This window comes from Amphiura filiformis, chromosome 13 (genome assembly GCF_039555335.1).
Source record: "Amphiura filiformis chromosome 13, Afil_fr2py, whole genome shotgun sequence".
Classification (NCBI taxonomy): Eukaryota; Metazoa; Echinodermata; class Ophiuroidea; order Amphilepidida; family Amphiuridae; genus Amphiura; species Amphiura filiformis.
In genome coordinates, this window is record NC_092640.1 from 37,389,345 (window position 1) to 37,533,523 (window position 144,179).

General features: G+C 36.2%; 4 protein-coding genes across 4 annotated transcripts; 2 read left to right on the plus strand and 2 right to left on the minus strand.

The window, feature by feature from the left end:
• The first annotated feature begins 33,354 nt into the window (after positions 1-33,354).
• Positions 33,355-68,893, plus strand: LOC140167274 (amyloid-beta precursor protein-like). The gene is made up of 3 exons (XM_072190608.1): positions 33,355-33,465; positions 35,884-36,048; positions 67,467-68,893. The coding sequence occupies exons 1-3, from the start codon at positions 33,363-33,365 to the stop codon at positions 67,619-67,621; spliced, it is 423 nt and encodes a 140-aa protein (XP_072046709.1). The 5' UTR covers positions 33,355-33,362; the 3' UTR covers positions 67,622-68,893.
• A 26,259-nt stretch (positions 68,894-95,152) lies between these two features.
• LOC140168300 (uncharacterized) lies at positions 95,153-112,858 on the plus strand. The gene is made up of 4 exons (XM_072191654.1): positions 95,153-95,552; positions 101,466-101,586; positions 110,254-110,291; positions 110,577-112,858. Exons 1-4 carry the CDS (start codon positions 95,453-95,455, stop codon positions 110,765-110,767), a joined length of 450 nt encoding a protein of 149 aa, XP_072047755.1. The 5' UTR covers positions 95,153-95,452; the 3' UTR covers positions 110,768-112,858.
• A 5,202-nt stretch (positions 112,859-118,060) lies between these two features.
• On the minus strand, positions 118,061-121,087 carry LOC140168722 (uncharacterized). The gene is made up of 2 exons (XM_072192132.1): positions 120,314-121,087; positions 118,061-119,267 (listed from the first exon to the last, which is right to left on the minus strand). Exons 1-2 carry the CDS (start codon positions 121,085-121,087, stop codon positions 118,449-118,451), a joined length of 1,593 nt encoding a protein of 530 aa, XP_072048233.1. The 3' UTR covers positions 118,061-118,448.
• An 80-nt stretch (positions 121,088-121,167) lies between these two features.
• LOC140167275 (uncharacterized) lies at positions 121,168-139,946 on the minus strand. Its single transcript, XM_072190609.1, has 5 exons — positions 139,872-139,946; positions 132,722-133,030; positions 127,599-127,730; positions 122,790-123,056; positions 121,168-121,818 (listed from the first exon to the last, which is right to left on the minus strand). The coding sequence occupies exons 1-5, from the start codon at positions 139,932-139,934 to the stop codon at positions 121,168-121,170; spliced, it is 1,422 nt and encodes a 473-aa protein (XP_072046710.1). The 5' UTR covers positions 139,935-139,946.
• Positions 139,947-144,179: the final 4,233 nt, after the last annotated feature.

Consider the following 144,179-nt stretch of genomic DNA (forward strand, 5'->3'; position numbering starts at 1 on the left):
CTTACGATAAAAGCAAAGTATACGAATGTAATTTTAACTAATACTTACTTCAAGGTCGCGTTTCACTTATTACAGACAGCAGCTATAAGTTTTAATGATATGTCACGGTTGTTTGATGAATATAGAATTGGTTTCATTATTAAATAAATGCAAACTATAGATGGCGCTATTCAGGTGAATAGGTGAAACAAGCAACAAGGAAATTTTATAACATATTTCATCAAACAAGAAAAGGAATTATTTGTATTAAAAGAGTAATTTCCCGTAACTAAATAGCGCCACCAATTTTTTAGATACATTTTATATCCGATAAAGCTATAAAAATGCTATAAAAGTGAATAATTTTGTAAAATAGGGGAAATTGATGTTGAGAATGACTCACAAGCTTCTGTATACATTAGGATGATATCACATTTAGCTGTTTAAGCCTAAAATTTGGTTGTACATGATGTTTTGTTTGAAAAACTAAATGATCCCATCAAACAACCGTGATGTCAATTCATTATTTCTACGAAAACGTAATAGCTGACTAATATATTAAATAATATATATTTTCACCTCTACCTTAAAAGGTCAGTACAAGCAAATCCGGTAAAGTGTATTAAATTTAAATACCTTTATTTTTGCAATGATTAGTATTATGCCTTAAAGCTAAATAGTATTAGAGCCATTGTATAATGTATACTTTAATGCATATCCACGCAACCCCACATTTTGGCCATATAGATGAGTTTTCATCACTTCTGTTATACTTTCAGGTCTACTGAAATAAAGCCATCAGAAAGTACAGTCTCCACTACCTTAAGAGGCCGTAACTTTTTTAGACACACTTGTGAAAAAATTATCAAGAAATTCACCATTGAATGGAATATGATGTGATTTGAAAAGTTCAAATTCAAAAAGATTACGCGGTATTAAGTTGCTTTCCGTAACAGGTTGCACACACCAGAAGTGAGTGGCGGTCAGCGTGTGTCACCGATTGCTAAGAGCTATCTCTGACCGCACAGCACTTAAGACATAATCTTAGCAAGCTAATTTAGATCATTAATGATTTAATGTACAGTTCATTCATCTAAAACTCCGAATAAAAAATGTATGGCGATCTCCTCTGTAAATGTTATAATGGCTCTAAATTAATTGTGCTTAAAGTTATGGCCACTCAAAGTAGTGGATACTTTCTTTTCTTGACGTGTTTATATTCACCTATACATGACATCCGAAACACCTCCATTTCTAACCCTTTCAAATTATTGTTGTGTACGTACATACAGTACTCTTTGTCCGTTAGTAAGCGAGGAATTGGATACGTAAACGCTGAAATTGTCGGGTTTTACCCACTTTCAATAAAATTCCTAGTTAAAAGCTAGTTACCTTGAAATAGTCTAGTCAATAATTATATCAATTTCATGGACGAATGAAAAAATTATACATTTAATGATGCAAACAATTTGGTATAATCCTTTTTGTAAGTATTCTGTATTTTTAATAATGTGCGACCTGCTCCCATGAAATGAGCGTAAAGTCGCAAGTTGGTAGTTTCAAGATCTTCCAATTGTTGCGTTGCTGTTCTTTGTTTGAATGCACTGTATAGACGAATCCAATTTCACGCATTCCTGCTCCTCAATGGCAGCTATTAGCCGCGACGGGTACCCAACCATCCCACCTAAAATGTGGGATGATGCGGCCTTGAAGGGTATTATAAACTGCATTCTATCACCCGTGTTACTCGTAGACAAAAGAATGATGACAGTTTACAACACAAAAGAATCTAACATCGAATTTTAAGCGGGTTTAATCCACCTAATTGGGTACTCACAACACCTGTTTGGTGCATGCGGTTACCCAAATATGGCCGACCAAATCCTGACCATGACTTGGCTCGTTGGATTCGTCTATAGTCAATGGTGTGTCTTTTTTGACTGGGTACATAATAACGTATTCTGTTTTCAATTTTGTCCCTATTGGACATACCACTGCCAATACAAAATAATGTCTACAATCAAAGAACAACGCTCATTTTTTTGGGAGCAAGTCACAATTATAAGACAACTTTAAAGCTGTGGAAAAAAAGTGGTAGAAGTCTAAACTCTCTGATTCCTGAATAAAACATAATTCACACTTTTTAATATTATTTTATTGTGTAAGCTTCAATTGCAATATCTTATCAAAGCACGCTGGACTAATCTTCAAAACAAAGTACATGTTACACCAATATTCAATGAAATAATTATGGTTATTCCAAAAGATAAATATTTCTGTAGTTTCTAGTCAAACACAGGTTTACTCTTAGTATTCTAACCGCAGCTAAAAGATCCCGATTTTTATTGTATTGAACACTTTCATTTGAATCATAAGTGATATTGAAACAGTAACAACGCAACCTGATTTTACACTCAATAGACCATTGTGCTATTCCAGTTCAGATCCATACACCCCTATGGAAGACATGACATTAATTTTCCACACAGCAGGTGTAGATTTCAAATGGAGTCACCAATCAGACGACCCGATTTGAAATTCACATTCCCTATGTGAACGATCAATGTCATGTCTTCAATAAGGGGTGTACATATTTCAACTGAATCCCGAAAAAGTACGTCACGCGGCGATGCGCACATCGTAAGTTCTGGTTACTGCGAATGTAGTTCAATGTACGCAGTGATGTGCGCAGTGGTGTGTGCAGTGATACGTTGCATAAACCTGCGTATCGATTGCAAAGGAATGATAAGATATACCAAAAAGGTCCATTCACATTTTCGGTCAATCCCATAAGCCTTTGCGGGTAGACCTGAGATGTCGTCATTTGACGGCACACCGATATGCACATCGTTTAGCGAACATCGTTACTGCGCATTTGAAAGTCGTGAAGTACACAGTGACGTTGTGCGCATCGGCGTGACGACATCAGTGGTCTACCCGCAATAAAGGCTTATGGGATTTTCCGAAAAGGTTAATTACATAGCAACGAAATATTAATTATTAAGTGCGCAGAACAAACATAAACCTATATAAAATTTACAGAAACGTGCAACCGTTCTTTTAACCATAACATAAATGCCACTCGGTCTATTTTTTGGCGGCAAGTGCTAGTTATATTTGACCATTTCAGTGACATCTGCCCATGTGGACCATTGTGTGTGGTTCCACAGCCTGTGTAGAAGTCGGATGAGGTCCCGAGTTCAAATGATGTATTGATCGATTCACCCGTGTTACTGCATGTGTGTTGAGGTGGTTTTGTAAAACCTGATGTAAGAATATTAGATTACGTCTTAGTCGTTCACTCGTTGTAAATGATGAGCATTGTATAACAAATTATATTTTTGTCACGGTGATAGTTGTGAGTCGTATGAATATGTATGTATGATTGTACTCAGAAAGTGTATTTCAGCGCAAAAAAAACCTTTATGACAAAGAAAACAAGTGGTATCTTAGTAAAATCGTTTTGAGATTTTAAAGCATTACTGTGCATTATGCAAATCTTTTAATATTAATTATTATTTTGTCACTTATTCTGCTTCTCCGATCTATGGTATGAATTCGATTAGTAGGTTGTAGTAGTGACCAGTACAAGACTAATATTATAATTTGTGAGCACTATTATTTGTTTTGATTTTAAGCTGTTTCATATTAAAACTCCATTTTACTATACTGCTGGACTTGTGTCTGATGTTATCTTTATATAAGTAATCCGTAAATCAGAGGTTGTCAATTGAAATCCGGCTGGCTCTTCTTAGTTAACCTTTGACCTTTCGGCTTATAACTCCGAAACGATAAGTCGGAGGTGGGTCAAACTATGCTTTTTTCTGAATTAGTATGATCAGAGGAACATTTTGGTGTGGGTTAAAAAATCTATGCAGTTTTGAATTTTGACCCCTGTATAAACTTAGACCTGGGAAATCTTGAATTGCCTAGGGGTGACAATTCTACATCCCCCATAATCTCATTTTGTACTACCTATAGGATAATAATCAGCGAAGAAAAACACTTTAACTGGCAAAACCATCTTACCCGATAAAACAATAGTTTGGTGCCGAACTATTACGGCAAGTGTTTAAACGAATTCGTATGACGTCAATGCAAAACTAGAAGCGAATGCTGGCAGTGCAAAACTGTGTTCCCCGTCATTACTTGTTCACATTCAGGCCAAAAGTGTAAAAGTTACGATTTAGCAACAAGAGCAATAGGACACTATCTTTCCGCAGAAGACCTCATTTTAATAACACATTAAAATTAGTTGTTTCTGTTTTGAGTTGCCTGGTAAAAGTATCGATCATCGTCTTATAATTTATTTCGTGAACTGCATTGCGAAGAAGATCCAGCTACTCAGATGAACGCCAACATATCCGTAACCTAATAAACATAACCTTATATCCCGGGGATCATGTATTTTACGATACTCTTCCGACGGAAGTACCACCCTAGGAATAATGCATGATGGGATTTAGGGGGAAAAGGCCTATACAGATTATTAAGCTACATGTACCTATTGGAATAACCTAGTAAAACAAATTAAAAAACATAACCAATTTCAATGGAACTAGGTCAGCTTATAATGATCTGTGATACATGTCTGAATGTATTAACAGAATACATTGGTCTAAAGACATAATGGTGTAATCAAGCAAAATCAGTCTGAGCTCGGTCATATTCAATTTTCAAATTCTTACAGGATTGTAAACAGCAATTACAAAGCTATATTTTGCAGAAACCCCCATTGAATTTGGACAACCAGTTCAAAAAATATGAGCAGTTAAAGAGTTTCCAAAACAAAAGGAAACAAAGGGAAACACTTCCATTGTTTGGCTATATCTCAAATCAATATTTCCGATTTGCGACTGATTTTGCTTGATCACATCACATGGAATAAAGGTTAAATAAGCCGATAACTGTTACCTGTCGGGACAATGATAATTGCTCGGGGACAGTGAATCTAGCCAAAGTTAGATATTAGACGAATATTTTAATAATGAAACGGAATAGTTAAGGGTCTCATAATTGGGCAAATAGAGTCGTAATTTAATATTAACTGTAAATAAAAAAATAAAAGTTATTTCGGAAACAGGTAAAACAGGAACTGGTTAAATGATGACTCCGGCAATCACAACATTATGCCTTTTATGTTAGAAAGATAATTATGAAGCACGAATCACATGGTTTTATTTAAAACAATCTCATATTGATCATAAAAATAAATAAAATCAGCCCGGCTTTCAACACGCGATATTCAAAATTCCCGCGCCTAAATTGTCCAGTGCAATGACGTCGTGGTTACTTGTGCTCAATTGTTGTTAGCCTTCATTGTATTAATGTTACTGGGACGTCATTGCACTCGACAATCTCGGCGCCCGGGAATTTTTAATATCGCGTGTTGAGAGACGGCTGTTTTAATTAGTTTTTAGGGTCAATATGAGTTTGTTTAAAATAAAACGACGTGATTCGTGCTTCATAAGACATCCTTTAACGTTCATGAAAGTTCATCTGTGTTGGTATAAATCATAATTTTGATTTAAACTTTTGATCCAAACACAAGAAATTAATTCCTACCTCGGAATTTTCAGATGGTACTCCATCTTTCATCAGCGAGTGAGTGACTGTATTAGGTCGTGATCTTTTTGACCTTTGACCTGATAACAAACTCGTAGATACCCCAAATGGGCCTTCGACAAAGCTACTCAACCCAAAACTCACAAAACGATCGATGTGGGCAATATACGCCCCCCCCCCCATAAAGGCCAAGTAGTGCTACCCCAAGTAGGCAACCCCAATACTTGAACTTTAGGTCGCATCACCCCCTACACCATAAATTAGGGTTCGTCCGCACACTTATGGACAGAAAGAACAGAATTGTCACCGAAGATGAGGACAGGGAAAGAGAGGACGAACATATCAAAGACGCACTTCAGAAATGTGGCTACCTGGATTGGAGCATCAAGAAGGTGAAAGATCAGATGGCAAAACCAAAGTCAAAGAAAGTGACAAAAAAATAAAGACGATTCGACCAAGTCTAAAGGGTTAGTTGTTGTTCCTTATGTGGAAGGTGTGTCTGAGCGCATTTCTAGGGTTTTCAAAACGTATAACATCGCCACTGCATTGAAACCCCATTGCACCCTTCGTAATCTCTTAGTTCATCCAAAAGACAAGCGAGAACCTCACAACTGTAATTCGGCTTACATCGGGGAGACAGGCAGAAAATTCAGATTTGATGAACATAAAACTGAGGCAGAAAAAATCAGAGACAACATCAAAACAAGAGCCACGAGAAAGGCATCACAGTCTGTTATTCATAAGTCAGCTATTACAGACCATGTGGTTGAAAACAATGATGTAATTGACTGGGATGAGGCTAAGATCGTGGGCAAAGAGAGCAACAGATATAAAAGATGGATCAAAGAGGCAATATCACCATCAGAAAGCCGGGCAACACCATGAACAGAGACGAGGGGCAATACAACTTAAGTCACGTTTTTGACGATCTGATAACTGACAAAAAATCAACTGGCAACTCAGTTTTTAAGCAGCAGTCAACATCAGCTGTACACAGATCGTCATTACAACAATATCATCGATAAAGAAAACTGACAGTTTCCGAAACGTCTGCAAGTAAGTGGATATTTTATTGGACTAGTCGCATAAAATCACAACTAACAACCTCTGAAGCTATTAGAATTAAGGACCTTTAGCAATTACATTGTTAGCGTGATCTTTAAACCCACCCGCACACTAATACAAATCCTTGTGTCACCCAAGGACAAGACAGATATGAAGGACATTAAAGGTCCGATATATTACATCCCGTGTCAGGGCAAAACTGTAACCGGACAGTGCAAAGAAGCTTCCAACCATCTGTCAACAAAGACGGGCCGGTTCAAACTTTCAGGAATCTACGAGTCTGTTATCAGGTCAAAGGTCAAAAAGATCACGACCTGATACAGTCACTCATTCGCTGATGAAAGATGGACTACCATCTGAAAATTCCGAGGTAGGAATCAAAAGTTTAAATCAGAATCAGAAACTGGTTAAAGTTTTTGCATCTTTATACAAAATAGTGATCATTATAAACTACGCAAAAAAAGGTTTCTTTATGGTTAGGAAATTTACCCACTATTAAAATCTGGCGACCAGATTTTGACACCTCCATCACTACCCTACGACACTCCTGAGAAAAGATATGAATGTTTAAGTAACACGAGGTCGAAAAATAAAAATTGCAAAGAAGCCTATTCTATGGTTTTAGAGCTGATTTACTGATCCAAAACGGTGGTATTATTCCCGCCGTTTCAATTTTAATTTAAAGCATTTTAATTGATGCATGTTAGATAATCCTTTGCTTATTGTGCAGATAAATGATCAAAGACAAAGGTGAGTGGGTACTAAGACATTTACATTTTGAGAGATGGATTGTGAAAAGGGATTCAAAACAGGTCATGACTACAGCTGCATTCCTGGAAGCAGAAGGAATTGAGACACTTGAGTGGCCCTCCAGAAGCCCTGACCTTAACCCCTTGGAGAACCTTTGGGATCAGCACAAGAGACGAGTCAACAAGAAGATAAAGGCAGATGCAACTCTGGTGGGATTGCGTCGCATCGTTATCAACAAGTGGAATGGAGTTCAGCAAGGTAACATTCGACGCCTTATTAGGAGCATGAGACGCCACGTGGCTGCTGTAAGGGAAGCCAACGGTGGACACACAAAGTACTGAAAGACTGGTATTAAAGAAAGAGATTAATCTCAAGTGAAGTTGGAAGCGGCAGTATGGTGCCTGAAATGTGCTCAGCAATTAAACAAAAATGTTATCTGCATGTTTGTTGTTTTTTGTGGTCTTTTATGCTGAAAACTTGAATAGGCCTTTTTGCAATTTTCATTTTTCGACCTCGTGTTACTTAAACATTCATATCTTTTCTCAGGAGTGTCGTAGAATAGTGATTGAGGTGTCAAAATGCGTAGGACAATCACCCGCATGCGATTATTTAGAAAACTAACAAAATTAGTCGCTAGATTTTAATAGTGGGTAAATTTCCTAACCATAAAGAAACTTTTTTTGCGTAGTGTACTACGCCATACGCAAACAAAAGTATCAGAACACTTGGAAAAAATCATAATTTTAAAACTAAACCATATTTGGGTACATTATGACACCCAATGTGACCTCCAAACATTCCAAAGGTAAAGTTACAAGCAATTGATTAGACGAAGGTCCAGTTTTCAAAGTGACAAACTACATGTAAAAGCGAGAAGATTCCAGCAAGCGCAAAAAAGCTTTTTATATCGTTTTTCTTCTCTCTACTTTTACAAGTTTTATTTGATTGTTCAGTTCTTTTGTTTCAGTTTTCCTTTGTTCCAATAGTTAAATTTAAATAAATTAGTCATCCACCACAATCAAACCGGAAGTCTATTCCGTGGATTTTTGAATAGGCCAGTTTGTCACTTTTAAAACTGAAAGTTTATCTAATGCTTGTACCTTTACTTCTTGGGGTCACATGGGATGCAATGGGGTGACATACTGTGTAAGAATAAATTTACAAAAATATGCTTTATTAGGATTTTTATCAAATAATTGAGTAACTTCCATTTGAAATGCTCACTCCAGTTGTGGAAGATATAGGTAAAGCCATAATACAGGAGGAGTATGGGTTTCAAAATGATTAATCCTGACCAATTATATTTGAAAAATATACTCCCTTTGTGTTAGATATTTCCAACATCTTCCACAGGGGTAGTGTGTATTTCAACTGGAATAGCCCAATACACTGCTTTCCTTCCCAAGATGCATCATACACAAGATATCGACCTTCCTTAAAATAACATCTCAAAAGAGTAAAGATCCCGATTTCAAACTTATGAATATTTATTGTAACAAGATTATAGTGTAATATTGGAAACTGTTACCTTCAGTGGCAGCCAGTGATTTCACACAATGTTTTCAATCAACGATCTTGTTGTTTTGGTTCACCATAATCCTCTGTGGTGTTTTAACGACAATTTCAACATCAGTAGTGAAACATGACACTTTTAGTCGAATGTTTCTTAGCATTCTGTAATATAATTACCATACAAACATTCGCGGCATTCATGTTTGAGTTTAAACGTGAGGCTTGATGTACGTTAACATTTGGTGTATGGGAATGCCTTTAAAAATTTTTTAAAGCGCAGTGATTTATAGTGCGCTACGCACAGGCCCAACGCCTAGACGTTGATCCACAAGCCTCAGCACATATATACAGGTTGTCGCTGACCACTATGGCCCACATCATTCCATAAACCATCTAACAACAAATCGTGGACTTTGCTGCGTCAAGAACGCACACCCTAGACATTCCATAAATAACCATCGCAACCAGGATCAGCTCCCCGAGTTTCGTACGGGTTACAACGAGACAATTACCAGTTAGTTCCTTGTCCAGGGGAATTTCATGCTAACTCAATTCTTCTTCCACGAGAGAGTACTAGGCACTGCCAGTGTTCGCATCCTCAACCTCTCGCACCATAGTCGCACCCCTTTAGAGGTACAATCAGATTTTTTTGTACAGTATACACATTAAACAAAAGGTAACTACTCATTTATTAAGCCGCCACTCTTCGTAAGTCGCTCAAAAAGGCATATTTGAAATATACATCTTTAATTTTAATGCGGAAATATCCTTCTTTTTTTAATATCTAGTAGCTCATTTGTGAAAATTGAAACGACGGAAATTTAGGGCCAGGAAACCATAAGTTTACGAATATAAAGTGCAGGCGTGATCCTATATACGAACATGCGATTTGGCGGATTAAAGAAAATATATATTGTAGCATAACTACTAAGTCCATATCCCTTTACTGTAAAACCTGCGGTGAGCTTCAACCCCTCCCCCTCACCTAAGCTAGATATTTGTTAGTCGGTCTTACCCCCGGTTAAAATGTTGCTTAATACTGTTACCACTTAGAATGCGCGCAAAGAATGTATCTACGATTAGCTGAAGTAATTTGGTTGTCAGCATAAGCATTAGCATGATTAGAGTATACCGGAAGAAAAAGCTTTAGGGTTTACCTTTCCATTCGTATAGATGGGATACAGAGAAGATATTGTACACTTCCCACAATGCATTTCTGGTACTGATTTGCTGTCAATTACACCATAGGTCGATAAAAGTACCACAATGAACAGGGCACATCCCGATCTTGCAAAATATGTTTATTTCTTGACTATTGATCCATGTTTAGCCCTGTATTTAGCCAGTCTATTCTTGACATGAAAACAAAAGGAACCTAGAAAGTAATAGGAGTGTCAGTTGCTGTAATGGGGTGATGCATCGTGTTGCAAAGGATTTTGGGATTGGTAAGATATATTCTATGGATACGATGCGGGTTAATGGTTATAAGCTTCGACTGTGTCGTTTATATCTATTGTTTCCGAATTCAGTGGTCTTATCTGCACGAGTAAATTTAAACTTGACGTTTCTAGTCAGTGACTTCATTTGATATCTAACCTCTGCGTCTTGCGTCCTTCTTATAATAGAGAGATTGCGATTTCCAAACGTAGGTATCGGACGTACGTCGATCTATTCAAAACCACTCTCCTGTATTGAAGCGAGGTCACGTAATTAGCCAGTTTTGAACATTTTCCACGTGCGAAATCAACGTAGATACATCGTTGAAAATGCACAAAATTTGTCCATTTTACAATATGTTAAAGACAGTCAAGGATAATGAACATAAGAAGGAAATTCTAATTATTATTATGATCCTTTTTGTTTGTAACAAATCATTAAAATAAAGGTAAAGCGATGTGTTAAAAATTAACTAAATTTATACGCGATGTCCATACGCAGACATTGCCCATTGAAATGTGTGTGATACTTTGCGTTTAAAAAATGACATTGCGATCACACATTTTGGACGCCAACGTCGTATAAAACGCAGGTGATACGTAGAAATGAGCTGATTTTACGACATGTCGAAGTTCATGCAACGCACCTAATTTTCAGTACAAAAAAGTCTCATTTTGAAAGTCAAGTCATATGGATGTAGTGATCCTTCCCAAAATATATGTTTTGGGCAACTATAATATTTGGGTAGCACAAGAATGCAATTAAGTTTAAGCAGCATATTAAGTCAAAATTTTAGTCAAAATCAATTTAGCGTACTGTTTCTCGGTCACTATGCCCTATATCGACCTAGATCAGATATTATAGATATTATAGTCTTTGTTCGAGCCGCCGTGTTCTCCTTCGTGACGAATGAGCACAATCCAGTTCGGAACCGAGACTAGCCATATTTAACACCGTATTAACGTACGTAAAAACTACGTTAACAGGTACGGTCCACGTGCTGCGTCTGGAACATCGCAATGTTATGATTTGTATACACTATTGTTTGTTTTGATTTTAAGCTGTATCATATTAAAACTCCATTTTCCTATACTGCTGGACTTGTGTTTGATGTTATCTTTATATATAGAAGTAATCCGCAAATCAGAGGTTGTCAACTGAAAACGCAAAAAAATAAGTTGTTGTTTCAGGTTAAGATATGCCTATATTGAGTTTAGGTAGTGGTTAACAAACTCTAACAATCGATATCATCCCTCCAAACGGGTATTTACAGCTATGTGGCTTTATGCTAACTCCAAAATGTCTCTACCGCTGCCCAAAGAGTAGAATACGCATTCAACTACGTGTAAACCATAGCACTCTTGATTTGGGGCTTTTGTGTAGAAATTACTGGTTGTCCTAAGGCTGTAGACTTTAAATTTGATATATAAGTTATAAATAGTCATCTCTGTAATATTTAATAAAAACTCGAGGATTTTAAAGCAGAAATATATAACAATATTGGCCTATATTTTGCGTATAATGTTTGGGATTTCACGATAGCGCACTCACATTATTAAGCTATAGCTTTATTATGTGGGAAATGTTTGTACTTATATTGGTATCACTGGATAGAAGATACCTATAGCTATCCATTGGTATCAAATATAGTAGTATAGGACATTTAATATAGAATATTCGGGGTTTCCAGCTATACAATACTACAGATCAACCTGATTCGTACAGCTAAGCATACGATTCGTCTTTTGGTAAAATTCATTCATCGCACTCAGGCGCGATTCGTCCAAATCAAAATTTCGGTATCTACGACAGGGAGTAAGTTTACCATTAATTATTGGTGGAAATAAAAGATCACCTGAAACATTATCATAAGCATGCAATAACTCAATTTACTCAAAATTCTCGATTCGTTACTCTGCCGAATTCATAACGATATGTTGTAATATTTTTACACGAAGGATGATCCCATATTTTGCATCTTGGTCGAGGGACATCCGAATCTGTGAAAACAAAACCTTCAATATTAAAATTAAATGTTTAATACGAACAGTTATATAATAATTTAAAAAAAGAGATTTATATAGCGCATCATACAGAAGTCTCGATGCGCTTTACAGAGCACACATACATAAAAGTAAAAACTAAATCAGTGTACAAAAATCCTAGAAGAATACACCTTAAAAATATAAACTACATTAATTAGGCTACACCAGCATCCCTCAGAAGGAATGAAGAACAAAAAAGAACAAGCTAAGGGTCCCAAACCAAGTGAAACACGCATAGTAGCAAAACATATGCATACAAGCAATAAAAGACCTTATTGTATTTACAGGCCATATATAGCAACAAAAAAATAAGTTCAACATGATCAATATAAAAACATAATATAAAATGATCAAATCAGACAAAAGCGAGAAATATTTAAGCTTGGAGGGTCAATTATAAGCTTATAAGGTCAATTTCTCTATAAGCATGCGATGTAATGGATGTATACCCTAAGGATAGCCTATACAGTAGTGATCGCCATACGCCAATTGTTTCTAGAATACTGCTAGAATAAGAAAAAAATGTAATTCTAATTTATTGCACATTCTAGGGAAGCGTGGTTCCTTTTTTGAAATCGCCGAGTGGGAGGGTTTTCAATGAAATATTTTTTGTGTTAAAACTGGAGCATCCTATGTATAAAAGAATATCGTCGGCAGAGTGCTACACTATCGTAAGTGCAGTTTGGACAGTTTTACAGGAGGAGCATATTTGTGTTTTGCGTAGCCGTTTGTTTCCAAGTAGCCATAAAATGACATGGGAATGTAAAGCAATTTAATTTTGATATTTAATGGTGTTAAAGTTAATAAGTAGATGAATTATTAACTGATTAAGATGCCGTAAGTGCCACATACGATAGTGTTGCACTCAAATAGAAATTAGTGTAGAGTGCAACACTATCGTATGTGCCACTTAGTGTTGCACTCAAGATCATTCGTGAATTTCATGATGGAATGCAGGCAACTGTTCTAGTTGATGGTGATACAACTTAGTCCTTCCCGGTTTGTCATGGTGTTAAGCAGGGATGTGTGTTGGCACCAACCTTGTTTGGTCTCTACTTGGCAGCTGTTTTGGAAATGTCATCTGACAACCTATCAGATGGTCAGCATGGAGTTTTCCTCCGTTCTAGGACAGATAGCAAAATCTTCAATCTAGCCCGTCTACGTCCCAAGACCCGATGTCAAGAAGTCTGTGTGCAAGAGCTTCTATATGCTGATGACACCGCCCTGGTAGCTCAATCCATTGAAGACCTGCAGAACATGTTGGACTGTTTTGTGACTGCATCAGTTGCATTTGGCCTTACAATCAACATCAGTAAAACTGAGGTCATTTACCAACCTGCTCCTGGAACTCAGCACCAAGATCCTAATCTCTACATCCATGGGGAACCTGTCAAATCGGTCACCAATTTCACCTACCTGGGGAGTGTGATTTCCATGAACAATTCCGTCGATCTGGAGATCATAAGACGAATTCAGAGTGCCACCAGTGCCTTTGGATCTCTGGAAAAAAGAGTTTGGTCCCAGCGTGGTATAAGACTTGCGACCAAATGTAAACTGTATCGCGTGTCTGTCCTACCCTGTCTCCTGTATTCTACTGAGACCTACACACTCTATCGGAGACACATTAAGAAGTTAACTTCCATTCAACTTCGCCACATTAGAAATATCATATGAATAACATGGCAGGACCGAGTCCCTAATGGAGAGGTGCTTCAGAGAGCCAAAATGGAGAGCGTAGAAGCTATCCTAGTGAAAAGCCAACTGCGCTGGGTCGGTCATGTCGTGAGGATGCCTGATGAAAGACTACCGAAAGCTGTGATGTATGCTGAACTCACAGAAGGAAAGAGAAAACGTGGTGGGCAGAAACTTCGGTATAGAGATGTTGTGAAGCGTCATCTGAAGACAGCTGACATGGATGATGATACATGGGAGACGAAAGCTAGTGACCGGGTCAATTGGAGGAAGAAGATCCACGATGCTGGGAAAACAGTGGAGCGGAAGCAAAAGGAGAAGTACCTTGAAGGATGGAGAAAGAGACACCCATCAACTTCGACAACTGTGCCTTCATCGATCTCGATGGGCAGCCGATGATGATGAGGTATACCGATTCTACGAGCTCATATAAAATCATCGTAAAATTCATCGATTTTATGCAATTATTGAAAGGTCGAATAGTACAGTTATAGAACGATGAAGAACATCTGTATAAGAGATCATTATTTACCGTCCTAGTCAGTTCTCAGTCAAAACTGCGTGCCTCGTCATTAGTTTTCCACCTTCAGGTCAATAAAGTTACGATTTAGCAACAAAAGCAGAAGACCTCATTTCAATAATTCAAAGAAAAGTAGTTGTTTCTGTTTTGTTTTGCCTAGTAAAAATATCGATCATCGTTCTCCAATTTATTTCGTGAACTACATTGCGAAGAAGATCCAGCTAGCGATGAGCTATTGCATTGTGATCAATAAAGAAGTTTTTTTACGTCTTTATGGTGGAATCCCCCCGGTTGTGGTAAAAAAAATAACTTTACAAATTGGAATTAAGGAAAACATACCGAGGCAAATTGTTTTTAATTAATTCTTATGTATTTTATTGTTTTCTCAAGCTGCGATATTTAACGTTTTTCCATTTAAAAATTCATATCTCAAAAAAACAATCAAGATTTTGACCTCAAATCTTCACTATTATTTGTGATAATTCAAGTGTGTCTTTTCCAAATCAAATTTCAAGTAAAACAGTGTTTCTAAAATATAAAAAACCTAAAAACAGTGTTTCTTGACTCAAATTCACTGAATTGCTGATATCTCTTATTGATTTTCAAAAACTAGGTATGATAATCTAGGATTCGGTTTTTTGTTTTTTTTGAATTTTGACCATCTTTTATATAGAAATATTCGATAAAAATGGTTGAAATTTGACAGTTTCAGCTTAATTTAGGCAATACTGGTGTATATTTTTGTTTTTGGACGGAAATTTAAAAAAATGAAAAAAAAGATCCTAGAGGAAAAGGAGCTGTACACGATAAGACCAAAATTTTACCTTTATTTTCTATAATGAATCTGTTAGCTTGCACGAAAAATTGAAAACATGCACGAAAATGAACACGTTTTAAATCGCCGTTTTGTATCAAAAGTGGCAGTAGACAGCAATCAAGCAACCCTTGTTGTCAAATGTGATAATCTTGATTCCTGTAATTCACGCAGCTCGTAGTCGTAATTAAGATACAACTTCCGCGCACGTTTTACGTAATTCCAAGCAATATTTTCCATAAAAAAGAGGAATAATTGTTCATCAAGCCGTATGAATTATCCCGGCCGGCCATGTCTTCGATCAGAGAAGTTGTTTTTAAGTCTCGCGCGAGATACAGGGGAGGGTGAATCGCACGCGTGTTATTAGTAGCGCACAGGGAAACGCGGTCAGGCTTGTTGCGTTTTGCGTCAGGCGCAAGGCAAACATACGCGCCCGTTTAGCAACGAGATTGGCAAGATTTCCCGCCATTGACCATGTGGACGATTTCAGATGGAAAAGGGTGAAATACATACCATATTTAAAAATGATAGAAATTTGGTAAAAAAATTAAAAACCTAAAAAAGTACACAGACTAATGAATATAGAATTCAAGAAAAGTGGAATTCTGCATTTTTAAAACATGCCTTTTCTCTAAAAACACATTTTTCTCTAAAAACACTGCTGTGTTCTTAATATTGAACAAAATTGGACAAATGGGGTATCAAAATGCGCGTAAATAAATCATCCTTCTTTCTATGTTCAAATATTCTGAACACAATTATTAGTTTTGACGCTATAGGCGTATTTATAACAGCTGCGTTACTTTTTGTGCAGTCTTTACGATAACGTTTGTTGCATGGGAATGTCCTTAGAGGAACAATCAAATTTTGTGTGCAATGCATCACTAGGGGACGTTTTCCTGTGAAAAATCTGTGCCCGCTTGAAAAATTCGTGTTGGATCACGGATTTTTCACTGATTTTTCAACCGATCACGGATTTTGTTCAAAAAAGGCGTACTAAAAATAGAATAGAATATATCTTTTTTAATCTGGTAGATCATTTGTAATATTGAAACGACGGAGATTTAAGGCCAGGAAATGATGAGTTGGCGACAAAGTGTAGGCGTGAGCCTACGAACATGCGATTCGGCGGATTAAAGAAAATATATATTGTAACATAATTACCAAGTCCATATCCCTTTACTGTAAAAACCTAAGGCGAGCTTCACCCCTCCCCCTCCTCCTAAGCTAGATGTTTGTCATTGGTGTTGCCCCCGGGTAAAGTGTTGCTTACGGTATTAAATACCGAACATATCACTTAGAATGCGCGCAAAGAATGTATCTACGATTAGCTGAAGTAATTTGGGTGTCAACATAATCATTAGAGTATACCGGAAGAAAAAGCTTTAGGGTTTACCTCTCCATTCGTATAGATGGGATACAAAGAAGATATCTTACACTTCCCACAATGCATTTTTGGTACTGATTTGCTATCAAGTGCACCATGGGTTGATAAAAGTACCTCAATGAACAGGGCACATCCAGGTCTTGCAAAATATGTTTATTTCTTGACTATCGACCTATGGCCCTGTATTTAGCCAGTTTATTCTTGACATGAAAACAAAGGGAAACTGTTGAAAGTAATAGGAGTGTTGCTGTAATGAGGTGCATCATGTTGCAATGGCTTCTAGGATTGGAACAGTGGCGTAGCGTGGGCCATCAAATTAGGGGTCCACCGACCCTGATTAGGGGGCACCGGGTCTGATGGGAGGGGGGGCACAAGCCATTTCTCGGCCAATTTTCGGCAATCATCAGCTTCGACTGTCTCGTTCATATCTATAGTTTCCGAATTCGGTGGTCTCATTTGCACGAGTAAATCTAAACTTGATTTCCAGTCAGGGACTTCATTTGATCTCTAACATCTACGTCTTGCGTCTTCCCTGTATTTGTGAAATCTACTTTACTGTAACTGCTATAAATCTGTTATAAATAATAAAATACCTCAACAGAAACACAAAGCTGCAGCGGGGCTTATTAGCAGTGACCAAACATAATTATTTGACTTGAAAGCCAAATCGTGTAACTCACAATAAATCTTGTTTTCTGATTATTAAGTATCAATTTACTAGGCGCCAGGAAAGGCAAAAACAAAGCCCATACTACTCCCATGTTGATGGGAAAGAACTTTCTGTGAAAACTCCTTCAGTTTGAAAGCGACAGACTTAGATTTTTGTGGTGTAAAACCGCTTTGTCGTGATCGCCACCCGCACTCCACCGGCAAATCGCAAGTCTCACGCGCTAAATACCAGTCACATGGAGATGTGTACAATTGTTTTTTACCTTTTTTCTATGAATTTAAACGTGCAGTAATAGTAAGGGCACTTTAAAGTGTGGTTCATTCCCCCATCAGGCTCATAATCTGCCCCTGGCTTTAGGATTAACTGATCAAAATAACGAAACAATGAGTCCTAGTGGTATCTCAAACTGTCCACTCAGAAAAACTCAGAATAGAATATCGTAATTATTATATGTAATTGACCTTTTTTGTTGAGCCTTTGCGAGTACATCTGATTCCTGAGTGAAACATAATTAACACTTTGTTAATATTGTTTTATTGTGTATGCTTCAAGAGCTTACTACCATAAGCAAGTTAAACCAATGTTCAAAACAAAGTACATGATAGACCAATATTCAAAATGAAGTATACTTATTCTCAATAAAAATATATACTTCAGGTAGTTTTTAGTCAGCTTGAACTACTTATAGGCTAATGAACGCGTATTAGTTGTTGGGAGAGGAATTAGACAAAATAATGCATGCGCGCTGATGTTGATACGTCTAATGTACGAGCCTCGAAGGGGGAGTGCATTAGACGCATCAACATCATTGTTAACACTTGGTGTACATTAACTGCGCATTTGTAAGCTTGAGTGCGCAGTAACGATGTGCGCATCAGCATGACGACATCAGCAATATACCTGCAAAAGCTTACGGGATTTACGTAAAAAAATTGCATAGCAACGACATTTTGATTTTTAAGTACGCAGAACAAACATCAACCTACTCAAATTTGCCAAAGTACTTTTGAACATGTGGGTCATTGTGTGTGGTTCCACAGACGGAGAAAAAGTGGGATGAGGTCCCGAGTTCAAATGCTGTATTGATCCATTCACCCGTGTTACTGCATTGTGTATTGATGTGCTTTTGGAAACCCTGACGTAACAATAATAGATTGCTTCTTAGTGGTTCACTCGTTGTAAATGATGAGCATTGTATGACAAATTATGCTTGTCACTGTGATAGGTGTGAGTCGTATGAATATATATGTATGATAGTACTCAGAAAGTTTTCTGCGAAAAAGAGGGGGTCTGAAAACAATTTTGGGTTCCGAAAGGGGGCCGGGGCCCTGCAAAAAAATATGTTAATCTTTTATGTTAATTGACCTCGCTCTGTCAGACGGGCGTTCGCACAAGGCGTTTGGGAATTGCAACCTCTCTTTAATCTTATCTATAAAGTACGACCAATCTTACTGTGGGTTACCGATTCTATAAAATCATCGTAAAATTCATCGGTAAATATGCAATTGAGTACATGAATTCAAAACCCACCTATATCCATGGGAAGTGATTTTGAGGAAAAAAACCTGTGTATCATTTTAATTCCTTCAGTTAGATTTACCTGGTCAATATGGTAAGTTTTACGTGCAAATGAGTGGGTTAAACTGTATTCGGTATGACGATTAGCATTTCAGGGACTTCGTGGGGGGTCATTTTAAATGCTGGACTTGGGTGGTTTTTTGAATCATATACAAAGACAACAATGTTGGAATGAGATTACCACTAGTAAGATAATACAAAATAAAGCACACAGGTATGTATAATGTTGATAAGCATACTGCCATGTAATATAAACCACACACTTTCCTTGATTAAGCCCATTTTTGTTTTAAAAGTCACTCTCCAGCAATGATTGTGTTACAAGTTGATTTTTATACATACTGGATTTCAATCAATGTGTTACAAGACTCAAATCCTGTACTTGGATGGTTCTTTCATATATGCTATTTTTCACATGCTCAATAGACACAGAGGATGAATTTGAGTTGTTCTTTCATACATATAACAGGCCTATGTATAGCATCAATTTCCCATGCTTAACTCAATTTGGCCAACGTATGGACTTGGGTGGGTTTTGTATTCATCTTACTATAAATAGGGGAATGTTGTATGTATGTATCTATCTATGTATCTATGTATCATGTATAAAGGCTCCGTCAGTTTCGATCCAAATGTCGCCAAATTCATACGGGAGATCGAGGAACTTACCGAGACGGTTATGCGAAAATTTGGTTGAAAACGGTCCTGCTGGAATCTTCCATAGCCCGGGCCCAGTCACAGCTTATTAGGACTGCAACTGCAGCTGCAGATCTAGGCCTTGTCATCAGCGACAGAATATATGACTGCAAACTGTAACGCCCAACCAGCACTTAAAGACTATGGTAGTACCATCAACCATGTCACAGACTTCAAGTATTTGGGTTCCAAGATGGGCTCTAGTGTTGGAGACCTAAAAAGAAGAAAGGCACTAGCCTGGGCAGCTTTCTGGAAACTGGAACGCCTTTGGAGAAGCCCGTCCCTGCCAATCGAAACAAAAATCAAGCTGTTTCAGACAACGTGTGTTACTGTCTTTCTGTACGGGTGCGAGTCATGGGTAATTACCAAGGACATCGAAAACAAGATCAATGCATTTGCAACATCTTGCTACAGAATCATGTTAAACATCAAACGTGTGGATCGGATTCCAAATGAAACCATCTACAACCTGACCAACACCACTTCACTGGTTACCAGAGTCAAGATTCATCAACTCAAATTTCTCGGCCATATACTGCGTCTTGAAGATGGCGAGTCTGTGAAAGAATATGCGCTTTATATTCCACCACATGGGAAGAGGAAACCGGGACGGCCGCGCACACTGTACTTACAGTATGTCCAGCACCTCCTGGGAGATACTGAAGGGATGCTGCAGCCAAACAAAATTGTTTCGCTTGCCCAAGATCGCATTAGTTGGAGAAAAAAGCTTGTAGTCGCATGCTCCGCAGCCGACTGATGATTATGCCCGACAGGTACGTGACAGTTATCTGATTATTTAACCTTTATTCCAAATGTATTATGTAAATACTTTCAGACAGTGATCACATGTATCGCAGATCATTATAAGCTGACCTAGTTCCATTGAAATAGGTTATGTTTTTTGATTTGTAAGTTGCTTTTCTAGGTTATTCCAATGGGTACACGTAGCGTTATAAGCCTTAAATTCCATCATGCATAATTCCTAGGACGGTACTTCCGTCGGAAGAGTATCGTAAAATACATCATCCCCGGTATTGTAAGGTTATCTTCATTAGGTTACGGATATGTCGGCGTTCATCTGAGCAGCGGGATCTTCTGCGCAATGCAGTTCATGAAATAAATTGGCGGATGATGATCGATACTTTTACCAGGCAACTCAAAACAGAAACAACTAATTTTAATGTGTTATTGAAATGATGTCTTCTGCGGAAAGATGCTGTCCTATTGCTTTTGTTGCTAAATCGTAAATTTATTGGCCTGAAGGTGAAAAACTAATGACGGGGCACACAGTTTTGCACTGCCGGCATTCACTTCTGAACCGACTGAGAACTGACTGGGTAAATAACGATCTCTTATACAGATTTTCTACATCGCTCTATAACTGCACTACTTGACCCTTCAACAATTGAATATACTAGCGGGACACCCGCGCTACGCGCGGGTCCCCGCTAGGTGAGTAAATGGGAGCGTTCACTAAAACAGGAGGAATTACTGAACAGGTAGAATCATTGAAAAGGTAAATTTTATTTATCTGAACCTGACCCTCCTTAAGCCTACGTTTCCATTTTAACTTCTTTCTTTCTTTTTAGTCCCTTTTTTTTTCCCTTGCATTTCCTGAAGAGTTTCTTTCTTTCCTTCTTTAGCCTATTTTATTCCCGGTTTCATTTTGTGACTAACTATAACCCACATACTCGTACAGCCTGTTTGTCCTCATTTTGTTTCCTTTTTTTTTTATTTATAGTAGGCCTACCTCTTCATGCTGTTTGTACTTTTAACACACATCTTTTTCCCGTATTTATTACGCTACGGTCGTTCACCCGTAATATCATTCATTACGTGACTCTGCGTCGTTTACGCGTGCCATGGCGTAGTGCTGCGTTACCCGCGCGGTATCACTGCGCTACGCGAGCGGCGCGAGCGGCTTTGCATTAGATACGCCCGTGCGACGCGCAGGGCTAGCTTAGTAACTGACTCCTTTTTTTGTTTACCTTGGATAGCAACGGACAACATTTTCACTGATTTTGAGGCCAATTCTTTACCGTTTTCAACCAAATTTTCGCATTACCGTCTCGGTATATTCCTAGATCTCCCGTATGAATTTGGTGACATTTGGATTGAAACTGACGGAGCCTTTATACGCATACATAGATAGATACATAGATACATACACAGATACAACATTCCCCTATTTATAGTAAGACTAGCGGGACACCCGCGCTACGCGCGGGTCCCCGCTAGGTGAGTAAATGGGAGCGTTCACTAAAACAGGAGGAATTACTGAACAGGTATTTTCCGTTTCCATGTTATTTATTTATTTATTTAACCCCGTCCCCATTATTTTCTAAATCTATTCTTTCTTACATTTCCCTTTTAGCATCTTTTTTTATTATTTTGCTGCTTGTGATTTCCCGTTTCCATGTTTTTTACTTAATTCTGTTCTCATTATTTTAGCTAGTTACATTTCCTGATTAGTTTTTTTCCTTCTTTGTTTCGTTCCCGTTTCATTTAGTTACTTTAACCCGTTGGCCTAATTACTCGTACCATTTTGTCCTCATTTTAATTTTATTTTTCTTTATAGTACCGCTTCATGTTGTTTATACAACACACATCTTTTTCCCGTATTTATTACGTCCTCTCATAGCGTGTCTGCGGACGTGTTCGCCCGGTATCCCGTGACCCGTCGATGTACCTTTTTGTCCTTTATTTTTCCTTCTTTCCGTATTATCATGTCCACTGGTCTCTGGCTCGCAAGTCGCGTGGCTCTGCGCCGTTTACGCGCGCATTGGCGTAATTCGCATTACGCACGCGGCGCCGACGCGCTGCCGGCCAGCTGCAGTGACGCGTAGGCTGGTAACCGATTTTCATAACAAAAACCCCGTTTTTACCCATATTTTTACTGATTTTGAGGCCAATTCTTGACCGTTTTCAACCAAATTTTCGCATAACCGTCTCGGTAAGTTCTTCAATCTCCCGTATGAATTTGGCGACATTTGGATTGAAACTGACGGAGCCTTTATACATGATACATAGATACATAGATCATCAGCAAAATCCAGGTCATTCAGCATCTTGGCAGGATATCTGCTTGACCGACGTGGGTAGGTAACAATTCCAGCGTCAATTCCAGAAGTTGATTTCATCAGAAGGTAGTCTACCAGGATAATGAACAGGAATGGTGCCAACACATCACCCTGAAGCACTCCAGTTGTTACTTGAAAGGCTCTGAGATACTGCCATCTACCATAACGGCACTATTGGAGTCTTTGTAGAGCACCTGGATGGCATTGACCACAACCTTTGGTATTCCATAATGCCGCAGCACTGAAAACATGACCGACCTGTTGATGGAGTCAAAGGCTTTTTTGAAGTCCACAAAAGTGACTGTTAAGGGAAGTTGGTACTCCTTGAAGCCTTCCATGATCCTCCTCAAAATGTGTATTTGCTGAGCACAGCTGCGACCCGATCTAAAGCCAGCCTGGTTGCTTCTCAGTAAAGGATCAATGTGAGGTCGGATCCTGTTCAGAAGGATCTTGTTGTACACTTTTGCGGCAATGGACATAAGCGAAATACCACGGTAGTTTGTCATGAGAGAGACGTCACCTTTCTTTGGTAGAGGAATGATTACATTCGTAACCCATTGACGTGGCGGTGTCAGCGTTGAGAATACTTCCATACAGAATTCGAGAATCATGTCAATTATGCTATCCCCTCCTCCCTGAAGTGCTTCTGCAGTTAGAGCACAGTCCAATCCTGCTGCCTTGTTGGTCTTCATGGCTGCTATTGCTTCGACTACTTCTTCACGAGTTGGGGGCTCAGTGATAATAGGAAGATCTTCAACAGCTGGTGCAGGAAGTTCTGAAGCTGCTGTGCCACTGTCGTTGTTAAGGAGTGAGCTAAAATATTCCTTCCATTCCTCAAGCAGTCCATGGTCACTGGTTGAAGCTGATCTATCTCTCTTTTTGACTTTCACCCCTTTCCTTGAGTTCTTCCCAGAAAGTGAGTGTATAATTTTCCAGGTGGTGGTATAAGTCCCCATCTCGTCGGCCAGCTTCAGGTCTTCCATCTGCTTATTGAGGGTAGCAAGCTCATCAGATTTATAAGAGTTGTTAAGGCTGGTGTTCAAGTTCCTCCATCTTTCTCTAGATTGACGAGACTTTGAAATGGAGTACCGCTTTTTGGCCTCATCCCTTTCAAGTTTACGTCTGATGGTTGCATCTGATATCCAACTTGGTAGTCCGCGTGGCTCTTGCTTTCCAATAACTTTCTCAGCAACTTCACGAACCGCTGTTTCGAAGGTCTCATACCTATCAGATATGGGTGTGGTGTCATCCACGCTCAAGACCTGGAATCTGTTTGATAGCTCCAGCTGAAATTCCTCCTTTGTATCAGGATCTTGCAACTTCTTCCTGTCGGGCAAGGGTAATTAAATCTAGCCACTGTGAAATATTAGACAAATATCTTTTATTTTTAGACCAAAAATAGGTGGGTCATAATTTCTTTACACCAAAAAAAAAGGGGGGGGGGTTAAGAATTATTAAGAGCTGGTGAGTCAAAATTTTCGCGCGCAGGCTGCTCGCGCATTCTTTTATCTTATAATCAAAATGTGCGAGCAATCTTGTAAGTTATATAATGAAAAATTTTCTCGCCTTATTTACACTTACGATCAAAATTTGAATGCGCTTCCCACACTTTCTTCACCCTTTTTTTTGCACGCTCCGGGCTTTGGTTCCGGTAATGAATAATTTGTCTTGAGTCTGTGTAGGCAGAAGAGGAGTCATAAAAAATATCGACCCGAGATACGGGGTCATAAAACTTTTGACTCCGGTCACCGACATATTCATGACCACCCCTCCGAAGAAAAAAACCCCTCCTAACTGTACATATAAATTAAAAAGATATTTCAGAAACAGATAAAGCTTTACTCGTAAAAGCTGATTTATACTCGAGCCGCGCCGATTAGCGATGAGCTTTGAATTGTGATCAATAAAATAGTTTTTTTACTTCTTTATACAAATAGAATAATGATCCTGATAGGAAAATACAAAATATATTTCAGAAACAGGTACATCAACATCGATAGATAAAGCTAATTCATACTCGAGTCGCGCCATTGGCGATGCATGCGCTATTGAAATGTTATCAATAAGATGAGTTGTTTCTTACTACTAACAATGTACAATTTGCTTATAAAGAAAGAAGTATGAATCCAGATCAAATTCGACAAAAAGCTCAAGAAATTGAAACTACCTTGTACCTATCCATACTTTATTATTGAAAAAGGCCAATTGATATTAAGACAAAAAAGTAAGCTATACGAATGGGCTATTCCATTTAAAATCAACACTACCCCTGTGGAAGATTTAGCTAAAGTAGGAGTAGGCGTTTTGAATATAATAAGCAATTGGGTAACTTCCATTTGAAATACTCACTCCAGTTGTGGAAGATATAGGTAAAGCCATAATACAGGGGGAGTATGGGTTTCAAAATGATTAACCCTGACCACTTACATTTGAAAAATATACTCCTTCTGTCTTAGATATTTCCATGATTTTTAACAGAGGTAGTGTGATCTTCAACTGGAATTGCAGAATACACTGCTTTCCTTCCCAAGATTCATCATACACAAGATAACGACCTTTCTAAAATAACATCTCAAAAGAGTAAAGATCCGGATTTCAAACTTATGAATATTTATTGTAACAAGATTATTATGTAATCCTGGAAACTGTTACCTTCAGTGGCAGCCAGTGATTTTACTCAATGTTTTCAATCATGATCTTGTTGTTTTGGTTAACCATAATCCTCTGTGGTGTTTTAACGACAATTTCAACATCAGTAGTGAAACATGACACTTTTAGTCGAATGTTTCTTAGCATTCTGTAATAAAATTACCATACACACATTCGCGACATTCATTTTTGAGGATTGAATTAAGTTTAAACGCGAGGCTTGATGAACGATAACATTTGGTGGATGGGAATGCCTTTAGAGGGACAATCAGATCTTTGTGTACAGTATACACCTAGAACAAAAAGTAACTAATCATTTATTTAAGCCACCACTGTTCTTAAGTCGTTCAAAAAGGCATACATTTTTAAATTATGTTATGTTATCTTTTCTTTTTATATCTGGTAGCTCATTTGTAAAAATTGAAACGACGGAAATTTAGGGCCAGGAAACCATAAGTTGGCGAAAATAAAGTGCAGGAGTGATCCTACGAACATGCGATTTGGCGGATTAAAGAAATATATATTGTAACATAACTACCAAGTCCATATCCATTTACTGTAAAACCTGCGGTGAGCTTCAACCCCTCCCCCTCACCTATGCTAGATATTTGTTAGTCGGTCCGGCTAAAATGTTCCTTAATACTGTTACCACTTAGAATGCGCGCAAAGAATGTATCTACGATTAGCTGTAATTTGGGTGTCAGCATGATAATTAGAGTATACCGGAAGAAAAAGCTTTAGGGATTACCTCTCCATTCGTATAGATGGGATACAGAGAAGATATTGTACACTTCCCACAATGCATTTTGGTAATGATTTGCTGTCAATTACACCATAGGTCGATAAAAGTACCACAATGACCGGGGCACATCCAGATCTTGCAAAATATGTTTATTTCTTGACTATCGATCCATGTTTAGCGCTGCATTTAGCCAGTCTATTCTTAACATGAAAACAGAAGGAACCTGTAGAAAGTAATGGGAGTGTCAGTTGCTGTAATGAGGTGATGAATCATGTTGCAAAAGATTCTGGGATTGATAAGATATCTTCTATGGATATGCTGCGGGTTAATGGTTATAATCAGCTTCGACTGTTTCGTTTTAGTTTCCGAATTCGGTGGTCTCATTTGCACAAGTAAATCTAAACTTGACGTTTCCAGTCAGTGACTTCATTTGATCTCTAACCTCTAACCCCGTCATTAGTTTTTTACTTTCAGGCCAATAAATTTACGATTTAGCAACAAAAACAATAGGACACTATCTTTCCGCAGAAGACCACATTTCAATAACACATAGAAAATTGGTTGTTTCTGTTTTGAGTTGCATGGTAAAAGTGTCGATCATCGTCCACCAATTTATTTCATGAACTGCATTGCGAAGAAGATCCCGCTACTCAGATGAACGCCGACATATCCGTAACCTAATGAAGATAACCTTACAATCCCGGGATGATGTATTTTACGATACTCTTCCGACGGAAGTACCGCCCTAGGAATTATGCATGATGGAATTTAGGGCTTATAAATGAAAAAACATAACCTATTTCAATGGAACTAGGTCAGCTTATAATGATCTGTGATACATATGATCACTGTCTGAAAGTATTACATAATACGAGGGGGTATCAAAAAGTTTTAGAAATCGCCCAGAAGTGAAAGAGCTATAGCAATGAAATTTTGTCAGTGCAATCACTGGTCCTTATGTACACTATGGTGCAAAAATGGTCTCATAAGTATGTTTACTTTTTTTACAGGAGCTAGATGTCACTACCTGCCTATGTAACCGCATAACCAGAAAATGGAGAGAATTGAGGCATGCAGCATGATTAAGTTCCATTTTAAGGGTTACAGTGCCCAGAAAATCTGTGATGAAATAAAAATTCCTTTTCCAAAAAGCGACAGTGACATATCACAATCACCACCGAAGATAACTTTCATTTCATCATCAATTTTCTAGGCACTGCAACCCTTCAAAAGCAGGATCTTAATAATGCTGCTTGCCTCAATTTTTTCAATCTTGCAGTTTATGCGCAGTAACTGGGGCAGCAGGTTATTGGCATCTAGTGCCACCTGTAAAAAAATTAAACATACCTATTATTTTATTTTTTTACCATAATGTACATAAGGACCAGTAATTGCACGGACAAAATTTCATTGATATAGCTCTTTCACTTCTGGGCGATTTCTAAAACTTTTTGATACCCCTCGTACATTGGTCTAAAGACTTTGGAATAAATGTTAAATAATCAGATAACTGTCACGTACCTGTCGGCAAGGGTAATTAAATCTAGCCACTGTGAAATATTAGACAAATATCTTTTATTTTTAGACCAAAAATAGGTGGGTCATAATTTCTTTACACCAAAAAATGGGGTTAAAGAATTATTAAGGGCTGGTGACTCAAAATTTTCGCTCGCAGGCTGCTCGTGCATTCTTTTATCTTATAATCAAAATGTGCGCGCAATCTTAAGTTATATAATGAAAGGTTTTCGCGTGCTCCACACGCCTTATTTACACTTTTTGAATGCGCTTCCCACTAATGAATAATTTGTCTTGAGTCTGTGTATGCAGAAAAGGGTCATAAAAATATCGACCCGAGATAGGGGCATAAAATATTGACTCCGGTCACCGACATACTCATGACCCCACTCTGAAGAAAAAGACACCCCTCCCTTTAACTTTACTTATAAATTAGCTGATTTATACTCGAGCCGCGCCGATTAGCGATGAGCTATTGAATTGTGATCAATAGAATAGTTTTTTTTACTTCTTTATACAAATAGAATAATGATCCTGATAGGAAAATACAAAATATATTTCAGAAACAGGTACATCAACGCCGCAAAGCTAATTCATACTCGAGTCGCGCCATTGGCGATGCATGCGCTATTGAAATGTGATCAATAAGATGAGTTGTTTCTTACTACTAACAATGTGCAATTTGCTTATTACGAAAGGAGTATGAATCCAGATCGAATTCGACAAAAGGCTCAAGAAATTGAAACTGCCTTGTACCTATGCATACTTCATTATTGAAAAAGGTCAATTCGTATTAAGTCGAATAAGTAAGCTATACGAAAATCACTTCCCGAGATTTGCCATGCACAAAATACCGACCTTGCTTAAAATAACATCTCAAAAGAGTAAAGATCCCGATTTAAAACTTATGAATATGTATTGTAACAAGATTATTATATAATCCTGGAAACTGTTACCTTCAGTGGCAGCCAGTGATTTTACTCAATGTTTTCAATCATGATCTTGTTGTTTTGGTTCACCATAATCCTATGTGGTGTTTTAACGACAATCTCGACATCAGTAGTGAAAACATGACACTTTTAGTCGAATGTTTCTTAGCATTTTGTAATATAATTACCATACAAACATTCGCGACATTTATTTTTGAGGTTTGAATTGAGTTTATACGCAAGGCTTGATGTACGATAACATTTGGTGCATGGGAATGCTTTTAGCGGGACGATCAGATTTTTGTACACCTAGGACAATAGTAAGTACTCTTTATTTAAGCCGCCACTGTTCGTAAGTCGTTCAAAAAGGCATATTTGTAATATACATTTAGAATTTTGTTATGGAAAACATCTTTTTTATATATATCTGGTAGCTCATTTACAAAAATTGAAACGACGGGGATTTAGGGCCAGGAAATCAGAAGTTGGCGAAAAGGTGTAGGCATGATTCTACGAACATGCGATTTTGCGGATTAAAGAATATATATATATTGTAACATTACTACCAAGTCCATATCCCTTACTATAGAAACGTATGGTGAGCATTAACCCCTCCCCCTCCCCTAAACTAGATGTTTGTTTGTCGGTCTTGCCCCCGGTTAAAGTGTTCCTTAATACTGTTACCACTTAGAATGCGCGCAAAGAATGTATCTACGATTAGCTAAAGTAATTTGGTTGTCAGCATAAGCATTAGAGTATACCGGAAGAAAAAGCTTTAGGGATTACCTCTCCATTCGTATAAATAGGGATACAGAGAAGATATTGTACACTTCCCACAATGCATTTTGGTAATGATTTGGTATCAAGTGCACCATGGGTCGATAAAAGTACCTTAATGAACAGGGTACATCCAGATCTTGCAAAATATGTTTATTTCTTGACTATCGACCCATGTTTAGCCATGTATTTAGCCAGTCTATTATCAACATGAAAACAAAGGGAAACTGTTGAATGTAATATGAGTGTTGCTGTAATGAGGTGATGCATCATGTTGCAAAGGCTTCTGGGATTGGAACAGTGGCGTAGCGTGGGCCAACATATTGGAGGTGCACCGACCCTGATTAGGGGGCACCGGGTCTGATGGGAGGGGGGGCACAAGCCATTTCTCGGCCAATTTTCGGCTATCATCAGCTTCGACTGTCTCGTTCATATCTATAGTTTCCGAATTCGGTGGTCTCATTTGCACGAGTAAATCTAAACTTGATTTCCAGAGAGTGACTTCATTTGATCTCTAACATCTACGTTTTGCGTCTTTCCTGTATTTGTGAAAGCTACTGTACTGTAACTGCTATAAATCTGTTATAAATAATAAAATACCTCAACAGAAACACAAAGCTGCGGCGGGGCTTATTAGCAGTGACCAAACATAATTATTTGACTTGAAAGCCAAATCTTGTAAGTCACAATAAATCTTGTTTTCTGAATTAAGTATCAATTTACTAGACGCCAGGAAAAGCAAAAACAAAGCCCATAAAACTACTCCCATGTTGAAGGGAAAGAACTTTCTGTGAAAACTCCTTCAGTTTGAGAGCGACAGACTTAGATTTTTGTGGTGTAAAATCGCTTTGTCATGATCGCTACCCGTATAGGAACTTCAAGTCTCACGCCATCAAATGCCAGTTATATGGAGATGTGTACTAGTTTTTTGGGGTTTTTTTATTACCTTTTTCCCATGAATTTAAGGGATGGGGTATAAACGTTTGGACAGTATTTTTGTGGGACATTAGAGCACATTGCATTCTGAATACGAAGAATGTCCTTCTGATATCAAATAATTTTGATTTTTTGAAATTCGCAATGTAATACACATTTTACGGCAAATGATTAAAAATTGATATTTTTGATATTTAACAGTACTCGAAGTAAACTTTATAAATCTGATAATATGTACTTAAAGTGTATGTAGGTGAGATGTAAAGCCGACGATCAATTGGAAATTTTGACCTTTCGTATTGATTTTTCCCAAAACACCAAAAAAAAAATTAGGTCTTTTGGGAAAAAATCCATATCTTCAATATGAAAGGTCAAAATTTTCAATTGATCGTTGGCTTTTCCTCCCAGCTACATACGCTTTAAGACTATATCATTAAATTTATAAAATTTACTTCGAGGACTGTTATTTATCAAAAATGTGAAAAATATCAAATTTTATTAATTTGTCATAACATTTTTATTATATCGTGAATTTCAAAAAATGAAAATTATTTGATATCAGAAAGACATTCTTCATATTCAGAATGCAATTCGATATGTCTGATGTGCTCTCATGTCCCACAAAAAATACTGTCGAAACGCTCAAAACGCTCATTCCAGATCCCTTAAACGGACAGTAATATCAGAAGCGCTTAATCATATTTCTATTTTGTAGTGTGAAATGTTCAGGTGGTTAATAATAATCTGGTATAATTGAAAGTTATTATACACTTCATTCTCCCATCATAAACTGCCCTGGCTTCAGCATTAACTGATCCAAACAAAAAGTCCTCATGGTATCGCAAGCTGTACACTCAGAAAAACAAAACATACAAATAAAATAAGCCAGGGTATCGTAATTATTATGTAATTGACCTTTTCGGTAAAGCCTTTGTTCATGTTGTGAGTAGATCTGATATGTCGTCATTTTAACGTCACTCGCACATCATTTATCGGACATCGATACTTCGCATTGTAAGTCGACGTGACGTCATATCACGACATCTCAGGTCTACTCGCAAAGGCTTATGGGATTTACCGAAAAGGTTAATGTTTCCATTGTAACAAAATGTAACACACTTGTTTGTAGCTGGGAGGAAAAGCATATGAAAATTTTGACCTTCCTTATTGAAGATATTTTTTCGTACACTTACACGATGTTATCAACACAGTACGTACATGGCATTCGGGACGGTCATAAATATCAACGGACCGTCGCTTGCTTTACTTCAATTTTTTTGGCTCATCATTAAAAGGGTACATATCTCACAGAAAACCTAACATATTATGGAAATGTTACAATATGGCTTTAAGTACATATCATTAGATTTATAAAGTTTATTTCGAGGACAGTTAAATGTCAAATTTGTTTTAATAATTTGTCATAAAATAAGTATTATATCGTGAATTTCAAAAAATTGAAAAATTATTATCAGAATGCAATTTGGTGCGTCTGGTGTGTTCTCGGGTCCCACAAAAATACTATGCAAACGTCGCTATCCAAACCCTAAAAATGAGAATGGGGTATGTGGGAGGGTGTTCACAGTTGCCAGCATGTTTGTGGAGTAGTATATAAGTTGCAGCAATAGCTTGTTTGGGTATAATTTCTTTGTGGAGTAGCCTACACACCATGATTTCCACAAAGAAAAAACAGCTTATAGGCCTGAAGGTCTGAAAAGAGTAAAATGCATTTTAGAGGAACTTCGTGGGGGCTGTATCTGTGTGAAAACTATTCGTGGTACTTGTGGTAGTTCTTTTGTACCCCACCAGATAGGTGTGATAAGAAATATACCCCAGAAAGAACCATTAGCATATTTTATACACACATAATGCTGGACCCCGCAAGAATCCTAGTGTAAGTAGCTGTGTGTACTGTTTGTGTGTATGGGACTGTGTCCAATCCATGAGAGTATCCGTCCCTCTGTGGGGACGCTAAGCCCGGGGGGTCACTCCCATTGTGGCCTGTACACCATCCGCGATAATCAACTTTTGAAAAGCACCCTTAACAAGGATTTAACCCTTGGCTAAAACGATACCCTAAACAAGTGTTTTCACACCCTAAACAGGGAGTTTATTCATTGCATAAAATTTCATACCCGAAATTTCATTTCTGCGTATTAGCAATTGCAATTTTGCTACCCTTTTTTTCCAATTTTCATGTTTTTGACACCCATTTTAGCATTTTAATAGCCACTGATTTATCACTTTAGCACCATCTTTGATAGTTTATAGCATAGAATTTAATTATTTAGCCCCAAGACAATAAATTTAAGATTTACTCAAAACAATATCATGTTAAACCTTTAAATTAATAATATGCACAACTACCCATCTTAAATAAACCTTTCATGTGCAAATGCGTTTCCTCGAGGGTGAGACTTAAAACCTACTCTAATATGTAAAACTTTGTCAACTTATCCCTGCGTTACGCTCATTAACACACTACTTACAGACTCAATTTATCGCCGTGTCTTTTTCCCCTTTATTTTACATGCAACATGATACAGTTCGCTTTTAGACCTCTTATACCACGTCTCTTGAAGTAGCCATATTAACAACACTTGTCTAATTATCTTTCCGCCATTGTTACTTGTGAGGTGACCAAACAAAAAGAGTCTCTTGTCGCTACACACTATTTTTAGTTATAACAAAAAGTAGAGTGTTGAAATTATTTTGTATTATTATTTTTAGCAAAAAGAAACTAATAGTATCTCCGTAAGATGAGGTTCAGTTTTGATACAATTTTCAGCATATTATAACCTATTAAAAGGGCAAAAAGGCCAAAAGAAAAGATAAAAATGGTATTATATGTTGTTTGACCCATTTTAGTCGATCACGTAACATTTAAACACGTTTTGAAGTGTTTTCATATATTAATTTGCATATACAATATATGTATATTAATGTGTTCAGTGCAGCGTGTTTTGTATATAAAAACTTCAAACATCACAGCGCAGATGAGCATTTAGAAACCGGGTCTACTGGATGATGCATAACTTTTTTTGGAGATTACCTTTCGATATGAAACGTATACATTTTGTCTACATAATAGCTGTGTTTCTATTAATGACGCCTCGGATCGTAACCGGTGAGTAGAAACAGCGGAAGACTTTAGTGCAAGAAGTGCCTAAGTGTAGATCAGAAACGCCACTCTTTGTTTGTGTTTGAAAGTTGATATGTTTACATCTCTTTTGTAATTGGGGTTTATGTCGCAGCATGTTTGCAAGAAATGAGGACTGTGACCTTCGAAAGATTTTTATTGCTGACACTTCGGTACTCCTCTCACTAATCTATAGTTTAAGCTTTTTGATTATTATTGTCTTATATCGATAAATTAGCGTGTTGTTTAAAACGTTTGGCGTAAACAGTGATATTTATTGAAACTGACTTACAATTTCAATGAACATGCAACTAATAACTTAATGTTATTATTCATGTTATAGAAAGATATGCTCTTAGTCGTAGGCAACTATTAATATTTCTGATGTGATGCGATCAAGCAAAATCAGTCGGAACTATTATTCATTTTGAGATATAGCCAAACAAAGGAAATATTTCTGTTTGTTTCCTGCTGTTTTGGAAACTCTTTAATTGCTTATATCTTTGGAACTGGTTGTTCAAATTCAGTGGGGTTTTCTGCAAAATGCAGTTTTGTAAATGCTTTTTTGCTATCCTATAAGAAACTGAAAATTTTATATTTCCGAGTTACGACTGATTTTGCTTGATCGCATCACATATGATAATGCTATTAAAATTCAAGCAGTCAAGTCGACTTCAAAACATATTTGGAAGGGGTTTGATTCCTAGATCTGTTGAATCTGTTTTTGCTGGGGTAAATAATATCAAGGTGAAATAATGCAAAAATATGTAAAACAAAGTACTTGCAGCCTAATCGTAAGCTTCAAACCCGCGATGGGTACTCGCATTACGAAAGTGATGTACCTGTCCCGATCGGAGTACATGGGTATATCGGTATATATATAATGTCCACACTAAACATTAGGGTCATTGGATGGTATGTTAAGTTTTTGAAAAATATTTAATTTGTGGCTATTTTAGTCCAAAATGAAAGTTAATTTTGGTATTTTCTGGTCCAGGGGGTGCAAAATTTTGCAAATCTACCCTATTTTGTCCCAAAAAACATGGCGTTTTTGTGCTAAAAGGGACGATTAAAGGGATTAGCTTTAATGGCAGTTACTTAATTTAATTATAGGTAAGGAATCACTCTTCTATCGGAATTATTATCACATATTATAGTCGAGAACAAGCATAGTGTGTTGGTTATTATGTACTCATGATTACAAGGGAATAAATATTATCATATTCTCGTCCGGTGTAATCTCGCATATTTTAAACAGGGAATTAAAAAAATTACTTGATTATTATGTTCTATATACTACTTAGGTTGGATGTTATATGCCATGAATAATGTTATGATTATATTTGTCATGGTTCAGGACATGGAAGCGCCCGCCAGAGCAGTTCTTCTGGGAAGAACCAAACATGCCTGGTTATCAAATTAATCAGTGACAAGGTTATCTCTGAATTTGACAGGTGCTAATTGATAAATTAACATTAACACATTAATTAGCACCTGTTCAGAGATAACTTTGTTGCACTGGGCCGATGAGTTGTCCTGTTAACACTTCGTCGACGGATCGTAAGAAGGCTTAATACTCCAATCTCTACATGGTCTAATGGGCTGTGCAATAGTTATGAGCCCGGGGTAAAATTTCCAAATGACGTGCCATAAATTGCTTGCCACGCTCGGCCTGTAATTGATTTCCTAAGCCTTTTTAGATCATGTTATTTCAAAGGTGCTCCATAAATGTGCGTCAAAAATTGCTTGCCCCCTCTCGTGGCCGGCCAAATATTGCATGTCACCCCCCCCCCTCGGCCGACAAAAAATAATTGCCCCATCCCAATTTTCCACAGCTCCTAAGAAAATATATAAACTGAGCTCAAAAAGAAACTTATAATTTTTTACAACTGGTGAATCGCGAGGTCATATCTTAAAATACTGTCAATCAAAATGAACCAAAATTACACACAGGATTACCTTGATACTCTACTCAAAACACATGTCAGTAACCAAGCAGTTGTCCAACTGACACAACAGCAAAATGCACTGTCATTGGACAGCTTCCTGGACTTCCTTCACTTTCACAGCCCAGCATTTGGCACCCAGGACAAAAAATCGGTGAGAATGCACACAAGATCCTTGCACAGATGATAAAACGGTGCTGCTTTCTGCTTTTCATACAGTTTTTTCATGAAACAGGGCTGGGCTGTGAATGTGGTCCAGGAAGCTGACCCATGTCAGTGCATTTTGCTGTTGTGTCAGTTGGATAACTGCTTGGTTACTGACATGTGTTAAGAGTAGAGTATTGAAATAAATCTGTGTGTAATTTAGGTTCAATTTGATGGACAGGATTTCAAGATATGACCTTGTGAAAAATTATAAGTTTCTCTTTGAGCTCAGTTTATTATGTTCTGTTTCTTGTAGGTATGTGCTTCCAATCAGCCGAATCAGGCCCCTGTAGAGCAGGAATACGACGATGGGCATATGATGCAACAGCAAACAGGTGTTACGAATTCTTCTATGGTGGCTGTCAAGGAAATAGGAATAACTTTCATAATCAAGAAGAATGTATGAGCAAATGTGGAGGCAGTAAGTTGACACTTATTTATTTATGGACGGTCAAATATTAATACTTAGTTTTCCTTCCGGCATTTAAAAAAAAACGCGTGTGTTTACCTCCGAACGGCTTAAGCTAATCGTGGATCCATCCTTTGCGCTCATTAGTGATATTTTATTTACCCCAGCAGCTTACCCGGCGTAGGACCGGCCATCAATAATGACCATAGAGGTGTGTGTTTTGCTCTTGTAAAATTATTGCAAGCGATATCAACTTTATTTTATTTGGTAGTTAGGTTGAAATAGTCATTTCCTTTCATATTTAGAAAATCAACTGAAAATTGCATATGCATATATTGGCTTTTGGCATTATGAATAAGCAACAATTGATACCAGAAAAAGTCAAATCCATGTTTTCGTTTATATCCCAACTATCGCATTGAAAGTTATTATATTTACATCTCTGGGTTGATAGGATGAAAAAAATATTAATCGTTCCCCAGAGTAGCCAGCGCACATAAACGTTGAAAAAAACAATGACCACTGATATGAATAATGTCATTTTCCTATTGATTATTACATGTTTTGACCTCCAAAATGTTCACGAAGATTTCAATATTGCAAGTTATAAGTGGGTAAGTTTAAAATTCAAAATTTACTGATTGGGAGTTCTTCACAATAGATGTAACCCTTGGTCGTCCCCTTCGTATGACCTTCTTCACCGAAAACATTGAACTGCTAAGTTTTTAATATGGATTAAGTAAACAATGACCACTGATATGAATAATGTCATTTTCCATTTGATTATTACATATTTTGACCTCCAAAAACAAGAAGAATCTAATGAGCGCCAAAACACTATCTTCCATGGATACTGAATACAAGGCAAAAGGACTTTGCTGAAACTTTCCAATCTTGGGTTACTTTCATTTAAATGTAGGCTGCGACATCAATATTGGGACCATTGCCCCGGGGACCATTGCAACAAATGCGGTGTCAAGAACAATGCCCATTAATTAAAGGGCGGTAGATGTTAAGTAGCTTATAGTCCATTACTAACCGCAAGCTACTGAATGGTTATCATAGAGTTGATTACCATAAAAGTCGAATAGATCATAAAGATGAGAGAATCATAATTGATTCCCGAATGATTTCGAAGTACGTTAAATAAAATTGCCCAAAATAGTGAATAAAGAACACACTGACCTACCTTGACCTATAATAGCGGTCACTCCAACGTGTAGTTGAGTGGTGTCATCTGCTTCGTCCTGCCAGTAAATAGAAAAGTATGTAGTTAACATGCTATTCTATTTGAAATCCATACACCATAGAAGACGTGACCTTAATCTCCCACACATGAGGGGGTGTAGATTTCGAATGGAGTCACCCATTCAGGTAACCCCATTAGGCGCGTGAAAGTTGATTCCGAGTTTATCGTCCCCCGCCCGCGTCACTTTTTGGACACCAAAAACACCCGCGTCAAATTTTCAAAAATGCCAAAATAATTCATTATTTTCAAAGTATCAGTGTTTTCACCAGTTTTAGCAATTGGAAACATATATTTTTGTTTGTAAAACATATAAATTTATAACTTGGAACCAAAACCAGGCTCTTTTCTAACTTTTCTAGTCCCTACCCATATAAACACATGTTTATAAATAACATTTATGAGTATGGCTTTAAATCAACACGCACTTTTGGTCAATAATGAAATCTGATGAAATAATGAAAATGAAAAATGAAAAAGTCACCTCACCAACATGGGAAAATAAAGGGACGATAAACTCGGAATTGACTTTCATGGGCCTTAGAGGTGCCTGTGTGCAAGATTAAGGTCATGTCTTCCATAGGAAGTGTATGGTTTTCAACTGGAGTCAAATAAAAAAGACGTAAAACACATTTGCAAGTTACTCCTAATCATTGTAAAGTGAAATTTTAGTTGTTTTCGTGTATTTGCGATCAATATACTTTTATGTTATTAAATAAAACAAAATGTCATGTAAATATTCAAAATGTGATTTTGCTTTTGATTGATTTACATTTTTAAGTGTCATTGACACTCCATACATGTAATAAAAACTATTATATAGATAGTATACAGTACGAATTTAAAGTAGGGAAAACTTGGGACAATTGTAACAGTGGTGCCCGTTGAACAGTGTTGCCCACGCCTATTCTGTCGGTCCAACATCCGGGCTATCTCTAGTCTCGGGCCCAAACTGCATGTGACTCACGGTTTATTATGAACGATAGAAACCGGCTGTGAAGGAGGCTACATAGCGATGTTGTTGGAGTGACATTCAATTCCGAAAAAAAACCCAGTATATACACGGTAAATCCTGTAAGTTTCTTCCACTCTGTAGACTTAGAAACGGTTGTTTGATTCCATTGACTATTTGCGATCGAAATTTACACAACACCAATGACAGAAATCATCAACAAAAATCGAATCAAGGACTTGTTTTCACTCGTCCGGAAGTGACGTGACACGGAACGACAGAATATTCAAGGACAAACCTTTTGTTTTGATTCATTGATTGTACTAATAGGCCAATAAAGGAAATTAAGGAATATCAGGGCTCAACCCACTACTAATTGCAACAGAAACCATTTAATCACCATTCATTTCAGAAAAGTGTATTGTAGAAAATATCAGTCCCATAACGTCCAAATAGTTGAACAATGCCTAATTTGCATATATCCAAAATGGCCGCTCTCATCATAAGGATTCAGAAAAAGTATAGTTTTGTAAAAAAAAAGTAAACATTTTCATATGTCACTAGACTTGGTTCAAGCCAAGATGGTTTCTTTAGGATATACCCGTATAACTAACTACTCCCTTCAGACGAATATGATCGATTTATCAATAAATATTACCATTGTCCCCAATCTCTCTAAAAATGCTTGATACGGTTTACGCGAGTGAAAAACAATTTGTTTTTAACAGAATGATTTCATGATTATTGATTTTACAACACAATTGCCATAAAAACTAAAATCAACATTATTCAAAATATCTGTTAATGTGTTGAGATGCGTCAAAACATGAATCATATGGTATCTATGGCAACCACGGTAGCATTGCGAGTCATATTGTCAAAAACACCTTATCGCGATTATCATTGAATTTTGAAGAGCAAAAATCCAAATTCCCATTAATGTGTATTACATTGCACATCCCCTATGGCGCTTCACTTCACACCTGTTTTTTGCATTTATATAATTCTTGAAACAGATGCATATTTCCCGCTCTTTCTTTGTATATTTAGAACCATATTCTTAGTTACATTACCCTGAAACGTGCGTAAATTGTGATCAATATTAACGTTATTCGAATATGTACATTTATGTTTTACTTTACAAAATATCGGTCACACTTTGAATGTCCTCGGAGAAAAATCAGTCTCTTACTTGAAATGCTCATTGTGTGATTCTTAGTATACCATTGTAGGTATATCGCATGAATTATCGGTTCATTTTTAAAAATAGACAACACCATATGAACTTTCAGAAAGACATTCACACAGAAAAGGCTGAGAGGCAAAGACATTTAGTAGAGAATATGAGAAAAAGAAAGAAAGAAAGAAAGAAAGAAAGAAAGAAAGAAAGAAAGAAAGAAAGAAAGAAAGAAAGAAAGAAAGAAAGAAAGAAAGAAAGAAAGAAAGAAAGAAAGAAAGAAAGAAAGAAAGAAAGAAAGAAAGAAAGAAAGAAAGAAAGAAAGAAAGAAAGAAAGAAAGAAAGAACACTCGTACTTGTCTCATATGTAATTATTTTATTAATCGAGATTATATATCAATCACGACTGAAAACTATGACAAACTGCATTAGTTTGTAAATTAAATCTAATACTGGAACTAATTTGCAACTCACTTTGCTACGTTGCGTCCGAAAACATCGGACTTCGTCAGGCATCTGATTGAAGATGTTGTGATGACGTCAGATGTTGTGACGTCAGACGGCGAGGAATGTCTCGTAACGCCGCACAGTGGGCCAGAATCGCCTCAAAGTGTGCCAAAATTATAAACGGACAATCAAACGCATACAAACACGATAAAATGACAATAGTAGGGGTTTTTGAGGCTGCAGAATTCAATGGAGGCATTTTCAAAAATGTATGACGTCATCAAAATGCTGAACGGTGATTGGTCGATTACTTTACAACAGTATTTCAAATGACATATATTAAAATTGCAATTGAAAAAGCTGATGACATTTTGGAAAGCGTATGACGTCATGAATGTGCTGATCTGTGATTGGTCAATTATTCCTCCTACAGTTACTCAAATGTCTGTGTAAGAATTATTATCAAAACTAGCAAATCGGGGTTTTAAGGAATGCGGAATACAATAGAGCCATTTTCAAAGGCATATGACGTCATTAAAATACCGAGCCGTGATTGGCTAATTACTCGTACAACATTAATTCAAATGTCCGATTGGAAAAGTATTATCAAATAGCATATTTAAGATTATACGGACTGTAAAATTCACTGACAGCATTTTCTAATAAAATATGTATGACATCAATAAAATGATGACATTTTTAATTGTTTAATATAAGCAAACAAACAACCAGCCAGACTAGATGTTGTTGGGGGGGGTTCTCTCCCAAAATGTATACGGTATTGTTCGGACTCCAAAACTCTCGTAACTTAATTTTGGCTCTAATTATATGAATATGAATATGAATCTTATATGAATATGAATATATGAATCTTTATGAATATGAATCTTTATTTTCCATAATAAAAAAACAACAAAATACAAAGAAATTCAACATCGAAAAAATAAAATAAAACAAGACAATTATGGAGGAGATGATCGAAAGGCCAATAAGGCCAGCATTGACCATCCCCTTACAGAACTAAATTAATACAACAACAAACAAACAGAGTATATTAAGCCTATCACGCAAGAACAAAAATGGGGCTCCAAGAAGCAAGAACTAGTTATAAAGGGAGATTAGCTGTGTTTTATATTTGTTTCGAAAATGTTTTATTGAGTTTGCTACTTTAAGGTTATCGTTCAGGGAATTCCATAACAGTGGGCCGGTAGTTGTCCTGATTGAATGATCAGTGAATACTTTCTTGTTTCTTGTTTGATTATACTTATTACTGTTTCTTGTGTGATAGCTATGAAGGCTATGAATATCGGATCCTTTTAGAAAGAAACTGTCAAATGAACATGGTAGTGGTTTAATATAATATTTATACATGCACCTAGACCTAGTTTGAATATATCAAAAACATTGAGCATATTGAATTTATATGAAATAGTGGTCCAGAATGGCTTCGATAATGGCTATTCGAAATGGTTATCATGGCCCATTTTTGGAGCAAATGTATTTTATCAAGATATGTTTTACATGCATTCCCCCATGTAAGTATACCATAATTAATGTAAGTCAAGACAAGCGTACAATAAATAAATTATTTGTTTTGTTGTTAATTCTTAAATTTTGTTTATATATATGACTTTGAAAATATTGTAATTACATAAATGTAAAATCATGTGTGAATAAATGAATTGAATGAATTATGAAATAATTGTTTCCTGGATAAAACATGATAAGCCATGACAAAAGCTTAAAATGATCCTTCACACAGGTAAACGATGCAATTTCTGCCAGTGTATTTAAAACTTGGTTAAACTTGATTCAACTATACGAGTGCGACGGTCGTATGCGGTTAGGTCTCCCATCAGTCTATTTATAGAACAAGGTGTGGCTGTTTCGTACACTGCAGCGCGGTACGCGGTATAGGCTACATCTCTTTTAAACGATTTTGTCGCCTATTTTACTGGCAAAGGGCCTCATAAAACTGACTCCACTGCAGAAGATCGCAGAATATCGCAGCTAAATTTGATACCATTACAAAGATAATTCTTTTCTGCAGGTGACTGTATAAGTTTTAAGGCGGAAATCAACGGGAATCTAAACTTTCGGGATCAAATTTGATAAAACGTAATTTTTCCTTAGTTTTAGGGACGTTTAAGCAAAAATATTTATTGACTGACGGTTTTCATATTCTTCATATCCCAGTGTTATGTTCTACAAATAGTTTCTCAGATATCTGTAAAAGCACAGATGCGTCAAAATTGTCTAAAAAAAAGTTGTGAAGATTTACCCCCAAAATCATGATTTTTCTAATGAGAAGCAGATTGTGGCGATTTTGCATGTTTATTATAAAAAATATCACCTTTGAGAATAAACCAAGGGTGAAATATTTTCAGAAAATATATTTATGTTCATCCTCTTTCCAAATCGCATGAAAAAAGTTAGAATATTGATAGTCAGCAATCTAGGATTTTGGCACACTTTGACTTTGACCTGGCCCACTGTGCGCCGGGTCCCATGCACGTGACAACTGGAAGCGGAGTCCCCCTTTTCTGTTAATGGCGGGATCCTCCACTCTCTCCCATATGGATTCTCTGACTCCTCGCTCAAACCACTTCTCCTCCTTATCTAGAATAACCGCTTCCTCAGGGTTGAAGAAATGTTCAGTTTTCTTGTTGCAGTGGTTGTAAACCGCGGAGTTTTGGGCTTCGCTGGAGCTAGGGCGCCTGTGTTGGTTCAAACGCGCTCGTAGAGATTGTTTTGTCTCGCCTACATAGGAGTCACCACAGTCCGGGGCAGCACAGGTAATGCCATAAACTAGATTGCACTGTTTATCTCTGGGGGTTTGTCCTTAACATGCACGAGCTTCCCCGTAGGATGTTGGTAGGTTTGAAGCACGTAGTAATGCCGAAGGACTTGAAAGAGTTCTTGAGCCTTTCCGATAATCCAGCGATGTATGGGATGGTTACCTGTGTGCGATTGTCATGGTTTACCTCTCCTGTGGTGGATTTAGTGGAGTCTTTGGTTTTGTTCGCTTTGGTAAACGCCCAACCGGGGTATCCACAATTTCCAAGGGCTTTCTGTAAGTGATCTTTTTCCTCCGGAATGTCCTCAGAATTGCTTATGACAGTGTCCGCACGATATTGGAGGGTTCTGATCACGCCTAATTTGTGGATCAGCGGATGGTGTGAGTCAAATTGTAAATAGTGATCGGTATGCGTGGGCTTTCTATAAACCGTTGAGTTGAGGGTACCGTCACTGTTCAAATGAACCAAGCAGTCCAGAAAAGCTAACTTATTGTCCACACATTCCTCCTGAGTGAATTTGATGTTCGGGTCAACTTGATTAATGAAATTAAAGAAGGACTCCGACTCGCTTTTACAATAATATCACAATTTTCCAGCATGGTATTTATGTTTGCGCACCTATAACTCCATAATATCTTTGATAAAATTCGTAGACTTGACGAAATTGCAGTTTTTCTAATGCCAAATGTTACTACCGGTGGCTGGAAATCAGCACATTTCACCATACATGTACGTGTAGGTTGATCCAAGGCCATACAAGTTTACTGTTCGGGAGAAAATAAAAACACCACTATTACTATTAGAATATAGGCCCCATCACATGCAAGTGAACATCTCAAAAAAGTAACTAACCCCCTTAAATAATGGTCATTATTCAAAAACGGGCTATTGTATTACAAATTTGTAAAATGCATTGGAAACATATTTTGATACGATAACCCAGAAAACAATAAAACACCCGTCAATTTAATGTACAAGGTGTCCCAGAATGGTTTATACCGTGTTTGAACAAAATATCAAACATATATAGTCAACAATGTATCTAATTTTAATAAGTGCAATACAATGTCACCCATGTCTCCTACTTATTCTGTGACTTTCATGGAAATAGCTTGATTCGTTTTGGCGTGACATTGCTACTACTGAAAATGGACGAAAACTGCATGTGTGTAATTTACAGTGCAAATTAAGGCATCATAACACATGGATCCTTTATCACCATCGTCCAGCCGCACTGTGCAATATATTGGAGAAATCCTACATTCTTTGATAGAAAATACACCAAATTTAGCACAGATGTAGAGCTTATAATTCGAAATAATTCTTGATATGGGATTAAGTGAAACATTTCAATATGACATTTCAATATGACACTTTTTATGTGATTTTTACCACTTTTTTTACCCAAAAATGTCCTTATTACAGAGGATATAACTTCCTCAAGAATCCTCTGCAGTAAATTTTAATCTTCTTCGTTACATAGCTGTGGGTTTGCCCATATACTGTGGACATAAATGCGTGCTGTGACTCTAAGGACGAACCTTCTCTACACTACTGAAAAATCCATCTCTGCCGGCATTTCAAATGATGAAACTCACACACCTCAATAATTGTTTTCAAAACTGCCACCAAAGAAAGAATAGTTTAAGGTCACTCAAGCGTAGCAAATCCTTTATTCCATACACTGATTGCTTCGTAACATCATAAATAAACGATAGATATCGACTATTTAGTAGAAGTAAGAACAGGATGATACTGTATAACATTACCTTGTGCTGAACGGTTAGTAATTTTACAGATTTTCAAAATAGGTTGCTTTGTCAAAACTTGGAATTCACAATTTTTACACAATCCTCTCTAACTTCTACTAGAAACGTCCAATTTTTAAAATCTAAAAAATCTGAAAAAACTAAATATAACTTTAAATGCAAAACAATATGACCAATAGAAATGTCGTTCATACCTATCTTTCTCGGTATAAATCATTCTGGGACACCCTGTAGTGAGGTCCAGATTTGAAAGTTGCACTTACAACAATACAAAAACACTCGGATATCATTACTCAGATTCCTTCCATTATACTGAATACAAACCAATAGACTTTACTGCAACTTTCAAATCTTGGGTTACCTTGATTTAAATGTACGCTGCGGCGTCAATATTTAGACAATTGCTGCAAATTGGTGTCAAAATGCGCAGAAATCAATTCTGCTTCGAACGCATTTTACAGATTTGTAATAAAATGGCCCGTTTTGGAAAAATGGCCATTATTTAAGGGGGTTAGTTACTTTTTTACAGACACTTTATTTTGAGGTGAAAGCCACACAAGAAAACAATACATTTAAAAATGCATGTATAAAGTCAATACTAAGCTACGCCAGAAGTGCAGCACGGTACACGGCCCAGCTGCGTAGTGGGCAGACAACTAATATACATTGTGATTACGTTATGTGTTGTGAAATGTGTTTTAAAAATTAAATAAAAAAACTGGCACTTGCAGCGTCTTAAATTATGACGTTTACAGAAAACAATTTCTATCAAATTTCAAAACGAGGCATGGACATTTTGAAAAGAAAAGGAGAAATATTCTTCATATTTAAACTTTATTTATTTCTTACTTTATCTACTTTATTTATTTCTTACTTTATCACCCACTGCTCTCGTATATTTTTGTATTTGTCGCTACTTTATTGTTATACAAAAATGATGATAAATGAAATTCTTATTATTTTATGAGACAGGTTGTACCAGCCCACACATCTACTTCATTATTCACCCGGGGGGTCACTCCCATTGTGGCCTGTATGCCATCCGCGATAATCAACTTTTGAAAAACACCCTAAACACGGATTTAACCCTTGGCTAAAACGATACCCTAAACTGGTAACACGCGCCTGTTTTCACACCCTAAACAGGGATTTTATTCCTTACATGAAATTTCATACCCTAAATTTCATTTTCGCGTATTTGCAATTGCATTTTGCTACCATTTTTTTTTTAATTGTTCATGTTTTGACACTCTAAACACGATACGCGCGTATCGTGCCTACCCACGAAAAACTACCCTTTTACGCGTTTTTATTATCGCGGATGGTGTACAGGCCACAATGGGAGTGACCCCCTGGGATTATTCATAAGCCTGACTTAAATACATGATAATAACAAAAGCCATGCTCAGCAGCGCATTGCCTGTAAATAGTTTCTTTCCACTATAAAAAAAAATATGTGAGTTATACACATTTTAACCACGTTTTTGAAAAATGTCATCAACACTTCGTAAATTAAACGGGTAAAGAGAATTAAAGTAATTTATTAAGTAAGACCTTTCCCAATTGGAGCACTTTATATTCATTATTTAATTTTAATTCAAACAATCCCAAATACATATTGCATAATATAGCTTAAACTAGGTAAAAAATAAATAGCGTGGTCTTCTATCCGATACACATTAATTTTCGATTTGAGCCCACCCATGTAAACACGCATTATTTGTTAACAAACTACAATGCCTTTTATTTTACTTGGGAAACACGTTCCCTGCATCACCACAATCCACCATTTTTAGCAAGAAAACGCCCTAAAACAGGTTCCTGATGTATGCAAGTTCTCTTTGAGCTTCTACACCAGTGTGGTCTTTGCAAAAATCCTTTTGAAGTATTTTGCCATTTCAGTTGTGGCGTAACATTGTCAGTTGTATCAGGGGGCAAAGACAAAAATATTGGTGGTGGCCATCAATTTGGACGTTTGTTACTGTGATAATTGAGCGCGAACAGTGAAAGTTTTTCAATTGTACACTACTAAGTATTTATGTTTATTTTTTATAGTAATGTTTTGATTTTAATGTAAGGGCAATCCTTCAATTTATTGTTAGATCAATATTGGATCTGACTGGCTTTGTGCCAAATGTTGATATAATCGCACCATTTAAAAGCAAAACCGATATTAGTCGAAACCGTACAACTATTTATTCAAATTTGTCTAAATGATATATACATTCAGTCACTCACCTCGGGATCCCGCGAATGCGGATATCTGATATTAAGATGCCACTTTTTTACCTTGTAATTTAGTAATTTTACTATTTACATCACTGACTATAACCTCTAAGGGGCTAAGATTCAATCACCTTTTCTGCGTCATATGACATATTTCATTATTAACATGGACAAGCAAATTGTATGGATGAACAATGCCTCTGACAATGCCCTGAAGGTATTTAAAGTATCGTCTATGCCAGAGCAAATCACAACCTCGGCAACAGAGCAGCATTATTTACATTGGGCTCAGTATTCCAGAAAATTGTTGCTGAGAGGATATGAAAACTTAATGTACTAAAAATATTAATGTATAAAAACAAGTGCGGAAGTGCATTAGTACAATATTTGTGCTAGGTGGGGTGGACGAATAAGGACCAGGAACAAAAATATTTTGTTAAACGGAAACGCTCGATTGCTGGATTTAGAGAGAATCAAATAAAGTTGTGGGACTTACAATGTGTGGCAAATACAGATGATATAATATATTTAAAGCCATATTATAACATTTCTGTAACAATAGCTTAGTATTTATTTTCCATAAAATGTTAGCATTTACTGTCAGATATGTCCCCTTTTAATTTTGAGCCGATCAAGTGAGATAAAGCATAAAAATAGGAATTTACTACTAGCGCCCATGCATGTTACTCCCGCAGTTGTAATACGGTACGATCCTCTGGGTGTGTGAGTTTGTGTATCCCGCACGCCGTGTACGTACTGTGCATACGTGTTCGACTAATATTTCCATCGTAATAATAAACTCCGGTTCCATCTTTTTATTCAAATCTCGGATTTTGACAGAACTACAGCACCTAAAGTCTTGATTTTTGCAGAGTATCTTTATTGACTAAAGTACATTACAATAGTGTAAAAACCCGAATTGAAAATTTTTTGGAGGGCGTTCTCCTCAGCAAATGTTATAATATGGCTTTTAGATTGATGACTGCATTTTTGGATTTGGGAACATTATCTAAAACGTTTTCGCTATAGATGTATTCAATACATTGTTCAGTGAATTTAGATATTATAATCTACCATCATGCTCGTCATACAAGGAGGGTGAGGCTGGTACAGTGCTTTTCATCCGGCATATTATAATTAACGTCAGTGCAAAGGCGCGGCGTGATTGGTTGCTAACCTGCGCAATACGGCATTTTTGATCTGGTTGACATGCTTTTAATTCAGTCTTCAATAAAAAAAAACCCGCATTTGTTAGCATCCAAATTACTTAAGCTAATTGTTAAATCATTCTTTGCACTCATTCTAGTGATAGAAATATAAAAAGTCAGCTATATTTTCCTCCAGTAAAACGCATGATTTCATTTTGCTCTTGTTTGGTTATTTTGAGGGATTGACTTTAAACTTGATAGATAAGACAGACATTATCCCTCATATTTAGCAGCAGTTTCGGTGAAAAGCGCAAGAAACCCGGATTCCGCCAGGCATCTGACTGATGGCGACGTAATACATCACGCAGTTATTGTTAACTACATGTATGCACACAACACAGGGGCACTCACAATAGGCAATTGACCCCTACTGGTAGCGCTGTGCTGTAGATATAGGAGATGAACTAGTTAGCGTCATATATCAAAAAGTATAAAAGCTTTGATTTTAGTACTTGCTCTATGTTTCAATTACTTATTCTTTTCAAAATATCTGAATTTTTAACCCGGTACAAGCTTTAATAACGGGGGACCATACATTTGTATGAGAAAGGAAATCTACATCTTATCCAAACTCCCGTGTTAATCCAAGGCACATTTTGCTTCACCGGGCCGCCCTGACTTGGTCGCATTTGGAAGATGGGTGCCACGAAACCGTAATAGGTACAAATTTAGTACTTTCTGTCAATCAAGTATAGTTTATTCTCTACGTGTCAATTTTTAAATTATTAGCATAGTCCTTATAATAACGGGGGACCGCCTTGATAAGTAAATGATAGCAAACCAGTGAAAAATACCCCAAAACTCAGTCAGTGGAGCTCTGCCCGTACATGTCAATAGCATCATAATCGATTGGATTAGTCGACCGTAGTGGACAATTCGATCGCTCATTGGATTAATATTATCACGTGGTAAGAAATTTGCATTGGATAATCGATTACTATAATGGTTTAGTACTGCATATTTCGGTTTAATCTTCACTAAGCGGGTTTATGGCTGAAAAGGTCACGGTGAATTTGCCGTGGACAAAACTGCACTATGAGACGATGTGGAAGACGTGCACGTCACTATCAGTCAGAAGTCCGATGTGTCCAGATGCAACTTATTTTTCTAATTTTTGATTTATTTACAATTTATATTTTGATCTATGAGATGAATAATCTAGACCAAGACATCCTATAAGATGTACTGGCATTTTACAAAATAACACAACATCACTAGTATCAGAACATATTCCACAAAGACCAGATGGAATAAACACAACTTTAAGATTAACTTTACACCTATTATGTAAACCGTACCAATGACCCTCAAATTGATAATACACCTACACATACAAAGGCTTTAACAGATATTTGATGCCTTATTCAAGCACGTCTGACATGTAAAGTTTCTAAACTATAGATAGAAACAGAGATTAGGATACAACGTATGGGAATGGGCGAGAACTGTGCCATGTGAGGTTTACACAGACGAAGCCAAATCCTGCTTGACTTTAAGAAAGTCTGTTTACTTGAGGTAGTATTTCAGATATTTCATTATCACTTGTATAAACGCAGGATTACTGGATTTAAAGAGAATCAAATGGAATGTTTGGGATTTGATTTACGACAATCAAAACAGTTTAGACTGGCAACTTCTGATATAATTTATTTCCGATTGATAACTGTATTTAAATTTAGGATCATTATCTAAAACGAGAACCATTGTTTTCAAAATATTCAATACATAGTCTAGTGCCCGGGGCATGGCACTCACTAAAAATGGGTGACGGTGATTTGCGGTCACAATTGACCCCCATTTTTCAACTACCCGTCACCCGATGACCCCCTTTTTTTGTTTTTCTGTCACCAAAAGACCCACTTTTTCAAGAATATTGGACAGGTTTCTGATATTCTCTCACAGAATGACCCGGTTTTTTTCATTATTTTTCTTCATATATTTCTAAATTATTATTTCAAAATTTGATGACTAGTTTTGAAAAATTTTTGTCAACTTTTATTTTTTGACCCAAAATTTTACCCAGTCTCACGGAAAGACACATTTTTTTGGTAAGATTTTCCCCAGTCTAACGGAAAGACCCCATTTTTAAGAGCTTGATGGATTCGACTTTAAACTTGCATGATAGTTAAAACAGACATTTCTTCTCATATTTAGCAGCAGTCTCGTCGAAGATTGCATGAAAACCCGGATATCGTCAGGCATCTGGCTGATGGTAACGTAAATGTACTTGTTGAATAATCTAGACCAATATGTCCTTTAAGATGTAGTGGTATTTTGCCAAACAAATAAAAATAAAAACCTTTAGAATCTGAATGTATTTTACAAAGACCTGGAATAGCCGCAATCCTAACTCTAACTTGAACTTGGGCATTGGGCTATTCCACTTGAATTCCACACTACCCCTGTGGAAGATTTTGGAAAAATCTTCTACGGGGGAGTATTTTTTTCAAACTGTAACTGGTCAGGGTTTATCATTTTGAAACCCATACTCCCTCTGTATTAGGCCTGTACCTATATCTTACACAACTGGAGTGAGTATTTCAAATGGAAGTTACCAAATATTATATATTCTATTGAAAACTCATACTCCCTCTGTGGAAGACTTTAGTTAAATCTTCCACAGGTAATGTGAATTTTAAATGGAATAGTCCATTACATTTGTAAACCGTACCAATGACCTTCACGTTGATAACATACACCTACACAGACAAGGACTTTAACAGATAGTTGATGTTTTATTCAAGCATGTCTGACATGTAGTGTTTCTTAGAAACATAGATTAGGATACAACGTACAGGAATGGGCCGCAACTGTGTCATATGAGGCTTAATCAGAGGAAGCCAAATCCTGCTTGACGTTAAGATAGTATGTTTACTTGAGATAGTATTTCAGATATTTCATTATCACTTGTACAAACGCAGGATTACTGGATTTAAAGAGAATCAAAAGGAATGTGAGGGATTTTAAATGACCTTCCTTCCTTTCTTCCCTATGTGCTTACCTCAAATGGTTGAGTATCAACGCACGGGCTTTACGTGCACAGTTTTGCCTATGCACGATCCTTGAACCTAGGATTGATTGCAGAAATCGGAACCGAGGATGGTCCCCTTCTCTTTTCGAATAGCTCTGACACTTAACGTGCACAGGACTCTTCCTGTACACGGGACCAACGACTTTACGTGACTTCCGAACCACGAGACGTCGCACAGACACCACCTATATCTGCACGTGCTAAGTAATGCATGGGGACGAGAAGAAATTCTACAATTTTATTCTCTAAAGTAACTGAACATAATGGTAGGATTTCTGACCTATAAGAACATTTTGGGAGAGGAAGAGAATTCTCACCTAAGGCAAGCCCAAGGCTCGAACCCTCGCCGATCGTATTCTCTCGGCCGGCAGCGCAACGCCTTAATTGGCAACTACTGACGTAATATCTTTCAAGATATCGTAATTCAGATTTAGGTACATTGTTTAAAGCATTGTTTTCGCTATAGATAATTATATTATATACACTGATATTGTAATATGGTAATGAGCATGATGATATTAAAAGCAATTAAAAATATCTGCTACAAAGCTCCTTAATAGGAAAGGCTCATTTAGTTAATGGGTCCCATGAACCTCCAATCCTTAGTGGTAATGACTAATTGATCATCTGTATTTTTTGTGATTTACCAATAAAATGACTGACTGACTTTCCGATTGATTGACTAACTGACTGACAGACTGACTGACTAACTGAATGACTGACTGACTGACTGACTAACTGACTGACTGACTGACTGACTGACTGACTGACTGACTGACTGACTGACTGACTGACTGACTGACTGACTGACTAACTGACTGGCTGACTGGCTGGCTGGCTGACTGACTGACTGACTGGCTGACTGACTGACTAACTGACTGACTGACTAACTAACTGACTGACTGACTGACTGACTGACTGACGGACTGACTGACTGACTGACCGACTGACTGACGGACTGACTGAATCACTGACTAACTGACTGACTGAATATACTGACTGACTGACTAATTAACTGACTGACAGACTGACTGACTGGCAGACTGACTGACTGACTGACTAACTGATTGACTGACTGTCTGACTGACTGACTGACTGACTGACTGACTGACTTAATGAATGAATGAATGGATGAATGAATGAATGAATGAATGAATAAATGAATGAATGAATTTGTAAACGAACGAATAAATAAATTAATTAAAGAAAGAAAGAAAGAAAGAAAGAAAGAAAGAAAGAAAGAAAGAAAGAAAGAAAGAACGAGCGAACGAACGAACGAACGAACGAACGAACGAACGAACGAATGAATGAATGAATGAATGAATGAATGAACGAATGAATGAATGAAAATCCACGAATAAATAACACTTTGAAAAAATTGGAAATAGGGTCCGCCGTTTAAATTCATTTAATGCTGAACTCATTTGAATTTGAGATAAATCACTTGGTGAAGGGTGCTAGTATGCCCTACTATGAGCCATACTAAACTGTCAATCCAAATACATGTATAGCAGTCAATTACCTTGTTCACATACTTTTGTTATTGTTTCATTACTTGCTTTCAATAGTGTTCCTTACTTTTGCTATGCAGTTAATGATCTTACAGTAAGCAACCAATGCTGCAACACTTGAAGATCTCAAACACACTCGTCCGCAAGTAGACAGTTCTATGACCCATAATATGTTTGTACACACGTAAAATGAACTTTTAATGTGTTGGGTACAGAGATTCGTACCTCCCAACTCGCGGCAAAAATATTCGCTTTGAATATTGAATGAACGTTTGTGAACTGCGCTATTGAATGGAGTACGTTTAATGAATCCTAGTAATATAGGGCAACTATTCTTTTGAATGCACTATGGACCACAATGGCCTCATCTCAATGGCATAGTTCAATAACCTCAATTAAACAATCATAGTGCAAAATTTGACCTCAAGTTTCAGAGTATGAGTTTTTGTACCCAAATTTTCAAAGGTCATTCAATTAATGTACAAATATATTGGGGTTATAGAACTGTGCCTTGATAGATGAACATGTTGTAGATCCTAGTGATGTCTGTAACTATTCCGAGAATCGAAAAGCTTCAAAATGCAACATTCTCGAAAAAAAAAGCGTTTTATTTTTAGACTCAGGATTTGAAAAAATAGCAAATTTAATATTGGGAGGCTGGTGTTTGCTGTTAGTAACCCCACACTAGTTTGATCTTGCAAATTTAAAGCCGCGGAGGAAGGCTCGCGCCGTTGTTTTCTGCTATGACAAGTAAGACCACCCAATGTTCCATATGCATCCTCGTCCGCAAATGAATTTCTTTTTAGTTGTTTGTACAGTATGCATGTGTAGTTTCATTTGATTTGACTTCTGTGAGTGAGGGGATGGGTTTGGATGTGTGTTTTAATTTTAAACAGGCATAAACTGAGATCGTACGAAACAACAGACCTGACGACACTTTCGTCTTATAACTTTCAAATCTAGTCTCTCCCGTCTTCTTTATTTTAATGAAGTTTTTCCTAATTGATAATTAAATAATTATGTTATATATTTTCTTAATTAAGTGAGATGTAATAACGGCGGATTAATTGGCATTCAGTAAAAATAACTACATCTTTAGCAAATCTTTAATTCTCTTCACGCGGGTGTCGACTGCAGACGACAAGTTTTAAAAATTCAAAATTCAAAAATTTCAGAAATGTAAATTTTATGACCATATTTGGAATCAGCATGAAAAATGCATTAAAATGAGTACAAACAAGCCTAGCATTGGTTCAGTAGTTCTTAAGATAGCTCTTGATATTTTGAGAAAATATTTCAAAACTTGACCTTTTCCGTTGAAGTGCATGGCTAGCACGCAGAGCATTAACATTCAACTCTGGATTCCCTGGATATATATTTTCCTTCTCGTGCTAATTGGCAAGTTAATGATATATATTCCCGGTATATATTTCATACAGAATATACGTCAACCTACAATAATGACAAGACAGTTGACGTTTTTGCAAATTAAAAACAGCACTTTAAGTGATCCGTTATAATCTAAATGTTTAAAACATTCAAATGTAGAGTACCCTTGTATGTTCCTGTTGAGATTCGATGAAGTGTTTTCCAATTTATAAGATAATATAACCCTGAACTAGGCAATGACTGCGTCAATACACTTAGTGTCAAGTACGTTGCTGTTATAGTATATGTAAATTGTATATAACACTGTTAATGACAGATAATTGCATTATATAAAAGTCAAGTTTCATTCAGTTAAATATGTTTTGCATATTATAAACATATTCGTTTAATTATGAAGAAGCTTTATGTTTGTGTGTTTTAATAAATCATACGTTATATGTTATACACTATAATGGTACCCCCCCCCCCACCCCCCACCCCAATCATGAGAAATGTGGTGTACATAATGTGATGCGATCAAGAAAAATCAGTCGGAACTCGGAAATATTAACTTTTCCGTTTTTTCATGTTATAGGATAGTAGAAAGCATTTACAAAGCTGTATTTTTCAGAAACCGCATTGAAATTGAACAACCAGTTCCAAAGATTTGAGCAATTAAAGAGTTTCTAAAACAAGAGGAAACAATAGGAAATATTTCCTTTGTTTGGCTATATATCAAAATCAATATTTCCCAGTTCCAAATGATTTTGCTTGATCGCATCACATATGGAGAATAATGTAAGCTGGGATTTAATACATAGGGATAAAGCCGGTTGCTGTGTTTTGTCCTGGGAAGCCTGCAGCAATGTGCAATTTACCTAAACATCTCAAAAAAAAGTAACTAACCCCCCTTAAATAATGGCCATTATTCAAAAACGGGTAATTGTATTACAAATCTGAAAATGCATTGGAAGCAGAATTTATTTCTGCACATTTTGACACTTGTAGCAATTGACTAAGTATTGACGTCACATCGTACATTTAAATCAATGTAACCCAAGATTTGAAAGTTGCAGTAAATTGTTTGGGGTAGTAATTTAAACGTCATATCATTGCAATTTATGGAATTTAGAAAAAAAAATACTTCATGAAGACAATAAAAGGGCATTTCGTGATCCACAGCATCATCCCCCACTTTTCTCAAAAAAAAGTTGAGATTTGGCTGCATGATTACATGTGTCACTTGGGATGTATGTGTAAATATCTGTATTTTTGTGCGTGTAAGCTTTTAATATTTTCAATAAAATATGATGTAATAAAATGACTGACTGACTTTCCGATTGATTGACTGATTGATTGACTGACTGACTGACTGACTGACTGACTGACTGACTGACTGACTGACTGACTGACTGACTGACTGACTGACTGACTGACTGACTGACTGGCTGACTGACTGGCTGGCTGACTGATTAACTGACCGCCTGACTGACGGACTGACTGAATGACTGATCGACTCACTGACTGACTGAATGACTAACTGACTGACTGACTAATTAACTGACTGACTGACTGACTGACTGACTGACTGACTGACTGACTGACTGACTGACTGACTGACTGACTGACTAACTGACTGACTGACTGACGGACTGACTGACTGACTGACGGACTGACTGACTGACAGTGACAGACTGTCGGACTGTCTGACTGGCTGACTGATTGAATGAATGAATGAATGAATGAATGCATGAATGAATGAATAAATGAATGTGTAAACGAACGAATAAATTAATTAATGAAAGAATGAAAGAAAGTCGAACGAACGAACGAACGAACGAATGAATGCATGAATGAATGAATAAATGAATCTGTAAGCGAAATAATAAATAAATAAAGGTCGAACGAACGAACGAACGAACGAACGAATGAATGAATGAATGAATGAATGAATGAATGAATGAATGAATGAACAAATGAATGAAAGTCCACGAATAAATAACACTTTTAAAAGAAAAAGGATGTGAAAATGCATAAATTTAAACATTTATGTCGTGTTTTTGTGTGTAACAAATTGGAAATAGGGTCCGCCGTTTAAATTTAATGCTGAACTCATTTAAATTTGAGATAAATCACTTGGTGAAGTGTGCTAGTATGCCCTACTATGAGCCATACTAACTGTCAATCCAAATACATGTATAGCAGTCAATTACCTTGTTCACATACTTTTGTTATTGTTTCATTACTTGCTTTCAATAGTGTTCCTTACTTTTGCTATGCATGTTAATGATCTTACAGTAAGCAACCAATGCTGCAACACTTGAAGATCTCAAACACACTCGTCCGCAAGTAGACAGTTCTATGACCCGTAATATGTTTGTGCACCCGTAGAATGAACTTTTAATATGTTGGGTACGGAGATTCGTACCTTCCAACTCGCGGCAAAAATATTCGCTTTGATTATTGAATGAACGTTTGTGAACTACGCTATTGAATGGAGTACGTTTAATGAATCCAAGTAATATAGGGCAACTATTCTTTTGAATGCACTATTGACCACAATGGCCTCATCCCAATGGCATAGTTCAATAACCTCAGTTAAACAATCATAGTGCAAAATTTGACCTCAAGTTGCAGAGTTTGAGTTTTTGTACCCAAATGTTCAAAGGTCATTCAATTAAATGTACAAATATATTGGGGTTATAGAAATGTGCCTTGATACATGAGCATGTTGTGGATCCTAGTTATGTCTGTAACTATTCCAAAAATCGAAAAGCTTCAAAATGCAACATTCTCGAATAAAATGCGTTTTATTTTTAGACTCAGGATTTGAAAAAAAATGCAAATTTATTGAGAGGCTGGTGTTTGCTGTTAGTAACCCCACACTAGTTTAATCTAGCAAATTTAAAGCCACGGAGGAAGGATCGCGCCGTTGTTTTCTGATATGACAAGTAAGATCACCCGATGTTCTGGCACCCCTCGTTCACAAATGAATTTCTTTTAACTTGTTTGTATGTGTATTTTCCTTTTATTTGGCTTCTGTATGTGAGGGGATGGGTTTGGATAGGTGTTTTAATTTTAAACTGGTATAAACTGATATTTTACGAAACAACAGACGTGACGACACATTCGTCTTATAACTTTCAAACCTAGTCTCTCCCGTCTTCTTTATTTTAATTAAGTTTTTCCTAATTGATAATTAATTAATTCTGTTATTTTTTTAATTAAGTGAGATATAATAACGGCGGGTTAATTGGCATTCAGTAAATATAACTACATCTTTAGCAAATCTTTAATTCTCTTCACGCGGGTGTCGACTGCAGACGACAAGTTTAAAAAAAAAATCAAAATTAAAAAAATTTCAGAAATGTAAATTTTTATGACCATATTTAAAATCAGCATGAAAAATGCATTAAAATGAGTACAAACAAGCCTAGTATTGGTTCAGTAGTTCTTAAGATAGCTCTTGATATTTTGAGAAAATATTTCAAAACTTGACCTTTTTCCGTTGAAGTGCATGGCTAGCACGCAGAGCATTAACATTCAACTCTGGATTCCCTGGATATATATTTTCCTTCTCGTGCTAATTGGCAAGTTAATGATATATATTCCCGGTATATATTTCATACAGAATATACGTCAACCTACAATAATGACAAGACAGTTGACGTTTTTGCAAATTAAAAACAGCACTTTAAGTGATCCGTTATAATCTAAATGTTTAAATCATTCAAATGTAGAGTACCCTTGTATGTTCCTGTTGAGATTCGATGAAGTGTTTTCCAATTTATAAGATAATATAACCCTGAACTAGGCAATGACTGCGTCAATACACTTAGTGTCAAGTACGTTGCTGTTATAGTACATGTAAATTGTATATAACACTGTTAATGACAGATAATTGCATTTTATAAAATTCAAGTTTCATTCAGTTTTGCATATTATAAACATATTCGTTTAATTATGAAGAAGCTTTATGTTTTTGTGTTTTAATAAATCATACGTTATATGTTATACACTATAATGGTACCCCCCACCCCCACCCCAATCCTGAGAAATGTGGTGTACATAATGTGATGTGATCAAGAAAAATCAGTCGGAACTCGGAAATATTAACTTTTCCGTTTTTTCATGTTATAGGATAGTAGAAAGCATTTACAAAGCTGTATTTTTCAGAAACCGCATTGAAATTGAACAACCAGTTCCAAGTTTTGAGCAATTAAAGAGTTTCTAAAACAAGAGGAAACAATAGGAAATATTTCCTTTGTTTGGTTATATATCAGAATCAATATTTCCCAGTTCCAAATGATTTTGCTTGATCGCATCACATATGGAGAATAATGTAAGCTGGGATTTAATACATAGGGATAAAGCCGGTTGCTGTGTTTTGTCCTGGGAAGCCTGCAGCAATGTGCAATTTACCTAAACATCTCAAAAAAAGTAACTAACCCCCCTTAAATAATGGCCATTATTCAAAAACGGGTAATTGTATTACAAATCTGAAAAATGCATTGGAAGCAGAATTTATTTCTGCACATTTTGACACTTGTAGCAATTGACTAAGTATTGACGTCACATCGTACATTTAAATCAATGTAACCCAAGATTTGAAAGTTGCAGTAAATTGTTTGGGGTAGTAATTTAAACGTCATATCATTGCAATTTATGGAATTTAGAAAAAAAATACTTCATGAAGACATTAAAAGGGCATTTCGTGATCCACAGCATCATCCCCCCACTTTTCTCAAAAAAAGTTGAGATTTGGCTGCATGATTACATGTGTCAGTTGGGATGTATGTGTAAATATCTGTATTTTTTGTGCGTGTAAGCTTTTAATATTTTCAATAAAATATGATGTAATAAAATGACTGACTGACTTTCCGATTGATTGACTGACTGACTGACTGACTAACTGACTGACTAATTAACTGACTGACTGACTGACTGACTGACTGACTGACTGACTGACTGACTGACTGACTGACTGACGGACTGACTGACAGTGACAGACTGTCGGACTGTCTGACTGGCTGACTGATTGAATGAATGAATGAATGCATGAATGAATGAATAAATGAATGTGTAAACGAACGAATAAATAAATTAATGAAAGAAAGAATGAAAGAAAGAAAGAAAGAAAGAAAGAAAGAAAGAAAGAAAGAAAGAAAGAAAGAAAGAAAGAAAGAAAGAAAGAAAGAAAGAAAGCAAGAAAGAAAGAAAGAACGAAATAAAAAAGAATAAATAAATAAAGGTCGAACGAACGAACGAACGAACGAATGAATGAATGAATGAATGAATGAATGAATGAATGAATGAATGAATGAATGAATGAACAAATGAATGAAAGTCCACGAATAAATAACACTTTTAAAAGAATAAAAATTCCCTTTAAAAGGGAAGGCCAGCCTCAATGCAGAAGAGGTCTTGTAAATAGTTTGGGTCACCGTGAAAGGCATTTTTAGGATCACGCTTACATCCATGTTACATGACAGTTCACCAAACCATCAATGGTGAGAACATGCACACTGAAACAGCAAAAAGCATTAACTCCTATAACTCCTGTCAACTCTTTAATTCATTACTCCAAATTGTTCTGTATTTCTGTCTTTACTGCTTTTTACCCATGCTTATTATTAAAATCAAGAAATACATTGCAGTTGTTAGTTAATTCGCTATGTAAACTCAACTTACATGCACATTTTATTTTAAAATGATTTTATATTATTTTATGAATCAAATAAAAAAAGATAGAAAGTGGCCTCACTTTAGTTATGTGTCATTTACAGTATTTATAATTTATAAAGTAAGACAATAATTTATTTATTTTCTATAAGTGCATGTCAAAATATGGGATATATTGTTCAATATTATAGCTAGCCCTAAAAACTTTATTTTCCATCGGATTTTTCCCGTTGAAAAGACAAAACTGATGTTAAAGATAGCAATAATATCATCAATAACATTTTGAGTCAATTTTATCCATAAAACGATACAGAATTACCTTGACTTCAATGTGGTCCATATAATGAAGATTTTGATTCTACAACATTATTAGATCTGTTATCAACATATCAATTATGCACTCACAGGCAACCAAACATCATGCTATGCTCAGTAGTCCACTGATATGACCTTGTTCCATCATTCCCTGCTATTAAATTACTGATTGTTGACGATGTCATTTTTTTTGATATGCTGATTGCTTATGTTTATATGTGTAGGCCTAACCTAAACTTTTTAAGTCATAATTAATTCAAACATAACTTTGGCAATACTCAATCGTTTTCGTTCGTTGAAATGGCAAAACATACTTTCTTTTCCTTGCCAATCGAATTAGCAGATATCATAAACATTTTAACTACAAGAAGTAAAAAAAATAATTCATACCAATAGAAAAAGGCTATAATCTTAGCTAATCTTTAGTGTACACAAATCCCATCTCAGAAATAGATACCAGCCCCGCGTATGGGCTGGCGAAAAGGATGTGAAAATGAATAAATTTAAACATTTATGTCGTGTGTTTGTGTGTAACAAATTGGAAATAGGGTCCGCCGTTTAAATTCATTTAGGGAGTGTTCATTAATACTTTGGTCCCTCGGGGCTGGTCTAACTCAAATTTTTCCCTCAAAAACTTTTTTGACCCCCCTCGATGGACCGCTAAACTTTTTTTGACCCCCCTCTGTTGACAGACAAAACTTTTTTGACCCCCCCCATTATCATATACCAAACATACTTAATAGTGTTGTTTCAAGTGGTGTGGTATCTGGGTCATTGAGGGAGACAAATGTTTGAAACATTCCCAGTGGGACAATTGCGCATGAAATACAAGCACAACACAAGAAAATTTTCATTTTATACTTAATTTAGATTTGTCCCAAATCAGGGTGTTTATCTGATTTGACAGGGATAAATGAAATAGAGGATTTACTTGGAGGTTCATAGGCACATCAGCATGATATGGATCCTTACAAATGCGCGATCCGCGCAAAAAATTTGGCCATATTGAAGCTTGAATGGTCAAATATTGTTAAAATTGGAACTAATTTATGCAAAAAGCTAAAATGGTCAAGTGTGAGATTAATTTGGTCACGCAAATGTACACATGTATCAGTTTTGGCCCCTAAAGACCGTGGTACCTGGGCCTGTGCCCACTCTGCCCTATGGTAAATTTAACCATGGGCCTATGTGTACAAAATAATTTTGCAATGAGAAATAGTAAACTGAAGTGTGCAGTTTACGTGCAAAGAAATCCAATTTATTTGCAATATTTTCTTTATTTAGTTGTATTTTGATCAGATTGGTACATATTCATATTTGTAGCCTACTTTGAAGAGATAAAAAATTCTATGATAAAAGTGCCAGTATTTCTTAAACCAACCCAGATGTTGCATGTTGCTGATTATCTTTAATGTTATATAATTAATAGATATGTGTACACTAAGTGCCATCATTTTTTTCAAACAAAAGCACTGAAACCCAAACTTGTCCATGTTAAAAGTGATATAGAGGCTCTCAATGCGCGCGAAGCGCGCGAAAATTTTGGGTTTTGAAGAGGAAAACTTTTTTGTCCCCCCCTTTCCTACCACCTAAAACTTTTTGGTCCCCCCTCTTTTAAGGTCCAAAACTTTTTGGCCCCCCTCCTTTTTACCAGCCCCCCACCAAAGTATTTCTGAACACTCCTTAATGCTGAACTCATTTAAATTTGAGATAAATCACTTGGTGAAGGGTGCTAGTATGCCCTACTATGAGCCATACTAACTGTCAATCCAAATACATGTATAGCAGTCAATTACCTTGTTCACATACTTTTGTTATTGTTTCATTACTTGCTTTCAATAGTGTTCCTTACTTTTGCTATGCATGTTAATGATCTTACAGTAAGCAACCAATGCTGCAACACTTGAAGATCTCAAACACACTCGTCCGCAAGTAGACAGTTCTATGACCCGTAATATGTTTGTGCACCCGTAGAATGAACTTTTAATATGTTGGGTACGGAGATTCGTACCTTCCAACTCGCGAAAAAAATATTCGCTTTGATTATTGAATGAACGTTTGTGAACTACGCTATTGAATGGAGTACGTTTAATGAATCCTAGTAATATAGGGCAACTATTCTTTTGAATGCACTATTGACCACAATGGCCTCATCCCAATGGCATAGTTCAATAACCTCAGTTAAACAATCATAGTGCAAAAGTTGACCTCAAGTTGCAGAGTTTGAGTTTTTGTACCCAAATTTTTCAAAGGTCATTCAATTAATGTACAAATATATTGGGGTTATAGAACTGTGCCTTGATAGATGAACATGTTGTAGATCCTAGTGATGTTTGTAACTATTCCGAAAATCGAAAAGTTTAAAAATGTAACATTCTCGAATAAAATGCGTTTTATTTTTAGACTCGGGATTTGAAAAAATAGCTAATTTATTGGGAGGCTGGTGTTTGCTGTTAGTAACCCCACACTAGTTTGATCTTGCAAATTTAAAGCCACGGAGGAAGGCTCGCGCCGTTGTTTTCTGATATGACAAGCAAGATCACCCGATGTTCCGGCACCCCTCGTTCACAAATGAAATTCTTTTAACTTATTTGTATCTGTATTTTCCTTTTATTTGGCTTCTGTGAGTGAGGGGATGGGTTTGGATGTGACGTGTTTTAATTTTAAACTGGTATAAACTGAGATTGTACGAAACATCAGACTTGGCGACACTTACGTCTTATAGCTTTCAAATCGAGTCTCTCCCGTCTTCTTTATTTTAATTAAATTTTTCCTAATTGATAATTAATTAATTATGTTATATATTTTCTTAATTAAGTGAGATATAATAATTGCGGATTTATTGGCATTCAGTAAAAATAACTATATCTTTAGCAAATCTTTAATTCTCTTCACGCGGGTGTCGACTGCAGACGACAAGTTTTTTTTTAAAAATCATAATTCAAAAATTTCAGAAATGTAAATTTTTATGACCATATTTGGAATCAGCATGGAAAATGCATTAAAATGAGTACAAACAAGCCTAGTATTGGTTCAGTAGTTCTTAAGATAGCTCTTGATATTTTGAGAAAATATTTCAAAACTTGACCTTTTTCCGTTGAAGTGCATGGCTAGCACGCAGAGCATTAACATTCAACTCTGGATTCCCTGGATATATATTTTCCTTCTCGTGCTAATTGGCAAATTAATGATATACGAGGGTTGGTCAATAATATCCCGCAACCATTATTTATCTCCGCTCATGCATGACTTAGATGACTGTTACTTACGATCAATAAAGTTTGTACCTTTGTCTTTCAAAACACACACAAATTAGTATCAGAGTACCTTTAATTACGTAATCTCATTTGCATAAAGTCATTGCCATATGTGCACTGACAATTGTCAACATTGGCGGGAAATTTGAATTGTAGTTGAGGAACGTGTAATAAAAAGAAGCAGAAGTGAGGACCAAAGCAATCTATAAGCCTTATTTTTGGTATGAGGTAATCTGAGTATATTCAATTGATAATTGTGAAAGAAGAAATGTATCCGTCAACAGATAATGAAAGAGACTGCCTTTGAACTTCACCAAAAATAGGCCTTAACGACAAACAAAAATGGTGTGAAAATCGGGAGAAAAGAGCCCACACGGTAGAAGAAATAATCAAAATTATCTCCAAAATAAAACAAAAACAAATATGATTATTGAAATGGTATGAGAGATCATAGTCAGGACAATATAATTTGTTGCAAAAAAAATAGAAATATGCACATGCGTTGATGGTACGCATGATTGAAAGTACCAAAAATGTATGAAAAAAGTAAAATTTCATCAAAAAAGCGCTAAAAATATGACTAATACAAGGTTTGCGGAACAGTAGCTGGGTGAGTGAATTGCTATATCAAGTCTTATGCTAGAATTAGATAAACCTTTCGAAATTCAAATTTCTTATTCAATCCAGAGCCTCTCTATGGTGTGCTACTTTGATTACAAAAACATGACCTTTTGAAAACAAAGGTTCATTAAGAAAGAAATGTTTGTGATTTCGCCACTGGGATCTCCCTTTTTAATAATCAGTAGATACCCAATCAAACCAGGTACCATTTGTTAAATTTTGTCATCGATTAATCCTTCTATCTCTTATTATGTAAAGAACAATGGGTGATAAAGCCTACTCAAAATTGGGGATATTCAACACGACCTCTTTTCTTTAATAAAAATGGTATAGATCTAAAAAGAGTACAGCATCATTTCTATGTTATCGGTCTAAAAAGTTGCAAAAACCGCGCCAGATTCCATACTTTTATTCTCAAGATATTTGGAATTATGTAACAATACCTCAATTTGGCGCGAGAATTCCTTGACTATTTTTCACCATAAATCAGGCAGTGCCCATACACTATTGTGTTTATGCTAATGTCATTACTTAATTAAGTATTCAGTATCGCTAATACATATTTGTTTTGAAAGACAAAAGTACAAACTTGTATTTAGCGTAAGTAACAGTCATCCAAGTCATGCATGAGCGGAGATACACCATAGTTGCGGGAACTTATTGACCAGCCCTCGTATATTCCCGGTATATATTTCATACAGAATATACGTCAACCTACAATAATGACAAGACAGTTGACGTTTTTGCAAATTAAAAACAGCACTTTAAGTGATCCGTTATAATCTAAATGTTTAAAACATTCAAATGTAGAGTACCCTTGTATGTTCCTGTTGAGATTCGATGAAGTGTTTTCCAATTTATAAGATAATATAACCCTGAACTAGGCGATGACTGCGTCAATACACTTTGTGTCAAGTACGTTGCTGTTATAGTATATGTAAATTGTATATAACACTGTTAATGACAGGTAATTGCATTATATAAAAGTCAAGTTTCATTCAGTTAAATATGTTTTGCATATTATAAACATGTTCGTTTAATTATAAAGAAGATTTACGTTTTTGTGTTGTAATTAATCATATGTGTTGTGCACTATTAAAGTACCCCCCCCCCACCCCCATCCTGAGAAATGTGGTGTACATAATGTGATCAAGCAAAATCAGTCGGAACTCGGAAACTTTTCAGTTTCTTATAGGATAGTAAAAATCATTTACAAAGCTGCATTTTTCAGAAACCCCATTGAAATTGAACAACCAGTTCCAAAGATTTGAGCGATTAAAGAGTTTTCAAAACAAGAGCAAACAAAAGGAAATATTTCCTTTGTTTGGCTATATATCAAAATCAATATTTCCCAGTTCCGACTGATTTTGCTTGATCGCATCATATATGGAGAAATTATGTAAGCTGGGATTTAATACATAGGGATAAAGCCGGTTGCTGTGTTTTGTCCTGGGAAGCCTGCAGCGACTGTTCCTGCAGCGTAACATGTGCAATTTATCTAAACATCTCAAAAAAAGACACCTCATTTGTAGCAATTGACTAAATATTGACGTCACAACGTACATTTAAATCAATGTAACCCAAGATTTGAAAGTTGCAGTAAATTGTTTGTGGTAGTAATTTAAACGTCATATCATTGCAATTTATGGAATTTAGAAGAAAAATACTTCATGAAGACATTAAAAGGGCATTTCGTGATCCACAGCATCATCCCCCCACTTTTCTCAAAAAAATTGAGATTTTTATATCACTGGAAACCTCTGGCTATATAATATTTATGTACAAAAAATTTCATGCAGATTATTTCGTTTAGCGAAGATATCGTAAAATTTGAATTTCGTTCTGGATACCAGAACGAAATTACAATGCATTGTCTATGGAGCAGTGTAATACACATAATCATGCATAACTCGCAAACGCACAATCGGAATCAACTGAAAGTATTGGAATAAGCTTTTTTCCTTTTTTCGTGGATATCTACTGAAAAATGTCATAAAAAGAGGATGCTAGGATCACGAAATCCTCCTTTAATATTAACCTGATACCCTGAACCTGATAAATGCATGGTTAGTACTTTTAAAGAATCTAACGTGATACATGTACTCCGACCCCAAACATATGACACTGATAAAATTCGTCCCATATTTTACCACCTATTAAAGCTCCAAATGCATGCTTTTTATTTGATTTTGAGAAAAATAATGCTGCTTCGACATCCTGTGAGGGTTTTGTATTTCCGTCCTTGCCTTTTTGCATTTAACTCTCTCCACGCGGGAAATTTTTTGAATTCAAAAATTTCAGAATTGTACATTTTCATGACGATATTTGGAATCAGCATTAAAAATGCATTAAAGGGAGAAAAAACAAGAATAGCAAATTGGTTCAGTAGTTCTTAAGATAGCTCTTCATATTTTAAGAAAATATCTCAAAACTTGGACTTGGCCGTAGAGTATTAATAACGTTTAAATGAAAATGAAAACATTTTGAAACGTTTTATATGGAACAACACTACAACAACATTGGAAAAAATGTTGACAAAGTATAATTGCATAACGTATTTTAACACAATTTTTAAGCCTTCGGCCAGGACGCATAACTTTCCTCGCCACTAACTTTGTTAACCTACAAATTATTTGTCATGAAATTGAGCAGAATATACACTGTAAAACCATTGCGTAGACTTTAAAAACACTTTTCTAAACACCAAATTACGTACTCGATCCTAGGACCAATTGGACGAAATTCGATGCAAGATCGCACTGAGAATTGGGTCGTTTCAAATCTGTACTATTTGGATAGAATTTTTTGAATGTATTCCGTATGCCTATTTCAGGCCCATAGCCAGGATTTATTTTAGGGGGTGCTGATTTTGAAAAAGTGGACCTTTTGTCCAAAATTTGGACCTTCTCTGACTGGGGCTGGATTTGGACATTTTTGGACCAAAAAGACATAAAAAAAACTTCTATGTTTTCGCTAATGGGACTTTTTGGGTCAAAAAGGGGACTTTATGGGCCATTTTTGGGGCGACTCAGCTCGCACCCCCCCCTTCCTGGCTATGGACCTGGCCTATTTTCAAAGTCCAACATGAGATGGGGGTCCCATTAATGAGCCCGACTTTGATTGACAACTTTTATTATAAAAAAAAAACAATATAGAGCGTAGGTGTTCTTTATATGCTTTCGTCAAGTCATACAGATATGAATGACATGCGCTTTTGATGAAGCCGCATTTGATCATCATAACCTGTCGAATACGAGATAGCTGTGTTACATAATTATACTTTAATTAGAAACGAACCAGCCCATTAATTGAATACAACGTCGGTATTTTCTTGAACAAATGTAATGCGATCAAGCAAAATCAGTCGGAACTCGAAAATATTAAATTTTCAGTTTCTTATAGAATAGTAAAAAAGCATTTACAAACCTGCATTTTGCAGAAAACTCCATTGAAATTGAGCAACCAGTTCCAAAGAAATGAGCAATTAAAGAGTTTCCAAAACAAGGGAAACAAAAGGAAATACTCCTTTGTTTGGCTATATCTCAAAATCAATATCTCCGAGTTCCGACTTGATCGCTTCACAAATTATACTGATACATACAGAAATGCGTATTGTCTGCTTCATTCCGTATAGTCCTATATAACTTAGAAATACTAGAGTAGAATTTTTTCAACATTCTGTTATTATTTCATATGTTTAAATCAATTTCATTCGTTAATATCATAACATTTTAAAGGATATTATACAAAATATTGCATTTTATAGCAATAGAAATGCTTCGTAAATTTACAAATTTTCTTGTTATCTCTTTTTCTTTCCAGCACATAGATTTCGATCAAAAACCAAGAAAATTCCACCTTGGATATTTGATATGATGCCGAAGATACCAATCCAATCAGATGACAGTCCTACAAGATCGGAAACATTGATGACGTCATCAAAAAGATATACCTCTAGATATAGCAGTGATAATTGACTTTTTTCCTTGATGTCTCCGTGAAATGAGTCGCGCAGACCTTATTTATTGAAAAAGATTTTAATAATTTATTCAACTAAAATATGAAGTGATAACATATCAATTGTTGCCTTTATACAACCAATGTAGTGTTTCTTTTCTTAATTTCCTTTACCAGTTTATTTAGAATCATAATTCGCCGTAGAAGTAGTGATGTAACAGGATTCATTACCATAGTGTTAGGTGATTACAATATTTGAATATATTGCCCCGCATTAGTAGGCATAAAGACCTGGGGTCCATTTCACTAAACTTTTAACCCTTCGTAACTCAAGTAACCGCTCGTAAAGTTACGAATACCCAATATTAGACATAATATTTACGAAGGGTCCCTGTTGTAAATCCCTATTACAAATGAAGGGTACCGTTCGTAAGTACGTTTAGTGAAATGGAACTTACGACTCGTCGTAAGTTTTGAATGATTTCGAGACTTACGAAGCTTCGCAAAGTTTAGTGAAATGGACCCCTGGATCATAATTTTGTAGAAATTTCAAATTATGCTGACATCATTCACACCTGTACGATTAGTAAAAAAAGAGCGGTATAATTGTATTTAATCTATGATTGCACACATACACAGACATGACAGGTGATGAGTGCAGCCTGTTTGTAATGCAGGGCAAAACAATCCAAAATTGTATTCATCTATGGCTTTTAATCCTGTTAGATCATTACTTCTATACGCTGGCGAAGTGATGTAATAGCTATCATAGCAATTATGTGAAAACGATTTTTGAATATATCGCGCTGCACAGGTACGTTCACGCGGTACCTCTGCATTGAACCATATCATGCTGATCACTCGCACCTGTCAGATTAATATCTTTGAAAAGACCGGTATTGTATTCAATCTATGATTGCAGACATACACCGGCGATGAGTGTAACCTGCTTTTAGTGCAGCGGATATATTCAAAATTGTTTTCACCTATTGCTATGGTAGTTAATCCGATTTATTACGTCACTTAACCAACGTATGACGAATTGTATGGCTTAGGAGCAGATATGATGATTGATGTCATCTAAATGAACTAGGGTTCAGCCACTGACCTCTACACATGGATAGCGGGCTCGCACGTAATAGGATAGTCGCCGATTGAAACCACTGAGTATTGGTTTCTGCCCTCCACAATATGGCAGAGGTCAGTGAGTACAATACCAATCACCTGTTGAATGATATTGATTCTTTTGCATGTATTCTGGAGGACGATTTGAACTGTTTTACGACACTTCCGGCAGCGAATTTTTTATGTTTAATTTCAATTTCAATTTCAATGTACAAGGTGTTTTTTTTGTGTGTTTTTTTTGCCCTCACCAATATGGCGGCCAATCGCTGTCCATGTGTAGAGGTCAGTGGACTGGACGTATGTCCATATTATCTCTCACGCATTTGTATAGAGTTCAGAAGAACAATACATCAGTGTACCTCAAAAATGTTACAAACTAAAAATAATTTGTTCAACTAAAAAGAAAAGGGAAATCAATAAGGGTGTAACGTGATGACGGCCAGGCAAGACATGATATTTTACTCTCTCATATAGAGCTCTTAGTCTGACACGTCGGTAGTCCGAATCTAAAATACACTACGCCAGTCCGACACGCCGCTAGTGCACTGCGCTAGTCCGAAGAAAAAGCATGCGCTAGTCCGTAATGAATTTTGTGAAGTCGGACTAGCGACGTGTCGGACCAGCGGAGAGCTTTTGAAATTTGGACTAGCGGCGCATCGGACTAGCACCCCAATTTCACCTGGTCCAATTTTATACATGGCGCAATATGTAATTTAACAGGTACACATGTTGATCATACCACGCTAAGTATAGGGAAAAGTGGACAATCAGGATTTTCGTTTCTTAGCTAAATTACCATGTCCGTGCATGTGGATGTTTTAACATGTTTAAGGGCTCGGATAGCGACGACTATTTGATATCAGAAGGACATTCCTCGTATTCAGAATGCAATTTGAAATGTCTGATGTCCCACAACAAAATACTGTCCAAACGTTGCTGTCCAAGCCTTTAACGGGTGGATAACTATTCTGTGGCTGTATGCAGTGTCTTTTATTTATTCATTTTTTTGTTTTTATTGTAGCATTATTTAAAGCACACGTGACATAGTATGAAGATCTATACATGTTGCCTTAAATTGAGTGATTTTGAGCTTGAAGCCAGAAACACAACCATAGCTAACAAGCTTATACTGAACTAACTAACAAAGTAGGTTGAATCTCTTTTTCATCAACAATGGAGTTACGTCTTAAGGCCTCTGATCCCTACATGATTGCACATGGGCTAATGGACATATACGGCTTTGTGCCATTGGACATAGGGCAATCTATATAGATGTAACAATCACACGTAACTTTGCTAATGAAGATGCATGATCTTGTGTGCCGCTACATTTTAACTTTAAACTCCGGCATTAAACAGTTTGACGTAGTTGTCCTATGCAATGCATTTTCGCGTACGAAATAATTGTATTGTTAATCAAACTATAGAGGGCGTTGGTGATGATAAACGGATAATGCAACCCAGAGTGACCAATAAAAATATTGTTCGTAAAACATAGAAAATATGCAGTGTTACAAACAATGGCAACAAACAAATGAGGAGTGTCAAAAATGTAACTTTTAAACAACATTCAACTTTGTCTTAAGGGTGTACTAAAACCTCCCTACCCTAGCTAGCAGATATTTTCCCGGACCAGGTGTACTAAAACGTTTAAATAAACACTGGGGTGATTTTGGCTAATCGAAATTCGTGTTGTAAACAATGGCAGGTATTGGCAACAAACAAATGAGGGATACCAAAAACCGGTAACTTTCAAACAACATTAACTCTTATCTTAAGGGTGTATCAACCCCTCCATAACCATGCAAACAGATTTTTTCCTGATGCACTAAAACATTCAAATAAAGTACTGGAGTGATTTTGGCTACTCGTAATTCCATCATCTCCATCATCCCTTGAGCTTATTTTAGCGAAACCTATAAACATAATAAAAATATAGAATCATAGGGGTTGTCGAGCTATTTTATAATATTTGTTCTTAATAAAGATATTCTTGAGTTCAAACATGGTATTTAGATTAGAATAGTGATTTTTTTCCATATTTAGCCAAAATATTCGTTGTGACATTTTACATTCCTCTAAAACAATTATATAACTATTAGTATTGGTTGAAACAAAATCATAGTTTTGTTCGAGATTGTGTAAGATAAATGGTTAAAGCAGACCATATTTTACTCGCTGCGTATGTTAGATAAACGGTTCGTTAAGCCACCTTAACCAGCTAAAAGTCTGTTCATACTACGCCGCAATTGCTTTGCGATGCGGTGCGTTACTACACTGCATCATACTGCAAAACACTGCACTGCGGTATCGCAATAAAGTTAAATACATTTTAACTTGGAAATGCGACGAGTTGAGGTAAAAAGCAATCGATATATCGGTAACGAACCGCATCGCAAAGTAATTGCGGCGTAGTATGAACGGACCTTAACATGCATTGCTCACCAGGCTTAAACAACGCCCCCATGTTAATGGTTTGTTTCAGTTGTCGACACTCGTGTCGACATCTGCAAAAGGTTGCTACAACTTCTCTGTTGTTACGGATAGGAACGCGTAAACAGGAGTAATAACGCTACCTTACATTTATAATATCGATTTTAAAATTTGAATTTTTGTTATCTCTTTTATTCATTATCAAAATGTTGAAATAATATTAATGATAACAACTGCCAGGAAAAGATTCTGTCCACTTTACCTAAACAAATAACGAGGTAAAGTGAAGGAAATCCCATTGGCTATTTTAGCCTATTAACATCATAAACATAGAATTCGTTGGGGATTTAATGTGTGAATTATGACATTATACCGGAAATTGCTATGTTGACCTAAACACAACCAATTTGGCTGCATGATTACATGTGTCAGTTGGGATGTATGTGTAAATATTTACAAGTAGCAAAAAATTAGGTTAGAAAAATATTGACCAATTTCATATTATAATGGTGGTACACTTGGCTTTAAAGTCTATCAAAGTGCTAAAAAGGCATGTTTTGGTAGGATAGGAGTAAAAGGCTGTCAAATTTTGAAAAATGCATTAAAATGAATTGGTTCAGTGGTTCTTATTTAAAACAAACTCCTATTGACCTTAAAAACAATTAAAAACAGCCGTCTCTCACCACGAGATATTCAAATTTCCCGGGCACATTGCCTGTGGCAATGACGTCCCAGTAACACAATGAAGACTGATGACAATTGAGCACAAATAACCATGACGTCATTGCCCTAGAAAATTTCGGCACTGGAATTTTGAATACCGCGTGTTGAGAGCCGACTGTGGGTGGTCTATATGAATTTGTTTTTAATAAAACCATGTAATTCGTGCTTGATAATTGTTTTTCTAACATATGCTTAAGGGCTGGGGTATGAACGTTTGGACAGTATTTATTGTGGGACATTAGAGCACATCAGACATATCGAATTGCATTCTGAATACGAAGAATGTCCTTCTGATATCAAATAATTTTGATTTTTTGAAATTTGCAATGTAATACACATTTTAAGGCAAATAATTAAAATTGATATTTTTGATATTTAACAGTACTCGAAGTAAACTTTATAAATCTGATGATTTATACTTAAAGTGTATGTAGGTGGGATGAAAAGCCGACGATCAATTGAAAATGTTGACCTTTCGTGTTGAAGATATGATTTTTTTTCCCAAAACACCAAAAAGAATTAGGTCTTTTGGGGAAAAAATCCATATATCTTCAATATGAAAGGTCAAAATTTTCAATTGATCGTCGGCTTTTCATCCCACCTACATACACTTTAAGAATATATCATTAGATTTATAAAAATTACTTCAAGGACTGTTATAAAAATTATATCAAAAATGTGAAAAATATCAAATTTTAATAATTTGCCATAAAATTTGTATTATATCGTGAATTTCAAAAATAAACATTATTTGATATCAGAAAGACATTCTTCGTATTCAGAATATTGATGTGCTTTCATGTCCCACAAACAATACTGTCGAAACGCTCAAAACGCTCATTCCAGATCCCTTAAGGCATAATGTTGTGATTGCCGGAGTATCACTTTTATATAATTGAGAAAATATCTCAAAACGTAGGACTTTTATGTTGAAGCCTATCGCTAGCACGCAGAGCATATAACTTGATTATAAGCATGCAATTTTTTTGTGGTTCCTTCAAAAAGAAAACAGTGTAGTGAAATATGATGTAATGTGAATTGTAAATCACACATTTAATGTTGAACACTTCCATTCAAATTGAACATATACCAATGCACACGTGTTTGGAAGTGTTGCAATTATTAATATATTTGAACATGATAAGAGTAGTGTGAAGGTGTTAAATGAGTGTTAAAAGTTTAACGTGTTTCTATTATAATTGTTGTTGAAAAAAGTTGTAATTTTCTCAGTGTTAAGGGATCGGATAGAAACGTTTGCACAGTATTTTTTGTGGGACCTGAGAGCACATTAGACATATCGAATTGCATTCTGAATACGAGTAATGTCCTTTTGATATCAAATAATTTGAATTTTTTTAATTTGCGATATAATTCAAATGTTATGGCAAATTTTAAAAATTTAATATTTTTGATATTTTTGATATTTAACAGTCCTCAAAGTTAACTTTTTAATGAAATGTACTTAATGTGTAGGTAGCTGGGAGGAAAAGCCGACCATCATTTGAAAAGTTTGACCTTTCGTATTGAAGATATATATATTTTCCCCCCAAAACACCTAAAAAATATGTATATCTTCAATACGAAAGGTCAAATTTTTCAACTGATGGACGATTGTTCATCCTAGCTACATATACACTTCGAGGACTTTTGAATATCAAAAATATCAAATTTTGATTATTTGCCCTAAAATTTTTATTATATCGCGAATTTCAAAAATTCAAAATTATTTGATATCAGAAGGACATTCCTCGTATTCATAATGTAAATTCGATATATCTGATGTTCTCTCACCGTCTCACGTCTCGCAAAAATACTATGCAAACGCGCGTTGCTATCCGATCCCTTAAAGAGACTTTCATACTAGTCTGTAAAATTGTCTGAAGTTGCTTAGAAAATTTGATTAATTGAGAAAATCCCATTATCTTATTAGAGATATAAACTGGCTTATAAAAGAAAACATATCATTTTTCACAAGGTCATATCTTAAAACCCTCTCCATAAAAATGAACAAAAATTGCACACAGGATTACTTCAATACTCTACTCTAAACACTGGTCAGTAACCAAACAGTTGTCAAACTGACACAATAGTAAAATGCACTGACACGGAACAACAGTTGGACAACTGCTTGGTTACTGACATGTGTTTAGAGTAGAGTATTGAAGTAATCCTGTGTGTAATTTTTGTTAATTTTTATAGACAGGATTTTAAGATATGACCTTGTGAAAAATTATAAGTTTCTTTTTGAGGCCAGTTTAGACCAAATATGAAGAAAACTGCAATATTACGTCAGTTTTTAACATTCCCTACCACGCGCTTTCTGGATCTGCACAAAATTCCTAACGCCTCTCTTTTTGTGAAAGTACACATTACGTTTCACTACCTGGAGAGAATTGATCAAAAATTGAATTCCCTCCTAAGGTTCGTATCTGTCAATGAGTTGACCAGATCACAAGAATGTCATTATAGCTAGAGGCAGTATAAACACAAAAGGGTCAATGAGTTACGTAAAAATGACCTTGTGGGGTATTTGGTTCCCAGTTCCCAGAAAGTGAGTTTTGCATGAGGAAATTTGTGGTTAAATGTTGATCCCTCACTACAAGAGTTTATTACCGTCGATTTGGTTGAAAAAGGAGGTGAGACATAATCAAATCTCTAGTCCAGGTAACAAAACGTAATGATATGACATGTAGAAAATAGTGTGCTTTGGGATTGGCAGACCTCTGAGAGCCCCTTTAAATATATTAATAAAACTGTAATAGTGTTAAGTGTACGCTCGTAAAGTATTTTCCATTTATTTCTATTAAATGACGATGTCACATGGAGAATGATATATTGTGGGGTGAGGATAATGGATACAAATATTGTTAACATTGGCAAAGTGTATTTTGTATTGAATTTATTTGGGATTGTACCACCACACACCGTTTATAAAGCGTTTAAAGCCTACTGCAGTGGGGGTAAAGGTTAAGAGTAACCACCACTACCCCACCCCCAATCCCAATCCCACCCACCCACCCACGGCACCCTGATATAAAGTTAAGGGTTAATAATATATTTTACCCTTCAAAACCTAGCATAGATTCTTTTTGAAAACAGCCGTCGTAGACATAAGAAGCTATCCATATCGGATACAAACAGTTCAGCTTTCAATTACCGTTAACATATCCTTTTTATACGTGGAATGACGGTTGTAATAATTATTCCTTTTATTCAAATCTATTTTGAATGAATAGATTCTTGAACTTTTGTAGCGGTCTGCGACATATGGTAATGCCGCTTCATATTACCCGAGATTCATGCAACTCGAAACCGGTGGGCCGTCTTACAATTGCTACTTCAATCAGTTTTTGTTACGCAAAATCTCTTAAAAGTGTAGTGCGTGTCACAGTTGTCAAGTAATAGTTGAATATATTGTGAAGTTCAAGTGCAGAGGATTTGACTAATCTTAATGTGAAAGTAGTGATGTAATTGATTTTGAGATGGATATATTAATTGAATTTTAAAGAAAAATGAAATCTATTACGAAACATAGGGAATAAAATAAAATGTTACCATTTTGTTGCATTCTATTATTTCTAGTTCTTTTTTTGGTAAGTGGTATGAAAATATAACGAGTTGGAACGAGTAGCATTGTTGTGTTATGCATTTATTGAATACAAGCCACATACCCAGAAAACATACAACGTTTTAGAGAAAATGTTTAAATGTCAGGTCATATAAAGGGTATAAAAACGTTTTAATAACATTCATAAAACATAGATGAAAACGTGATGCAAAACATTCTAACAAAATGTTATTTAACTGTATGTTGACAAAATACTTTGCAAAAATGCTTGCCTAAAATATTTTACAATAACAGTTTAAAAACGTATTCATGATCTTTGCATATTAAAACGTTTAGAATTAAGGAAAACGGGAAGTGACATGAAATTTTCATTTCCTTTTTTTAAACTTTTCTGTAACCTTTTCAACAACAAAACATTGATGGAGGTTTAAGTGAAGAGTTAAAAAATGCATTTCGGTCAGTCCATGTCAAAACAGACTGAGTGTACACCCACCCTCTTGGATTATGCTCTCCTTTGGCTCAGGGGTACCTTTCATGGACCCCTAGGTGAGGTCACAAGAAAAAATTCAAATTCAATTTCGTTTCCGAATGGCGGGCCATCAAAGTTTGGCGACCTTGACCAAAATTGGGAATTTAAGGTGTCCAAATGACAAAGCGCTCTCTTTGAGAGGCATTTTCTTCTTAATTAAATCAGTTGTGACCCTCTTTTTGAATGCGGTCACTCACTGGCTGTGTCTGAAATGCCTAATGCCAAAAAAGATTGATTTCGGAATTTCGTTGGGATTTCAGAGGGGTCAAAATCAGCACTTCATACTGTTCAATCAAATTATCTTTGATTTTGAAGGACCCATGATAATGCCACAGTGCACTTATAGGTCCTAATTATGTTCAGAATGGATTAACCATGTGCCAATGTCTATGAGCAATTCAAAAAAGAGAAATTTCTAGACCCCCTACAGAATTTTAGGCCCCTAAAGTGGATCAGCCACAAATGGCGCTTAAAATCGGCAAATTTTGACACCTAATAACTTTAGGTGTACACCAGATATGAATTTCTAGTCTTTTGCATCTGAAAGAATGTAGTCTTATGTTACTAGGAACATAAGATTTGTTTTGTATTTTTGTGTTTTGATACTTTCAAAAGGTCGTTGACCTATGAACATTTTTCGTCATAGCGCCCTCCTGAAAGGTCTGACACATAACAAACTATACATTTTGGAATCCTCATGACCATACGAGTAATTTGATATATTACTTGACATAATTGGGAGCATTCTGAAAATTTGACCCCATAACCTGTACTTTGCATGTGCATCGTTGCCAGGGAGTGCATTTTTGACCCCTTAAAAATCCATACAGAGGATTAGAAAGTAGTTTTTTCTTATTACTTGACTCAAGAGCAACTTGAAATATCAGGATAAATAATACAAATGGCTATAAAGTGATCAAAAAAAAAAAAATTATCATACAAAATTGGCATTTTGTACCGTATCCTGTATGCATGGTATGTTAGGCAAAAATGACTATTTTTGAAAGCGTCAACTTAATACTAAAACACAAAAAATACAAAACAAATCTTATGTTCCTGGTAACATTAAACTACATTCTTTCAGATGCAAAAGACTAGAAATTCATATCTGGTGTACACCTAAAGTTATTAGGGGTCAAAATTTGCCGACTTTAAGTGCCATTTGTGGCTGAACCACTTTAGGGGGGCCTAAAATTCTGTAGGGGGTCTAGAAATTTCTCTTTTTTTGAATTGCTCATAGACATTGGCATATGGTTAATCCATTCTGAACATAATTAGGACCTATAAGTGCACTGTGACATTATCATGGGTCCTTCAAAATCAAGATAATTTGATTGAACAGTACGAAGTGCTGATTTTGACCCCCTCTGAAATCCCAACGAAATTCCGAAATCTATCTTTTTTGGCATTAGGTATTTCAGACACAGCCAGTGAGTGACCACATTCAAAAAGAGGATCACAACTGATTAAATTAAGAAGAAAGTGTCCCTCAAAGAGAGCACTTTGTCATTTGGACCCCTTAAATTCACAATTTTGGTCGAGGTCGCCAAACTTTGATTGCCCGCCATTCGCAAACGAAATGGAATTTGAATTTTTTCTTGTGACCTCACCTAGGGATCCATGAAAGGTACCCCTGAGCCAAAGGAGAGCAAAATCCAAGAGGGTGGGTGTACACTCAATCTGTTTCGACATGGACTGACCCATTTATTGCTTATTTAGCAATATAGCCCAATTCTTCTCTTTTGTGACTTCATATCACTAACCCCTCGTCTTACAGATCCAGTTTGCACGAGATGGTGCAAGGGCGGGATGGTTGCAACCCCTCCTAAATTGTTGATATTAAAAGTCATATTGCTAAGAAAGGAAAGGTTATGCAAACTGCTGTAGATTTCACATAACTTTGCATGAAATAAGTAAGACAAGGCTAATAAAATGGATGGAAGATGTCATTAATGGTGACATCATGCGCCTCTTCCAGTGTTTACAATGGTGGAAATGAATGCAGAGACGAAGAAACTTTAGTCCACAGAATGTCCAGATGTCTTTATAATGATCTTAATTGGTATCAGAATGGTGGGAATGATTCGTGGATGTGTCGGGTGGAGGAAATTACTGAATCGCACGAAAGACATTGTCTTGAGTGTTCATTACATCAACACTTCCGTCAGTGGCGTAGATTTTTTTAAATTGGGGGATGGGGTTGGAATTTTTTTTTGAAATATAGTGAATCCGGCACCTTTGGGCCATTTTGCCATTTTGTAGCTAAACGGATGAAACATTGTGCAAAAGTGGGCTTTGGGGGCGGCTAAAATGGTCAAATAAGAGGTTAATTTGGTCAGAAACCCACATACAGGCGTCAACATTGGGGAGGGATGATTGTATGGACCATCCCCTCTGGCAAAATATTGGGGGGAGTTATCCCCTCCCCATCACTCCGGGATCTACGCCTATGACTTCCGTGCAACCTTCTTCTGCGGTCATTTTCCTGATACCTTGCAAAAACCAACTAAGCCATTTGGCAACCATTCTAAGGCATGTGGGCATTTGGTAGACCGAAGTGTCTTTGCCTCTGCATTCCCGTCTTTACATCATTGTAAGCGCTGGGATAGTCAACACAAGTGACACCTTCCATTCCATCAATTAGGCTAATCTTTCTTATTCCATGCAAAGAATGTAATTAATTCAGTACGTTATGTGAAATCAATGCGATGTTGGATCAATGTTCAATTTACAGTTTGATGAATTATCCTTTTTTCAGCAATGTAGCAATACTTTTGTGTGGTGTGTGTATGAATCTCATGATATCAACATATGTACAAATATCCCCCATGTAATGTCGCTATGACGTCATAATGTGAGTGCGCCCAACCAAATTGGGAAATGTTGACAATGTATAAAAAGTACTTACGATTAGTCTAAGTCATTTGAGCGTTTATTTGAGGAAACAAATCTATAGGTGAGTTGCTACACCTACCCCCACCTAACCATCACCCCACCCAGGTAGGATCAGGAAGACGTTTAACCCTGATGTGATGTGACCAAGCAAAATCAGTCAGAAATATTGATTTTGAAATATAGCCAAACAAAGGAAAGTTTCCTTTTGTTTCCTCATGTTGTGGAAACTCTCTAATTGCTCATAGCTTTTGAACTGGTTTTCTGCAAAATGCAACTTTGTAAATGCATTTTTACAATCCTATTTGAAGTAATTGATGACCGACTTCAGACTGATTTTGCTTGATAACACCACATAATATGCAGGGACTCGCAGGTATTATATTAAATGACTAAACATGGTAAATAAAACTTGGAAAAGGAAGAAAGGATAATAATTGCGCTAATTCATTATTTTCAAATAACTGAACGGTGATGCATGTTGTTATGGTACAATTGTGCGGTAAAGAATAAAACTGGTACAACTTAATTATTGTATTTTATGAAGTAATATGTATTTGTTCCCATTCATCAATAAAAATTTAAAATACAATCCAGTGTTTAAATAAAGGTAACATGCTAAATTATTAACACTATATTTATCATACAGGTTGTTCAAAAATCATTTGTCATTTTTAAACGACATATATATATTTGGTACGAACCAAGAACTTGAAACATGTTCAAAAATAAAATGTTGAATTGACTCAAATCTTGTCATTTTAATTATGTGTGATGTGATGTGATGTGATGTGATGTGATGTGTGATGTGATGTGATGTGATGTGATGTGTGATGTGATGTGATGTGATGTGTGATGTGATGTGATGTGATGTGATGTGCTGTGCTTTGATGTGATGTGATGTGATGTGATAATACAATATGTTTGGCCCAGGCCTGTAACCAGGTGGGGAGGTGTGTCAAAGCTGCACATCTGTGTGACAAATTAACAAAAACGGTCATCTTTTAGGTCAAAGTTTTTAAATCTACCAAATAAAATCACAATTAGAAAGAAAAGTGAGTTTTGCCATATTAAACTGTTCAAAATATCTCACAAAAGTCCTATTTTATGGGGATAAGTCAACTTTTTGCCTGTAATCTAAGTTCCACAATGTCCAAATTTTGGAAACTTCCCACAAAAAAATCATATTCTGGCTATAATGGCTTCTGGCTACGGGAGCATACTGGAATGTCACACTTTTACATGGATGCTTCAGAAATACACACACATTTTATCATCTTTTATTATCACGATACTTATTCAACCGCTGTGACGTTTTGGAATATAGGTCGAAACCTCTTGGAATGGATGTGTGTCAAGGGTATAAAGCAATGCATTGCAGTGGACACAGGTGTGACGCCCTTTTTTCCACCTATCATTATCTTAAGTGGGTATCGCAAAAAGGAGCAGATTTGACACTCAAGTAAACCTACAAGTGTGTTCTGTTTATGGATGCTTTCCGAATTTTAAAGGTACTATACCATACTCCCCGGATGTATCCCAGCTTCTACCAGAGATCAAATTAAAAAACAGATAAAAACACTCAGTTTTGTTCTGTACAGGGTGCAGCCTATTTCTTTTTTCGTTGGTTGTGTGTAGCATGGTATCGGCCAAAAACGACATATATTTGTGACACGATCTGGTCCATGGGGGCCAAAGGAGGCATTTTTGAAAATTGAGTTACTGTAATTATTACATTATACATACAATAGGCTATCATCTACTGAAAACACCAAAGGTCTAGCATACTTGGTTCTAAAGTTATGAAGTTTTTTGATGTCTATTTTCTTATGTATTTTATTGTTTTTTTACTCCCTATTTTTACCTTTATCTCAGTTTCAAATTTGCCGCCTTTGGCCCCCATGGACCAGATCATGTCACATTTGGTAAGAGCCTTTATACCAAGAACTTGAAGCATGTTCAAAAATAAAAAATATTGAATTGACTCAAAACAATATGTTTGCTCCAGGCCCGTAGCAAGTTGGAAAATGTCAAACCTGCTGCTTTTTGTCACAAAGTAACAAAAAAATGTCATCTTCTAGGTAAAAACTTTTTTAATCTGCACAATAAAATCCCAATTAGAAAGAAAAAGGGACTTTTTCCATATTAAGCTGTTCAAAGTATCTCGGAAAAGTCCTAATTTAGGTCAACTTTTTGCCTGTAAATGAATTTCCACAAGGTCCACATTTTGGAAACTTCCAGCAAAACACAACAACAAAAACAAACAATAATAATAAAAATAAAACAAATAAAACAAAAAACAAATAATTCTGGCTACGGGAGCATACTGGAAAGTCACAGTTTTACATGAAGACAAAATGCTTTTGAAATACACAAACTTTTATCACGATATTCATTCAACAGCTGTGACGTTTTGGAATATAGGGCAAAACCTTTTGGAATGGATGCGTGTCAAGGGTATAAAGCAATTATGCAATGGGCACAGGTGTGACGCCCTTTAATATTCATTTTCCACCTGTCATTATCTTAAGTGGGTACCACAAAAAGGAGCAGATTTGACACTCAAGTAAACCTACATGTGAAGACATGAGCGCAAGATGACCGTAAGTCCACTTGGCCACTCAACATGTATACGCTAAAGCTGCGTTTAGTTTGTTATAGTTTGATAATGTTTAATACATGTTCAGTGGCCAAAACAGATCTTTCATGAGGTTTTGACCCTGGAACATGTATTACACATCAAACCCTAAGAAACTATACGTAACTTTAGTGTATACATGTTGATGGGCCAAGTGGACTTACGGTCTTCAAGGTTTTCAAGTGTGTTCTGTTTATGGATGCTTTCAGAATTTCAAAGTTACTATACCTTCTTCCTCGGATATATCCCAGCTTCTACCAGAGATCAAAATACCAGATAAAACAAGCATTTTTTCTGAACAGGATGTAGCCTATGTCTTTGCTTGTATGTAGTATGATATCGGTCAAGTCAAGAATTTTTATGTGTGACTTACAGTTTTTGTTTTAAAGTGACAGTCCATTTACTCGGGCATAAAAAAAATAACCTGCTCCAATTTCTCTACATGTACATTGAGCCACTGGCAGGTATTGGTCACATCACGCTATTAATATAGGGGAAAATGGAACAACTGTGATTTTCTCTGCTTTATGTAAATTATCATATCTTTGGATGTAGATGATTAATTGAGATGGGATGTTTAGGGAACGGATAGTAACGTTTGCACAGTATTTTTGTGCGACCTGTGAGCACATCAGACACACCAAATCGCATTCTGAATATAAGGAATGTCCATCTGATATTAAATAGTTTTGATTTTGTATTTATAGTTCACGATATAATACAGATTTTAAGGCAAATTGTTAAAAAATTATATTTTTGCTATTTAATAATCCTCGAAGTAAACATTAAATAAAGTAATAATATGTAAGAAAGGGCATCCATTGGACCTTTAGTATTTTCCCTAAAAAGACCTGAACATTTATAGCTATTTTTGAGACCGACTGTTTTTGCCATTGTTACTCTCTTTACTTAGCTACAACACTATGATGATAATCCAAGGCCGGATATGTACCTATTAGGACCCATGCTATAAATATAGGGCCACTGGTTAATCCACATCTAATCCCTGTAACCTATTTCTTATTCCAAACAAAACCTTCATTAAAGTGTCCCAAAGTCTTTTTTTTAATTTTATTAAATACTTTTATTTATTGAATCCTCCCAGATTTGGTGCCTCATAAATCTTGGGCCCCAGGCCTGGCTAATCTGGCCCTGTGGTAAATCCGACCGCCTGCCACTGTCAGCTATTCTGTGACACTAAAATGGGACAAATGATATTTTTGTCAACATTGAATTTCGATAACCTCCAGCATACCTGAAACATAAACATTTACAGCACGTATATAGGAAGAACAAGAAGAGAAACCTTTTACAACGCCGTTGATATAAGTGTGTATGACGAACGTTGAGCAAAGTTGTATTTCAAAATAGTAAATCCAGTTGTGCCAGTAACGCCACTCAATTGGTACTCGGACACGGTATATTATGATTAGCGCCACCACTAGACCGCGACGGTGAGCAATATTTTCATCACACTCCCTCTATAGTTGTTGCTGTTGAATTGCATTTTGGAGTTTATCAAATAGAATGTGCATAATGCCGCAGAGTGTACTCATAACAAGATTTATCATGTAATATATGATTTATTTTCGCTGCAAGATTTATCAGTATCACACCATGCATATAATCAAAATTATAGATATAGGCGTAATAATGCACACTGGTGTATAGGAGCAATTTGGCCCCGTAAAGTCCGGTCAGTTGAACAATTTTATAATTTGTCCCCCTTAAAATTTTTATCCGGTACGCCACTGTAGAGGATCGGTATTTAGACACCCCCCTTTGGTAGTACGTTTTCCCCCCGGCTTCTTGCGAAAGTCTAGTTAAGTCCACTGCCAAGCGGTGACTTCCAACAATATATTACGTTTCACTACCTGAAGAGAATTTATCAAAAATTGAATCCCCTCCTGAGGTTGGGATCTGTCAATGAGTTGACCAGATCACCAGGCTGTCATTATAGCTAGAGCCAGTATACAACACAAATGGGTGAACGAGTTCCATAAAAATGACCTGTGTAGTATTTAGTTCCTAGGATGTGAGTTTTGCCTGAGGCACTTTTTGGTTAAATGTTGATCCCTCACTACAAGAGTTATTACCGTTATTTGGTTGAAAAAGGAGGTGAGACATGACCAAATCTCTCTAGGTAACAAAACGTAATGACAAATACAGCAATATCGTTTTGGCGGCAAATGTGTGCGTTACGTCAGTTTCATATCATATATCAAGTATGTCGATTGATCTCATACAGGTTAGCGACATAATTAATTGACGTAATTCTTAACAGGTGAGTGCAATAAAGGCGTACGCGCTATTTTGATGAACTTGAGGGTTTTTTAATGAATTTGAAACAGGAAACAGGGCATCTTAGGCTATCAAGGAGATCTGAAAAGCAATTAATTATTTTTAATAAGATAATATTGATATCGCCATTGCAATTAACCCGGGTAGAGTAAGGTGGTCGTATCAACCACACTGTGACGTCACACGAGTTGATACTACTTTCTTAGACTAATAGGGAATATCACAATGGAGATACGACAGTTTGTTTTACAAGGCTTTAACCCAAGTTTGAATTTAAGTTGTTGTTTAAAATATTCGCATGCAAAATTTATTTATGAATTACTTCAAGCCATATTGTAACATTTCCATTAACATAGATCAGTATTTCTTTTGCATAAAATGTTAGTTGCATACTGCCTTTTAATTTTGAGCCGAACAATAAAGCAAAGAAAATCGCAATTGAATTCCATGTCACTCCGTCATTCATGACTGAGGTCGGTCCTGATGATAGGTTATGACCATCTCGTACGCTATGTACGTACAACGTTATAAACATTCGCGTATGCGTAAAAGTGCGACTACATGTAATATAATATAAACTACATACAAAATTTCGATGGTATGAATTAAACAACAGGTCACGTTACTTTGTTAAAGATATAGGAATTTGTCACAAATACAGCATTTTTAGATGGTATCGAAGTGACACATCTATTGTGTGAAAGTAGTATTTCTGGTATTTGCGCGTAGACCTACTACTCCCAGGTTCTGGATCAAATTTCTAAAATCTATTGTCTAGCGTGAAGCGCAAGTTTCAGATAATCTATTGCTTAACATGCAGGATTCAGATAATAACTGTGAAGGGTAGTTCGTAAAATATAATGCACGGGAGAAGAATATAACAGTGATTAGAAATGAGCATGAAGGATAAGTAAGATAAGATACGAAAGTTTGAGCTCTTAGAAAAATTATGACCTTAATCTGTGAATCGACATATTAAGCTGCCCACTTTCATTATTTACACGGGAGAATGAACGGTGGAGGGCGTAATGAAGGTTAAATTGTTGGTGCCATGAAATGATGTGTATAATGAAAGATAGAGATAAAAAGACTATTCGCGTCTGAAATTCTGATAACTAGACAGAAAATGCCGTACTGCGCAGGTCGGCAACCAATCATTGCGCGCCGTTGCCCTGACTCTCTGTCTTTAATTATAACATACACTAACATGGATTTCGTATAAGTACAACATAATAGTTATTTGTCACTTTGAAGAAGTCGCTACCAATAACATAACATATTGTAAGCATATTTTGTGGTCTATAGATTAGCGTCACATATGTGGGTAGGATATTATATTTCTCAATGTGTCACCTTAGAGAATTTAATATGGACTTCGGTTACGTCTTAATCGTTTCATGCGTTTCGACATTGTGCACACGCCTCTGCGGTTAATAACCCTCCAAGACCTGTCAAGTTTAATTATGATACCTCATCATATCTCATAATTGAGGTGGGTGTTTCAACTTCAATTCTGTTTTCTTCTTTTAATGATAAGTCCCCGTTATGAGTGTCTCGGATATTCGGACTCCCAATAACATGTTTTTCATTGCTTCTGTTTTGGCAATGAAGATCAAAATATGTGAAGTAGTTTATTTTGCTTAATCAAAATGGTTGGTCAGCAATAGCGTGGTCTTTAACAATATCAATGACACAAAACATAATAAAGCTCTTTAATTTTCAAAAGACACAATAATAGAGCAAAATTATTTTTCGCTGTTGGCATATAATTGGAACAGTGTGGATGAGTAGGCAGTGACCTGCTTATCGCACCATCCTCCTTTAACTAAGATGTTTCGGGGGTGAACATGATGATAATGAAACTGTCAGTTCTGTGGATGTTAATTATAATGATATCAAACAGACAAGAGATTCAACGAGCAGACAGCCAAGAGGAGAGAGAAAAAGAGAAAGTGAGACAGACATACTGACAGACAGAAAGACACACATGCATACATACCTACAGTAACATGCAGTAACAAGCCCGGGGGTACTCACGTATATAAGGTAGAGGGTAGCATTTTTGCAAGAAAACCCTAAACATGGGTCCAGATTTGAGGACAAAAAGCCCTAAACATGAGTTCCGATTTGAAAAGAATCGTAAAAAATTTTTTTTAAAGGAGGAGAAAAATAAAAAAATCCCTAAACATGGGTAGGGATTTCAGAGTTAAATAATTTAAAATAGATTAAATAATTTCTAATTCTGCATTTGCAAGTGTTTATGTGGAACTCTAAGGAGTATCACCCCTAATAATCTTTAAAAAGGCCTCGTCGTTTTCCTGACAGGTTCTGAAAATTGTAATCAATGTCAATTTTACTTGCTGAATTTCGTCAATTTAGCAACAACAAAAACAAAAAAGAGAGTGAATTAAACAGAGACAAGGGACGCCACCAACTTCCACCCACCTATGACTTGCTCATCCATTCATCTGACCGGCGGAGGTGAACATCCGTTGCTACTTCCGGTCACATGACCCAGTATCCCACTACCATCAACCAGCATCAGTCAGCACTGAAGACCAGTGGATGCTGGTCGCAGGCCACCAACTTCCACAATGTAAGTCGTGAGAACTTTGTTAAATTTGTACCTTCTTGAAAAAAGTATGTATGGGTGGGATATGTATTTGTACCCGTTTATTGTTATTCATAGAACAAAAACAAAAACTCTATTAAAATGACATTGCTCCTCGCCACCCATCCACCCCTGATCAATATTACTGGTGTCAGATAGTTTCCCCTGAACTAAAACTGGAGCAATATGTTGACAAACTGGATGAATGTAAGAAACAAGCTAAAAGAAGAAAAAAACAACACTATAGTCATTCAGTGGGACTTTTTGTAGCGAAACTGGAACAAATTTTAATCCTTAGGGGGAACACAGATGGTGGACGAATATGGTAGTTTGATCCGTTACTGAGATGATGCCAATTTTATAACAAATTATCGCTTAAGGCATTATGGGCTACGTGCATGGTCACAATACGTCATGCAGATTGTGTTTGTATCAATTATACTTATCAGGAATATACCTTCATTCAAGAATCGTAAAAACTATAAACCTATATTGCACAATTTACAATGGGGGGTGATGTCCCCGGTCAGAACTCATTTCAAATTATAAGACTAGACCGAGTGACAAACTGTAATGAGTTGTGCCATCATCACCTAACTTACATCTCGCCGTGATTTAATAGTGTATTTACAATGCAAATGCCCACTTTCCTTGCTCCACAGTGTATCGGGAACTAACCCTTTATTATGCTAAATAGCTTTCCCAATTTTACGTGTTGAAGGCCACACTCTCCATACCTCAGTAAACATCTGAAGAAAAGCTATAGCTGTTGTCCAAATTTGGCTCAAATATACCTTATGGTCGATCGGCTTTCGAAGTGGATACGTGCAGTAGGTCTATACCCATGAGTGTGTGATTATTACGTAGACAGACCTCGAGAAGAAGTCAAAGGATGATTTTCGTATTTGAATTTTTTAATTGCACATATTATCCATACGAAGTACTTTAATATGTCGTAACAAGGACGTTTTAACTGGAAGCCTGGTACTGAATCAAATCCTCTTAAAAGGGATGTTCAGAGCCTGGATTATGTATACGTAGTTTAGTCATAAAAATGGTTACGTATCAAGAAGCCACAATAGAGGCTTCTAAGCATAATTCAGACAAAATTATATTTGTGCAAAATGTATCCGAAAACGAGTATTAAAGTTAACGATTAAAAGCTTAAAGGCGATTCAGTGATTGCTCATCCGGACGATCGTAAAAATAAAATAAAAAATCAGATTTTGGTACCTTTGTCATTGTCATAGATGTGCTAGTGGTTCCGCCGAAGGCCGTGTAATTAAGACAAAATAAGGCTCATGAATCTGTAATATATATACTTACACTACAGTATATAAATTAGCTATACATATATTTGATGGGGCCTTCAACTTCGTCAATACTGCTGTTTACTTAATTTTTGGCATTTTTTTTTCCATTTTAAAAATACCAAATGATAATTTGAATGACTTATCTGTCACTTTTAAGCAATTCATAAACAATTTTATTTCATTTTTTTACACTTGTGCTGTGATCACTGAATGGGACTTTAATTACAACTTATTTTATGCAAATGAATGAACAGTGCTTTCAAGAAAATTAACAAAATACGATAAGCAATTATCCAAATACAGTAAGCGATTAATTTAACATATTCACGAGGTTATGCTGGTTTCTAACTAATGAAAATATTCATCACGTCCATTATATTAAAAGGAGCCAATCAGTGCAGGCTCTGTTACGACGCGACGGAAGTGTAAGAGTTTAAGAGCAATCAGTGTAGGTAGGCAGTATTGATTTGGTTGAATTGAAGTTACAATAATAAACACATTCATATCCTATTATCCATACCAAGGTTATTAACATGGTAAAATGGAATGTTTTTCCTGGAATCAATACTATGGAATTTACGATTCGGATATTCTAGCTGCTAGCTTCTGATCCAAGATATCTTTAAAGTGTTGAAAAACATGTCTTGAAAAACTAAAACATGCTTTTCGGCAATTCTAGGAAAAATGGGTCCCATAGCGTTTTGTCCCTTTCTCTTGTTAAGGACTACTTCATATTGCATTATGATGTTATTCTATTAGAACCCGGTGAGATCTACAATGATTTGACATACTTCCAATGCTTTATGATTATTACACACGGTTATGTCTTTTCTTAAAAGTTCTTTCTTCTTTCTTCTTCTTCTTTCTTCTGTCGACCTTTGCATTTGCTCTAGCACTCACATGCTTTCACCGATTTTCACCTAACTTGGTCACATTCATCACTGACCATGACCATACCTGTTACATGAAACTCGTGGGGTCAAAGGTCATGCAGGGAATTGCGGTCAAATGTCATTGAGGGGTCATTTCCGGTGTAAAACCAAATACTTTAAAAAACATAGCACATAAGCGGTATGTTCACACATGAATTGATGTTATCCATTGTATACGTGATATTTCTAATTTGGGGTCAAAGATCATGAAAGGGTCACTTCCGGTGTAAAGCAAAATACCTTAATAATGCTTCTCCCTCAAATTACGTAGGACAACGATAAGACTTGCAAACATACATTGTTATTACCAAGTGACTATAGAAAGTACACGGATTTGGGGTCAAAGGTCATTAAAGCCAGGAAAACATAGCAGAGTGACGGTATGTTAACACAGGAATTACTGTTACCCAATGTGGTATTTTTATTTGGGGTCAAATGTAATTAAAGTGTCACTTCCGGTCCCAAACAAAATTACTTCCAAATACCTGTTCTGACACAAGTGATGCCACGTGCACACATGCATTGACATTAGGCAATTTCTGTGAGGTGTTCATAGATATTGGGGTCAAAGGTCATTAAGGTGTCACACCACGGCTGTGTTCGTGGTCTTAGACCACAGCTATGTTTAGTGCTATTATTAACTCTGGAAGGCTCAAAAATAGCAAACATCACGTTTTCATTGTCAAAATACTTAGAGGCGACGGTAGAGGATAGTAAAAACAAATATTCATATCGTTTATTCTCATTCTTAGTTAATTATTGTGTTAATCCCTATAAACTATTTCATTGAGCAAAAATTCAGTTACCGTCATAAAAACTCCCCTTATTCTAAAATGAACGAAACTTGTTTACAAGTTTACGTCTTTAGTTGCAAGCATAGACATACCATGTCTGGGGTTGCAAGGGCGTGTAAGTATTACGCACTAGAATTACGCATATAACGCACTACATACGCGCACCACGACAAGATAGACGATCCCGAAATCATGCGTCCACGAACTAGACCATTACCACTGAATAATAATACATTTTAAGTGATCTAGAATGAGCGTTTATGGCGTTTCGACAGTATTTTTTGTGGGACATGAGAGCACCTCAGACGTATCGAATTGTATTCTGAATACGAAGCATGTCTTTCTGATATCAAATAATTTTTATTTTTGAAATTCACGATATAATACAAATTTTATGACAAATTATTAAAATTTGATATTTTTCAAATTTTTGATATATAACAGTCCTCGAAATAAATTTTATAAATCTAAGGAGATATTCTTAAAGTGTATGTAGCTGGGAGGAAAAGCCGACGATCAATTTAAAATTTTGACCTTTTATCATAAAAGGTCAAAATAGTATTGAAGATATGGATTTTTTCCCAAAAGACCTTTTTTTTTGGTGTTTTGGGGAAAAAATCCATATCTTCAATACGAAAGGTCAAAATTTTCAGTTGATCGTCGGGTTTTCATCCCACCTACATACACTTTAAGTATAAATCATCAGATTTATAAAGTTTACTTCAAGTACTGTTAAATATCGAAAATATCAATTTTAATGATTTGCCATAAAATGTGTATTACATTGCGAATTTCAAAAATCAAAATTATTTGATATCAGAAAGACATTCTTCGTATTCAGAATGCAATTCGATATGTCTGATGTGCTCTAATGTCCCAAAATAAATACTGTCCAAACGTATATCCCTTTTCCCTTAAGGGTACACGATGTATTGTTGGTCGAAACAGCCAAAAAATATCGATTTTTATTTTCTTAATCAATTATTAAAAAATGACACTTTGATGTTTTGCAATAGTTCATTCTAAAATTCATATACTTTGAAAACTTGCTTGATTTATTGTTGTTAATGAGTTATGTATGTTTTACAAAATGTTGTTGTTTCAGCCTTCTTTACAACATAAATCAAGAACCACAGGACCTACTAAAGTATATCTGTGATATTTGAATTCTTCTACGCACTCGCTATGAAATGATCAATGCAATTTTTGCCAAAGCTCACTACCATTCGCAAGATGCCGTGAACTACCAAAGAGCAACAGTTTAAAATAGTTCCTTACCTTAAACCGTTCTTTTTTCATTAAATTACATGTTTTCGATTATACATGTACATTGTTATGAAATTCATGCACAGACTACTTTTTTCAAATACGATATAACAGGTTCAACCGGAGGTGAATAAGTTGTTTATATTATGAAGGAGTTCATTTAAATATTTGCACCAACTAAAATGACTCAACATTAACCACATTTCGTAAATGACAACTATTAAAATATGAAACCCATCGCACACGACAGTTGTCTGAAACCACATTAATAATAAACATGTTGAAAATAAAAAAGAAAATATGTATGACAAAGTAAAGAAATTAATGAATGTTTACTATATTTGTCACATTAAATCAAAATTATAGACACATCCGACATAAGTGTTTCAGATGTCAACTTAAAGTAAAAAGAAAAACAGTCTCTAACTTGGTACTAGTACATGTGCATTTTCGACGATAAGTGTCGTGTTTTGTTTAAGGGATGGGGTATGAACTTTTGGACATTATTTATTGTGGGACAATAGAGCACATCAGACATATCGAATTGCATTCTGAATATGAAGAATGTCCTTCTGATATCAAATAATTTTGCTTTTTTGAAATTTGCAATGTAATACACATTTTATGGCAAATTATTAAAAATTGATATTTTTGATATTTAACAGTATTCGAAGTTAACTTTATAAATCTGATGATTTATACTTAAAGTGTGTGTAGGTGGGATGAAAATCAATTGAAAATTTTGACCTTTCTTATTGAAGATATGGATTTTGTTTTCCCAAAACACCAAAAAAAATTAGGTCTTTAAGAATATATCATTAGATTTATAAAATTTACTGTATGATATATCACAAATGTGAAAAATATCAAATTTTAATAATTTGTCATAAAATTTGCATTATATCGTGAATTTCAAAAAATGAAAATTATTTGATATCAGAAAGACATTCTTCCTATTCAGAATGCAATTCGATATGTCTGATGTGCTCTCATGTCCCACAAAAAATACTGTCGAAACGCTCAAAACGCTCATTCCAGATCCCTTTAGATTTTACAGAATCGTGCTGTATAAGAATATGTTAGGTACATATTTTGATAGACAGAGCTGCTTGTTTGCTAGACTATGCCATAGTCGATTTTTATAAGTAAAAATGTTATTAATCATGATGAACGCATTCAGTTGAACTCGAAATTATACTGATATTTAGTACATCAAAATACTAGTATAAAATGGTTATGAAAAGGTTTAGGCTATATAATTATATTTGTGACAGTAAAAGTAAAGTATAGGCCCTACGTATGCTTATATTATTGAATGCAACATATCATAATGGCATAATTATAATGACACTTCAATACTGAACAATTCTAATTTTAGAATCTGCCAGTTTATTATCCGAAAAACCGACTATGGACTTTCACTTTTAAGCAGAACTTTACCCCGGACTCACACACTGTCAATCATACTTGTTTATCAATAAAATCTAACCACAAGACTGAGCATGGTGGTACAATACGCGCTAGATGCATACGTTCATCCACCAGCACAAAAGCGCCGCATTCCCTAGATAGTTGTGTACCATGTATAGTTATAATGGTACCAGTACGCGTCGGGAGGATTTAAACAATAACGAGATCTGGGCGACCAATCACAAGCCAGATTCATTTTAAAGATGCATTACATCATCACCAATTTTAGTTAGGCCAGAAATTGGCCTAACTCTCAAGGCAAAGTCAGTAGTCCACTTGGGAAGCTAACAAACAGCGGGCGTACGGTGACTGAAAAGATCAGTTGTGAAAATCTATCAATTGTGCACTCATTAATTAAATCAGAGTTTTAAGCTTAAATGTAATAGCCAGAGTAGTGCACAATTGGCAAGTGGACTACGGAGAAGTCTACTTGTTTGCTTGAAACAGCTATATTGTGAAAACGGAATTGACCATTTCGGTAAATCCCATAAACCTTTGCGGGTAGACATGTAATGTCGTACGTCGATGCGTTACTGCGCACTTCACGGCTTTCAAATGCGCAGTAACGATGTTCGCTATTAATGATGTGCTCAACGGCGTGACGTCAAATGACGACATCTCAGGTCTACCATCAAAGGCTTATGGAATGTACCGAAAAAGTTAATATATGCTTGGTATCTCCTTATTGATACATTCCAAAATGGGTGGACATTTCTGTACTGTAGACTATATGTTACAGGTAGCAAATACCCAAGGCTGATAGATACATAATTCACAACAAATGAATTATCTAATGAAAAGTATAGTATGATTGAACAATGGTATGTACACTGTACATTGTACATTGTACAGCATTCATAGGATAACAATTACTGCTTTAGGATCTAATTACTGCAAGGTCATGACAATCTTTATCATGTTCATAGTGATACTCAACTAAAAAAAATCTTTTTCTTGCTGCTGATTATTAGTATCATTCCCAGGGCCCGGTTGGCAAAACTCGGTTGTAACCCTAACTTACGAAAGTCGCATGTCCTATGAACACATCACGCGATGTGATAAATTAAGAGCAATGGTCTTTTCATGCATAGCATATGACAGTCGTAATACGACTGTCGGAACCTGACTTCACTGGCATAATGAAAATCCTCTAGATCCGAAATCCATGTACAGGAGTGGAGAGATTAAAAACAAAAAAGGAAATCCATGTACAGGTGAGAATTTCCAAAACGGTGTTGCTTCCGGGTGTTGTCTTCACCATTCATTCACTTTCTTCACTGGGAACAGTTCTCCTCGTGCTATTCCATTTACCAGAATTCAGCCTGCCGACAGAAGAGAATATTCCCTTTTGGGGGAAATGCGCACTTTTGACGTACTCCAAATCCCCTTCGTTCTAGCTGGATTAGCAGCACTTTGGCTACGCAAAATAAATAACTGGTTCGCAAGTACGCTTCATTGAGAGCACGTAAATCTGTAATCACATTAAACAACACAACACAGATATAAGCTGCCAAGATATATCCGTTAATCGCAAACTACACTTTTCCCCACAAATGTAATTTTTGAAATGCTTTTTGAATATTTACCAATGTATTAACTAACCCCAACAACAAATTCCGTACAATTAGGAGACACGAACTGACAGAGGGGCGTTACCATTATAATAGTTTTCTTCATGTTTTGTAGATATTTCTCAAAAAAAATAGCTCAGCAGATTTGGGTAAAATTGTGCAATATTCCCTAAAAGCACCAAATTTGGCATAGTGATAGAGTTTGGGAAGCTGAACATTTTACTGTAATTTAGTCATTGTACATTCGTTTTGTATTGGATAACGTGTAAACTCAGTTCAGCAAAGCTATAGAGGGCGCTGTAGGCCAAAGGATGGCGCTATATTTTTGCCTCTCTAGCCAAAAAAATGTTCAGCTCACTAAACCCTATCACTGTGCCAAATTTGGCGCTTTGAAAGAAAATTGCTCAGTGCCTTCCTATACGTCTCAAATCGACTGTGCTATAAAATGGTTAAGGGTATTTTTACAAATTTAAAATCGACTTCAGAAATTTATACCAAAGTCTCTGATGTCCCTTTAATCGCACATTGAGTAAGCGAAATCAATTACGTTTCACGAAGTGTAACCACTACATATTTATGGTGCCATTACAGACACTAAGGGACTGGTCGATAATTATGAACCACATTGAAGGGTGCAATTAGTGGAGACAAGCATGTTTTGGCAAACCAACGGGAGGGGAAAGGCAAGTTTTGGTATATAGGTCAAAAGGTTGGTAGGGCCAAACGATTTTTGGCACATCTTTAAAATAAAACGCTCTAAAAAGGCTAAATAAAAGAGCGGAAACCCCGCACGGAAATATCTTTAAAATATGCAAACTTTCCTGCTCGCGTTACAGGCCTATTTATGCCTAACGGTTGACAAAATTGGGTCCTAATGATTTGGCATGTGCAAGGCGGCAACAATCTATGCATAGCTGAGAGGAACAAGAATTTTTTTGCCTCGGGTTTTTGCACACCGTTTTGGGAAGTTAAGGGACCGGGGAGGGGCAAATTGTTCCGTTCCACTTGGGGATGGCAAAGAGTATAAAATGTCCTTATGGGTCATAAATTGACAAAATGGGGACGAAACTTTGGCTTTGCCCACTCGCACTAAAATCCTGTCTACGCTACTGCCCTGAGCCAATAATTATTGTACAGCCCCTAAATAAAAAAAAAAAAGGCAAAGCAGTCTACCACTCAAACGAAGTAACAAATTAATACTCGCAGAAACAAAAATGAAGCTTAATTAAATCATTAATAAATACTCTCATGGTTTTCCAATCATGAATGCACATTATTTTTAGCAGCATATAGTTAATGAAGTCTAACATATTCATGTTTTTACTATACTTGCCAGCGCGTATCACGTCCTACGTAATGCTAGTCATTCGGCCTTGGAACCCCGTGGGATTTGGCAAGCGTTCGACTGTATTGCATGCTGGTATAAAGACTGATTAACCCGTATTACTCCAACAAATTCATCCTATCATATGCCAACATTCTGTCGCAATCACTCCATCTCACTCACTGTTGCTCAGTTATTTTCTACACCATCACTGTGATCGGTCTTAATTTCCTGCTGTTTATTGGGTGCAAAAAAAACCAGACTTGGACTTTTATCAAAGGAAAGTTGGATCTTATTTATAAAATAATAGTTTTTCTTCAGTTATTAAGTATTAATTAATTAAGATATCATCATCATCATCATGCAGAGTTTAGTAAGCTTGTGGATGGTTCTTCAGCTAATTGTGTGCGCAATGGCATTTTTTGATGATGAAGCAGCTCTTTTTGAAGCGGATGATTGGGGTAAGTTTTTGGTTTGTTGTGGTGTTTGTTTGTTTGTTTATTTGTTTGAGGGTTATGTGTGCAGACGGAAAAGATACCGTTTTTATGACATTTTCAGTTATATCCATGAAAAAAGCTTATGCCCAAAATTTCAGTTGATTCCGATTTTGCCTTTGCGAGTTTAATATTGATTATGATTACATAAATTATATTACACTGCTTCATGGCACTGTGTTGTAATTTCGTTCTGTAAATACAAATTTGACGATATTTTTGCCAAGTGAATGAATCTACAAGAAATATTTTGGCCATATACATTATGGAGCCAGATGTTTTCTGTGGTATAAAAATCTCACGAAATGTCCCTCAATGTGTGGAAAATCTTCTAAAGAAACTTAGAAATTATCATGTTTTTCGAATAATCAACTCAGTCCAGAATGACAACAATTCATTAATACTGTTTTTAGCTACTTAGTCTTGAGATAGATTTATTCTAGATCAATAAAACCAATTCCACCAGTTTGAAAAAGCCAGAGTCGTGTCGAAAGCTCGCGTAAGCGAACAATTTCGTTGTGTGTATCAGTTTAAACTTTAACCAATAGATTTTATTCTTGATGTTGATCTCATTTTCTTGGTATCTTGCACATTTCGACTACTCTGTGCCAAAAATGGGTAAGTACAAATTACATGTTACTCATTTGGCAACAAATGGACGGTTAATTCTGCCCTCCATTATCAATGTAAGTGTCTTTGGGTCTAAGCATGGCCACTGGCGTCTAACTGTTCAAGTGACCATGCATATGCCCCAAAGTATCTTGCATTAATTATGGAAGGCAGAATTAACTGTCCTTTTGTTACCGAAATTAGTAACATGTAATTTGCACCTACCAACATCTGCCACTGAACAGTTTTTGTATTACGTTGTGTAAACTGACTCGGTTGTGTTCAAAAAGACAAAATAAGAATGAAAAGAAAAATAAAGATTTGCTGTGTTGTTTTGGAATTGAATGGGCAAATACCCGAGTAAGATGAGCGCTTGTAGTTCATCTACAGGGTGTCCCTGAAAGAACTGTATCATGGGATTGTTTGAGGTATCTTAACGCGTAAACCAAATAATAGCTAAATAACCGATGTTGTTGAATATATCAGCTATCACATACTTTTTGAATTTTGATAATTGACCGCTCCGTTTTTGAAATAAAAGAATTTTACGAAAGTATCTTATTTTCAATCGTTCCACTGAGTCCAATATTGATCAATGACAATAGACGCCCCATGGGCTGATAATGCGTAGTGATTAGCACTCCGAATACAGATCATCGATTGCTAAATGATGGAGTTTGGTAAAATTCTTATTTCAAGAACGGAGTGGTCAATTGTCAAAATGTGACTGGACACCTCGAATCAGCCGTAAAGTTGGCCCGGTCAATTTTGCTTTATTTCGTGTTTTAAAATGGTATATCTATTGACTTCAAACGATATCCAGAAGCGGGGTTATGGGTTGTTGAACTCTGTTCCTTCAACAAAATTGTAGCTTTTTTTCGGTTCTACATGTGTCTCTTTTTCCACATTTCTGGTAATAAATATCAAACAGTCATAAATGGCCGTCATTTCAAATCATCCCCAAGTCAATGAGGTTCAGGAATGTCCTCTCATTGTTAATTGTTGGTTATACATACAATGCTTTGTTATCCACCACTTGAACAGGATTTAGCCAAAGCAAACAAAGACAAGAACTATTCTATAGAAATAGGTAGAAGCTTATTATCCTCTTCAACAATAGGATTATTGATTGGTTTAAACAGTGTTTGATGATATACTTGTCGCACCTTATTAAGGGGGTACTACACCCCTGCGCAGATTTGTGCTTATTTTTGCATTTTTCTTTCAAATTATAGCGCATTGGGGACAAGTATTATAAAGATATGTATATTATAGGGGCAAGGACTACAACTACTGCACTGGAAATTTTATTTCAGCACAGACAACAGATATGGAGTTACAGTCAAAAATGAGGGAAAACCAATATTTGATCAATAAATCAATAACTACTTGCTTTGAGTTGCTGAATCTTCAGTACAGTAGTTGTAGTCCTTGCCCCTATAATATACATATCTAACTTGTCACCAATGCGCTATAATTTTTGAGAAAAATGCAAAAATAGGCAAACATTTGGCCAGGGGTGTAGTACCCCCTTAAGATACCTGTGAATACGAACTTCACATACATTTTACACTGTAACTCAGAATGCCAGTTGCCGAGTTTACGGCTCATTCGTAGTGTCCACTCACAAATTAGAAAAGCATGTGATAGCTGATTTATTCTTTAACCACACCAGATATTTAGTTATGTTTAGTTGTGGCGTTAAAATATCCAAATAATTAAAGCCATATTGTAACATTTGCTGAGGAGGAGGCCCTCAATATTTTTGAATTTTTTTTGTTTTTCTACACGATTGTAATGTGCTTTATTAAACTAACATACCCTGCAAAAATCGTTTTATTATTACGATGGAAATATTAGTCGAACACGTACACGATGTCCATAACACAGTACGTACATGGCGGTGCGGGATGGTGATACACACATCAAAGAATCGTACCGTAGCAGGACTGACGGAGTAACACGTATTGCCGTCGTCTAACATTTTATGGAAAAGAAATACTTTTTTTAATGAAAATGTTACAACATGGCTTTAAGTTTCCGACGATGAGATCAAAACCAACTTTGTATTTCGATATAATGTTGGTTACTTTTTAGTTGGTTTATTGCCATACATTACAAAGGAAAGAAATACGTCAATATTTAGCATTAATTAATGAGTGCCGAAACATTGCTTTCCAGATGAGTTCTTATATATTTATTTATTTATTTATTTATTTATTTATTTATTTATTTATTTATTTATTTATTTATTTATTTATTTATTTATTTATTTATTTATTTATTTATTTACTTACTTACTTACTAATTTATTTACTTACTTACTAACTTAGTTAGTTCGTTCGTTCGTTCGTTCGTTCGTTAGTTAGTGCCGAATCATTGCTTTCCGTAAGAGTTCTCTCTTTGGACTGGGACGGATTGGGACAGTTACGGTTTCAGTCACCCTGCAGTATATTCTTTTCTACATGTATAGATGTAGTCATGTGACTCTCTGTATGTACATGGCACTGACAGCTGAACGTCCTCTCCAAAGGACGTGGTACTCTCATGGTTCATTTACCTAAGTCTAAATAAACCATGGGGAGAGCGGAAGTGTGTGAAAAAGCATGAAATTGCATTTAATGTTCAATCACAGATCCTAGAAAAGATCTGTCGTCGACCAATTGTAGTAACCTAGTACTATTGTCTGTCCAATTAACTTAGACACCCAGTTTTTATTACTTATTAAAAAAAATATCCACTTACAAAGAAAGTCATGAAAGAAAAGTGTTAACATTCGCCGAGACGTAACGGGATTTTTGTGTTTCCAAAGCATTGAGTGAGAGTTTACCAGAAATTCTATTGAAATTGGAAGGTTTTTCTCAACACTTTAAAAATAATCCGGTAGAAGTTGGGTACCATTATTTTGGAAGGTCTCATTATACAGATTTGTAGGTATGGTGATTTTGGATAGTGAATGAATGAATAGTAAATCAATTATACTCGTCACCAAAAACATTTTATAAAAATTAAAAATATAATTCAGTTCATAAAATGCAGCCAGTGTTTCTTATTAACATATTTATTCTTAGTGTATTAACTCAGTGATCCCATCTGTCCCTCAACCAATTACAACAATTCGGCGCGGTATTTGACTCTTCTTCTGTGCATGCTTTTGGCTTGGCCCAATTCTAAGAAAATACAAATTGTATGCCCTATGAATGTTCTGATGTTATTGGTGAGGAGTATAATTCACAATACACTCCAGACGCATAGTAACTTGCCCTATCATTTGTTATAATGCACCAACTGTGACATAAAAGGAAGGGTTTATTTCAAACTCTAATGGTGACCCGCAGGTTTTGTACATTAAACACACCTAAACAGACACAATGCAATTTGCAGGCAGCAGCTTTAATCAGCGCCAATATTGAAACAAATAACTATACAAACATCCAATCCAATCCAACCCCATCCCCCAGTAGGCAATGAGGATAAAGTGCCTTGCCCAAGGACACAACACGTTGGCACGAGCGGGGCTCGAACTCGCAACCTATGGATTATGAGTCGGGCGCCTTATCCACTCGGCCACACGTGCTCCCAATCACACATCTTTTGAGTTATAGAGGTTGTGCATGAAATTATTGATTGGCTCCAAACAAAGGATTTGAACCGGTGTCCTTCACCGAAATCATGGCACAGTACAGTCCTTTCAATCAAATATTGTCATCAACCTATTTGATCGTAGACGTGTATTTGTTATGCGTGTGAGACGAACTCTCGCGGTAGATTGCAGACATGCTTTTGTTGAATGCATTTGAGTAGACCGCCATTATTGTGAATTAGTAAAAGGATTAAAGAAAAAAGGGTGGAATCAATGATCAATATGCATGATTACAATGTTCAAACACCCCTTACTGTAAATAGATTATCCCATCAAAAGTTTCAAGTCATTAGGAATATTCGGCTGGACCCAGATATCTTGCTGTAAATCGGTCGAAATTGAATAAAAGTAGACAAGGAAGAATATTTTTTCATCGCTTTACTAATAATTTCTGTTAGGTCTAACCGTGTTTAGCAACTTTTATTTCATGACTTTTTGCAAAAGTGAAAACTTTTCGAAATATATCCTAAAAACCGGGTGTCTAAGTTATTTGGACAGACAATAAGTAGTTTATGACCTTCTATCTTTCCAAGCTGAATAAATAGTAGTAGTATGCCGTAGTAGATGAACTTCAGCCTAAATCTATATGCGTGCTAGATCAAGGACATGACGGAGAAATAATATTTGAATCAATATAATTATGGTTCTTTCATAGACTTTTACAAAAGATTTTCGATTTTTGCGATGCACATCATGCCACGAGCTATTCGCGAGTATCCCCTTTTCGCGTTTGAGATATTAAACAAGCATTCCTTGAGGGACAATTATAATCAAATATATTATGCGTTGTTTAATTGGTGCCCATCCATAAACTAATAATAATTTACCCCACGCGTCTGAATCACAATAGAACGTTTACATGGTTTACGCACACAGACTTTAATGCGATGCAATTGTATCATGTTTGACTAGGGGTGTTGAGGGGTCTGTAAAAAAGTGAATAATTATGTTTGAAACAGGGTACGTGTCTACAAAACGAAGACCCAATACCCAAAAACTAAGCCCAACAAATAAGACCAAAAATAAAAAACCACCAAATCAAAGACTACAAAAATGGACCCAAACACAAGACCAAAACATAAGACCAAAAACCAAGACCCAAACTAAGACCCAAAAACACACAATTTTATGTATTTTCTTGGCCTTACAGATGGATATTAGTTTGTGGTCTTGGTTGTTTGGTTGTACTGTCTGTGGCTCAGTTTTTGGTCTTAGTTTTTTGGTCTTCGGTTTTTTGTTTGTTTTGTTTTTGTTTGTTTTTTTGTTTTTTTGGTTTTTTTGGTCTTCGTTTTTGGTCATAGTTTGAATAGCATTAGCTTTTACTTTTAGTCGTTGATTTGAACGTCGTTTTTGGTCTTCGTTTTTGAGTCTTAGAGTTTGGGCTTAGTTTTTTGGGTCTTACAGTTTGGTCTTTGAACAGTCATTGGGATTATATTGCAGTTGAAATCCATGAAAGACATACCCTTAATCTCCCACACATGGTGTAAATTTCAAATAGAGTCACCCATTCAGGTAACCCCATTTGAAATGCACACTCCCTGCGCGGGGAGATTAAGGTTATGTCTTCCAATAAAGGGGTGCGTATGGATTTCAACTGGAATAACCCTTTACATTATCTTTCGTTCTAGATTTATCATCCAGCAGCGTAGCCGAAGATGAAGAGCAACCTTTACCCTGTTTTGAGCCCAATGAAGGTACCTGGTACGACCACTTAGGTAGAACGAATGGAGGCGCTGGATGCGGTGGATGGTAAGATGATTGTCTTGTTCTCTGGGCCAATTCAGGATAAAGGGATAAGAATTTGTGATGTGATCAAGTAAAATCAGTCGGAAGTCGGGAATATTGATTTTGAGATATAGCCAAACAAAGAAAGTATTAATAAGAACTTTCATATTGTTTTGGAAACTCTTTAAAGGCTCACATCTTTTGATCTGGTTGTCCAAATACAATGGGAGGGAGGGAGAGAGGAGGGAGGAGAGAGGGAGGAGGGAGGTATTTTCTTTCAAAACACTGCTGTATTGTCAATATTGAACAAAATTGGACAAATGGGGTATCAAAATGCGCGTAAATAAATCATCCTTCTCTTTATGCTGAAATATTTTGAAAACAATTATTAGTTCTGAATCTATAGGCGTATTTATAACAGCTGAGTTACTTTTTGTGTAGACTTTAGACTTGCCGTTAGATTAGCCCAAGTCATTTGGTAGCTTATTCGATTTGTTCGGGCATATGCTATACAATACCCATTGCATTTCTACATGCATACTGAATTATACGGCTGGCGCACACAGAATATTGTTTGGGCGCACTATAGTTTAACTATGGCAAATTTAAATTGACACTCCTCATATTCAACATCTTTTCATCTGAATTTTAGGTTTCTGGTACTTTTAGTGATTAGTGATTTAGTGAACTAATTATGCAAGAAGCAAATCTTTTGATAATCCTAAATCGTCGTCTTTCAATGAAAATATAATACTATGTTAATATGCCTCATTTCCATCGTATAAAAATGGTTTCCGCTTTGAGATAATGCCACGAAGCTTTTGATGTAAATCGAAAAGTATGCATTTAGTATAAGTTTGTGGTGTCAATTACAAAAAAATGTAATGTTTGACATACTCGTGAATATGAACAGGAAACTTCGTCCTTTGATTGATTTCAACAATCTCCATTGCATCTATAAGACAGGGTTGGGCGTAAGACCATCCTCTTTAAATACAGTAGCTCGCGTTCAGGTAGTTCTGACATTTGGCGGAAAGGCTGCATATAGTGTGCAACACTGTGCTTAGTCTAGCTTAGTGTGAATGGCCATTTGACTACTTTCTCTAAACCACTGAACTGGAAAAATGTGCAATATGTCCCATGGAACAAGTTTTCTTATGCCGACTTTCGATCAACCACGCGCCGTGAAATGGAAATGTATGAACTTACGATGGAATGAGGACGTATGCATCTGTAATATGAATTGAAACTCGAATCTAATAGATTTAATTGTTTGGACTTATAAGATTCGAAATTCAAATCTTTTTGGTGTATTATTTCAGTTTTGGGTATTAAAATATCTATTATTGTATGTTTAGTGGCTCAGGTTTATTAGATATCGTGATATACATGTATCAAGATGATCAAAGTAATACACTCGTAATATTTGTCCGATGTACACTCTAATTTCGTATTATTCATTTTTTTAAATAGAATCCCTACTCGTTTATTTTTGATCCCGTACGTTAATTATAAGTTTTGATGAGATATACTGTTCATTTTGATTAGGTATATCGTGATATTATCACTTTGAACCGACAATCTTATCAAAAATCAACAGTTTATGTTTTATTTCAACAAGTAACTTTTCAAATCGACAAGGTCTCCAATTTGACAAGATTCTATCAAGTCCCCTTTCTGACATGACAAGACAAACTATTCAAAATTGATTTTTTTTTGTCATTTTTGACAAGACAAACTACTCAAATTTGGTAAGTTGGGTCATTTTTATCAAGAACCTATTCATTTTTTGTTAAATGACAAGGCAATCTTATCAAATTTGATGAGTTTCTTGTCATTTTGATGAGAATATCCGATTAGTTTTGAAGAGAAATCTGTTATGTCCCCATTAGCATATGCTCTGTGCTGTACTCTGATACCTCAGTATGATGATTCAAGATATTCCACCGATGGTACGGTACACGACGAGTGACCGTTGCGTTTGCGAACTAGGCTAGTTCTATTTTTCCCTTTCTAAATAGTTTCCTGTCAAATTTAACCAGTTTGGCAGTTTCTATTAAAATAATGAGTAGATTGTTTTAAGAGTGTATGTATATCATATTTATGGTTCCTCCTGTTTTATCAGTGTTGAATATGAGTTATAAGATCGCTACTATCATGACTATAACAAGCAGGCGGCGCCGCCGAGCAATCTGGGTTAATTTAATATTATGTGGAGTGATTAACCAAAAGTCTGAAGTCGGGCATATTTAATTTTCAGTTTTCTATATGATTGCATCAATCATTTGTAAAGCTACATTTTGCAGAAAATCCCATTGAAATTGAACATTTAGTTCCCAAGATATGAACAGTTGAAGTGTTTCCAAAACAATAGGCAACAGAAGAAATTATTTCCTTTGTTTGGCTATATCTGAAATTCAATATTTTCGACTTCCGTCTGATTTTGCTTGATCATATCACATATCCTCTTACTTCTTACAGATGGTTAAATGACATATTTATTTTATTCAAATGAAAACGTATCACAGTTATAACTTTGGAACCGGAGATAAATCATTTATCGTAATTATCTTGGATCTGGAACACGATAGTGTGAATATATAAATTGGTACTACATGTATTCATTGTGCAATAGACCAAATTGTTTAGACTAAATTATTGTGGCATGATGATCATGGCAATTATGCACTGTAAGACTGCAACAGACTTTTTAATAGATGTAGAATATTCGATGTAAGATATAATTCGTTATCTAATCTATTCCCATTATATTTCCAGTAATGTTTAGGTTCGAACGAATGTTGGATAACGTAAAATAGACATGTCGTTCCACCAGACATGCTACATAACATAATCGACTTTACGTCATCAAACATTCGTTAGAACTTAATCATTGCTGGAAATATAATGGGACTAGATTAAATAACGAATACCTGTTACATCGAGTATTCTACGTCGAATATTCGGGATTCTATAGCGACCCTAAAAACAGATTTTAAATACTATTACATCCAAACACCACACATTCCAAATTGTACCACATTTCTAAAGATGTTTCAGTTCTAAACATGTTTCAGAATTTGACGGCTCGTGTTTCGAAATTGAAATTAAATACATGTCACATGAAGTCTTAGGAATTGAACATGTTTAGAAATTTCGAGTTGTCGTTCTTTTGTTTTTAGAAGTGTCTCTTTTTGCAGTGTGACATTCAAAATATTCTATATGATTGTAACAAATCTTAACCTAATTACACAGTCATAATAATTCTCGCGTAATCATGGTAATATTGAATTTTGTCCGAGCAGAAACCAGATGGTCTTAATCGATCTTAATTATACGCTTGCTTGTGAGTTTAAAATTTAATTCTAAATTCGGTATTACAAATAGGAAGCAATTATAAAATTAGGAAGTTGATATTCGACAGAGCGAAAAGGTTGGGGATGATTTCCCAAGAGAACTATGCATGAGGCTAATGAAAATAAAATTGGCAATGGGTGACTCAGAAATGTTTTGGGACCAGATATTAAATTAAATGACAGGCTTAAGGTTATATTGAAACAAAACAACACGATATGGCCGTTAATAGGGCTATGTCCTTATGCTAATGCTAATCATTGCTAATATGGCCTAATGCAATAACAGCAGTTCATAAACGGTATATTAATATTAAAATATTCATGAGCAATGAACCAATGACAGCAGGAGATCTTTGATAAGTGCGTTTCGTGCATTGATTTCTGTCCGTGTACGGGCCAATTTAATTACGGCTAAGCAATTATCATGATTATGGGCCGCGACTGATGAATTTCTATTTCACTTCTGATTTTGGTATTTTTTTTATATATTAAATTAATAACCTTTTATAAATAATAAAAATTAAATGACAGACTTCAGGTGGTACTACACCCCTTTGTGACTATTTTTGTATTTTCCTCAATAATAAGACACTGGTAACATAAGTTATGTATATTATTAGGTATGTCACAGTGGCTGCACAATAATTCTGCTACACTGTGCATGCAAGCATAACAGTGAATTGAAAAGGGCGCGCTTCAAATTTGGCCAATTTTAGAAAACATCCATGTCGATAAATGAATTTCTTTATATGCTTCTTTTATCCAAATTTTTTAAATTTTTAATATATGATGTGTGAAGCCTTTCCGAGGCTAACATCGGGTCCTCAAAAATTAAAAAATGTTTTGTTTAAGAGCTACTGCCTGTTTTTAAGGATTTTTGAAGATCGCTCATAAATCAGTAAATATAGGCCTATTGAAGTAAAGGAACTACCACCATTTAGCTGAAATACTAATCTTTCTTAGCATGTAAATTTATTCCGTCGACAACAAATGAAACACTTCCTAAAACCAGTTGAAGCAAAACATTAATCAATGTTTTTTTAGGGAGTAATTTTCCAAACCACAATAGCTCTAAGCCATTGTGTGTGTCCAAGGCCATACTATTTTTGTATACGCGGTACAGTAAAATTGCTGTTCACTTTACCGATTGCCCTCCCATGTTAATCCAGATGACAAAATGTTAATTTAAAGTCTCATTGCAACTGAATTTTAATTTTTACTTTTCGGACTTGGCTTTGAGTAATGGTGACACATACCATGTTTACAGTAAAAATGAAAATTATATTCTAGACACCGTCAAAATGTCAAACTTTTTATTTTTTTTGTATTGTTTTTAAATAATTAACTGCAGTTCATTTATTCAACCTCATAACAGGATCATACTTTAAAAAATTATGATGAATGAACAGACGTTCATTAAATATTGAAAAAAAAACTAACATTACTGATGCCTAATTTGCATAATAATATCATAAATACATAATTAGCTGTAATTACCTAATTTGCATAATTAATTACTTTTTGTGTATTTTTTGTTATCAATTGAAAGAACGTTGTATACATATGTGTGCAAAAAACCCGCACCTTTATATCATGTACGGTTTTCTATTGGCATCAATTTTGCATATTAATTAGCTGAACTTAGTCATTTTTTGAGATTTAATTTGTCTGCAGATTGGCCGAAATTGCTAAAATAGTATATTTGGTTAATTTATTATGATTATTCAATGATAGATTTTTTATTTTGTTTTCTGTAACGAAGTCAGGAAAGATAGACATTTAACATGTGATATTTAAATTAACGCTGCTTTTTCAAGCAAGCTTTCAAATATACCTTCAAAATCTCGAAATGTGCCAATTTTGTCATTACAGCCATTTGTGGCAGGATTTCATTCCATCTACGAGCATCTTTAAATTGACACTACATCACAATGCATTGACCGATTTCAATTCTGTTTTTTGATTTTTGATGCTTTAATAAAGCTCAATAATGTAGGAACATTAAATAACGTGTTTCTGCTGCGATTATTTTTGAGGTGATATGCCTAATATTATAGGGGCAAGAAATCCAGTTACTACAGTGGAATTTCAGTGACTCAAGACAAGCGGTCCCGGCAAGCGGTACGTTATTCATGATAAGAAAAGGTACCGCTAGAATGTACGTACCTCATTTCTTAACATATATAATGAACCACTTGTCTTGAATCACTGAAATTTCAGTGAAGTAATTGGATTCCTTGCCCCTATAATATACATAACTTTTGTTACTGGTGTGTTGTTATTTTGAGAAAAATGCAAAATTAGTCACAAAATTTATATTGAAATAAAACAACACGATATGGCCGTTATTAAAAATCGGGCTATGAGTCCTTATGCTAATGCTAATCATTGCTAATATAGCTAATGCAATAACAGCAGTTCATAAACGGTCTTTTAATATTAAAATATTCATGAGCAATGGACCAATGACAGCAGAAGATCTTTGATAAGTGCGTTTCGTGCATTGATTTTTGTCAGTGCACGGGCCAATTTAATTACGAGTAAACAATTCTGGGCCGCGACTGATGAATTTTTTATTTCACTTCTGATTTCGGTATTTTTTAATCTCTAAGCAATCGGATATTAACGTTTGCATAGTATTTTTTGTAGGAGCTGAGACATCAGTTATATCGAATTGCATTCTGAATACGAGGAATGTCCTTCTGATATCAGATAATTTTGATTTTTTGAAATGACTCGTGTACCAACTGTGAACTTAGGTAGCTCAGTGGTATAACTTTCGACGGTTAATCGCTCGAGGTCCGGGGTTCAAACCCCATTGACTCATAATATGTTATATACTCTCTCAATTTATTATATTGAGCTTCAGAAAGTCTGACTCATGTGAAACCATAATTAACAATATTTTATAAATAATAAGGATCGACCAAGCATCGATGATCGATCGAAAGATCGAACTATTTTGGTTCAATTGCCTGACGTTTTGAACCAAGGCTAGTTTTGTTGTATTCAATTTGATTGATAAGAATTTTATATACTTCAGTGTAGGCTTAGGTTATTTATGTTTTTTTTTGTTTTTTTTTTTTGTTTTTTTTGTTGTTTTTTTTAATTATTTTAAAGGTGGGTGACCCGATTGACAGCTTCATTCCCCACTTTACCCAATCAAGATGCAGTATTTGGTATGAGATGAAAGCTCATAATTTTTCTCGAAATTAGGGACCAATCGTTATTTACGGCGGGGGGAATGGGTGTTTTCGCAAAAATATCGACAAAAAATTTCGCGTTCCCCCCTCGCGTCGGCTCAAAATTTTCGCGTTCCCCCCTTGTTTTCCCAATTTTCTCCATTTAAAATTTAACAATCCCCCCTCCTGGTTCAGCTAAAAATTTCATGTTCCCCCCTCAAGACCACAAAAAAATGTCGTGTTCCCCCCTAAATTTACCCATTCCCCCCTGCCATAAATAACGATCGCTCCCTTAGGCATTCCAATTCGGTATAATCCAAAGAAATCATCCAAAAAGTGTCGAATTTAGTCTCGACTGTGGTAGGCCTATATCACGTTTGATAGGCCTACTACATGTAATTCAACAGTTTAGTTTTTTGATGATATCTTCGGGTATACACCGATTTGGAACTCTTAATTTAAATATGTTATTGAGAATATGGTAGGCCTATTTCAATTGAGTTCAATATTATCATTAATAAAAAAACAATGTAGACTACCAGTATTACGCTGTATCAGTAATTCCATAAGGAACTAGTCACATTTATAAGGAATATTTACGTGTTCTCTTTGCATGAATGCTTAGAAGAGACGACATTTGATGTATGATACATAAGTTTCAAAGAATTCGATTTTCCAATTATATCGGGCCACCTTCCTTTAAGCTGAACCTACAATTATGTTTACGTCTTTGCGTGGATCACTGACCACTCCAATACAAGTTTCATATTATTACAACCCAGATTTGAAAAAGTGAAGGTTATTTTCGGATGTGGTATTTCCGGATATTGAAATGACACCGATTTCGTCCTATCACGTCACCATTCTGTGTTACTCTAACCAGTAAAGAATGTAATTACTGCACATTGGAATGCCACGATACTACGCAACTAGGCGTAATTATTACTGTGATAATATGAAGATGAAGACAAAATAAATTACAACTTTTATACCCGTGAGAAGACGTGATGTGATATAATTGCAGTTGGTCATATGTAGGGCCTATGGATAAAAAAGTTAAAGTATAGGAGTGCGTGAAAATGTGCCAATACGTAAATTGTGTCTGTTTTAATGTTACTTTTCATACATTTAATTCAACTGATTATTTATAACACACGGTTTCACTCCCCCTCCCCCCCCCCCCCCCCCATAATAATAATAAAAGAAATACCGGCTGCAAAGACCACACTGCGCTCACACACGTACAAGAAGAACAACGCCAATTTTAACAGGCCTGAATTTGAAAGCACAATCTCAGTGGTATTCCAGAGGCAGGAAAAACAACACTCTACATCGCGTTTGCATTAAATAGGTCACACCCTTCCGTGGATAACGACTGGTTATGTAGACTATACCATTATTAACCAACTTTTAACCTTAAAAGGTTGGTCTGAACCCAGGAATTATGGAAACTTTCGGGCCTCATAACTGCTAAATTGTTGGTCTAAAGTATATAAAAGTATACTATTATTTAGAATGGCAAAGACTTGATAAGTTCATCTGTGAGGTCAAATTTGGGCCAAAATGCTCATTTTTGGCCCAAAATCCCAAAAAACGAATTTTGGCCCACTTTTTTTTTTTATGCAACGTAAAAAAAAAAAATTCTTGGGCCAAATTTTTTTTTTTATTAATTTTTAAAAACTAGATAAAAATATCTAGGACTAGGCCAACAACGTAACAAAAAATTCTTGAGTCAAAAATTTGGTTTTAATAATTTTTAAAAACTTAATAAAAATATCTAGGTTTTTATTTTTTTTTAAATTTTGATCAACTTCACCAAAAATATTTGAAATTTGGACAAAATCAGGTTTTTTAATGATTATTGGGCAGAATTTAGCATTTTAAACCATTTTTGGACTAAATTTCTCAATGTTGGTCTAATTTTTTTCAAGGTGATACTGACAAAACTCTCGTTTGTGTTTGCTGTGGATCAAGATAGTTAAGTAATTGTTGTTTTTACTGCTAATTTTGAGTTTTATTTTTCTGTTTAAGGTTGGAAACCACTGGGACAGGTTTGAAGGGGTGTTTCATTTATTTGGATAACTCATTTTCACATTAACATGATTTTACTTTAACTACTATCGATTTCTCCTCTTTTTTGTCATTTTACACAGTACCTGTTTGAATGGACACTGGCACTGTTCTAGTTGCAGTAAGTAAAATGGATTTCTAAAACTTTCTCTGCCTGTTATAGGCCTAATGTACATGTATATTGAAAATTAGCTACTCAGGGGCTGACAAGGGCCGGATTTACAATTGGGCCAGATGGGCCCGGATCCAAAGCCCCCAAAATTGTACATGTACATCTTCCATTTGGGGGAGGTAGGGGCTTTCCAAATTTTGGCTTGGCCTAAAAAACCTATCGCTATGGTAATTGATCCTGTTACATCACTTCTTCTACGACGAATTGATATTTATGTATTTCATTTCTGTACAGGCAATGGGGAACTGGTCTGTCCACGAATCAACTGTGATGACACTTGTGACTCTGGCCATTACGAAGTCCGTAAAGATGACTACGGATGTCGCTACTGTAAATGTTTACCCAAGGAATACTGTGACGAATTCTGTGAACTTTGCTTGCTGCTTCCTGCACTCAAGTGTCCTGCTTCCTGTCACTGTGTCTGAAGATATCAAATGGGACAACTTGTCATCCGTGACCATCATGTATTAACTATCTTGATTGATTTACTGTTGTTCATCTTCTTCAGGACTGGTCTTTCCCCAATCCCGGGGGTGGGGTCACATCAAAAAATATTTTGGTGGGTATGTTCCCCCGGAATTTTGAGGTGGTCGTGGGTCTTTGGGAGCTGACAGCGTACCGGTAAAAGGGGGTCTTTTGGAGCTGCGAACAAGTAAAATAGAGACTTTTGGAGCTGTGAGGAGTCAAAATTAAGGGTCTTTCTTGGCTTTGTGGTTGAAAATCGCCTGAAAAACCATAAAGATGAGGAATGAGCAAATTTTGGAGTCTTTTAGAGCTGAAATGATCCAAATCAAGGGTCTTTCCGAGCTCCATTTTGGTCAAATATAGGTCTTTCGGAGGTGCGAAATGCCAAAAAGGGGGGTCTTTCCGGGGGAACATACCTGTATGGTCATTTGTGTTATATAAGTGCCACCCCCGTCCCCCAATACCTACGCTGCACTGCAAAGACAGCAGAGCAACACTTCATATGAAGATGTGAATGTTTTTAACACAAGTGTTAAAAGTGTTATTTTAGTGTTTATAAAGTAACACCCCCCTAATACCATCACTGTTTTTGCAGTGTAACAGACTTGTGTAACGAGTAGTGGCTTGAGACTCAACCTTTCAAAACGCAATGACCCAATCTCGACTCAGATTTTCCAATTTTCGCCATGGAGATCATGATCATAACGTATCATCTACAGTGACTTGAGTCTGTTTAACTTGACTGACTCGAGAAATTGCTTGAACACCGCATCCGAGCGAATCCGAGATTACTATACCGTGTGGAATTCCAAGGCAAAAACGGCTTTACACTGTAAATAAAAACTGAAGGGTACAAAAAGGGAACGTCGCCCTAGTCATAAAATACAAAGGGATGAGGACGGGTTCGTCACTATGCGGTAATCATGATACTTTCAAACTGTCATTGTCTGTAAAATGAAAGACACTAATTGCATGTGAGCTATTGTGACATACTTGTTGTATATAATAATTATAATCCTAGACTGTGTAACAATCTTTATTATAACTGTAATTATTTTCAAGTCAAACAACAACAAAACCTGGTCACAGATACGTTTTCAGCGTATTTAAAGCCAAGTGCAGGGCAATAATCAGTGACCGCAGCAGACCTCATCGGATGGCTCATGCTATGCCACTGGTAATATTTTAAAAAGAGAGAAAACGAGAAGAAAAAAAGTGAGAGCAAGCTAGGCCAAGTGAAAAAATAAACCTTGTTTAGCGTTTAGCATCCGGCCTTTTCTTAACAAAAAAATCAGCCATTATATCGCTACCAGTTGTGTAACTTGAGCAGAAGGATGAGGCTCTTGTAAAAACTTTATTTGACTATTCTGAGGGGCTGATAACACAAACACTGCTTTAAAATGCTTATTTGACAGAAGCAAATCGATAACATTCTTACAAAAAAAATTATGCCTGACATATAAAATAAATTTAAGTGGACGCTAAACATAATTTATTTTTTGCTTGGCCTACAAGGTGTCAAGTTATTTGATAGATAGACTCTAGTGCAATTCGCAAGAAGACTCTGGTTTAATTCCCAGTGGAGAAAAATAATATGAATTATCCACTCTCTCAGATCTGCCAACCTACTAAAGTCAGAAAGAGGGACATTGAGGCAAAACCCCTTTACATGGACACAAACCAGGAACAGCCAAATTCACAGAGTTGAGGTGTGCCATACCAGAATTCAGGGATGGTTTTTCAGGCCTAAATTTATCACAATAGACTAAAGAAAATGCTATAGCAAAAAAGTGAAATTTGCATCATTATCTGCTGTCCTTACATTTGAATTTGCCATCACTAAAATTTTAAGAAGGACTGTCCATCTTTTTCATTTTGGAAAACCCCAAATGAGGGACAGACTCTCAAAAAGAGGGACAGTTGGCAAGTCTGCTCTCTGCATTAATACTGCATTTGAATTGTGGATGACAAAGATCTCACAGCCAGTATCTGATATTGAATACTTCACCCTGGTTAAACAAGAAATAATAATAATATTAAACATAAGACTACTTTTCAGTGTGTGTTGTTTATTTCTATATCAAAGCAAGCTATTACCAAATTTTGTAGATGCAAGCGAAGGCACATTATTGTTCATATTACATAATAATAATAATATTAATTGTTCTGTTAAGGGGGTACTACACCCCTGCCCAAATTTGTACCTATTTTTGCATTTTTCTTTAAAATTATAGTGCATTGGGGACAAGTAAGATATGTATATTATAGGGACAAGGACTACAACTACTGCACTGGAAATTTTATTTCAGCACAGACAACAGTTGTGGGGTTACAGTCAAAAATGAGGGAAAACCAATATTTGATTAATAAATCAATAACTACTTGCTTTGAGTTACTGAATTTTCAGTACAGTAGTTGTAGTCCTTGCCCTATAATATACATATCTTACTTGTCACCAATGTGCTATAATTTTGAGAAAAATGCAAAATTGGCATAAAATTGGCCAGGGTGTAGTACCCCTTAACATGATTCTTTTATGCGAATCCAATAGAAACTAAGGTGTTAACTCACATTTTTAGTGGCTCCAGTTGCCTATAAAAGGAAGCTGTCTGATGTGATGAGTTGCCAGTCTGATGAAACCACTAGTGTAGTGGTGCAACATCACTAAAAATATGAGTTCAACACCTTCATTTCTGTTGGATTCGCATAAAAAGAACAATGTTCTAACAATCTAACAATTCAAATGAATTTGTTCAAAGAAAAAAATATTAATGATTGCATAATTAAATCATGCTCTGACATTGGAAGTAAATTCAGATTGGGCTACGAATACTGCATTTGGAATGATCATTTGAATCTTCTTGGTACAATGTATCTACATTTTAGAAATACAAAGGCTTGTAGTAACCACAAAGGATTTAATACCACACCCCATCATATAAACGTTAAGTACAGGGAACAAAGATTAAGTCAACCACCCCTTGGTCAAGCCAACCTGTTTCACAATACCTTCCCAATTAACATTTTGTTCTCTTTTACACTCATTTTAGGTTTGCATTTTAATTTGACTATTAAAGAAATTAAGTGCACATCCCATAGAGGAGTAACCTTTCAATCAAAGAAATGTCTGGATTTCCAAGTCTGCTTTCTGAAAACGACTGGAATTCCAGTTGCCAATGTCACTTGAAAAAGCTTGGAAATCCAATTAGATGAAGGGAAAATCACACAAATGTCCATAATGAGGTCTCAAATTGAGGATTTCTGATTTTTAACTACTTTTCTGCTGGATTTTTTCGCCTTTGGACACTTTAAAAGTCTGGATTTCCAAAAATCATGACTGGACAAAAAGTCTGGAAATCCGAGCTCCTGTATAGGGGATGTGCATCTATTGTCTGGAATAGCCCTTTTCACCTGCTCTTCCAGAATTCCAGAACTTTTTAATTACTTTTGACATCCAGTTCTGGAATTTTCATGGCCATGATTAAATTTCCATGACTCTGATCTTGACTTTTTCCATGACAAAAATCAAAATTCTATTATTTTTATATTCCACGCTTTTTGCGGGACTCTGTGGGATCACTGGGGAGGCATAATGTCAAGCATACCTGAAGCTACACCTTTTGTTGTGCCACACATTCCAGGACTGTACACTCACTCTTCAAAGGTTTATCATGGTTCAGCTCACATCACCTACCATTGACCACAAGGCATCAAATTATCATAACAAATTTCTTCAGAAAAAGTTATTTCCAAATCGAATTCAATTATGAATATTAGGGCATGTTAAAAAGTCCGTAATTTTGAAGTACAATAGCAACTTCTTAACATTGCTATTAACAAAGGAAATGTAATAAATACCTATAAATATATAAATATTACCTAGACATTGGGTAAAAGAATATACCCAACAACATAAATACACTGTTAACTATGTAGAAATTTTGCATAACTTATTCGTAGATTGTACATAATTTGTGTTTATGTAAAAAATACCTTTTTTTAAGGATTTCCTATTTTACTTCCATTAAAGGGCAGGTCTATTGCAAAAACAAGTTTATCTCTATTCAAGAGAATAATTATTACATTACAAGTTGACACTGTTGCAATTTTTTATGCGTATTTCTCCTGACAAAAGAGAAATTGTGTAGGTAAAGTTTGGGCTCGTACGTGTTCTTTCCCCGTTTGAAGCGAAATTAATTTTCAAGGCAGCGGGCTATGACGTAAGTAAATGAAGCGGACACTATGTCATGCTCTCATCATACAATCACAATCACTTTGACAAGTTTGACATTAGCAACAATGAGCTGTACTATTATTTACCATAACAATGCTGCATAACAATATGCAGACTATTGTTCTCATTCAGTATTGTTACTATGCGTTTGCTTTGTAATATTTCATCCAACTGAAACTACAATAACTATAGCATTGCAATATCGCACAGGGAAATCAGATACATGAGTTTGTGGACTTAACATGGTTTATATGCTAGTCTCTGATTGATCATGTTGAAATTCTACGCTCAAATTATTTTTTTATTTTTTAGCCCAAATATTTCTCATGATATTGATATACATATGAATTGTAATATCACAATTTACCAATATATAAAAAAAGCTGATTTTATCCATATGTTTAAAAAACATTAAATTTGTAATACTTAATTCAGAGTTTTTTTCTGTGAACAACAACAGTATACGTTCTGTGCATTGAGAATGTTTATGTTTATAGTCCCTCTTCGCAAATCAGGCACAGTCATTTCATGACGTCAACTTTTTTCTTGGTCAAAATTTCTACACAACCTAGATTTAATTATTTCTAACAGGGCAATTGCCCCGAGGTGCCCTTTCAAATTCTTAATTTGAGGGATGACAAGGTGGTTGCGTAAAGGTGCTCTTGGAACGTCATAAATATGAGTATTTTCTAAGCCAAGTTATCCACATTTCCTAAAAAACTAGGTGTGAAAATTGCTCAAAAATATCTTGGAAATGGACTGAAATAAGGGCCATGTTAATTTTGTACTGCCACACATGTCGACTGCTACATATCGACCGGTACCCTAGGACACAGGGCTTTTATCACCTTTGCTTCATAACCACTAAGGTATAGGACATTTTTTGTTTTAGCAATAGCCCCCTCTCCAGAAGTATTCAATTATATTTGTACTTACTCAAGCAGCATACCATGGGAATTTTGTTACACAATTCGATGCGGTTTTTTTAATGAGGTTTTTTAAAACCTCATTAAAAAAACTTAAAAGTGTCTAAAACAGCCTATGAGGCTATAGCGCCTTTTCCAGCCTTCTCTAACATTAATCTCCATAGACTTTACATGTAAAATGAAAAGGTCCATTAAAAAAAGAACAGCATCGAATTGTGTAATAAAATTTGCACAAAATGCTAATTGAGCAAGTACGTATGTAATGCACTAGTTTTCGAGAGGGGGCTATAAGAAATATTTTTATGGATTGCATCATGTACATGTATGGTCTTCAATCAAAAATAAAATGTCCATCTGAAACATAGGTGTTATACCCACTGAGAGGTGCGCACAGCGACATCGCCTGGTTAATAATTACTTGGTACAGCAGAGACACTAAAATCAATACCCAGGATCGATACACGTGAATGTGCTATGCACGATTTGATATTCAGACGATAAATCTTTGGATACTGGGGTAGAAAATGATGAATATCTCCTGTAATTTTTTTTATTCTAAAGAAGCCATATTTTTTTCCTTGCACTTGAATATATGTGTTGAAAGGATATGATCGTCGTTAGCTTGCGTATTGAGAAAGCAGCTTGCGTCTTGAACTCAAAAACTTACAGAAATTCTGATTTTATATGTGCGAACTATAGCGCAGCGTGAGGCCACATGTGGAGGCAATCTAAAAGCGGATGACCTCATGGCGCATACCATACTCACTCACACACAGAGAGGTCAGTCACCGGGCTATTGTCAATAGCCTTAGCCGGATGTCCCTCAGCCCATTATGCATCTCAAAACTATTAAACAGGTCAGAACAAAATGGCCATGGGGGGCTGTGGATTCAACCTACCATGGCGATTTCTGCCATGAAGATATCGGGGCGATGACACTGAGAGGTGTCAATGCGAGGTGTATCTGTAAAACGGACCAAGCAAATTTATATATACATAGACAACTAATACTGACTAAACTACTACAAACACTCAGAATAGTACATTTTAAGTAATGAAAAAAAGCAAGAATTCCCGTATCTTAACAGTTCTACACATATGTGACCCGCACTGACAAAACCAGGAACAAGTCGCATTTTTGTCATTTCATGATTTGAAGAATAACAATGTAAGCACTAGCCAGTAGGCTTTAAAATTATACCAAAATTATATAAAAAGCATCCATACTTTTAAAGATATGGATAATTTTGTAAAATGATACCTTGATATATTTGCAAAATTGCTATTCTGAGTAATGGGCCAATTAGTTTCCTGCCTTACACAGGATTGAATAGGGATTAGCAAGTGTTATTTATTGATTAAATATAAAACCTCTTTTTATTAAGTACTTTTAAGGATTTGAAAGTCCACTTTACTGTCACAATTAAATACCATGAAATTAAGAATTCCAAAATTAGATTTTTTTTATGGGAATGTCATCTTTAAAGGCCTATAACTCAAAAACATGTCTGGCCACTTGTTCCAAGTTTTGTTGGAGCTGGTCACACGAACATGTGATAATGTATTCCAGGGTTGCAAGTACTGGACAACACTGGGCAATCACAAAAATGTCTTTTTAACATCAAATTGCGTAAATAACAGTACACGAAAATTACCACACAGGAAATAGCAAATTCTAAGGGAGATGGACAAGATTTTAAAATAAGTCAAAAAATATTTTACAAAATGTAAACATATAAAAAGATATGTATAGCCCTATTTGTTTTACCCCTGTGGACTAATTTTTAGCGTCACACATCATTGCATTCAGTCACAATGGTTAATTGTGTAAGGAAAGAGGACATTTCAAAAATTTGCACCTGAGCCCATAGCAGTCAGGTTTTCTTTAACAAATGCATGTATAGACCTGGCCTTCTGTATTGTTTGAGTGTGGAATCCTATGGACTCATGCAACTTTTAACAGAGTTTTAAAGAGCCTCTTTTTTTTACATAATGAACCATTGTGACTGAACGTAATGAACATGTGTTGCTATAATTTGTTCCATAGGTGTAAAACAAATAAGGCTACACATGTCAATTGCATTTTGTTAAATATTTTGCGATTTATTTTTAAAAGTATTTAGGGGGGAACTTATAAATTGTGCACCATGTATAATGTCCTCATCTACTCAACATCATTTCATTACGTTTTGTTACCTGGAGAGATTTAATCATGTCTCACTTCCTTTTTCAACCAAATCGGTGGTAATAACTCTTGTAGTGAGGATCAACATTTAACCACAAATTGTCTCAGGCAAAACTCACTTCCTGGGAACCAAATACCACACAAGGTCATTTTTATGTAACTCATTGACCCATTTGTGTTATATACTGCCTCTAGCTATAATGACATCCTTGTGATCTGGTCAACTCATTAACAGATACAAACCTCAGGAGGGATTCAATTTTTGATAAATTCTCTCCAGGAAGTGAAACCTAATGTCACCAAAGTACTTTTCCAACAGGGCTTACGTCCATCCTCGCATGCAGATTACTTTTCTCAAACCTTGGCTTTCTGGTTTCTGGTACACTTGGGACTTCCGAGTCCCACACTTTCTTAGTTCCACCTCCATTGTTCTGCTTTGTCGTTGCCGTGGTACCAGAATCAATAGCATCCTGCGATTCGTCGTCTTCTAGATCTTCCTCACTAAAGTTTGACAGAATTGTTTTTAACCGTATAAATTTGGTCTCATGGAAAAGAAATCGACTTTTACGCACATTTTGCTGATGTTGAATCGATATCATTATATCGGCTGCATCTTTCTCAATTAGTTTTATCAAACTATTCTTATATTGTCTCACCTCCTGTGTTATTTGATCAACACTCTGGTCAAAGTCCCTACCTTGCTGTTTGAGCTTCTCCAAGTTATTATCGAGTTTAAGTTTCATTTCTTGAATTTTGTTCATCCTTTGTCTTCTCACTTTATTCTGCTCTTCCGTCGGTCCTGCAGAATGTGGAGGGGATGACACCACTTGATCTTGCTGATCTGGTTGTCTCGCTTCTCTTACCTGCTGAGCCAAATTTCGAATTATTATGTTTGTCTTCAGGCCGTCAACACCCCTATTTGGTAACTGGGTAGGTTGGAAGCACACAGGACAGTTGACGCTTGTCTTGTTTCCTTGCGAATTTACCCATTCTTGCAGACAAGCTTTGCAGAAATAGTGGCTGCAACTGAGGTCTTTTGGCTCATCCAGTTCTTCCGTACAGATAGCACACATAAGTTCCTCCCTCATTGATTCTAAGATGCTTGATGCTGAAGTCTGCAATGAATGTAATATTATTGAAATTAAAACAAAGAATTCTTCATTGATTATTTTCATTTTATCTCTATTACGGGACGTACAAAAATAAAAGACAAAAAATCAGCAAAAATGTGGTGAAGCAATAAAAGGCAAAGCCTGAGATTACATAACAGACAGAAAAATGAACACCAACAAACATACCAAATATACATGTGTACATGTACATGCTCCAAGGGACGGGTCACTTTGATATGAAATTGATACAGAAGCAAGGCTGAGACTTTCCAAGTACAAGTGGCTTTGGGTGAGTTATGGATTTATGGGGGTCATCGGGCGAGAACATAATAAATCAAAACCAGGCCCATGCACAGTTGCACACAAGCCTAGTTTTCAATTGCTTCAAATAGGTTGTTATTCAACACAGCAGTTCACAAACCACAAGTTGTGCTTGCTTTTTATTACATTGGTGCAGTCCAAATCAGTCCTCTCAGGTAAAAATGGGGTTATGGACAAAAATAAAATTTCAAATGCCCAAATTTGTAGCAATATTAATCCTTCAAAAGGGAAGAAGCAAATCGCAAATTTTGGCAACATATTATATATCATATATCAGTACACAAAATTTTGAATTGGTTGACCCAAAAAATGTTTAACCAGCATCGATTCGCTGACCCCAATTTCCCTCCTAGCTATGCCACTGAGCAGTAGCTGGGGGCTACTTTGTCTTTGGATATGCTATTTTCCTAACCAGCCCATCCGACAGAGAGACACACAGAAATAATGCCACTCCTGTATAACTAGTGGTGGCTTTCCGACCATAAAAATACCATTCACCAAATTTGTAACCTTTGTCTTCTATTTGACCTTTTAGGCCACCATTACCCTTATTATTTCAGTCTATTTTAGCACTGAATCATGTTATAAAGTGGTCCAGGTATGTACAACAAATACAGCTACACATACTTTTTTACATTTTGTAAAATATTCTTTAGATTTATTTCAAAACATGTTAGGAAGTTGTGGATCCTATATCTGCAAATACTGCATTGCTTGCAAAGGCTTACCTTGTTAACATTAGATGCCTGCATGGATGGAGATGTGTCCCGCTGAGGAAGACTGCCTGATTGCAGCCTCCTATTAATAGTGTGGTTGCTTGAAGCACCTGTAACAGGTGATGAAGGCAGATGAGTCCGACTTGCTCCAGGTCTTGCTTGATTAGACGCCTGCATGGATGGAGATGTGCTCCGCTGAGGTAGACTGCTTGATTGCAGCTTCCTTTTAGTTTGGTTACTTGAAGAAACTGTAACAGATGCGGGCAGGTGAGTCTGACTTGCTCCAGGCCTTGTTTGATTAGACGCCTGCATGTATGGAGAAGTGACCCTCTGAGGAAGACTGCTAGCACTACTTGACTGCAGCTTCTTAGTTTGGCTGCTTGAAGCACTTGTAACAGGTGATGCGGACAGATGAGTCTGACTTGCTCCAGGCCTTGCTTGATTAGACACCAGCATGTATGGAGATGTATCCTGCTGAGGAAGACTGCTAACACTGCCTGATTGCAGCATCCTATTAGTTTGGCTGCTTGAAGCACTTGTAACGGGTGATGCCTGCAGCTGAGTCCGACTTGCTCCAGGCCTTGCTTGATTAGATGCCTGCATGGATGGAGATGTGTTCCGCTGAGGCAGACTGCTAACACTGCTTGATTGCAGCTTCCTATTAGTTCCGTTGCTTGATGAAACTGTAACAGGTGATGCCGGAAGATGGGTCTGACTTGCTCCAGGCCTTGCTTGATTCTTCATCATGGTTTTTTGTGCATTAGTCGCAGGAGGTGTAGATGACATATTTCCTGGCATTTGACTTACAGTGGCAGGAGCTGTCGATTTAGCTTTGCTGGATTGAGTTCTTGGTTGATTCTGATTGGTTACACCAGATATATTTTGCCGTAACCCTTGACTAACAGCAAAAGAAGTGGTTGTGTTAGCTTTGCTTGATCGAGTTCCTGTTTTTTTTTCTGATTTGTACGAGCAAATCTATCTAGCCATTGACTAATTAAATCAAAAGGATCCGTTGTGTCAGCTTTGCTTGATTGAATTCCTGATTGATTTTGACTCGTACGAGAGGATGTCACACCAAATGTATTCTGTAGCCTTTGATCAACAGAGGGAGAAGTGGTTGAGTTAGCTTTACTCGATTGAGTTCCCGATTTATTATTATTTGTACGAGGAGGCACCTCAACACTTCTATTTTGTAGCCTTGATCCAACCACGGGAGAAGCTGTTGAGTTACATCTACTTGCATGGGTTCCTGATTTATTCTGATTTGTCCAAGGGGATGTCACAACAAATTCATTTTGTAACCTTTGACCTTGATTTTGAACAGTGGCAGGTCTTGAGTTCACTTTCCTTGACTGCATCCTTCTCGAGTAATTCTGATGACATTGTGCAATGGTGGCAGCAGCAGCTTTATCTTGGCTTGAATTGACAGTGGCAGTAGCTGCTACAGATGTTGCTGGTTTCATGTCTTTACGCATCACATTTGACACCAATCCATCCTTTTTAAATGTCTCTAGGTGCTAGACAGAAAAAAAAGAAAAATGTTTAAAGATGCTCTACAGCACGACACACAAATGGTTAACACTTTTAAATACAAACCTGTGTGTGTTTGCAGCCAACCAAGGACATTGTGTATTGCTATCTAACCGCGGACGTGTGTATCATCATGTTTTCATCGCCTAACCGTGGACTAAAATGGTGGATATTTTAAAATATAAATAAATAAATAAATAATATTAAACAGAGGTATGTCCAGGCACCTACCCCCCCCACATCTAAAAAACAGAAATACATTAAAACATGTTCAGAAACAGTGAAAATGGTTACATTGGCCATCGTTATGTACCCAATTTCTGACTCCAAGGCTAAGGGGGAACCCCTTCTGGCTCCCCTAGAATAACCACCATAAAAATATTGGCTGCCCAATTTGGATGTGAGTGAAGCAAGCTGAATAAATTTATTGATCGGGTCCCCCTTCAAATAGTTGGCTCAGCACCTGTATACAAAACATGCACTGTGCTAGAGCAGTGCTTGGCAACAATGATGCCAGCGCTGTGCCTTAGGCTCCAAATTGGGTTACTCGGTAAGCGCTTGCTGCTTGCTACTCAGAAAACCATGCCGCTATTTGCTTAAAATTGGGTTACTTTTGCAAGTGTCAGGTTACGACGGTAATTTAGCAATATCTTCCTTTCAAATTATGAAGGTTTTGAGTCTCTGAAGCTCCATATTGCAATGGGTTTTGTAATCATTTATTGATCAATCAGTAACTTCAAATTGACACCTGAAGTTTTATTAGTCAAGTGCTTTTTTCTGGCCAATTGGGCGATTTATGTTCTACATTTGGGTAAAACCGCACAATTACATCTGGTTTTAGCTGCTTTTTTGGAGTTTTAACAAAATTGTGCTACTTGAAAGTCATTCAATGTGGCGCGCCTTGGCACTGAAAAGTTTTGGCAACACTGCTTGACAAAACGTAAGGTACCGTACTTACAGTTTTGTTTAATCCTCTGTCTTTTTCTCTCAGATTACTCTTGAATTTTTTAAGGGCCTGCGGCTCATAGTCAGAAGATTTTCTTCTCTTCACACTACATTTGTTTGGTGTCACAGGCGGAGCAACTCCTGTCGTGTTACTGCTAGATGGACTACTTTGGTTGATACTTGTAAGAAATGTCCCAATTGCTTTAGTAAGTACAGAACTGGTCTCCTCATTGCTTGAAGGAATTACTGAGATAGTTGCTGGTGGTCTTGATTCGCGTGGCTGTAAAAGGATACGTGCAAAGACGGGTTTAAATTTAAGGCAAAATTATAAATATTGGAGCAATTCAATGAATTCAAAACTTGGAATATGAGAATGTTTGAGTGATGGGTGATGGGTCTCCATGAATATCATTGTGTTTTTAAAATTCGCCAGCGAAGTGCTACGTGTAATCCGATTATCACTATAACAACTGGATCACGCTTTTTTGAGTCCTGAATCATGATCGGAATGATCACAACACAAAGTCTATGACATGTATCAATTCCAAAAGGAGCGTGATCCAGTTACCAAGGAGTTATGTAACCACTTCGCTGGCAAATAGAAATTGACTATACCGACTTTAAAGGTGGTAAACTGGTAGAGAATAAAAGAATCACTCCTAGCATAGACAGGTTAGACAGATAGGTTCAGGGCTGGATTTACCTTTTTGGGGGCCCTGGGCCAGGCCAAAATTTGGAGGCCCCCAAACGCACCGTGAGGTAGGCATGTGCACTCAAGTGGCCAAGTTCTTAGATTTTACCAAGACATACACGCAAAGCGGGTGAAAAAATTTGAATTTTATATTATTTTAGACCAAATTGAAGCTGAATTTTGCTACATTACAGGCCAAATTTTTCAATTTTGGCCCAAAACATGGTGTTTTTTCAGCTAAAATGGAGGAAGCACACTGCACAGGGCAATTTTGGGGGCCCGGGCCCATCTGGCCCTATGGTAAATCCGGCCCTGGATAGGTTAGACAGTTCTAAGGGATTGGGACTGGAATGGGACTTATAAATTAAACTTTATGGGAGCAGCAAGGGAGCAGGAGTTACACTTTGATCAGCTCATTATAATCAGCGGGCCCTATAACATCGCGGATTAATATCAATATATTTTATTGTAGAATTGTCTTGTGACATCTCACCATAAGTATTACAAATTATTAATTGAAGTCATATACTTTGTCAACTTTCTTTAACACGCAAAATATAGACCCGGCAGAACAACAATATCATTCGTAACGTGGGTCTACTTTTCGGCGTAGTAGTAAGTCTAATAATTCCCGCTGATTACGAGCTGATCAAAGTATAGGTCATTTTGTCCACTACTCATTCCCATTCATACTGACAATAACTTTAGGCAGGATTTGAACTGACAACCTTCTTCATCTGACTCATATAGCTCAGTTTGTAGAGCATCGGTCCGGTGATCAAAACGTCCCAGGTTCAAATCCTAGATGGTCAGTGAAATTTATGCACCGGTTGTCAATTATGTATGTGGAGACTTGTGTTAAAAAATCTTTCTCATATTTTATGCATGTTAGCTCATGTTTAACTGGGATATTCTATGAAAATTAATTGCCAAAGCTATATCGAATATGGATATTTCATAACCTCGTTAATAAACGTGATGCTTGCGATCCAATCATATTTTGTTATTTGTGAAAACGCGAGCGCAAATCGAGGTCATTAATATCTCACAAAATCTCTTAATAAACCACAAAATGCGTAATTGTTCCAATATCCAATGCGTTCCAATGCGTAATTGGTACAATACGGCGCACGCGGAGGTCAATTGTGTGCGTCCAACAAACTGCGCGTGCGCTGGCTGTCATATTTGGATTGTGCCCTACCATTTTTAAACAGATTCTGACACACACTTTTGTTATTGGTCGTCTTGTTTTAGCCTGATCGATTTTGGGAAAGGGAAGATGTAAAAATTGTTTATATTTACCAACTTTTGAGGAAACTTTTGTGTTATTTTGTAAAGTTCAAAGTGACGGTTATGAATGAGGTTAATAACTTTGCATCGGTAATATGTCTGGCATTGTGAAAAATCTAAACATTTTGCTTTGGACCTCGGAATATGTTTAGATTTTTCACAATGCCCTCCAAATAACCGATGCGCAGTTATTAACCTCTTTGAAAAAGTTCGGAAAGAAGTGGGCCATAGTATTAAAACATATCTTATCCTATAATTTGTTGGTTCAAAATGATTGGGTTGGTATGTTTTTTAGGGTTGATTAGATTACATTTTAATTCATACAAGCATTTTGTATGCCTACATATAATAGTAATATTAGGGATGCCCACTCTCAATACAGTTTCCACTAGAACGATTTTTCATTTACTGTGTGCGTGCACTCACACACGTATTGTCTATGGAGAAACTGATCGATACAAGAAATCCCAGGCATGTTAAATGGCGTACATACTTGTTTTGATCCAAATGTAGGCCTATATCAGGGTGTTTCAAAGAAATTCCTGATTCCACCAGAAAACATTCACCAAACTTTTTCCTGTTTGGTCAGTAAATAGAGAGGACCTTCCTGCATGAAGAGATCAACTTTTTTAATGAAAAATTTAATGAGATGAGAACTACAACAGGTTGAAGTGACACCATTCCGTGCATCAGGTGTTCAAACGCAATTATCTCCGAATTTGGAGTGAATCAGACAAGCAAACTTACATACTCATAAAATTTAACTATTTATGAAGACAAAATGTGTAGGATGTTAAGAAATTTAAGAATGTTTAAGCCTACATGGCCCATCTCAAATCATGCACTTCCCGTGCACTTCTCACTACCATGTCCATTTCATAGGGAGTATAAAACCGGGGACCATCATGGCTTCCATGCACACAGTGTATTGCTCAATGTAGTAAAGATAACCTTTGAGTTGGAGCAAATTTCTCAAAATTGGTAGTGATTAATGTTACCAAACTTATGCCATGATGAAATATAATAATTTTTGAAGATAAAATGTGCTGACCTTAAAAGATTGAACAATGTTTAAGACTACCGCTTTTCATTTGAAATAATGCACTTATTGTTCATCTCCTCTATGGAGATATTTTCCATGGCGGCCATCTGTGATCATGCTTGAGGTTTCAACAAACAAACCATGGGTTTTGAGGTCTTATAGTTTTTGTTGTATGTCAACAAAATCGATTAAATTTTCAGGATGATCTTATTTTCATGTTGTTATAAGCAAATATAATGTTCCAGATAAGATAGTTAATAAATACATTAAGAAAAAGTACCTTAAAGTTGCACTTTCTGTTAGTATTCCTTTTGGACTTTAACTTTTTAACATGTTCTAGCAGCCCTATATAAAACCGTGACACTCGAAAGGCCATATCTCTGGAATGAAACGTCCGATTAAGATTATTTAAACGCCAAAATGTTTCTTTCATCAATTCCCATCCCATAAGTTAGGTCTGAATCAATTTAAAAGTACTTCAATTTTTAGTGGACATGCCTAGTAATATGGTGGGGCACATTTGTGTTACAAGCACCAGTTTTGATCAGTTGTCCTCCTTTTCACTTAAAATTGATTCATGTCTAAAACTATACATCTCACACCAATTACCAATATACATTTTGGAAAGCTTATGTTCCAAGGAACCAACTATGTAAAATTAAGTTGGTATAAAGGGTGTGTAAGAAAATATATAGGGTGATATCATCAAAAAACCTTTTATTTTACTAGTAGATTGATAATTTATTGCATTTGCTACTGATATTAAATACCTCAAAAGGAATCAGGCCACACTATGAGCTCCAATAAAATGTATAGTTTTGCTTTGTTATATTTGACCAAAGTGGTGATACAGGGTGTGAAAAAATAAGAATAAGAAAGTTCATGGACCAAATGTTTGTTATATTTTTGAAAATATTTTCTTTAGAGTATATCCTACATTTATTTTAACTGCATATTTGGATTCCTGTGGTAAAGTGCTTTCCAAAAATGTATACTTTTCCTATCTTAGGGTGTATGATTCTCAAGATACAACAATTTAAAGCCAAAACGCATGTTGTGACCGAAAATCTTGGCATTTGTGTGTAGTGAAAAAGGAAAAATTGTGGGTCTTGAGTCTTGACTTACAGTTCTCAGTGAGTACTGAATACTTGTAAACATGAAATAGATCAAACTAATAGTTGAATATGAATAATGAATTATGAACAAGCTTTGATTTCAGATATGATTTGCATGCCTAGCACAGAATTTGGGAATGATAAAATTCAAAATTCAAAAAGATATGTTGGCTAAACATTTCTCATAGAGATGGCACATACTCCTCTACTGCTTATCCTCTACTGCTTGTCCTCCAGGTTGGTCCTCGTTAACATTTTAATATTTTTTACTAATTAAATAAACGATCATTTCAAATTATGAGACATTATGTGACATGATCAAGGGGACAGAGTCACATGTCAGCAATTTTCAATTAGAAGTTTTTTACATCATTTTCTGGCAGTTTACGAATGCTACGAGTTATGAGCAATTTATCAATGGCTGAAAACAATATAAAACAAAAGAATTTGAACACTGTTTTTGCCAATATCTCAAAAACAATATTAGTGACATCCAACTCATTCCCCTTGATCATGTCACATATTTGAAAAATAGAATGATCAAGCTGTATAATGAGCCCAAACTTTATGCAATTGGACAGAGAAAAATGGAACGCCTCCCACTATTTTGGGGTCCCACCATATGAAACATGACCGTATGTGTTCCTTCCCAAAAAAACTTCCAGTATTTATCCGGCCTATTACCTCTCTGCGCTTCTCAGCCTTTGATATCTTGCCTTGCTCCAATGTGGAACCATGTGATGATTCATTTCTGGTGGCTGCTCCTTCCATGTTCAGTGATCTCTGGTAGACCTGATGAGTCTTATTACCTGTTTTCTGTGAATAGAAGCCAAGAAGAAAATTGTTTTTAAGAGGTTTCAAATTTAGTGTTACATATTTCAAACTCACGGCATGAGTTGGTGTTAACTTGATGGACTAATGGTGAAACATTTTGAAAGAATATCCAAAAATTCATATCATAATTCCAAAACCTTCTCGTCTGATTTCTTAATCAGAAATTGTGTTTAAAATATGAAATAAATTACTGCTTGAAAAATCATATACATATGTATGTGACAATCCATAACAAACCCACTAGTGTAAAGATGAAATCTACCAAAAAAACGCGTTGACAACGTAAAGAAATCAGCAAGTTTAAAAAACCCACCTCGGCTCACTTTTTGAAACTTGGTCCCATTTGTAAAAGGTACTGATTTAAACTTTATCATATTTACATCAATTTAAAACATTTCCAGAAGTGTTATGTATCTTTAATGTGCAGATGCGATATTAATTTGTAAGCTTTCTGGAACGACCTGAACGGTTATTATCTTGTTCTTGCATGATAAGCCAATATCTTTTTGTGTTTTGTTTTATAATATCATGATTAATGATTGAATTAAACGAATAACAAGTAGGCTTGTTTGTAATCTTGTTGGAAACACTGTATTCTGTTGAAATAAAATAAAAACACTGATTTGCTGTTGGTGTTCAAATGGGACCAAGTTTCAAAAAGTGAGCGAGGTGGGTTTTTTAAACTTGCTGATTTCTGTCACGTTGTCAACGCTTTTTTTGGTAGATTTCTTTTCTTTTTATGAATGTAGCCAAGCAGCTCCAAGCTTGGAAAGTCAGGTTATGAAGTGCACCATAAAACGAATAAAACGAAAAATGGATGTTTGAAGTTGCCATTCTTGATTCATGACAATAAATAATTAAACAAAACTTTATCAGTCGTTTATTTTTAAAACTTGCTCGTCACGCGTGACTGTAATGTTCAGAGGCGTACACAATGATCAATAAACATTTTAATATATTTTAATTATTCAAGGCTACGTAAATATGTAAATAAAATGTAAACATGAACAACACACACCCAATGTTGACAATGCCAGAGAGACACACATAGAGTAAATCCGATTTAGGCCTACTTCATGTCGGAACTGGTAAATGCGCATATATTTAAGCCTATACTACGAAAGCGTCTAAATGCCCCAGATAATCGTGTTTTAATGTTGGTGGTTCTTTGTAGCCCTGCGGGCAATATACTTGGCTATCCGAATTTAGCGGTTTGTGGTTCTTTGTAGCCCTTCGGGGCAACCTAGTTGAATATTCCTATTAAGCGGCGGTTGTCGGCGATCTTTCGTGGTTTGTGGTTTTCATAAAGCCCTGCACTCTATCGGGAGCTAATTTATAGTTTAAGCTTGTTGAATATCCATATTTCGTGGTTTGTGGATCTTTGTAGCCCTGTGGGGCAATCTAGTTGCATATCCAAATTTCGCGTTTTGTGGTTCTTTATAGCCCTAGTTGGTATCAATATTAAGCGGCAGTTGTTGTTGATCTTTCGCGGTTTGTGGTTCTTTATAATCCGTCGGTCGCAACACATAGTGGCGTACGTGAAGGACAAAATATGTTTCCGATCAAAACATTTTTGAAGGATATACTACTAGTAACAGAGTCGATACTCCTCCACTGTTATCTCTCAGTGGCCCAATTCCATTTGTAATTAATGTTGAAGGTTCAAACTATTAAACTGTATCTTTAAAAGTTAACAAGGATTAACTATTATAGGATAATAGCTAGCTCTAAACCTATACGCCACTATGTTAAACGGAAAATTTTGAAAATCACTCTACGCCACTATGTGTTGCGACCGACGAATCGAATAATCGATAGGCCTGCGGGCAATCTAATTGGATATCCCAATTTCGGGGTTTGTGGCTCTTTGTAGCCCAGCGGGGCAATATAGTTGAATATCGTGGTTTGTGGTTTTAATTTCCCTCATCAAGCCCTGCCCTCTATCGGGAGCTAGTTTATAGTCTAAGCTTGTTGGATCTCCGTATTTCGCGGTTTGTGATTCTTTATAATCGATAGGCCTCGCGGGCAATCTAGTCTTTCGCGGTTTGTGGTTCTTTGTAATCTTTTCGTGTTTTGTGGTTTTAATTTCCCTCATCAAGTCCTGCTCTCTATCGGGAGCTAATTTGTAGTTTAAGCTTGTTGGATATCCATATTTAAGTGGTTTGTGGTTCTTTGAAGCCCTGTGGGGCAATAGTTCCATATCCAAATTTCGCGGGCAATCTACTTGGATATCAATATTGAGCGGCAGTTGTTGGCGATCTTTCGCGGTTTGTGGTCTTAATTTGTTGGATATCCATATAATCGATATGCCTGCGGGCAATCTGGTTGGATATCCAAATTTCGCGGTTTGTAGTTCTTTGTAGCCCTAGGGCAAATCTAGTTGGATGCCCCTATTAAGCGGCGGTTGTCGGCGATCTTTCGCGGTTTGTGATTTTCATTCCCCGTATTAAGTCCTGCCCTTCAGCCCTGCGGGGAAATCTAGTTGGATATCAATATTCAGCGGCAGTTGTTGGCGATCTTTCGCGGTTTGTGATTTTCATTTATAATATTTATATCAAATATAATTTCAGTCTGAGCTGTGAACAGAGCCACTGACAAATAAATAATAAATAATAAATAAATTTCGGTGTTTTAAATGACGAAGATGCCATGATAGTCAGGCATGGTGATAGCATCTGGATGGTGAAAGTAGGCCCAAGGTCTAGGCCTAAATGTGAATAAAAAATCAAACATGTTTGTTTGATGAAAAAAATAATAATCATCACAATAGCAATGGATGTTCGAAATGGTGTTATTCTTGATTTACGACAATAAATTGATTAATAAAACATTAAAAAAAAGTGGTGGGAAGTTTCGAACTTGAGCAAAAATTCATAACTGGATTAGAAGTCCATGGCCTTAACCACTTCGCCATGCGGGGGCGTCCCGTTATTACGATGTGTGAAAGTGGAGTATTTATTAATATGAATATATGCTGTGGTCCGGAAAGAATAAAAGAATTGTGAAAAACTTGATTTTTTTGGCGAATGGGGTCCAGAATTTGTATGTAGGGTATCCAGGAAAATGCCTGGGTATATTTGAAAGTGAATCTGAAAAATTAGTGCGACAGTGACAGCCATGTATGGCTGTAGCAGTGTCGAAAGATTGTGGATATCAGAATGATTAGCTATGATTTGCCACTAATTTTGGCTATGAAATACCGCGTGAAATAAAGCAAGAATGTTTGTTTATTATCAAACAATCGGATTGACTGTAAGATTCGTGTAACTTTTTGAAATAAAGAGTTATTAAAATATGACACTTTGGACAGTAAATACGATTTAGCATGGTTTTAGATATATTTTGTACCCAGCGAAAAATATCATAGAACAATAGCGTTTTGTTCCGTGTAAATATAGTCTCGCGGTGCATCTGTTTATTCTTCTTTATCAGTCGTTTTTGTTAAAACTTGCTGGTCAAGCTACCGCGTGACTCTAATTTTGAGTTTCTGAGCGCCACTAAAGGGATGAGCATGCCTCAGTCATTGTATGGCAACTGACGTCAGGCGCGTAGCAAGCGGGGGGACAGGGTGGACGAAGTCCATGGCCCCGAGGGCTCAGGGGCCCCGAGCACAAAAGCGGAAATTAAATAAGGGCTGATAATGGAGAGCAAGGCCGGATAACCCGGATTTTTACACCATTGGGACAGATGGGCTCGGGTCCAAGGCAATTTGGGCCCCAAAATTTTTGGGGCCCCAAAATTGCCTCATGCATGTTTCCTTTAACCCCAATAACAGCTTGTTTTATGGTCAAAATACGGCAAAATTGTAAAATTTTTCGGCGCTTCGTGCGCATTCAAAAAATTGAACAAAATATGTTAGCCCCCCCCCCCCCCTTGTCCCCCTTTAGTTAAACCAAAACTTGGCCACTGACTTAAATGCACATGTCTTCCTCGGCACGTGAGTTCGGGGCCTCCAAATTTTAGCCTGGACCAGGGCCCCATAAGGTAGGCTAAATACAGCCCTGGTTAAAAGGACCCGTACTGCTCCTTGTCCATGGGCCCCTGATGCTCTTGCTACGCCCCTGGCTGACATATCGAAAGCGGAATAAAAAATAAAATAAATGTAGATATTTATATAGCGCTTTATGCCGTAAACAGCCTCAAAGCGCTTTACATTTATTCCGCCGTCATTAGAATATGTTGGAACCACGTTTGCAGCCTACAAGTGGCGCAGGGTCCATCAGTACAACGACTGTGACTACCCCTAACAGCTTCCCATTGCACCTGGGTGGGGTGAGGCAAGCGAGGTAAAGCGCCTTGCCCAAGGGCGCAACACGGTGGTGGGACGGGGAATCGAACCCACGCACGTCAACAAGCTCTCGGATTATGAGTCCAAGGCCGTAACCACTGAGCCACCAAATAAATGTAAAGGGCTTTGATACACGGGAAAGGTATTGTTTAAATGCCAAGATTAATTTATTTTAAAAAAATTTGTGTGAAATGGGCTGAAAATAAAAGAAAATGCTTAAGTGTTGACACAAAAATTTGGCATTTCAGCCCTTGCACTTCCCCGGGGCACTTCCTTGCAAATGTTGATCTGTTTTTGAGACTTTTTTTACATAGTCCAATTTGGGAACTAAGTTTACCTGCCCCAACATGACTTTCTCTCCCCTCCCCCCATGACATAAATCACAGGTTCGCCACTGCTCTCTCTCTCTCTCTCTCTCTTTAAGTTTGTTCAGCTTATAATTGGTGGAAAAAATAAGACTCACAACATTGTGTACTGATATATAATGGCGTGCAAGCAGTACGTTGGGCGCAGCACTTATGCTAGTTGCATAAATGTGTGGCTGGTGTGTGGAAGTGTGAATTTACATGAGCATAAGCTGGGACTTTATTAACGTGCACGCTGGGCATTAACAAAAACCAAATAACTTCACAATTATACATGTAGGCCGAACAAATTGTACCTTTGTTGCATTTAAATTGGTTACCTCATTATGTCGATTGTGATCAGCATGCTGTGAACTTGTGGAACTTGCTCTATGTGTATCGTTTGACGCAGTAGATGAAGGCAAAGGAGCCGTCTTTGCCTCTGGTTGGTTTCTTCGTTCTTCGCTACTTCTCTGGAAGGGCATTGAAGCCATATCTCGCAAAGATCGGGAAGAATTTAAAAAATACTCAAGACCCTCACATCCTGGAATATCTTTTAAAGTTTCTCTTAATACTGGCGGCATATTTCTTGGCGGTGTTAGAGCCTCTCTTGCTCTTTTCCTCAGATTTTCAAATGATGAGTGTAATTCCTGTATGATAAAGGGATATAAAAGCACATCAGATTAAAAAAGCCAGCTTAAATCAACTGAACACAATCAGTACAAATAAAAGATGACGAGCAACAAGTATGATAAATAATATTTAATTATGGGATTCGAGACAAAGCTCACAAAAGCTCTAACCTATATACTTGTTAAAACCCTCAGATTTCTCGTCCCCTGTCTCAACGTTTTCTAGAGTTGGTCCATTTGTTGGTTCTTTTTCAATTTTCAAGTGTAACTTTTGATTTTAAAGCACCAGCAAAAGGCAGCAATTCATTATTATGATAAAAAAAGTTAATTCAGCAACATGCATATCTTTTTGTACAGAACCTTCAAACAAATACTTGATCGCTTTCCAAGAATGTGTCAAAAAAAGGATTGCAACTGCTAGTCGATTTTGCATTGCAATAAAAATGAAAGGAAAAAAAACAGCTCATGCACACAGGCATCAATTCATAAAAATCCTCCAGACGAGAATCAGAAATTCCGGGGGGCGGGCGCTAGGGTGCATCAAACGCCCCTCATGTGAACCGAATTTTTTCTACCTAGTCTTAAAATATGCCATTAGTCGAAATAATAACCTACGCAAAATTTTAATTCAATCGGACGTCGTCTTCTGGGTCCACCGTGAGCCTAAACTTAAAAGTTAAAGTTAAACAAGGTTTAACTGCATGAAGTTTACTAGCAGTGCTTGCTTAATTCTCTTCTGTCTGCACTCTTTTAAGTACTGAAGAGTGTACAATGTAAATGAAACCATCTCTTCAGTTAGGTCCCAGAGATGTTGCTTCATTGTGTTTTGAGACACTGCAGCATTTACATGTTCACATGCCATAGGTGCTTGTACAGGTAAGGCCATTCTGTGGTCAGCAACAACACTACAAGTCAATCCACCTTGAGGTGTATATGGTCACGTGTTTTGAACTCGCCACCCTTAGCGTTACATCACAAATATTATGAATTTTTACACCAATCAAGTTTCAAATTAGAATATCTCCACAACTATCAACCCTAAACTAGCAAAAGTATACATTTTTGGAAAGCTGAAGGCAAAAGCAATTTAAATATACACATTTCAACTCACTGTACAGGGTGACCTTGAAGTTATACAGGGTGGAATAAAAAAAAATCCAAATAAAAAATGGGTCATTTAATGCATTGCTTATTACTAACTTGCAGTTATAAACTGAAAGTAAACAACATTGATTTGGTTAGAGGTTAGGGGGAGCCTACTGACTCTGGACATGATGGATTGCTGATCACTACTCAGAATCATCATACACAGTTCAACAATCTTGTCATCTCTTGTGAGATCCACCTTCAAGGAGGATCTTATAAATCTTTAGGTTGTCAAGCAGTAGGCCCCTACAGGTAAAAGATGCATGCCCAACCTGGCTGCGTAAGCGTAAATTATATGACAACAGAAATTTTGAATATATATGAACTGGCAAATTCTAATCCTTTGCCCACACACCGGCTTATGTACTGTAACCTAATCTTAAGTATATAGGCCTATATATTAAATGGCAGCAATGTCTGATTTAAAATGTTGATACATAGAGCAGCTATTAAGTTTTTGTAACTGTCATGTCCCAACAGGTATCACATCCTTATAATATGATTTTTTGGGACTGAAAAAGGACCCAACATTCCCCAAAATACTCAAATCCAGAAGTAAAGCACATGGCAGCTATTATTTTGTACCGAAAATCTGTGTATTAGAATAGCTGCCTTATGTCTATTGTGCTGCATAAGTGCAGGATATCACGCCCAAAGTTTAGGCTCACGGTGGACCCAGAAGACGACATCTGAATGAATTTAAATTTGGTAACCATATGGGTGTTTCCACAGTAATGAGACCCCTTTTGGTTATTTTTCTTTTTTTCCTATTTACTTTCAGATTTTAATTATGGCCATTGTTAATCTTCATGAGTAAGGAGATAGCGAGCAAAAATTCAATATCCTACCTCAATTTTGAAAAATTTGTCCATGTAAACCCTATGGGGAAAATTAGTAACGGTTGTAACATATTTGTTGTATTGGGTCGCATTTTTTAAGTTGGTACCGTACCCCATTGGTGCACATTTGGAAATTTGGTTGAAATCACCTCCTTTTGCACCTTTTTGGTTATATCTCAAATGTAGTTCAAGAAAAGTATGTAAACCCATACATTTCTGGAAAGCTTATGTTTCAAGGATTGCCAATACATTAGTTAGCATTTGAATATACAGGGTGATCGATAGGTAATATAGGGTGTAACAAAATAATTTCACACAAAAAGTTGAATAGTATTATGCCAGTCTCATCATTTCCCAGTATGTAGTAACTGAAATTCATTTTTATTTTAAGAAAGTACAGAGTTTGCTCTTTCCAAAAATACAACATTTGTATCAATTGATTATCTGTACGATCACTATACAGGGTGTGCAAAAAAGCGAACATAATATATTATATGATAATGTAATCCCACTGAAGTAGCTCAATATCCTAAGATGACTGACTAAAATCTCAGTTTTGATGTTGGATTATGATAGTTTGAAAACAGAATGTGCTCATATGACATGAAACTCTGATAAAATGATTGCTTATTATACAGGGTGTGCCAAATTTTACCATAGACTCTGTGAAATGCTATTCTTGAGTGGCCAAATTCCCAGCAGAAATGTTGACAGTTAAATCTACCGCTTGAATTCTTGTTATATTTGCATTGTTTATAGAATTCAAGTCAATTCCACAGATTTCCTGTGTATTACAAATGAATAGAACATTATAGGGTGTGTCAAAATTATACATTTACTGACTAAATATAGCTTGCATGTTATGGCCTACATGTATGTACAAAGCATGACGGCGATGTTCAAGTACACTTTACCTAAAGACAGAGAATCAAGAATGAATATATATATTCATATGTAGGCCTACATGACATGTACTACATGCAATTGTTGAATCACTTTCACCATCTAGCAATGCTATCAATGTTTCATACAGGGTGATGATAATTGGCAAAAGTGTGCTCTGTTGCGACATACATCTACTCCTAATGAGAATGTGTACAATGTATGTACTTTTGACTTCATGAAAATCTTTCACTATAGGCCTAGTACATGTATATAAAGTATAAGGAAATACTACAGAGTATAATTATATCTGTGTGATCAGCATTGGACAACAAGAACTCATCTCTATTTTGAGTCAAAGTAACAGCACTGTAGAATAGATCAAGCTTGCATACAGTACAATTGCATAGTTTCTTCCATTCTTTGACTAATCAGGAGTAATTAAGTGATGGCTATAATTAATTAAAGCCCCTGATTAATGGAAATGGTTGTGATTCTTTTGAAGAAATTAATATTCTTTCATAAAGGTTTTGTTTGAATTCCTGTTATGCCTTAAAACATATTTTACAAAGAAAAAACTTGTAACACGCACAGTCACCCATAGGAAATGTGCATACCCTCACACCCACCACCCTCACACCCACCACATCCACCCCTGACTAATTAGAGTTAATTAGCTGTTGTAATTAATTGGATTACAGGATCTATTTTTTTGTTTGTGGTACTTTTAGACAAATAAATAGGCTCTCATATAAGCCCAAATGTGCATCCCTGCTATGCTTAAAACATTTTTTATGAGCGAAACATTCAACACATGTCACCGAAAATGTGACAAATCCACCTTTTTGGGGGTACCAACTTAATATATGCGACCATTGACAGTTCTTGACGCACAAGAGGACGAAAAATGAATAAAAGACCGAGCGTTGAAAAATTGACTATGTATTGTCTTTGGTTTAATTTTCTTAGGTTAACACCATTGATTGCTCCATAATAAACCAGGTGCAGGCACTGTTTGATCCATACTATGGCTAGGAGATGGGTTACAATGTCGTAACGGTTGTAACATGCGTCAATGTTACAACTGTTACAATTTAAGACAAAATGTCATGAAAATAAAAAAATTAACAATATTTCATTTTTTTTCATATTATCCAAGGTGTCATAATAAAGTTGGTTATGAAAATTATGAAATACTCACTTCTATGTAAATATATAGTTCAGGAGATCTCTTGACGCACAAAAGTGGCATATTTCTGTAAGCGTCAATGGTTGACGCCTACGTCAAAATGACATATAACTTACAAAATGAACCAAATAATCACAGTAAGGATTTGTCTTATGATTGTCATAGTTCCTCTTATTATAACAAACCTGGATAAAACGATGAAATATCATTCATTGTTAATGTTTCATAACATTTAATGTTGTAACGGTTGTAACATTTTAACGGTTGTAACATTGACGCACATTGCAACCTTATGACTTTGTACCCACATCCTAACCCTGATATGGATCACAGAGTACCTACACTTGGTTTGTATTGAATGAATCAATAATGTTAACCTAGGAAAACCATAGCACAGACCATACAGGGTCAACTTTTCAAAATACAACCTTGTATCTGTTGTGCGTCAAAAGTCACATGTTACAACCGTTATTGTGTTACAACCGTTATTTTCCCCATAGGGTTTATTTGGACAAAATGTTCAAAATGTAGGTAGGGCATTGAATTTTTGCTCGCTATCTCCTTACTTATAAAGATTAACAATGGCCTAAATTAAACTATGAAAATAAATAAGGAACAAAAATTAGGGCAATAAAACCTAGGGGGGTCTCATTACTGTGGAAACACCCATATAGGTTATTTTTATGACCAATGGCATATTTTAAGACTAGGTACAAAAAAATTGGTTGACATGAGGGGCGTTTGATGAACCCTAGCGGGCGTTCACATAAAATGGTCTATACGCATATGCGTGACCAACAAATAAGTAAAAAGGGTGACGCAGGGGGACGCATTTAGGGTCTAAAAACCGCTGATTTTCAAGAATAGTTTTCTAAAACGGAAAAAATTGCTTGGGTATACGAGTGGATATTCATATGTAGTGGTTTTTGGTAAATTATAAGTCCAAAAAGGTACATTTGTTGCATTTTTACTAGCCAAAAACTCATTAGGGGGTAAATTCTAAAAATTACTTTATGAATTTGCTGGTAGGGTAAAACTCATTTAGGGAGTGTTTAAGAAAAATTTGTGTACACTGTCAGATTTATGTGCCCCCCCCCCACCGGGAGAGAAATTGAGCTTTGTAGGACCCTGTGGTGGATGACCTGTGAAACAAATATGTGTACAATGTATGTAGACATTTTTCCTCTAGTAGTGTACTAATTACCGTACTAACTTTTTTTGTTGTTGAAGTTTTTCATTTTTTCGGCTTTGGAGTGTCCCTACCTAGAGCTAAATGCTAGGATCATTCATGGTTGATTTAAAAAAAATGGTAGGCCTATGTGTTTTGAATAAATTTGTACTCATGTCATACTCTATTTATAATGATTTCAAAATGCATGCAAAATTCAATTTTTTTAAAAATCAACCATGAATGATCCTAGCATTTAGCTCTATGTCCAGGGACTCTCCAAAGCCGAAAAAATAAATAACTTTAAAAAAAATTAATTTCTGAAATTTTTCGAAAATTTGGGGGTAGGACTTTACTCGAAGGTGGGACTATACTCGGGTCAGTACGGTAATTCTTTAATTTAAAAATTGTTTTTAAAACATTACTATTCAGCATTTAACAATGAAACTGTTGTTCATTAATTGATAAATGAAAATGGCAGCTAAGCCTCAAAAAGAAAATTGTTTGATTGGCGTAACCCGACCGACCAGTAGGCCTGACCCCAGACTTTTTTTTAATTTAAAAATCAGGAAATTAAGAAATTTAACAAATCAAAATAAATTTTTAAAAAGAGAAAAAAAGTTCCAATGCCTTTAAAGGAGTATTTCGTGATCCTAGCATCCTCTATTTATGTAATTTTTCATTAGATATCCACGAAAAAAACATATTCCCAAAATTTCAGTTGATTCCGATTTTACGTTCGCGAGTTATGCATGATTATGTGTATTACACTGCTCCATAGACAATGCGTTGTAATTTCGTTCTGGTGCACCAGAACGTAATTCAAATTTCACAATATCTTTGCTAAACAAATTAATCTGCAAGAAATATTTTGTACATAAACATTATGTAGCCAGAGGTTTCCAGTGATATAAAAATCTCAACTTTTTTGAGAAAAGTGGGGGATGAGGCTGTGGGTCACTTAAATTTATGCCCTTTTAATCGAACGCAATTTACAGCTTAAAAAGTATTAAAAAAATATATTTTTTGAGGCCTAAGTTTGACAATTTACCTGAATGTCAATTCTATGATTTGGATTCATGCTGCATTTTAAAATTTATACCTACATTGTAATTTCTACTAAAATGTAGCTTTGCTCCAAAGCCAACCTATTTTCCATCCAATTGAAAAAAAAAAAGAAAAACCATGCCATATGCCCTCTGACACTAATAGTAAGACCAATCGCCTGGCGGCTCGGTGAGTGGACTTTTCGCAGAGTTGGTGGGTTTTGTAGACCAATATCTCAGGTAGACAATGATTTTTACTTCATAGTGGTCCTACTTACTTGTTGGTGACTTTGTAGCTTGCCTATACTGAAGCTTGCCTTCGGCAAGCTCTGTACATGTACATGTACTGCTGGGAGTGGTATTAATTTTTTACAGAATGGTCTAAACCAGGCAGGGATTGGCCTATACATTTCCTTTACTAATACTAGTCACTTGCTTGGGTTTATTTTACTTGAGATCACTGGATCTTCTAAGGTACTACGAGGGCTCTGATCAAGAGCTACTAAAATGTACTGAATACAGTTGAATACGGTAGAGCATCTATCTGTCATTACGAATGGTCCCGGACAAAGATCGCAAGGTCACTAACCTCTATTGTGTCGTCCATTGTTTTCATCAAATCTCCTGCACCTGACATCTGTTTTTTTGCCATATTTGGAATTGTTTAAAAGTTAACTGTGAAAAGAAAGAAAGAAAGATTTTTTTTTTTTTAAAATTCTGCTCTTTATCCCTTTTAAAATCTCAGATGACAGGTCTCACGAGGGCTACTGACGTACAGCAGTTCCTATCAATTTAAATTAGCCAATGTCTCGTGATAATAATGGTATTCTTATCTAGACTTCCTTCACCTATTTGGACACAAATAACGCAATGTAGGTGTTTTGCATCAAAACAAAGTAAACATAATAATTCCTTTAATATGACAAAATTGAAGCTCACATTAATTTCAGTGTCAAACAACCATCTGTGACAGGTTGTTGACAGGTGAATTTAATACGTAGTATTTCTCATTCATTTGGATGAGAACATTTTCAAAATTTTCTCATAATTTTGTCCAATAAAAGGAAATTTGAATATTACTTTACACCGATTTTAAACATGACAATGACATGATATGTGCATTGTGCATCACTGCATGGAGTTAAAATTATGTGTAAAAACTGTAAGCTTACCATTAATGTAGTGTGCACGTTAAAGAACGTCACAGGCTATTCGAAAAGAGCAGGGGATCATCCCGGTCATGTTGACTGTACTTCAAAATACACTCATCTCCTCTAAGTTCCAGAGTAAAAATAAGTACAGCTTGTCTGTACGTGAGTGCTGACAAATACTCATACATATGAGGGAGGCACTTATAAGGAAGAAGAAGAAGAAGAAATGCATAGTATAGAAGACTAGTCACGATTATCGCACTTTCAGTTTCCCACGCGTTTGAACGGGAATTGGATTGCGTACTTTTTCGATGTCTAGTGAGCAAATTTTTCAATATTTTGAGAAAATGATGTCAAATTTTCTATTCTGTATTGTTTGGTAATAATGTCTTTTGCCAATAGTATGTTTAAAGTTGTAATTTTGTGTTTTTGATCGCAAAGATCGGATATTTTCGTTCCCGATTCGAATTCTGGACCCTTCGCAAGGGTGCCGATTTCGGCAGAACTTTGACGATAATTTTGCCTTTTTGGACACTAAAATGCTTTCGATCCTTAATTTTGTTTCAACCGAGTCTTAAATTAGCAAGCACAATACGGTTGGTACCACTTTTATATACATTGATGAAATTTTAAAGATTTTTTTTCAAGTTTATAACCGGCGCAAATCGTTAAGTGTGTATTTCCCATTGACATCCAAAATGGGAAATACGAGTCTGATGGACATAGGAACGGCGTCCATGAGACTCAGCGAGTCTAATAGAAGACCAAACAAGTCTCCAGAAAAATCGACGGTGGTCGGATATTGATCGGCAGGTTGAACGCTCGACAATTACTGTGTGCATGTGTGGTTAGTCACTTCATTTGCAAAGAGCATCGCATCTGGCTCAGCGTGAAGAACATTTAAACAATCACATTCAGATTACCAAACCAAAAATATTGTATTTCTCGTCGACACTGATGATGATGTTGACCCGTGTAATGTTGACCTTTGGTGCAGCGGAGTTTCCCAGGTGACATGCTGTCCGTAAGATTAACCATTTTGATTGGTCCACAAGTTTTTAATTTGTTGGTAAACTTTCTACGAACTTTCTCGCGACATTTCAGGTTTTTCAGAACATAATGTATAATATTTGATTTCAATACAATTTTAATTGTTTAATTCTTTGCCAAAAAGTATTATGTATTATTAGTAACAACTGACCCCGGGCAACTGACAAGCCGAAATAATGAAATAAAAGGAAAGAACCCCCCCCCCCCTTTTGGTTCAAGTTCCTCAGGGAATTAGTCATGGTTAAAATTTATCCTCAAAGTAACAGGTGTAAGTCAGTTCTTCTGTGGCGAACTGGCCATCCCAAACGAAGCGGGGCTTCCTCTGTGGGAATTGGAGTAATAATAAAAAAAAAACCTTTCAAATCGACTGTTATTAAATTAAAGCACTTCAGTCAGTCTTAGTCTATAGTAAGATTATAGATGTACATGTACCAGGCAATTTATTTTTACTTCTATCATGGTAGGTAGGCCTATACCTACCATGCTTCTATTAGATATTTAGGGGGTGTCCACCCCATAGAAAAGTTTTGGGTAGGATGAGTACCCGTGCCCATGGCAGAGAGCAAGATATAAAGAGCTAGGATGTGAACACTCTAAAAATTATTTTACTCAGTGCTGGGAGTAAAGCGTGTTGAGTAGTAAGTTGAGTAAAGATTTAGTCAACAAAGTGCAAATCACGAATTTTCTTATAAAAACTCGCCGAGCAAAGCCGTAAAAATCATGTTGAGTATTAAGCAGTCTACTGTAGTAGACCAGTTTAATTTATCATTCCCTAATCTCTCTGACCTGACCATGGAAAACTCATCATTCCTGTTCCGCTGATTCAACAGCTCAGCTATCCATGAGAAACTGATTTTAAATGGTTTCATGCATGGAAACGTATGAATTGTTTATCAAAAAAAAAAAGGAATGCAGCGCAGTCTACCATGGAGCAATTCCGGGAGAGGGTAATCCCTCATTTGCATGTGCCGCATTCTTATTTAAATTAGATAAGTTATGGGGAGCACTTTGCACCACCAGGTTGGGCAAGTCATAAATGTTTATTTTAGCGTTGTGAAACCAAATAAACTTATTATTTCCCAGTCTTGAAAACATTAATCCTTGATATTGCTTAATGGAACAAATCGCGGAATTAAATCAGCAATAAAAAGAAGTAAATTCTTATTTAGAGCTTAAATTGGAGAAAATGGGAAATATTTGTCGTTGCTCTAAAAATATAAGTTTCAAAATTTTCAAATAAATTTAAAATAAAATGGAGATTTTTAAACAAAATGTTACGGCTCTATTGGGAAAAAAAATCACTTACGATATTATCTACAGTGACCCAGGAAGTAAGAGAAACAAGAAACTTGGCGCCTTAAAGGTCCGTAACCCGATCGACAGCATCATCCCCCGATTTTTTTCATTGTTGATGAGGTTTTGGTATCACATAATAGATACTATTTTTCTCATTACTATCCTGAAATTTGACGCTCCAAGTCGATGTATTTCCGGAGAAATCATGAAACACAGCGGTTTTTACAGGTTACCAGTTTGTAAATACTAAAAATTACTCCGGAATTCTGGGGCAGGGAATTATGAACGATCATCAGTCTCCTCAACAGCTACTTTGGTTTCGCGTCATACACATTCTGTGAAAAAAAGCGAACCACACTAACTGCTGAGGAGACTGTGCGCCGTATTTAATTATAAAACTTCCACGCTTCACGTAGTAGGCTGTTTAGCTCAATTGATTAGCGCGTTTGTACTTACCCGAGAGGTACCCGGTTCAAAACCCGGTACCTGAAGGGTTTTTTTCTCTCCATTTTTAACCCAAACTTTTTTATATTCATTTGAAATGTACATATTGCAAGGGGAAATATATTTTGTTTCCTTTTTTTTCTGAAACGGTACGAAAAAAACAAATATTTTCCGTTCAATACGGGCCGGGCATTGTACGTCATACGAACGCGAATTGTTGTTGTTGCTTGCCTGCCCAGAATGCAATTCACGTATACCAAGGTATTGGATTGCAAATTTGGCTATTTATTCACATTTACGCTGAAAATGCTCTCGTTTTTTCACAAAGCAGCATAAAGGGGGCGATATTTGATATTATTATGTAATTTTAATGACAATCCATATCCAAAACCAATAGAGTTACCCCCCTTTAATAAAATCAAAGAGGTGCGACAACGTCGGTGTAGCTCCATTGAAAGATGGTGGATTTCTCCATTCTGATCCTAAAGTCAAAGCAAACATCCTCAAGTCAACAGACAGTTTACTTCTGTATTTTCCACCGATGACGGGTCTCCTCTTCTCGCCTGAAGTCCAGAACCCCGCCATGGATGATATGATTATATCAGTCTGTCAGAATGGTGTGATTAAGCTTCAGAGGAATCTAAAGCCTTATACTGCCTCGGGACCAGACGGAATACCAACCAAACTCCTAAAAGAGACTGCTGTTGAAGTTTCTCCGGCAGTCAACCTTTTGTGCCAGGCATCAATTCGGCAGGGCAGAGTTCCAACCCAATGGAAGAAGGCGCTGGTTTTTTAAATAGGGAAGTCGCTCTTCCGTAGCCAACTATCGCCCTATTTCGTTGACTTCAGTGTTGTGCAAGTTATGTGAACATTTCATCCACTGTTCCATCATCCGTCACCTCTCTGATAATAAAATCTTGTCAGACGCCCAGCATGGGTTCAGGAAACAACGTTCT

What these genes read in the sequence shown, in the direction of transcription:
- LOC140167274 (XM_072190608.1), top strand. Translation starts at nt 33,363, where the DNA reads ATGATGCATAACTTTTTTTGGAGATTACCTTTCGATATGAAACGTATA. An exon ending in GACGCCTCGGATCGTAACCG is followed by an intron (nt 33,466 to 35,883) that starts GTGAGTAGAAAC and finishes TGTTTCTTGTAG; the next exon opens with GTATGTGCTTCCAATCAGCC. An exon ending in TATGAGCAAATGTGGAGGCA is followed by an intron (nt 36,049 to 67,466) that starts GTAAGTTGACAC and finishes TTTTCTTTCCAG; the next exon opens with CACATAGATTTCGATCAAAA.
- LOC140168300 (XM_072191654.1), top strand. Translation starts at nt 95,453, where the DNA reads ATGCAGAGTTTAGTAAGCTTGTGGATGGTTCTTCAGCTAATTGTGTGC. An exon ending in GGCGCTGGATGCGGTGGATG is followed by an intron (nt 101,587 to 110,253) that starts GTAAGATGATTG and finishes CATTTTACACAG; the next exon opens with TACCTGTTTGAATGGACACT. An exon ending in CTGGCACTGTTCTAGTTGCA is followed by an intron (nt 110,292 to 110,576) that starts GTAAGTAAAATG and finishes ATTTCTGTACAG; the next exon opens with GCAATGGGGAACTGGTCTGT.
- LOC140168722 (XM_072192132.1), bottom strand. Translation starts at nt 121,087, where the DNA reads ATGTCATCTACACCTCCTGCGACTAATGCACAAAAAACCATGATGAAG. An exon ending in AGGCATCTAATGTTAACAAG is followed by an intron (nt 119,268 to 120,313) that starts GTAAGCCTTTGC and finishes CATTCATTGCAG; the next exon opens with ACTTCAGCATCAAGCATCTT.
- LOC140167275 (XM_072190609.1), bottom strand. Translation starts at nt 139,934, where the DNA reads ATGGCAAAAAAACAGATGTCAGGTGCAGGAGATTTGATGAAAACAATG. An exon ending in ATCACAATCGACATAATGAG is followed by an intron (nt 127,731 to 132,721) that starts GTAACCAATTTA and finishes TTCTATTCACAG; the next exon opens with AAAACAGGTAATAAGACTCA. An exon ending in AGGCTGAGAAGCGCAGAGAG is followed by an intron (nt 123,057 to 127,598) that starts GTAATAGGCCGG and finishes ATCCTTTTACAG; the next exon opens with CCACGCGAATCAAGACCACC.